Genomic DNA, 144179 nt, shown 5'->3' with positions numbered 1-144179 from the left:
CACTTGGGAGCCCCTGGTGTGGTCGAACCGCACTCTGGGTGTGTTGTGGTTGTGCCTCTCCCCCTATGCCCATGGTATCTCCAGGGCGTAATTATGTACGCGGAGAGTTTGTCTTACAATTGTGTGAGGGCTGGGGTTGAGGCCGCATTGCTACGCGTGCTCGGAACGTGCCAGGTGGTCTTGGTTGATGTTGCTCCGGGCGCGTTTGGCCGTGTCCGGTCGTTTAACGGCCGGACTCGAAAATTGCCTTAAAAGGCTGCTCTGTACTTCTGTCGCGAGAGCCGCTGTATGTTCCTCCGTTCGGAGGGAGCGTTCCGTGTTTCCATTGACCGTGATGACTCCACGAGGGCCTGGCATCTTGAGCTTAAGGTATGCATAATGCGGCACCGCATTGAATTTTGCGAACGCAGTTCGTCCGAGCAGAGCGTGATAGCCACTGCGGAACGGGACTATGTCGAAGATTAACTCCTCGCTTCGGAAATTATCCGGGGATCCGAAGACCACTTCCAGTGTGACTGAGCCTGTACAACTGGCCTCGACACCTGGTATGACGCCTTTGAAGGTTGTCTTTGTAGGTTTAATCCTTGAAGGGTCTATGCCCATCTTGCGCACTGTATCCTGATAAAGCAGGTTCAGGCTACTGCCGCCGTCCATCAGGACTCTCGTGAGGTGACATCCATCGACGATTGGGTCTAAAACCAATGCGGCGAATCTGCCATGGCGGGTACTGGTCGGATGGTCCCTTCGATCGAAAGTGATCGGGCAAGAGGACGATGGGTTGAATTTTGGGGCGACTGGCTCCATCGCATATACATCCCTTAGTGCACGCTTCCGCTCCCTCTTGGGTATATGTGTTGCATATATCATGTTTACCGTCCGAACTTGAGGGGGGAAACCCTTTTGTCCTCTGTTGTTCGGCGGCCGGGTCTCTTCCTCGTCATCGCTGTGTAGCCCCTTGTCATTGATTAATTTGCCTGCTTGCTTGAATACCCAACAATCTCTGTTGGTGTGGTTAGCTGGCTTTTCGGGGGTTCCATGTATTTGACAGGAGCGGTCGAGTATTCGGTCCAAATTGGACGGGCCCGGAGTGGTTCTTTTGAATGGCTTCTTCCGTTGACCGGGCTTGGAGCCTCGGAATCCGGCGTTGACTGCCGTATCCTCATTGCTGTCGCCCTTAATGCGGCGTTTGTTTTTGTTTCGACGCAACCTGCCATTGCGGTCCTTGGTATCCGGACTGCCAGCGTTTTTGCTGAGGTTGTTGCTGCGAGCTAGCCAGCTATCCTCTCCCGCACAGAAGCGGGTCATGAGTGATGTGAGGGCTGCCATGGATTTCGGCTTTTCCTGTCCTAGGTGCCGGGCCAGCCACTCGTCGCGGATGTTATGTTTGAAGGCCGCGAGGGCCTCTGCATCCGGACAGTCGACGATTTGATTTTTTCTTTGTTAAGAACCGTGTCCAGAATTGCCTGGCCGATTCGTCTGGCTGCTGGATTATGTGGCTTAGGTCATCTGCGTCCGGTGGTCGGACATACGTGCCCTGGAAGTTGTCGAGGAATGCGGCTTCCAGGTCTTCCCAGCATCCAATTGACTCGGCGGGCAGGCTGTTAAGCCAATGCCGAGCTGGTCCTTTAAGCTTGAGCGGGAGATATTTGATGGCGTGAAGATCGTCGCCGCGGGCCATATGTATATGGAGGAGATAATCCTCAATCCAAACCGCGGGGTCTGTTGTGCCATCGTAGGAGTCGATATTAACGGGTTTAAACCCTTCAGGGATTTGATGATCCATTACTTCATCAGTGAAGCATAGTGGGTGTGCGACGCCTCTGTATTGAGCAATATCGCGACGTAGCTCGAGAGAGCGTTGTCTGCTGTGTTCGGCCCGGCCGGAGTAGTTGTATCTGGCGCGACGGTATTCGTCGTGGGTCTTGGGGACCCACGTGATCCATAGATAGATCTGGATTGTCTTGCCTTGTCCTCCAATATATCCCGCAAGTCCGGCGCGTTCCCCCATGGCTTCATGCTTTTTGAGCGATGCCGGGGTACGGTTTTGGTGGAGGGCTTGCACGCCTCTCTGTCGCAGCCACGAGGTGGTCGGTCTACCGTATTGTGCGCTGGTGATGCAGGTTTGTATGCTTCCTCCTCTAGTCGGGGGAGCAACTTGCGTTTTGGGTAACTTTTGGAGGGGCGTTCGAGTTCATACTCTTCGGCCGCGAGGACCTCGGTCCATCTGTCGGCCAGTAGGTCTTGATCAGCTTGAAGCTGTTGCTGCTTTTTCTTTAGGCTGTTTGCCATGGCCATTAGCCTGCGTCTGAAACGCTCTTGTTCGACGGGATCCTCAGGCACGACGAATTCGTCGTCGTCGAGGCTTGCCTCGTCTCCGGAGGGAGGTAAGTAATTATCATCCTCGACCTCTTCGTCTGCCGCCCTCTCGTGAGGGCTTGCTTCTGCCTCCTCCTGCGATGGATCGTGCTGGAGGGGGTTGTCTTCGGCACTTTCTGGGGTGTTATTATCTCCTGTGCCGGAATCTCCATTCTTGCTGTGGCGGGATTTAGAGCGGCACCACTGACGTCGGCGCTTGGGCTGTTTCTTTAAGGAATCGGCCTCCGTTGCTTCTTCGCCGTCCCCATCTTTTGGGGTGTCCACCATGTATATGTCGTATGACGAGGTGGTCTTCCAGTGTCCTGTAGGCACTGGTTCTTGATAGTCTCCAGCATCGTCGTCCATACCGTCGATGTCTTCGGAGTCGTAGTCGAGTACGTCGGTTAGATTGTCGATGGTGGCTACGAAGTGGGTGGTGGGTGGGCTCTGAATTTCTTCGTCGTCCGCGTCCCAACCATCCTGGCCGTAGTTCGGCCAGGGCTCTCCGGATAGCGAGAGATGCTTCAGCGAATTTAAGATATCGCCGAAGGGTGAGTGCTGAAAGATGTCCGCAGCGGTGAATTCCATGATCGGCGCCCAATCGGATTCGACTGGCAGGGGCGCAGGAGGCTCGGAGTCCGGCAGAGAGTCCGGCACCTCGGAGTCATGAGCTTTATGCGGGACAAGGTAAGTGTTCGGCTCCATCGCCGTAGAAGTTGCAGCTCCCGAGGCGGTGTCCAGCCATCCGTCCTCGATCTGAGCAATCGGCTTCGGACTATGGGTCGGAGCGGATTCGTGTGCGGCCTCCAAGGTGCTGTCCGGCGGCAGAGTTAGGTCGTGCCCATCGTGACAGCGCGGCACGCTCGGCTGTGGCTCAGATCCATCGAAGATCAAGTCCCCGCGGATATCGGCCGTGAAGTTTAGGCTTCCAAACTTGACCTGACGGCCAGGGGCGTAGCTTTCGATCTGCTCCAGATGGCCAAGTGAGTTGGCCCGCAGTGCGAAGCCGCCGAATACGAAGATCTGTCCGGGGAGAAAAGTCTCACCCAAGACTGCGTCGTTGTCGATTGAAGAGGCCATCAAGCCTATCGGTGACGACACAGAGGAACTCTCAATGAAAGCACCAATGTCGGTGTCAAAACCGGTAGATCTCGGGTAGGGGGTCCCGAACTGTGCGTCTAGGCGGATGGTAACAGGAGACAAGGGACACGATGTTTTACCCAGGTTCGGGCCCTCTTGATGGAGGTAAAACCCTACGTCCTACTTGATTGATATTGATATTGTGGATGTTTACAAGAGTGGATCTACCACGAGATCAAGGAGGCTAAACCCTAGAAGCTAGCCTATGGTATGATTGTAATGGTTGTTGTTGTTGTCCTACGGACTAGAGCCATCCGGTTTATATAGACACCGGAGAGGGCTAGGGTTACATAGAGTCGGTTACAATGGTAGGAGATCTACGTATCCGTATCGCCAAGCTTGCCTTCCACGCCAAGGAAAGTCCCATCCGGACACGGGGCGAAGTCTTCAATCTTGTATCTTCATAGTCTTGGAGTCCGGTCGATGATGATAGTCCGGACGATGATAGTTCGGCTGATGATGGTAGTCCGGCTATCCGGACACCCCCTAATCCAGGACTCCCTCAGGGCCTTTTAGGCTCCGGCTGCAGCATGCCGATTGCCAGACTCCTGCGACCGATGCAGATGTCGAGGTCGTCGCTCCAGGTAAGGTCTTTATGACCCGGGGCTGGGGAGAGATTGCCCAGGTTTGCAGGACGAGGGGCACCCTCGTGATCCACCTGGAGTTCGATGGCGCTTCCATGATGCTCTTCAAGGTCTTCGACGAAGATGGGCGTCGGCTGGAGTGCTATCCCAGAGGCAGCGGCAGAAGCCCCGGAGCGGCAGGGACCAGGCCTGCCGTCGCACATTCTTCCAGCAGCTCCTCAAGCGGCGGGGGCACCGGAGGATCCAGCGACTCTGCCGAGCTCTTCGCGACTCCGGAGATGAGCGACGACAGCTACGCGCCCCCGAGCCTGTGCCGCTCTCGGAGCAGGACGGGCTCATTAGGCCGCCGCCGTCTCTGATCTGGTTGAGGTTGGCGCCGGTGCCTGACGGCCCACTATTGATGATGGTGTCTGCCGCGACGGTTCTTGTAGTTAGGACTCCTTAGGATACACGTCTTTTGTCCCTGCGAGGAGCCAAGAACCCACCCCGTGGGGGCTTGTAAGGTGTTTGTAGCTCCGTTTGTCAATATGATCATTATCGTGAAGTAGTGTGAGATGCTTATTCCGTCTTAGCTTAGTTTCTTCCTTTCGAACCTCACGAGGGCTTGGTGCTCTGCACCGATAGGTCCCGGTCCCAAGGCGGCTTCAGCCGTCGCTGGTATACCAGGTCGCGATGCCGTGGTCATGGCCAGGAGGTGAGTGGCCCGGGGTCCAGTAAGAGACCCTGAGTCGCGATGCTCAGAAGGTCCCCTTTAGCTCTCAAGCAGCTATCGTTCGGTAAGAAAGGAATGCGACGTTGCTAACACGGGATTTCATTGGATGTAGTGACGGTGTTGCGATAGCTGGTGTTTCCGGAGGGTGACTTATCTCGAGAGTCAGGAACGCTTCCTGGTGCGGCGCTGCGCATTGGCCGGCGAGGGGTTGCCTGGCGAGGTCCCTACGTGCCTCTTTACTCTCGCCTCTGCTCCCCTTTCTGCTCTACGTCCTCGGGTCCCGGCCCTCGAGCGGGTCTCAACCGTCGCTGGTTTGCCAGGTCGCGATGCCGTGGACAAAGCCAGAGGGTGAGGGCTGGAGAGCCAGTAGGAGCCCTGAGTCGCGATGTTTAGGTACCCCCCCTTTAACGTGCAAGCAGTTTGCGCAGACGAGAGTGAAGAGGACACCGCGAGGGCCTCGCCTGGCACTGCTCCTTGAAGGGATCCTGCAGGCCCACCACAAAAAGAGCAAAAGTCCGCTATGACAGACAGCGGTCAGCTGTTAGTTGCTTTGGAGAGGCGACGAGGCACTAAAGGCCTGACGAGGTGTATCGGGGCACCCGTGAGTCAGCGTGGGACTCACGGGGCCCTACCCCAAGGCGGGTTACGCCTGGCACTGGGCCTTAACTTGTGATGTGTTCCTGCAAATTTGGCTAGATGCCGATGCTCTACGTCCTCGGGTCTCGGCCCTCGAGTGAGTCTCAGCCGTCGCTGGTTTGCCAGGGCGCGATGCCATGGACAAAGCCAGAGGGTGAGGGCTGGAGAGCCAGTAGGAGCCCTGAGTCGCGATGCTCAGGTACCCCCCCCTTTAACGCGCAAGCTTGGTTAATGTCGACGCTCTACGTCCTCGGGTCCCGGCCCTCGAGCGAGTCTCAGCCGTTGCTGGTTTGTCAGGGCGCGATGCCGTGGACAAAGCCAGAGGGTGAGGCCTGGAGAGCCAGTAGGAGCCCTGAGTCGCGATGCTCAGGTACCCCCCCCCCCTTTAACGCGCAAGCGACCGACATGAAGGAAGAAGACGTGCCACGGACAGACACCAAATAACAAGCATGATGGGTCGAATGCATGGCCCGAGAATAAACACAAGAGGGGTACACGCTGCTGGGTCTGACCCGAGCGACTTGGGGATGATGCAGCCCGAGGGGCGCCCCCAACAAGGTAAGCTAAAAACATGAGCAAAAGAGATACACGCCGCAGGGACAGACCCACGCGGCCTGGGAATGATGCAGCCCTGAGGGCGCTCCCAGCTGGAAACGAAACTTGAAAGATGTCACTTGATAGTGTTGACGACGAAGGGGTGTTGAAGTAGCAGACGTAGTGGGCTGTGGGAGCCGATCTTCACGAGCCCCCAGGCCCAGGAGCCTCGGGAGGCTTCGGAGGCGCTGGTGGCTCCTCGCGAACCATCTCCACCTCCGCCAGGACTGTGGAACGCCGGGCCTCCAGAGCCTCCAGGATGCTCCTCATGAGGCGCTGGCGCACCACAGCCGCGTTCGGCAAGCGGTAGGGCATGCGAACGTAGCTGTGGGGTGCGCCTTCGCAGCGCCCCACGCATGAGGGCCAGAAGCGCTCCTGAGAGGCGACTCGGTTGAGCCCTGGGATGTCGATGCAGACGCGTAGCCCACCATCCTCGCCTGGATGGGGAGCTGCGGTGGGTAAGCGGCGGCTGCCACTCATGACTCTTGACTCCTGCAACTCCTGCATGATCTGACTGACGAACTCCTGAGGGTTTGGCCCTCCTTGCTTTGCTCCTTTCTGAGGGAAACGTGTTCTGAAACACGCCTTCAAGTGGTGCCCAAGTGCCTCCCTCGTGACCTTAGCAAGGTTAGTGACCCTCCAGGAGGGAGCCCCCGAGCCCTGCTTGAGGAGGGCGCCGGGCGCGCCTTCCTATGCGACAGAAGGAGGTGCCCCCTGAGCAGGCACAGACCCTGAAGGGCCTGCCTCCTGAGGGGTCGGGCCTGGCGATGTCTTCTTCTTCTTGGGAGCGGCCTCGGGGAGCCTCCCGCTCCCGCGATCTGGGTCTTCAAGTGATGCGGCCTGAAAAGCTCGTTCCAGGGAGCACACTGCGTCCCTTTCTTCACAGGGCACCGTGATGACTCTGCCACTTCCTGGCATCTTGAGGACGTTGTAGCCGTGATGAGTTACGACCATGAACTTGGCGAGAGATGGGTACCCGAGGATGGCGTTGTACGGCAGGCGGATGTGGGCGACGTCGAAGTCGATGAGCTCGGTGCGGTAGTTGTTGCATGCCCCAAAGGTGACAGGAAGGCGGACCTGCCCAATTGGAACTGTGGAGCCGTCGGTGACTCTAGAGAAACACTTTGTTGGCTGAAGCTGATCGTAAGGCACTTGGAGATTGTTGAATGTCTCTACAGACAGGATGTTGAGCCCTGCCCCGCCATCGATGAGGGTCCCGGTGACTTGCACGTTGCTGATGACTGGGGAGCAAAGCATTGGGAGGACTCCGGCTGTGGCCGCGCACTTGAGCTGATCCACTAAACTGAACGTGATGGCGCATGCTGACCACCTGAGGGGGCGTGTGGCTTCAAGCTTGGGGAGGACTGCATTCACTTCTCGGTCAAACTGCTGGAAGATGCATTGAGAGGCTGGGGCTTGAGCTCCGCCCAGGATGCAGGCGATCGCCCGTGGCTCCTGGAAGCCCCCAGCCCCCTCGTCCTGATGATGGTCCTCGTTTCTCCATGGCCGCGGAGGCAGTGGAGGGAGGCCTGCATTTCCTTGCGGACGATCCTCGCGAGGCTGATCCCTCCAGTCTCCCTCGCGAGGCTGATCCTGCCAGCGATCCTCGCGAGGTCGGTCACACCATCCTTGACGAGGGTCGCGGTCTTCCCAGCGTCCGGCGTTCCTTCCTCCTCCTCAGCCATAGCCACGATCGTTGCGGTCGGGGCGTCGGCCGACCCTTCCTTCTCACACGGCCCGGAGCTCTTGGCATTCGTTGGTGTTGTGGGTGTGGAGGTCGTGGTACACATAGTACCGGCTGCCCTTGAAAGACTCGGGCTGATCTCTGCCCCGCTTGGTGTCTGGTTCTACCACGAGCACGGTTGCCCCCTTGCGCTTCACGTCCTTCGCCTTGGATTTCTTCTCTTCTGGGTCTGGGGCTGGCAGCTCGAGGAGGGAAAGTCGCCCTTCCTCAGCCCTGGCGCACTTGGTTGCCAAGTTGAACAACTCCAAGGGAGTGCACAGATCTTCATGCATCGCCAGCTCCTCCTTCATCTTGACGTCACGCACGCCGTCGGACAAGGCTGAGATGATGGCCTCCAAGGTCACCTTGGGAATCTAGAGACGTGCGTTGTTGAAGCGCTGGATGTACTTTTGTAGGGTCTCCCCTGGTTGCTGCTTGATGCGGCACATGTCGCTCACGGCTGGTGGCCGGTCGCGAGTACCTTGGAAGTTGGCGATGAAACGGATGCGCATCTCGTCCCAGGAGGACATCGTGCCTGGAGCTAGGTTCAGGAGCCAGGTGCGGGCCTCGTCCTTGAGTGCCATGGGAAACCAGTTCGCCATGACCTTCTCATCCCCGTTGGCGGCTTCGATGCCCAGCTCGTAGAGCTGGAGGAACTCCGCAGGGTCGGCCGTGCTGTCGTAGCGAGGAGGCAGGTCTGGCTTGAACTTGCAGGCCACGCGACGCTGCACAGCTCGGTGGTGAAGGCGCGGTAGCCTGCTGTGGCCACGGGAGGCCTCTTGTGACGAGGAGGTTGGTCTTGCGGGCCCCCATGCGCTGCAGCTGGGAGCAGCGCGGTGTCTTGGCGTGCTGGAACAAGAGCATGGTCGCGATGGACCAGAGCAGGGAGCACTCGGGCAGCTTCTTGGGGGCGAGGGACCTCTTGACAGCTCCGCTCTTGCTGCGCTGGCGCCGGACGGGGTGGGTTCCGTCCAGGGGCCACGCGCCTTGGGGCTAGGGTGCCTTCTTGAGGGGGAGGCGGCTGAGGCGCCCCCGGAGCTTCATTGCCCGCGCAGGGCGGGGCGCGGTGCAGCGAGAAGGACGGCGCGGGGGAGCCCCCTGCAGCGCGGACGAGTTCGGCGACGCGGTCGAGCCACTCTTCGTAGACGTTGTCGACTGGGTGGTAGCGCAGGAGCTCGTTTGCCGCGATGAACGCAGCTCGAGCCTCCATGGCCGCGCGGGGCGCGCGGGACGAAGAACCAGCCGGGGCGAGCGAGGGAGTGGCAGTGCGGCCGTCTCGCCTCATGGATGGATGCTGGGATGATGCTTGCTGCTTGTTCCCCGCCGGGCCGGTGGCGGCGTTGACGGCAGGCGACGGGGAACGGCAGGGGTGGCCACCGACGGGGGCCGTCTGGGCGACGCGGGAAGCGAGAGCGGCTCGGCGCTCGGCGCGGGCCCGATGAGCGTCTGACATGAACGCGATGGTTGGTGAAGAACAGGGCGGTGGAAGACGAATTCCGGCGTACCCCTACTTGGCGCGCAAAATGTCGGATTTCGGGTTCCGGCAGACCCTCTAGATTCGAACACTGGGGTGCGCGCGGAGATTTCGCCCTCTACCTACCTGCACCTCACCGCCTTGCTATGATATAAGCAATCAAAGGAACAACACAAGAGGCACAGAGTTTATACTGGTTCAGGCCACCATTGTGGTGTAATACCCTACTCCAGTGTGTGGTGTGGTGGATTGCCTCTTGGGCTGATGATGAACAATACAAGGAAGAACAGCCTCGCGAGGGTCTATTCTTGGCTGGTGCGATGAACTACTAGGGGGAGTTCAATCGCTCTCTCTACCGGTTTCCTGGTGAGGATCTGATCTCTCTACTTTGTGGTGGCTAGTCCTATTTATAGGCAAAGGCCCTGGGCCTTTTCCCATATATTGAGCGGGAAGGGCGCCAACAATTGGCCCTTTTGATGGGGAACATCTAGTACACTTATCCTGACTAAATTTGGTCCTCGCCTACCAAAGGCTCTTGTGATGACGCCGGCTTGGGCTCCACGATGACGTCCATCCTGCCGTTCTACTGGTCTTGGCTTTGTTGCACCGAAATGGATGCCTTTGCTTGATGCCCTTGCCTGCGCTCGCTCCCTTTGCACCAAAGAGGAAAGAAGGACACTACGCGGGCTGGTGCCCGCCTGGCGCCCTTGGTCGTCATGGCTTGCGTCATGGGCACCTCGTGAGGTACCCCACCTTGATCTCTCCGCCTCCTCGCGAGCCATCCTGACGAGGCCGTGCCTGAGGAAGCTTCCTGTCGTCTGCCCCACGAGGCTTGGCCCCTCGTGAGGGTCTTGAGCTTGTGCTGATGAAGATGGGCCATGCTGGGCCGCCCCTTGAGCCACGCTGCAGGCCGTAGGCAGGCAAGTCTGGGGACCCCCGTTCCCAGAACGCCGACAACGGTAGAACTCCGCGACATCCGATATGCTACGTGGCAGATCTGCGAATGCCCCTGGAGAGCTCCGAATTCGGGTAAGTAAAAGAAACATCTCCTCCACATGCTTGCTTTGCATAACGAATGTCTTACCCTCCGCTATCTTCTTGGCTGCCTGGATTTCCTGCTGGGCCTTTTCGGCTTCGGCCTTGGCATCTTTCATGCTCAAAAGGGCCTTCGCAAGTTCAGACTCCTTCGTCTTGAAGTCACGCTCCAAGGACTCAAACTTCTTGCCGAGCTCCTGGAGCTCTTGCTGTACCTCACCCACCCTAGCATTTTGCTTTTCACGCTCAATGCGCTCCATGACCGCCTTGTTTTCGGCCTCGGATAGCGCTTTCTTCAGGGACGCCACTTCGGTCGTGGCTCCTATTACAAAATCATGACGCTTTTTTGTTAGCGTCACCAATTTTTTCTATTCTTTGTGATATGTGAACGGGGTATCACTCACCTTTGTTCTCTTCGAGCTGCCTCTTCGTGAGGCTGAGCTCTCCTTGGGCCTGCTCCAGGTCCCATTTGAGTCCGGTGACCTCTGCTGTGCGGGAAGTAGCAGCAAGCAGCACCGCCTGCTTATTCACATAGACACGTACTGTTAGACTCCTGCGGTTTAGAGTTGACCCTCTGTTTGGCTTTTCTTTCCGAACACCAAACAGAGTATCAGGGGCTACTGTCTATTGGGTGATAATTTCCCACACTTTTAATTACTTACCTCAAAGCCTGTCAGGAGGCTGGTACATGCTTCGGTTAATCCGCTTTTGGCGGACCGAACCTTCTGAATCACCGCACTCATAAGAGTATGGTGCTCTTCATCCATGGAAGGGCCGCGAAGCGCTTCCAGCAGACTATCCGACGCCTCTGGCGTAACGGAAGTCATCGGCACGGACGGCTCACCCTCCTTAGCGAGGGGCTGCCTGCCCGAATGCAGAACCTTTGGAGGTTCCGGTACAGTGTCCGACTGGGAGCCTGACTTGCTGCGGCTCTCGTCGGCACAATCTGCGGGGATCTTATGCCCCGTGTTCCCGACGTCTGGAATTTCTCCGTGGGGCGTCTCCAGAGTCGCCTCCCCCTACTCTGGGAGCCTTTGGGACAACACCTTCGTGTCAACCGCAGGCCGAGGGGAAGTGGCCGTTGGGAGCGAATTCATCGCCGAATCGCTCAAAGACCCATCCGAAGAGGATACCTCGGGATGGGCCCTGGCCGGACTGCATATACGTGTTCGGCGTTATAACAGACTATGAAGCAAAGTCGCACTCAAATACAACAGAGTGCGGATACTTATGATCTTACTAGGGGCTTCCCCCTGGGCAGCCACTCCTCCTCGCTATAAGCGGCCGCGGTGGAGTAATTCGGAAGGGACGCCTTTCCCTTCTTGGGCGTCCTAGCCCCCCCCTCCGGGGCGGCTTTCCTTTTCTTCTCCTCCCCAGTGCTGGGAGGCGGAACTTCCTCGTGTTTCCCCCCGCCCCCGCAGGAGGAATCTGCCTCATCGTTCTCGGACGACGAGCCTATAACGGCCTTGCGCCGAGGGCCCTTCCTGGTCCCCTAGGCTGCCCTCTTAGGCCGTTCGGCCTCCCCGGATAGGGCGGCCCTTTTCTTTTCCTCCTCCCCTTTGTGGGAGGAGTGTGCCTCATCGTCTTCGGACGAGGCGTCCGGTACGACCTTACGTCGGAGACCCTTCCTGGTCCCCGGGGCCTTCTTCTCGGCCTTCTTCTCCGGCACCTTGTAAGGCGCCAGGACTAGCATCGTCGTCAGGAGAGCGGTTGCTGGACCTTCTAGCAGTGAAGCCGGATAGTCTATCCGCTCTGCCGTGACCACGTACTCCTGATTAAATACACACGATGACTTAAAAACCTCCCATGAGTATGTAGAGAAAGCCACATCTAATGATGGTCAGAAAACTCACCGGATGGGGGAGCCGCGTAGCGTGAAGCCCGCGGTCCTCGGATGTGGGAGGAGGTATTTTGGAGGCCCTCAACAGCACCTTCCATGCGTCCTTGTGTGTCGTGCCGTAAAGCTCTTGAAGTGTTTGGTGTTCGGCCGAAACGAACTCCCACAGATTAAATGCCCGTCTTTGGCACGGGAGAATTCAGCGGACGAGCATGACCTGGATCATGTTGACAAGCTTGATCTTCTTGTCCATCATACTTTTGATGCAGTTTTGAAGTCCTGTCAGCTCTGTAGGTTCACCCCAGGCTAGGCCCTTCTTTTCCCAGGAGGTGAGCCGCATGGGAATTCCGGATCGGAATTTGGGGGCCGCCGCCCAGTTGACGTCGCGTGGCTCGGTGATGTAGAACCACCCCGATTGCCACCCTTTCACGGTCTCCGCGAAGGAGCCGTCAAGCCAGGTAACATTGGGCATCCTGCCCACCATGGCGCCTCCACACTCCGCTTGCTGGCCGCTCGCAATCTTCGGCTTCACGCAGAAGATTCGCAGCCAGAAGCCGAAGTGGGGCTTTGTGCGGAGGAAGGCCTCGCACACGATGATGAACGCCGAGATGTTGAGGATGAAATTTGGGGCTAGATCATGGAAGTCCAGCCCATAGTAAAACATGAGCCCGCGGACAAAGGGATGAAGTGGAAATCCCAATCCACGGACGAAGTGGGCAATGAACACGACCCTCTCGTGGGGTCCCGGAGTCGGAATAATCTGCCCTGCGTCCGGCAGCCGGTGCGCGATATCTGCGGCCAAGTATCCGGCCGCCCGGAGCTTCGTAATATGCTCCTCCTTGACGGTAGAGGCCACCCACTTGCCTCCTGCTCTGGACATGTTTGGCTGTGCGGAGAAGGCATGAACTAGGGCGTTGGAGCTCAAGGGTGCGAGAATGGATAGCCGAAGAAGGAAGAATGCGTGGGTAAAAATGGGGAATCCTTATCCCTTTATAGAGGCGATGCAAACGGTGCGCCTCCCCACTTTCCCATTGAGAACCGCTTATTTCCCAAGCGCCAATATTGATGGCGCGGTTGGGTTACCCATACCCGTATTGATGAGAATCCCGTGATAAGGGGACATGATCTCTACTTTGACAAGACGTGCCGAGGAAACCGCCTCGCAATATGCGTTGTGGCTGGTTGTGGGAAAATGGTTCGAATAATGACTTGACCATAGTGTCATGTCACGTTGTCTGAAGTTGTGAGCAGATTACTTTTGTGGAATATCGATCTCTCTACGGTGGTATGTGAAAATCTTCTTGCAAAGCCGGACACGGTTTAAGTGTTCAAGGTTTACTTTGGAGTATTCGGAGATGGAACCCGCCTTGCAATGCCGAAGACAAACTGCGTGCCGGACTCATCGTCATTTAAGCCTGGTTCAGGGGCTACTGAGGGAGTCCTGGATTAGGGGGTATCCAGACAGCCGAACTACATATTTTGGCCGGACTGATGGACCGTGAAGATACAAGACTCAAGACTTCGTTCCGTGTCCATATGTGACTCTCCTTTGCGTGGAAGACAAGCTTGGCAATCCGGATATTAGATTTCCTTCTTTGTAACCGACTCTGTGTAAACCCTAGCCCCCTCCGGTATGTATATAAACCGGAGGGTTTGGTCCGTATAGGGACAATCATAATCATCATAGGCTAGCTTCTAGGGTTTAGCCTCTACGATCTCGTGGTAGGTCAACTCTTGTAATACTCATATCATCAAGATTAATCGAGTAGGAATTAGGGTTTTACCTCCATCGAGAGGGCCCTAACCTGGGTAAAACATTGTGTCCCTTGCCTCCTGTTACCATTAGCCTTAGACGCACCGATCGGGACCCCCTACCCGAGATCCGCCGGTTTTGACATTGACACCCCCACCCTCCTGGACAGGGTGTGGGCCCCCTCCGGTGTTTTCTTCGCTCAATAATTCTTATTAATTCCAAAACTGACTTCCGTGGAGTTTCAGGATTTTTGAAGCTGTGCAGAATAGGTTTCCAATATTTGCTCCTTTTCCAGCCAGAATTCCAGCTGCCGGCATCCCCCCTCTTCATGGTAAACCTTGTAAAATAAGAGAGAATAGCCATAAGTATTGAGATATAATGTGTAATAACAACCCATAATGCAATAAATATTGATATAAAAGCATGATGCAAAATGGATGCATCAACCACCTCGGAGACCAGTACGACACCGAGTTCGGATCCGCATCCCCCTTCGAAGGAGGGCGGGGAAGCAAGAGCTCCGTTGGCGGCCTCTGCCAATCCGGAGGCCGCTGGCAATATGCGGGAGGCACTGGAACGTGCCTCCGTTGAAGAAGAACACCGCACCCTTATGGGTGCGGCTATGGGAAAGGGTCAGTCCGCAAAGAGCGGGCTGACTGAAGCCTTCCATAGCCTGCTAGTAGGCTTCGAGGTAGGCAGGGTAATATTTTTCATAAGTATTCTATGTATGTGCGTGTGATGCGAAGCCCATATGTAGACAGTAGCCCCTGAGACTCTATCCGGATTAAGACAATTCAGACAGAGGATCATTAATAAGTATGTCACGCACTGCTTTTTTATGTCGGACAGGCTTTGAAGCTGGCAGCTACTGCCCGGGCCACTGAAATTGCCGAGCTCAATCGGAAGCTCTGGCTATCTGATGAGGAACTCGACTGTACCAACAAATGGTTCGAAGAAACCCAAGGTGTGCGGTGTGTCAGTATATCCATAAATTATGTTTGTGTGTAGTCGGTTTAAAATAGACTAAGGATGTTATGAATATAGTCGCAGTTGGCACCGCCGAGGTCGAGTCCCTTGATGTCTACTACACAACCTTCTTCTTGTAGACGTTGTTGGGCCTGCAAGTGCAGATGTTTGTAGGACAGTAGCAAATTTCCCTCAAGTGGATGACCTAAGGTTTATCAATCCATGGGAGGCATAGGATGAAGATGGTCTCTCTCAAGCAACCCTGCAACCAAATAACAAAGAGTCTCTTGTGTCCCCAACACACCCAATACAATGGAAAATTGTATAGGTGCACTAGTTCGACGAAGAGATAGTGATACAAGTGCAATATGGATGGTAGATAAAGGTATTTGTAATCTGAAATAATAAAAACAGCAAGGTAACTAATGATAAAAGTGAGCTTAAACGGTATTGCAATGCTAAGAAACAAGGCCTAGGGTTCATACTTTCACTAGTGCAAGTTCTCTCAACAATAATAACATATATAGATCATATAACAATTCCTCAACATGCAACAAAGAGTCACTCCAAAGCCACTAATAGCAGAGAACAAACCAAGAGATTATGGTAGGGTACAAAACCACCTCAAAATTATTCTTTCGGATCAATCTATTCAAGAGTTCGTACTAGAATAACACCTTAAGACACAAATCAACCAAAACCCTAATGTCACCTAGATACTCCATTGTCGCCTCAAGTATCCGTGGGCATGATTATATGATATGCATCACACAATCTCAGATTCATCTATTCAACCAACATAAAGTACTTCAAAGAGTGCCCCAAAGTTTCTACCGGAGAGTCAAGACGAAAACGTGTGCCAACCCCTATGCATAGGTTCATGGGCGGAACCCGTAAGTTGATCACCAAAACATACATCAAGTGGCACATGATATCCCATTGTCACCGAAGATAAACACGGCAAGACATACATCAAGTGTTCTCAAATCCTTAAAGACTCAATCCGATAAGATAACTTCAAGTGGAAAACTCAATTCATCACAAGAGAGTAGAGGGGGAGAAACATCATAAGATCCAACTATAATAGCAAAGCTCGCGATACATCAAGATCGTGTCATAGAGAGAACACGAGAGAGAAAGATCAAACACATAGATACTGGTACATACCCTCAGCCCCGAGGGTGAACTACTCCCTCCTTGTCATGGAGAGCGCCGGGGTGATGAAGATGGCCACCGGTGATGGGTTCCCCCCTCCGGTAGGGTGCCGGAACGGGCTCCCGAGAGGTTTTTGGTGGCTACAGATGTCAGTGTAAAAACCGGCGGATCTCGGGTAGGGGGTCCCGATCTGTGCGTCTTAGGCTGATGGTAACAGGAAGCAAGGGACACGATGTTTACCCACGTTCGGGCCCTCTCGATGGAGGTAAAACCCTACTTCCTGCTTGATTGATATTGATGATATGAGTAGTACAAGAGTATATCTACCACGAGATTATAGAGGCTAAACCCTTGTCACACCCTGATTTTCATGCCACAACACTTAAGTCAATAAATCATGCTAAAATGTGGTCTGACAAAAACTTTTGAGTGTCTTGTCTTTGCTTGATTGAACGTTTGACTACTGTTTGCAAGTGCTCTAAAAATCAAATAAATTCTCCAACCCTTATACTCCTTACCCTTGATCCAAAAACCTTGACCAATGATCATGCCATGTGTATAGGACATAAAAATAATTTCTTACAAAAATAATTTGGCCAAATAGTATTTTCAAAAAGTAGTTTTCCAAAAACCCCTGAATTAAGATTTGCACTGCAAGTACTTGATTTGGGGTGTGCAAAATATTTCAGAAGGTATATTTGAAACCTATTAGATGTAGGACTCCCATAAACCACAAAAATATAATTTTAAAAGTTATTTTCCTATTTTTATTTAAAAGCTTTTTCTTAAGGCCAGAAATGGTCTTTAATAGGGAAAAATTATTTTATTGTTTTAAAAATATTTGATAAAAATCAAGGAAACTCAGTGGGCATATATTTCCCATATATAAGAGTTTCAACACATGGTCATGTTCAAAATATTGGTCAAATCCCTCAAAAACCCTTTCTGGATATTTCAAGCTTTTGAAATATTTACAAAGGAAATATTCTCCAAAAATTCCAAGAAAATTCTAGCATGTCACATATGACATGTTTGATGATCTGGACAAGTATCATGTCATGGAGAATAGCATAACATCATCAAATCCCCTCAAAACCATTTCCATCCATTTTGAAGTTTGAGCAACTCTACATTGCCAAACATTTCCAAATGTTCTCAAACATTGTGAACATGCTCAAATGTTCTAATTATTCATCTAGACCAAGTGGCACAAGTTGGAGAACAAGTTATATTGATCAAAGTGCCCCCAAAACCCTCTCTGACCAGAATCAAATTTGAACAACTTTGTACTACCAACTTTCTCTCCTTGACCACAACTTTTGTGAGCATGTTCACATGACCAAATTAGGCCATTACACCAAGTGGTGCATCAAGGAGAAGTGATTTGCTCAACTAGATCTACACAAGTTCATTTCTGCTAATTTCTAGGGTTTACAAAAGTTGCATTGGCAACTTCGCCCAAATAAGCTCCAAATTGGTGGAAGGCCCTAGCTATATGTGCCATTTCACCCTGTGGAGTCTCATGGCAAATGGAGATAATCTACTTGCCCAGACTAGCATCAAACACCTTCTGCATTTTAACTAAAAACCCTGTTTGGGCCTCTTCCACTAATCCAAATGAGTTCTCCTCTTTACCACACCTCCTCCTAACCTCCCTCTACCTCTGGCATTCAGCTCAAGTCAATTCTTATTGATCAAGGGGATGGAACCACCAATTTTCTATTCTGGACAGCCCCATTTCCACTCTTCTCCTTCCTCTCTCTTCACCCACTGGCCACCCAAAGCATCCAAGGCCAAGATCCCTTCCTTAGCACCCCCCGAAATGCTACTGGACATACAAGGGCGCGCCCACAAGCATAGAAAATGGCCTGGATAGCCATATGGGCGCTCTGGAGCGCGCTACAGTGCGCTCCCGCACTGTAGCCGCCCCCTGCCAACCGCCTCCAACCACCTCGGGCCTCCCCAATGTGTCTCACGAGGCCGCCTTGGCGTCTGGGACACGGCAAGCTGCCGGCCCCCTCCTAAAACTCTCTCCTCTCCCCTCCACGATCTCACCCGAGTGCGCCGTAGGCCGTGTCCACGGTGCACCATGACCCCCCCTATATAGAGCCTCCCCCCGGGCACTCCCTCGACTCTTCTGGATCCCTCTCTCTCCCATGCACCTCCCAGACAACATCCCTCTACCCCTAGTGCTCTCCTGCCCTCTCCATGGCCGGAGTGCCGCCGCCGACCGCCGCTCGGATTCGGGCACCACGGCCCCTCTCTCTTCTCCCTACCCACTCCAGTACTCCCTCACCACCACGAAGCCCCCCATCGCCTCCATTCTTCCCCGAGACGCCCCTGCGCTCGAAGCCGGCAATGGCCGATGCCATCCTCAGCCGCGGGCGAAGGCCCGCTCCTCTCTGAGGAAGCTGGCGCCCGTAGTGTGGCCTCCCGGATGCGGCATGTTTCCCCGAGCACTCCGGTGGCTGGATCACCGGAAACGGTTGCCGGTAGCGCCGGTAGTCGCCGCTGGCGTCTCCCCTGCCTCGCCTCCTCTGCTTCGGGCGGGAGGTTGAGGACGACACCATGACGCCCAGTGGGTCCCGCCTGTTAACGGCTTGGCGCAGGGCCTGAGCCACTGACGGGTGGGCCTGCCACGTTTAAGTGGACACGGGTCCAGATCGGAGCCGCCTGCCGTGCGAGAAGGCATAGTATCGGAGGACGCCCTCGACATTGCCTCCTACTCTCGCGTGGCCGAGATAATGGGCCGGCCCAGTGCGCAGTGGCACTATATTGCGCTCAGCGCGCGCTTTAGGTATAACCTACTTCCTTTTCTTTCTCCTTTTCTGGTAGGATTGTAAAATCCATAAAAAATTCAAATCAAATGCAAATTTGATGATTCAAATTTCTAGTAGCTCATAAAATTATGATCTATCTCATGGTGCAAATTGCACATTTTTCCAGGAACTTTTTCTTCACAAACATTTATCAAATCTTGTTTTTCCATTTTTGTGATGAACTTTAGAAAATCACAGAGAGCCCATTTTTGATCCAAATTCCATGATTCAAATTCCTAGATGCTTATAATTTCAAAACTTAGTATTTGAACATTTTTACTAATACTTTCTGTATCACCTCAAATAATGGTCTATTTCTTCATGTATAGCCAACTTTGCAAAATCATAGGATATTCATTTGAACTCCAAATCCAGAGAAACCAACTCCTAGGTGCTTCTAAAATCATGCTTTGTCAAATGGGTGCCTCTGATCATTTTTGAAAATAATGTTTCTGTACACTTCTTGCAAATCCATAAACCCCTTGATTCCATCATATCAAAATGTTCGGAGATATCCACTGATCCAATTCCAATGAAACCACTCTGGTTATTTTTCATATAACCAGAGATATCCTAGAAAAGTCCAACTCACATTTTTAGAGCACTTTTATTTTTGCCTTGTTGTGTTGCTTATTATGACTGTTTCCGACGTTAGTTGATGAAGTAGACGGAGTACTTGGAGAAGGACCAGAAGACTTGAAGACTCTGAGGAATAGGCAAGCAGCCCTTTGACCATGTCTATGAAACCCTTTTTATGCATGTCATATAGCACTTATATTGCTTGCATCGGAGACATGATACTGTGATAACCGCATGGGGTGGTTTGCCACTGTTATTTCCTTGTTGATACTTGCATTATGCATGACCCTACCTTCGTATGAGGGTTATGCCGATGGGAGTAGATAGGATGATAAAGTAGTGCTACGCAAAAAGGTTCGGCAATATGCATGGTGAAGGAGGCAAATTATTTTCAAAAGACTTTTCGAAAACCCCATCGGGTGCCACTTATGCCCGGGGGAGATGATGAGTTGGGTAGCCACTTGATGACGAAGTGGTGTACCGAGGCAAGTGTGTGTTGTTTTCAAAACGGATTGGTTTAAGTTGCGACCGTTATTCCAACCTTACATGCGCAACCACTCTACCCTTATATGGGAAAGGGCATTATTGTCGGTGTACTAGAGTAGGTGTACCCTAGTATCCTGAACTTGTGCACAGGCAGTTGCAGCACCCAGCGGCAAGGCTTGCCGGGTGACCGCCAAGGTCCTCCGTGGTTCCTTTGGAGCCATTCAAGAACAAAGTATTCAAGCCAAGGAGACAAGGCCCCGGCAAGAGGAGCTTGCCGGGAAGGCCAACCAAGGCATCTCAAGGAACTTGCCGCGACGCGCCACGCTTCCCGGCGAGGCCCGGTGAGCGACAAGCTTCCGGACGCGACAAGACAACGACCGCGGCAAGGCGCTTGCCGCGGCAAACTACCACTCTGTACCCGCGCTCCAGCACATCCACCAACGTGTCGCCCTGGGACCTTTCCAGGCGCGCGTAGCAAGAGGCTGTGCGGCCAGCGGTGCGTGGTGGCAAGCGATGCTGACAAGATTGCCATCGTGGCAAGCGGTGGCGTCCCTGACGGTCCCTTTTTGCACTATTTGGGCGACGTAGATGGGCATTTTATGCCTTTGTCCCCTGCCGTCAGGGTTAGGTATGATACACTATACAGGTAGTTGTACCAACCGCAATTCCTTTTCCATTTTTACCCTTGTCTACGTTGCCACCTGTCGGAGACCCCTTTAGCATATAAAAGGAGGCCCATGCGCAACGTAGAGGGGGGGAGGCAGAAAAACACTCACGCTCGGTCTCGTTAGCAGCTAGTGTGTACTGTAGCACTCAGCGCTCCCGAGCAAGAACTCAATACATCCAGACATGCAGCAGTAGGAGTGTTATCTCTCCGGAGAGCTCCGAAGCTGGGTAAACTGCTCGTGTGCTTCGCCTCGATCCGCTCTTCGTGCGATCTTCGCCCCCCGCCGAACCGAAAGGGGCTCGGTCCGCCGGTCCCATAGGTGTTCGTGGATCAGTTTCCCCGACATCTTTGGCGCGCCAGGTAGGGGGTGTCGAGGTTGTGTGAACCTGATCCGGTGTTCGCACGAGCTAGATCTTCATCTTCTTCATCGACATGCCACCGAAGAAGAAGGCTTCGGTGGCAGTTGTTCCGTCCACGTCGATCCCACCACCACCGGAGCAAACGGGTGGTGGGGTAGATGCCGGCGGAAGAACGGACATCGACGAGGGAGCTCACGGTGCTGCCAGGTCCAAGGACAAGGCTGCACAGACCTTGGCGTCCGTACATGCACCGCGCCCATCTCAGGAGGCGCAGGACCGACAGTGTCATGGTATTCGCAGTGCCATACCTTTGTTGGACCAAGATCGAGCTGGTGGATGTCGGGGTGCTCAAGACCAGCATGCACGCCAACATGCTGGCGCGAGCGAGACACGGTCGCCTGGACGGGATACTGCTCCTTCTAACATAGTTAGACGTCCGAGCATATCCCGCTCCTCGCACCGTTCGCCACTGCCGCCCACCACTCCAGCAGAAGCTTTGGCGCGAGCTCAACTGCTCCTGGATTACCCTCCAACAGCAGACAAGATCGATCAATGGAGGGCCACCATTCAGAGTCTCATAGGCTTCGCCAACGGCGACACTCCGCGGCAGCCGAGTACATCGCTGCCGCGGCAGGACTGCCAGGCACAAGCCGATGGCGACGAAACCGGTGGGGGTGCAACCACCATGCACTCTCCACCCCGAAGGCCAAGATCGCCGACTCGCCGGATCCACCTCGACAGCGACTCCACCGCATCATCAGATCCACGAGCTCGTCGCGATCAGCGCCAAGTTCTCCACGAACGACAGCAAGAAGATGCTCGAACTCGCATCGAGCGCCGAAGAGAAGCGCGGCGTCAATCGGACCAGTGCGCTGGGCCCTTTGTCGACATGCATGCACCAGGGGAACCAGGCGACTTGCCGTATGCGGTAGGTTGCCCTGCGTTCACTCGTGAGCTGCAGCAAGTCCAGTGGCCCAGCACGAAGAATTTCAAGCCAGACGTACCAGAGAAGTACGACGACAAGTCGCATCCGTCGAAGTTCCTCAGCATCTACACCATCGCGGTGCAAGCTGCCGGGGGGCGGGACGACAAGATCCTGGCCAACTACTTCCCGCTGGTGCTCAAGCCCAATGTCAGATCCTGGCTCATGCACTTGCCGGACAACTCCGTATCCTCCTGGGCAGACCTATGCGATCAGTTTGTCGGCGCCTTTACAGGCGGCCACAAGCCTCATGGCCAAGAGAGCGACCTTCATCTGCTCGCCCAGAAGGAAGGAGAGCCCCTGCGCAAGTACATTCTGAGATTCAGCTGCGTACAGCACAACATCCCGGATGTCCACCCTGCCGCGGTAATCAGCGCATTCCATCAGAACATGCAAAACCGCAGGATGCGAGAGGAGATGGCGATGTGCAAGATCAGAGACGTTAGTGAGCTATATGTCCTGGCCGACAAGTGTGCACGTGCTGAGGAAGGGAGGAAACTCCCCGGAGAGAATACAGAAGCAGGAGGATCTGATAGTGAGGAGGCTGCCCCGGCAAAGAAAAACCGGCGGCAGAACAACAGGAAGAAGAAAGGCAAAGATGCACTAGTCATTGAGCAGTCCGGCAACGGAGGTGGCGCAAAGAAAGCCAAAGCTGGTAGCTCTGGCCAGGAGATTGCCGCAGGCACTGACTACCAGGCTGTGGCGGTCGCTGACAAGCAGGACGACACCAATAAGCAGTACTGCAAGATCCACCGCACCAAGGGCCATGACCTTTAGAGCTACAAGAAGGTCGAGAAGCTTATCGAGCAGCAAAAGGCTGAATACGAGCGACGCGACAAGGAGAAGGCCCAGGAAGGTGCTGGAGGAGCCGGCAAGAAATGCCCCGACCGAGGAGGACGCCGCGGCAAGGCCAAGCAGCGGCAAGGAGACAGACCTCCCCGCGGCCGCGACAAGGAGATGAAGATGACGACGACGATGAAGATATGGATGATGACGAGACCGATGAGCAGGAGTTCCAGAAAGCCACAGAGGTCTTGTGCGTTGACAGCAGTGCTTCTCTGCATACTTCACACCGCCAGCTCAAGCAGTGGGTGCGGGAAGTCAATGCGGCAGAACCACCCGTCAAGTCACGCAAGCCTCTGAAATGGTCCAGCACGCCTATCATCTTTGATATTGAGGACCACCCTGATCGCATAACTGTGGTCGGGTGCTTGCCGATGTTGGTTTCACCAACTATCCGCAACCTCAAGGTCACTAAGATGCTAGTTGACGGCGGGGCCGGCTTGAACCTGATCTCCTCCGCGGTACTCCAGAAACTCCAGATCCCTGATGGCGAGGTCGAAGAGACCGGCACATTCCAAGGAATCAATACGGGGAGGAGCAAGCCGAAGGGAAAGATCACGTTGCCAGTGACATTTGGCAGCGAGTTGAACTTCAGAACTGCGAAGAAGAAGACCAAGTACGGCAAGAGTTCTGATGCCCACTCCGGCAAGCGCACCTCTTCGCAGTGCTGCGCTACCGTCGAGGACGCACCATCGAGCTCCACCGGCAAGTGTAAGAAGACAATGGCAGCTCCACCAGAGACCAAGAAGGTGTCCGCCAAGGAGGATGGCACTGGTGGTACTTTCACCATCAGTGCCACTCTCGACCCTAAATACGAAAGCGCTTGTTGCTTTCCTGCGGGAGAACGTCGACGTATTTGCGTGGCAACCGTCTGACATCCCCGGTGTTCCTAGGAAAGTAATCGAGCACCATCTTGCCGTCTGTCCTCATGCGCGGCCCGTCAAGCAGGAAGTCAGGAAGCAGGCAGTGGAGCGCCAAGAATTCATCGCAGAAGAAATCAAGAAATTGGAAGCAGCAGGCCTTGTCAGAGGAGTGCTCCATCCTACGTGGTTGGCCAACCCTGTAGTCGTGCACAAGGCAAACGGGAAATGGAGGCTTTGTATCGACTTTACCGATGTTAATAAAGCTTGTCCCAAAGACCCATTTCCCTTGCCGCGCATCAACCAGATTGTTGACTCCACGGCCGGATGTGACTTGCTTTCATTTCTTGATGCATACTCAGGATACCATCAGATCTTCATGGCAGAAGAGGATGAGGAGAAGACCGCATTCATCACTCCATGTGGCACATACTATTTCGTACGGATGCCTTTCGGTTTAAAGAATGCTGGTTCAACATTTGCAACGGTAGTCCATGACGCTTTTGAGCCGCAAATACACAGAAATGTGGAAGCCTACATGGATGACATAGTGGTCAAGAGCAAGGACAAGGCGACTCTGAATCAAGATTTAGACGAAACCTTTACAAATCTGCGCAAGATCAACCTCAAGCTTAACCCCGAGAAGTGTGTGTTTGGAGTCCCCTCCGGCAAGCTTCTCGGGTTCTTCGTGTCTCAGCGGGGAATTGAAGCCAATCCCGACAAGATCAAGGCCATTGAGCAGATTGAAGCACCAAAGCGCGTCAAGGATGTACGAAGACTTGCTGGTTGCGTAGCTGCTCTCAGCAGGTTTATCTCTAGGTCTGCTGAGCGCGCCCTGCCATTTTTCAAAATATTGAAAAAGGCAGGTCCAATGAAATGGACTCCGGAAGCGGAGGCTGCACTGCAGGACTTAAAGAGATACCTGTCCTCCACTCCAACACTTGTTGCACCTAAGCCACAAGAGAAGTTGCTGCTATATATTGCGGCAACCAATCAAGTGGTTAGTGCTGCGTTAGTAGCGGAGAGGGAGGCGGATGATGAGCCAGCAACCACGGCAGATGCATCCAGCGACAAGCAGGGGACTTCACCGGCAAGCTCTGGTCCCGACAAAGATGGATCTGTGCAGGCGCGTGAGAAGATGCAGAAAAGAATGGTGCAGCGCCTAGTTTACTTTGTCAGTTCCGTTCTGCAGGGGGCTAGGTCAAGGTACTCTGGTGTGCAGAAATTGCTTTTTGGCCTTCTCATGGCCTCGAGAAAGCTACGCCATTACTTCCAAGCACATGAGATCACAGTCGTCACTCGTTTTCCGCTGAAAAGGATACTGCAAAATCCAGAAGCAACAGGCAGGATTGTCGAGTGGGCACTGGAACTGTCAAGCTTTGGCCTCAAGTTTGAGAGCACTTCAACTATCCAAAGCAGAGCATTGGCGGAGTTCATAGCAGAATGGACGCCAACACAAGATGAAGAAATTCTAGAAACGAGCATCCCCGTCAAGGAAGCAAGCAAAGAGTGGCTGATGTACTTTGATGGTGCCTTCTCGCTGCAAGGCGCCGGTGCGGGCGTGCTACTTGTTGCACCCACCAGAGAGCACCTCAAGTACGTAGTCCAGATGCACTTTCCCAAGGAGCAAGCAACGAACAATACCGTAGAGTATGAAGGTTTGCTTGCCGGTCTCAGGATCGCAGCAGACCTTGGGATCAAGAAGCTCATTGTCAGGGGTGACTCACAGCTTGTCGTCCGCCAAGTGAACAAGAATTATCAGAGTCCGTTGATGGAAGCTTACGTTGATGAAGTGAGAAAGCTAGAAGAGCACTTTTACGGCCTACAGATGGAACATGTTCCAAGAGCTCAGAACGACATTGCCGATGGCCTGTCGAAGTGCGCCGCACTTAAGTTACCTGTGGAACCAGGGATCTTTGTGCTCAAACTGACTCAACCGTCTGTAACGCCATCAACTGGATAGAGCAAGAAGAGGAAGTTGATTTCTGGTGACTATTTTCCGGCAGAGCTCCCCGAAGCCGCCGCCAAGAAGGTCCTTAAGATCAACACCAAGGGGGCTAAGGAGCAGTCTGCTCCGGCAAGCCCTAGGGTTTGTTCCGTTGAAGCAGACGCTCCCGACAAGTTTTGCTCCGGCAAGCTTGCCAAGGAACGTCAAGCTCCGGCTGAGCCGCAGGTTCTCGCCGTAGAAGCGGATGTTCCCGCAGCAGCAGATGTGCCTTTGGTCCTTGTTGTCGAGCCGCAAGCTCCAGCATGGGCACAGTAGATTGACCGTTTCCTTCAGACAGGAGAACTTCCCGAAGAGCAAGAAGAAGCAGAAAGAGTAGCCCGGCAGTCAAGTATGTACCAGTTCGTCGACAACACACTGTACAGAAGAAGACTCAACGGCGTGAAATTGAAGTGTATTCACCGGGAAGACGGACAAAAGCTATTGGCAGAGATACATGGAGGCATATGTGGTCACCACATTGGCGCAAGAGCACTTGCCAGCAAAGCGTTCCGGCAAGGTTTCTTTTGGCCGACAGCCCTCCAGGATGCAACTGCACAAGTAACCAAGTGTGAAGCGTGCCAGTTCCATTCCAAGCAGATACACCAGCCAGCTCAAGCTCTCCAGACGATCCCTTTATCCTGGCCATTTTCGGTCTGGGGGCTCGACATCCTCGGCCCCTTTCCCAGAGCTGTCGGGGGCTTTGAGTACTTGTACGTTGCAATCGACAAGTTCACAAAGTGGCCGGAAGTGGAAGCAATGAGGAAGGTGACAGCACAGTCAGCAGTCAAGTTCTTCAGGTCGATTGTTTGCCGCTTCGGGATCCCTAACAGGATCATCACCAACAACGGCACGCAATTCACGAGCCGCACCTTCATGCAGTACGTCCAAGATCTTGGCGCCAAGGTCTGCTTCGCTTCTATTGCTCATCCGAGAAGTAACGGTCAAGCGGAGAGGGCGAATGCTGAAGTGCCGCGCGGGCTCAAGACCAGGACTTTCGACAGGCTGCGCAAGTGCGGAAAGAACTGGATTGAGGAGCTACCGGTGGTTCTTTGGTCGATCAGGACGACGCCAAATCGAGCCACTGGCCAGACACCTTTCGCTCTAGTCTATGGAGCAGAGGCAGTTCTCCCCACGGAACTCGTATACGGTTCACCTCGAGTGCTCGCTTATGATGAGCTTGAGCAAGAGCAGTTGCGACAAGATGACGCGCTGCTCCTTGAGGAGGACCGTCTTCAGGCCGCTGTACGAGCTGCTCGATACCAGCAAGCTTTGCACCGCTACCATAGCCGCAAAGTTAATGCCAGAAGTCTCGAGGATGGCGACCTTGTTCTTCGGCGCGTTCAGTCCGCCAAGAATTCCAACAAGTTGACGCCGAAGTGGGAAGGCCCTTACCGGGTGAAACGAGTCACTAGGCCTAGCGCTGTCCACCTTGAGACCGGAGATGGCATTCCGGTGAGCAACTCCTGGAACATTGAGCATCTTCGTAAGTTTTACCCGTAAGGCGCGGTTGCCGGAACCTGTTCCGGCAACCACCTTTTGTACAAGTCTTGCTGATGTTGCATGTAATCCTTTGTACGAAGCCGGGCGCAGACCCCGTGCATAAGTAAAGCTCATGTGCTCCGCACATCTTGTCAATTTCATGCTTTCTACTTTTATTTGCATGCGTTATCTGACACTTTGTGCAGCGCCTACCCCCGGTAAGCAATAACGAGCCGTAAGGCTCCATATCTTTATTTTCTCTTCTTTCTCTTTCTCAAAGAATGGAAGGTTCCCTCGCCCACAAGTTTGCCGGGGGGAAAGGAGAAGATAATGGTGTGGACCAAGCGTCGTTCGAGGAAGTTTCGCCTTACTGGGAAGCAAACGACAGAAAAGCTAAGTTGCTAAAGTTTGGGCAATCAGTTTTAAATTTTTTTAAGTTATCTTCCTCGAACAACCGTGCTTTGTATGGAAAACCTGTGCGCGGAGGAACCAACTCGTAGCTAGTTGCGCCCTTACTTTGTTTCGAGTCCGCTCAACAACTTAAGTGAGCTGCGACTAGTTGCGACAAGGTTTCTTGTCGGTAGCGGCACCGCCAGCAGGCTGCTGACATCCCGCACTCAGCGCTCGCGGCTAAGGTGCCTGCGCCGACAAGTTCCCTAAAAGCATAGGGCAAAAACATACAAAGGAAGGAATCAAGTAAAGGAAATAACATAGCAATCGCTACCCAAAATAAAGTCATATTACAAGATAGCTTGTCGCAGCTCTAACAGATTGTTCTCATAACATGACCAGCAGCGACAAGAAAAAGAGAAAACGAGCGGCCTAATCTACGCGATCGCCCTCAACCCTCTTGATCCCGCTCACCTTGTCCACAATGGGTGTGACAAGGGTCTTGAGCGCTTCCAGATCAGCATCCGGCGGCAAGGTCCTGAGGACGTTGGTGAGGTTGAGGCCTGGGTTGCGGAAGGCCACCTTCACCAGCACCTTTTGAAGAGCTCCCGCGCAGATCTTGCGCGACTCGTCGGCCAGCTGCTTTGGGATCTTCTCCCGGAGTCGCTGGAGGGCCGTCGCCACGCCTTTGAAGAACAAGCTGAGCTTGGCGCTGGGTTGGAGGTGCTCATCGGAGGAATACCCGAGATCCTCCATCCCCAGCTGCGCCAGCTCCCTGTCGATGGCTGCGGCAACATCCACAAGACCCTCGGTCCAGTGCTCCACATTCTCCCTAAAAGTGTCCTGGGCGGCAGCAGCACTCGCCAGCAGCGCCTCGTCGGCCTTGATCTTCTCCTTCAAGGCCACCTCCTGCTCCCTGGCGCCGTCCAGCGTCTTGGTCAAAGTAGTCAGCTTCACCGCAAGATCTGCGTTGGAGTCCTTGGCGGCGCTAAGCTCCTTGCTCCTCTCGGCGAGACGACCCTGCAGCTCGCCATGGGTGTAGGCGTCCTTCTCGCGCTCACGCTTGAGCGCAGCAAGCTCCTCGCCGCTCACCTTGAGATCGGCCTCCAGCTGTGCCACCTTCGTCTCCAGCTCCTTCTTGGCGGCCTCGACAGTTGCGGCAGCATCCTCTGCTTCCTTGAGAGCCTCGCCGAATGTTTGCTCGCGTGCAGCAAGATCCTCCTCGTGGCTGTCAAGGTTAACCTTCCGCTGCGCCAACTCGCCTTCCTGCGCAGACAGCTTCTCGGCAGCAAGCCGCTGTTGCTCTTCAACTTCAGCCTTCTCGAGGAGGAAGGCTTTCCGCTCCTCGGCGAGTTGCTCCCGCTCCTTTGCCAGGGACCGGAGAGCTTCCTGGTTGAGGCCCCGGAGCTCCTCCGCGCGCTTCTTGATGTCCACTCCCGCCTTCGCGACAAGCGCTTATCGGGATACCAGCTTGGCCTGTCGGGCGCGGTAGAGCGACAACAGCTTCCGCAACAGCTGCTCCTCCTTAGGCTCGCCGCTGCTACTGCTCGGCGCGTCGACCAGCGTCAGCCCAGCGGAGGCGAGCAACTCTTCATCAAAGATTTCTCCTTCGATCGGCGCCATGGAGCTCGACGTCCAGGGGATCTTGATGAAGACGCCATCGCCGGCCTTCAAATAGGCGCCGGGCTGGGGCTCTTCGGAGCCTGATGCTGCAGCAGCGGCGGAGGGATCGGCGGTTGGCATAGCGCCTGACGCTCCTATGGCCTCGGGGCCGTCAGTGCGATCGCCGGACCCCTCGCCAGCTTCTGCGGCGGCATCTTTGGCGGCCTCTTCGCCGGTGGGATCATCAGCGCCGGCCTCTTCTTCGGTGGCAGCGGCGTCGTCGGTATTGCCGCGCGCGTTCTCATCGCCGGCGACCTCGGTTTCCATCGGCTCCGTGGCAGATGGATCTGACGACCGGAAAAGGGAGAAAAGTCAAGCAAATATTCAAAAACAAAATCAGAAGAAGAAGAACCCAAGGGAAGTTTTCAAGCAAGAGGATTACCTGTACTAGGATCTATAGTCGTGGTCTCCGCCACCGGGGGGTCGCTGGTGCTGTCCCTTGCTGGAGAACTGTCCCTTGCCGGAGAGTTCTCCCTTACCGGAAAATTCTCCCTTGCCGGAGAACGCTCCCTTGCCGAGGAATCCTCCCTTGGCGGTGTAGTCGAAGCAGATGGCATGTCGGGAGCGGCTTACGGGCACTCCTGGTGAGACTGCTCTGCTCCTATGCAAACCAATAATCAGATGTTAGCAAAGAAAGAGCACCCATGCGCGCCTAACGGCAGGAAGTAAACCATATACTTACGCTGGGGGCTGCGTTGGGGGCTGCTTTGGGGAATAGTTGCCGGGTTCAGCAAGGTGGTCTCGGACACACCCCCTGCTGTCGCGGTGGGTTCGTCCTCGATGACAATCACCGGGACCTTGGCTCTCTTCGCCGCTCTCTGGGCCAGAGTCCTGAAAAGGAATGGGTTCGGAGTAAAGCAAATCAGATACAAGACAAAACAACAAGAATTGAAGAACTACAAGTACAACAAAGAATCTTACTCTTCCTCTTCCTCGTCGGAGCTGAGCGCGGAGAGGTCGAAGTCCGGCCCACCTTCAGCGCGACGAGGCGGAAGAGTAGGTTCCCTTAGCCGCTTGGCGGGAGCAGAAGCGGTGGTCCGGGAGGGCCCCGCTCCAGTTGCCGCAGCGGCATGAGGTGCTCCCGCGGCAACAGTGCTTGCCACGGTGGAGCGCATCGCGCGGCGCAGCGGCTGTTGACCCGTCTGCCGCCCCGCTACGTCCACGGCCTTGCGGGGACGCCTTCTTGGTGGAGCTGGGGGCTCCGCTTGCAGCAAGCTGTCTGAAGGTGAGAAAGAGGAGGAGTCGATCTTCAACGAGTCGCTCGCGCCCTCAGCGGGCTCGCTCGACTCAGCTTCAGGACCGACAAGCTCTCCCTCGCCGGCAAGCTCCTCTCGCTCGGCAAGGCTTGCCGCCTCTGCTGCCTCTGCCTCCTCCACGGTGAATCCAAACTCGCCCGCGGCAGCTGCTGCCGCCGCCTCTTCCAGCCTAGTGGCGATGCGCTGCATCTCCGCATCGGTGGTGTCGCGAGTAAGGCTCTTCTGTTCATCGGAGCGGACCGGCACTTCTACCAAGCCGTCAAAGAACTGCACGACGTCATCTGCAGGCTCTTGCCAAGTTGGGACAATTCCATGCGAATCGCACAGCGGCATCATTGCACGCATGCGGTCGAGCGAGGAGTTGTTGCACAGCGGAACGACACCCCTCGCCAACATGAACGTTTTGGGATGTTGAGGATCGCGCTTGAACAGTTCCAGGAGCATCGCGTCCAGTTCCAGGACAGTGAAGTTGAAGTTGAGGCCCGGGCGCAGCGTCATGATATCCGCCGCATTCTGGAACTCCCAGGCGGGTCTCCTCCTCTCCTGCAGGGGGGCGATGCGGCGGCAAAGAAAATCTGTGCCAACGGCGCCTACGGTGAGCCCGGCAAGCCTGAGGCGTAGGATCCGGGTGACGGCAATCTTCAGCATATCGTCTTCCGGGGCCACGTTGCTCCAATCGTTGCCGCGCGCTACTGGGGCTTGGCGCTGGGCAGTAAATGGCTGCGGGTTCTCCTCGACAATCCAGCACCAGTCTGCTCTCCATTCTTCCCACTTGCTGTGGAGCTCTCCCTCCAGATAAGCTTCCTTCTTGCCAGTTCTCGAGATCCAGGCGATTCCGCCGGATAAAGGCTCCCCTCTCTCAACTCGGGGCATAAAGAAGTGGCGAAAAAGAGCTACATTTGGATAGACTCATCTCTATGAAAACTGCCATGGTCAGAACGGCGTTGGGGGTGAAGTCAAGGAGGCGGAACCCGTAGGTGTTCATAATGTCACAGAAAAACTCAGAGAAAGGCGGGCAGAGCCCGCAGTAGAAGAACAACGCGAAGAAGGGATATCCATTCGGAGCCAGTTCCGAAGCGGCAGCTGAGAGTACCTTCGTGCGCGGATGCGCTCGCGTCTCCGTTGACCAAAAGAGGTAGTAATACTCCCTCAGCTCCTTCCCGGCGAGCTGAGGGGGGAAGATTGCCCGCTCCTTTCGCAGCGCCACGAGCCGCTGCGCCTCGGCCGACTTCACAACCTTCCCGGCTTTTGGAGCCATGGCGGAGGTGGTGAGAGAGATCGACGGCGTTGGTGGTGCCAGTGGCGATGGGGGGCGGAGCGCTGCTCTCTTTCAGCTTTGGGAAGAAGGGGGGAGCGGCGGAGATTTTTGAGATTGGAATAGCAACCGGCGAGATGGGCGAACTGCCCCTGTTTCCCCTGCTTATAAAGAGGGAGGGGGCAGACGTTCCGTCTTTCTGAATAAAGAAACCACCCATGATCTCTCCCACGACGCCGCATTCGACGCGTGCCGTTCGGGGAGGGCGCGGTGGATACAGAGTGAGATACGGCGTAACCCAGGCCGCGCGTGCCCGTGCCCTGTTTTGGGCCTGGCCCACACAATGTTGATATCTGTAACATGTCCTCATGGTTACTTGAATTCTCCTGATGCATGTCTTACAAGTTGTTGAACATGTCATTGCACTCAAAACTAGCTTTCTGCAAAAGTTTACCTATATCATGTATTATTACATCTTGGACCAAAACGTGGGTTGCTTGCGAGTACATTCAAAGTAGTCATTGGCTTGCCACTGGTTATTTTATTGGCCAGGCATGAAAGAACAAGATGTAATGAAGAGTACCTTGGTGACGAACATGCGAGCTAGGATGCTTCCCAGTCAGAATGCCTGTAGGGTTAAGGCAGATGGCATGGGTCGAAGTTGTTATTGAAGATTTCCGCTGCGATGAAACACTCAAGACTTGACCATAATGGTCCTACTTGTGTAAAATGGTATGTATGGATGTAAGACTCTTGTTATTCAGCTTCTGTGTGTTCAGTGAGCATTGATCTCTGGGATCACTGTACACGTGCATTCGGTGATCTCGACTTATGAGTCAGGGTCCCCACAGAGCTGGTATCAGAGCCATCCTGACTGTAGGAAGCCTTAGTTAGCATGGTCATTAGTTAGGATAAAACTATTTCCAAAACAACTACTAGTTTTCAAAACTATCTATACTTCTCTTCCCTTCTTAGTTTTTCGAAAACTAAGGTATACTTCCCTTATTAATCTCTTCCCCTTCAAAAACCTTTGGTCGCTAGAACCCTTATGCCCTGACCACTGGATTCCTTGAAATCCTCGTGGATAATCTAGAAGGAAGATGCCTTGCCAGACGTTCACCCACATCTCCTGAACACAAGATTGGCGACATCACAACAGGACGATACCAACAGAAGATACATCCTCAAGGAATGAGGACCTGAAGACCCAGGAGATGGTGACACCCTTGACACAACCCCAAGATAATGCAACCTTAGCCTACGATGATCAGGGCATAGGATATGCAAGATCATGATATACATCGCTAATAGAGTAACCCTGTCACTACTGTTGTTGTATCGGCAACCACTGGTGAATGAGAACCTAGCCATTTGGTCCGCCTCACTATAGTGAGCAGGAAAATGGTTCCCTTCGTCCCCCGCTCTTGGTATCGATGTTGTCATCAACGTAGCTGATAGGTTGGACCTCTATTATGCCTTGTTAATGTCATTGCATAAATGATTGCTTACCCGAAACCCTTGACGCCTTAAAAGGCAAAAGGGATCGTCATGATTAAGAAGACAACAGAAGACCGAGTCAATGCCAGCTACGAGGAGCCACCTTCACCCCATCACTTCAACAGGCGAGAAGTTGTTGGAGAATCTTCAGGCTCAACCCGGATTGCTTCATCGAACAACTACGAGAGACGTAGCAACACCTGAGGAAAACTCAGAAGACTGCATGAGGCACAAGGCACGACTATTGAGTCCGAGAACCCCTAGGGTAGAATGAGTCGTGTACCCCCTATGCACAGTCGATTCCGTATGATAGTTCGAATAGTACCATGATTGTGTGTTGCTTGTTTTTATTTGTTTGTGTTTTGATATAGGTCACACTTTTTCCCTAGGCGACAAGTATGCGACTATATCACCTTCCTCACCTTGTTTCTTTTGTTTGGCCCTCTTTGCACTTGTTTGTTTGCACCTGCACTATAGAACCCCCTTTAGGCGTCCCCCTCCTCTATGCTACTTTTCCCTCTCATCTCTCTCTCCTTAAGTGAAGATCGGCGAGACAAGGTACACCAAGGATTCTACTTCGACAACAAACAAGCACTGAAGACTTTTTCTACAACCTCCTCGACCAAGTACAACCCCGTATGTTTACACCTCAAGACTAGAACCCTATCCCTAGACCCTACAGGACTTCACGAGATACCCAGCTCGAATCCTTAACCACGAGCTTAACCTACGGAATCACAAGAGAACAAGTTAAGCTACAGTAAGCCTTGCTTATCACTGGGTTCATTATGGGACTAATGGGCATAGTGAACGAGCACACTATCTTCCTAAGATAGCACCAGAACTGACGATGCCATAGGGAAGACCAATTTAAGGGTATAGGAACAGAGGACAAATGACTTGGTGAGTTTATATCAATGACTTTGAGGGATTATCTGAGACTCTTTGGTGGATTATAAGGCTACCATGTTGGTAGATGAACTTGGTGGGATCATGATTATTGAGTAGCATAGCTTTCATTACCCCTGAGTAAATTGGATTTATAGGACAATTATGATCGCAAGTTGAAACTCCTGTAAGTGCAAGGATTTGACTTGATCAGATGATATTGATAGGAGACAGTTAATATTACGTAAATGACTTGGGGGAACATGTAGGAATTCTCATTGGACAAGAGATTTGGATTTAAGTAGGTGATTCTAGTTGAATATAGATGCTGAGTATGTCTACATGGTTCGGAGTAAATTGGATTTAGACCGATGATCTCGATCATGATACCAAGTTACTCGGTGGATGATAAACTAGGAGATTGGACTAATTGTCAGAGTTTATTTAGGCATCTTTGTGAGCTTGACCTTGGAGTATTACTAGATCATAATAACGGGAATTGGTGGACTGACTATAGTAAGGCAGCCCTTTCAAGTATTGGGGATTATAAGGACTTTAGGAGATCATGTGGAACACCAGCATAGGCATTGGATTTGTAGAATTAATGGATTGAGTAGTGATTGATGGAAGTTAATGGGCTGCTAGAGTTGACTCATAGGAAGGAAACAAGATCTTGGAGTGGCATATGACGTGTTTCCTTAGGGTAGAGATGCACTATCTTGGACCTTGGAAGGATAGGCTGAGCACTTGGATTGTCACGTTCAAGCTTAGCAGCTTGTATGCTCTACCCATGGATTTTTAGGGGTAGCCACACACATGAGTTTGGGGATTGTAGACATATATGATTTTGTTAGACCTCCTCTTGGGAGTCATGAGGATATGAATAGCATGAGTGATGATTGGAGTTGACCTATACGAATGATGCTTTCAATAGTATAAGGTGATCTGTTTGAAGGACTAAGTAGAACAATTGGCATCTCAGAAACTGTGCTTAAGGATAAGATGATAAACGTTCACCCGCACACTAGAATCCTTAAAACTCTTAAGCCCCACCAAGCCACAACATGGTCGGATCCCGACCTTGGGATTTGGCTCCAGATTGATAGGACCTTGGCCAATGCTCAACCATGACAACCACCAATACCCCCATCCTACTTTATGTACCTCATGAACAAAGTCTTCATGGAGTACTTGGACAAGTTGGTTGTCATCTTTATTTTGGTAACATACTTGTCTACCCGAAGACGAAAGAAGAATCGTTGAGCTGGTCAAGGAACATCTGAAGACCATCATGTCTAGGAGGAAGAACTACACCAACCACCCTCGTCAAGAAGTAAACCTCCGCATCGAAGACCAGGTGTGTCTGCAAGCCACTTCTCTCTCAAGAGAACCAAGCATTTTCATGGCAAGTGAAGCTCACACCAAGATTTACCGGCCCTTCCAAGATCACTTCAAGACAAAGAGTAGACATCTATCAGCTGGAGTCACCACCCGAGTTACCCACTGTGCACAACGTTTTCCACATGACACAACCACGAAAGTGTTTCCAACTTCCTAGCTAGCTCGAGCACTAATAAGGACATTGACCACCGAGCCATCGACCCCTAGCCCAATCTAACCTACCGCGAGCTACCCATTAGTAACCTGGATCAAGAAGAGTGTCATACACGAAGCCACACCATCAAGTACTTCAAGCTCAATGGAGCACTACACGGAAGTAGAAGCAACATGAGGACTTGAAGACTACCCCGGATCCAGATTTCATATTCCTTTCCACGCCTAGTTTGGGAATCTCGGGGACGAGATTCTTGTAAGGGGGGTAGGTCTGTCACACCCTGATTTTCATGCCACAACACTTAAGTCAATAAATCATGCTAAAATGTGGTCTGACAAAAACTTTTGAGTGTCTTGTCTTTGCTTTGATTGAACGTTTGACTACTGTTTGCAAGTGCTCTAAAAATCAAATAAATTCTCCAACCGTTATACTCCTTACCCTTGATCCAAAAACCTTGACCAATGATCATGCCATGTGTATAGGACATAAAAATAATTTCTTACAAAAATAATTTGGCCAAATAGTATTTTCAAAAAGTAGTTTTCCAAAAATCCCTGAATTGAGATTTGCACTGCAATTACTTGATTTGGGGTGTGCAAAATATTTCAAAAGGTATATTTGAAACCTATTAGATGCAGGACTCCCATAAACCACAAAAATATAATTTTAAAAGTTATTTTCCTATTTTTATTTAAAAGCTTTTTCTTAAGGCCAGAAATGGTCTTTAATAGGGAAAAATTATTTTATTGTTTTAAAAATATTTGATAAAAATCAGGGAAACTCAGTGGGCATATATTTCCCATATATAAGAGTTTCAACACATGTTCATGTTCAAAATATTGGTCAAATCCCTCAAAAACCCTTTCTGGATATTTCAAGCTTTTGAAATATTTACAAAGGAAATATTCTCCAAAAATTCCAAGAAAATTCTAGCATGTCACATATGACATGTTGGATGATCTGGACAAGTATCATGTCATAGAGAATAGCATAACATCATCAAATCCCCTCAAAACCATTTCCGTCCATTTTGAAGTTTGAGCAACTCTACATTGCCAAACATTTCCAAATGTTCTCAAACCTTGTGAACATGCTCAAATGTTCTAATTATTCATCTAGACCAAGTGGCACAAGTTGGAGAACAAGTTATATTGATCAAAGTGCCCCAAAACCCTCTCTGACCAGAAACAAATTTGAACAACTTTGTACTACCAACTTTCTCTCCTTGACCACAACTTTTGTGAGCATGTTCACATGACCAAATTAGGCCATTACACCAAGTGGTGCATCAAGGAGAAGTGATTTGCTCAACTAGATCTACACAAGTTCATTTCTGCTAATTTCTAGGGTTTACAAAAGTTGCATTGGCAACTTCGCCCAAATAAGCTCCAAATTGGTGGAAGGCCCTAGTTATATGTGCCATTTCACCCTGTGGAGTCTCATGGCAAATGGAGATCATCTACTTGCCCAAACTAGCATCAGACACCTTCTGCATTTTAACTAAAAACCCTGTTTGGGCCTCTTCCACTAATCCAAATGAGTTCTCCTCTTTACCACACCTCCTCCTAACCTCCCTCTACCTCTGGCATTCAGCTCAAGTCGATGCTTATTGATCAAGGGGATGGAACCACCAATTTTCTATTCTGGACAGCCCCATTTCCACTCTTCTCCTTCCTCTCTCTTCACCCACTGGCCACCCAAAGCATCCAAGGCCAAGATCCCTTCCTTAGCAACCCCCCCAAATGCTACTGGACATGCAAGGGCGCGCCCACAAGCATAGAAAATGGCCTGGACAGCCATATGGGCGCTCTGGAGCACGCTACAGTGCGCTCCCGCACTGTAGCCGCCCCCTGCCAACCGCCTCCAGCCATCTCGGGCCTCCCCAGCGTGTCTCACGAGGCCGCCTCGATGTCTGGGACATGGCAAGCTGCCGGCCCCCTCCTAAAACTCTCTCCTCTCCCCTCCACGACCTCACCCGAGTGTGCCGTAGGCCGCATCCATGATGCACCACGGCCCCCCCTATATAGAGCCTCCCCCCGGGCACTCCCTCGACTCTTCTGGATCCTTCTCTCTCCCATGCACCTCCCAGACAACATCCCTCTACCCCTAGTGCTCTCCTGCCCTCTCCATGGCCGGAGTGCCGCCGCCGACCGCCGCTCGGATTCGGGCACCACGGCCCCTCTCTCTTCTCCCTACCCACTCCAGTACTCCCTCACCACTACGAAGCCCCCCATCACCTCCATTCTTCCCCGGGACGCCCCTGCGCTCGAAGACGGCAATGGCCGATGCCATCTCCGCCGCGGGCAAAGGCCCGCTCCTCTCTGAGGAAGTTGGCGCCCGTAGTGTGGCCTCCCGGATGTGGCACGTTTCCCCGAGCACTCCGGTGGCTGGATCACCGGAAACGGTGGCCGGTAGCGCCGGCAGTCGCCGCTGGCGTCTCCCCTGCCTCTTTTCCTCTGCTTCGGGCGGGAGGTTGAGGACGACGCCATGACGCCCATCAGGTCCCGCCTGTCAACGGCTTGGCGCAGGGCCTGAGCCACTGACGGGTGGGCCTGCCATGTTTAAGTGGACACGGGTCCAGATCGGAGCCGCCTCCCGTGCGAGAAGGCTTAGTATCGGAGTACGCCTTCAACATCGCCTCCTACTCTCGCGTGGCCGAGCCAATGGGCCGGCCCAGTGCGTAGTGGCACTATATTGCGCTCAGCGCGCGCTTTAGGTATAACCTAATTCCTTTTCTTTCTCTTTTTCTGGTAGGTTTGTAAAATCCATAAACAATTCAAATCAAATCCAAATTTGATGATTCAAATTTCTAGTAGCTCATAAAATTATGATCTATCTCATGGTGCAACTTGCACATTTTTCCAGGAACTTTTTCTTCACAAACATTTATCAAACCTTGTTTTTCCATTTCTGTGATTAACTTTAGAAAATCACAGAGAGCCCATTTTTGATCCAAATTCCATGATTCAAATTCCTAGATGCTTATAATTTCAAAACTTAGTATTTGAACATTTTTACTAATACTTTCTGTATCACCTCAAATAATGGTCTATTTCTTCATGTATAGCCAACTTTGCAAAATCATAGGATATTCATTTGAACTCCAAATCCAGAGAAACCAACTCCTAGGTGCTTCTAAAATCATTCTTTGTCAAATGGGTGCCTCTGATCATTTTTGAAAATAATGTTTCTGTACACTTCTTGCAAATCCATAAACCCCTTGATTCCATCATATCAAAATGTTCAGAGATATCCACTGATCCAATTCCAATGAACCACTCTGGTTATTTTTCATATAACCAGAGATAGCCTAGAAAAGTCCAACTCACATTTTTAGAGCACTTTTATTTTTGCCTTGTTGTGTTGCTTATTATGATTGTTTCCGACATTAGTTGATGAAGTAGATGGAGTACTTGGAGAAGGACCAGAAGACTTGAAGACTCTGAGGAACAGGTAAGGAGCCCTTTGACCATGTCTATCAAACCCTTTTTATGCATGTCATATAGCAGTTACATTGCTTGCATTGGAGACATGATACTGTGATAACCGCATGGGGTGGTTTGCCACTGTTATTTCCTCGTAGATACTTGCATTGTGCATGACCCTACCTTCATATGAGGGTTATGCCAGTGGGAGTAGATAGGATGCTAAAGTAGTGCTACGCAAAAAGGGACGGCAATATGCATGGTGAAGGAGGCAAATTATTTTCAAAAGACTTTTCAAAAACCCCATCGGGTGCCACTTATTCCCGGGGGAGATGATGAGTTGGGTAGCCACTTGATGACGAAGTGGTGTACCGAGGCAAGTGCATGTTGTTTTCAAAACGGATTGGTTTAAGTTGCGACCGTTATTCCAACCTTACATGCGCAACCACTCTACCCTTATATGGGAAAGGGCATTATTGATTACCTAGGTCGATACTAACTTGGAGCCCGCATTATTAGTGACGGGGGAGAGTTGGTGCTCTCTCTCGAGACGGGGTCGTGCCAGGTAGGGCGGCCATGACTGTCTTTACAGGGCACCCGATACACCGTTGTGTCCCCTCTCGGATGTTACGATCTCGAGTGAGTCTCGTATGATGTACATCGTGAGGATACGGAACAACGAGTGGACTCCTTGTTAGTGTCGTCTAGGGAAAGGTAGTGATCGGGTGCTTACCCCGGGTACTTGAGGTATCGCGGGTCGTGGATGACACGGAAGTTCCCCGGATCTTGTGGGTAAAGTGTGCAACCTCTGAAGAGTGTAAAACTATTCGAATAGCCGTGTCCACGGTCAAGGACAGTTGGGTAACCGCTCTTGGGCTATGTCCACATGTTTACAAATCATGTGTGTGTTGATAAAACTACTTGGGTTAAGTCAAGGGACTTGACATGATTGAGTTGGGTTGGTGCCCACTCTATTTATGTTGATATCTGTAACCTGTCCTCATGGTTACTTGAATTCTCCTGATGCATGTCTTACAAGTTGTTGAACATGTCATTGCACTCAAAACTAGCTTTCTGCAAAAGTTTACCTATATCATGTATTATTACATCTTGGACCAAAACGTGGGTTGCTTGCGAGTACATTCAAAGTACTCATTGGCTTGCCACTGGTTATTTTATTGGCCAGGCATGAAAGAACAAGATGTAATGAAGAGTACCTTGGTGACGAACATGCGAGCTAGGACGCTTCCCAGTCAGAATGCCTGTAGGGTTAAGGCAGATGGCATGGGTCCAAGTTGTTATTGAAGATTTCCGCTGCGATGAAACACTCAAGACTTGACCATAATGGTCCTACTTGTGTAAAACGATATGTATGGATGTAAGACTCTTGTTATTCAGCTTCTGTGTGTTCAGTGTACACGTGCATTCGGTGATCTCGACTTATGAGTCGGGGTCCCCACAACCCTAGAAGCTAGCCTATGATGATTATGATTGTAATTGTGATTGTCCTTCTAAGGACCAACCTCTCCGGTTTATATAGACACCAGAGAGGGCTAGGGTTCACACGGAGTCGGTTACAAGGAAGGAAATACAATATCCGGATTGCCAAGCTTGTCTTCCACGCAAAGGAGAGTCCCATCCGGACACGGGACGGAGTCTTGAGTCTTGTATCTTCACGCTCCAATAGTGCGGACGTAGTATAGAGTCCGGCCGTTCGAATACCCCCTAATCCAGGACTCCCTCGCTAGCCCCTGAACCAGGCTTCAATGACGTGTAGTCCGGCGCGCAGTCTTGTCTTCGACATTGCAAGGCGGGTTCCATCTCTGAATACTCCAAAGTACCTGTTACGACGAATAGTGTCCGTCTTCCCATCAATGTTATGTTCGTCGGCTTCAGCGCCTCCATAATGACCATCTCCACGTGTCGAGCAAATGCGAGGAGCCGAGGCATTTTTGCATTTGCCACCCCCGATCCTTCGGGCTAACCGTCTATTTGAAGAGATGGGGATTCTCAGATCCAAACCTCACTCTCCCCCTCGAGCAAGCATCCAACAGAGCACTCCAGAAAAACCATTCGAACATGGCCGGTCGTCGCAGCTCTTCTGCTCGCTCTCCTCGCTCCAAGCCGGGGGACTGGGAAGAGTGTTCCGTTCCTCATAGCCGTTTGATAGAGTTACAAACCCAAGGGTTTCTCCCACCGGCGTTCATGGTCCCCGTCCAAGCCGGAATAGCCACCTATAATGGCGGGGAACAAGCGGAGGGACCTCCTAATGCATCTCCAGAGGAGCGAGTATGCCTCACCCCGAATCTGCTAAGGGGCGTTGGGTTTCCGATCCACCCGTTCCTTCGCAGGCTCCTGGAGTTCTACGGCCTCCAGTTGCACAACTTTACCCCTACCTCCGTACTACATATAGCAGGGTACGTTGCCCTTAGTGAGCTATTTCTAGGCTGCGAGGCTCACTTCGGGTTATGGAAGAAGCTATTCTGCCTTGTCCCCCGCAACCAGGGAGAATCCCTATGTCAAGTGGGCGGGGCCGAAGTATGGCGCATTGTCGAGACCGGATACCTATCCGGCACTCCCAAGAAGGCACCAGAGAACTGGCCTTCGGAGTGGTTTAACATTGATGACGTTCCCCTTCCGGATCTAGTTCGGACAGGTCTCCCCAAGTTCAGTGACGCCCCGCTAAGGGCACGTCTAAGCTGGCGCCCCCGGAGCCCCCAGGAGGCGGATACCAGGGAAATACACTTCCTGATGAGAAGGATAAAGTTACTGGCCAAATCCGGACTGATGATAGTCGAGGTTATGGCAATATGCATAATGCGGGGAGTGCAACCGCTTCAATATCGGGGGAAGCCCATGTGGCACTTCAATGGGGAAGATGATGCCACCCGCTGTGGCCGTAAGGGTCCGGACTCCGACACTGCTCTGGCAAGGATATTGTCCGATTTATACAAAGGAGAAGAGGAATAATTCCTTCACATTAAACCGTGGGATGAATTCTCCATGTACAACCCCCCAAACTGGGTAAGTCGTCATTCCTTTCCCTGCTTCACTTATTGTGGCGTTCTTCGCTAAGATCACCTGCCTTGATATTTCCGAGCAGGAACTAAGGAGGGCCGTAGAAGGAATCTCCAGCCCTTCCCCGCAGCCAGAGGACCCCGGAAGGGCCCTAGATCCGGGACTCGAAGAAGATCCGGATATTACCGTGGAGCTTGTCAATGGGATATTTTATCAGGCGAGCTGCGATGGCGCCTCAGTAGCTATTATTGCCGACTATCCCGGACTGCTACCTACGTCGTGTGTAAGCCAAGCCGAAAACCCTATCCTCTGAAGAGGACTCCTTTCTGACGCCATGCCTTACCCCTGAAGTGTCGTGTTTTTGCAGAGACGATGGTCGGAGTGCGGGGCCGAGCCCCTAGGGACCCGTCAGCCATGGGCGTCCGGATCGGACAGGCTCAAGAGGAAGGCGGTTAGGGTCGAAACGCCGCTACAGAGGTAAGCGAAAACCTGTCCTGCGATAATTGTATTTGTAGTATAACAACGCCCTTTGCGCCCCGGTAGGAAGAGGAGTAGCCGGACTATATCCGAGGATCCTGCCAATCGCGCCTCCACCAGCCGGATTCCAGAACCGGCTTCGAGAGCAGAGGTGGACGTGGGGCCGATGCCGCATAGTTCTCCGATAGAGGACGCGGATATGCTCTCTGCCACAAACTCCAAAGTAGAGAGCGCCATGAATCACCAGCACCGACGGGCCGTACTTCGCAACAACATCTTTTCCGAAGAGGCGTTTAATGCTTTCAATTCGGGAGACGCATACATCCGAGCTGCTCAAGGCGGGCTTGCCCGAGCGACGGACTAGTATACCAAAGATATACGGGTAAGAAAATTTTATAAGCATGTATAGCAGTAGCCCCTGAGACTTGAAACGGTTGGAACAACTGTTTTAAGGATCAATTTATGCACATGTCCTTGTAGATAAGAATGAGCAATTGTCTCGGGAGCTGGAGGAGTGCAAGGCCCAGCTGAGGGCCACGATTGCCAAGTTAGAGGAATCCTAGAAGGCCTCATCTGGTAACATTTGTCTCAATTGTACGAAGATGCACCAGTTAGTAAATGGCTGGTATGACAAGTCTAACAGAAAATTCTGCAGACAATCCCGGGGTGAATCCGAGGGCGTAAGAGATGACGAGTCGCATCTCAAAAGGCAGCTAAAGGCTGGCGAGCGTGTTCTTACGCAAGTTAGGCAGGAGAAGAACAATCTTCAAGATGCCAATGTCCGGCTGGACGTGGAATTAAAAGACATCCGCGCTCAGCTGGCGGACTCCGTGAAGGAGAACAAAAGGCTTCGACGCGACATTTATGGGAAGTGCCTAGATGAACTGTAGTATAGTTCGGCGAGGAAGTATATTGAAAGAACTTTGCTTGTAGGAATGTTAACAGGTTGCCCTGAGGAGGAGATGCCCTCATCTGCAGGCGATTTACTGCAAGACCTCTCACAACTGCACGAGCAAGCTCGGTAAGTGATGCAGGGTGTTGCTCAGGCCTTGTGGCCATCAAGCTTCCTGCCGAATGGCATGGGGGAGCTTGTGGATATGCTTCAAGGAGCACGACGGCGCTTCCGATTATGGAAGATATCAGCCTGCCGGCAAGGTGCAAGAGAAGCCTGGGCTATGGTGAAGACGCGCTACACCAAGCTGGACCCGAACCATATGGCCGAAGTCGGACCGGCGGGGCCAGATGGGCAAGAAATTCCCGTGAGTCTGGTATATGACCAGGTAGCGTTAACCACAAAGTATTATCAACAGGATTGTAAGCTAGATAGCCTGTTGGATGGTATAGAGGAGTAATATAGTCAGTCCAAGTGACTGTGTAATTCAATGGACATAAGTAGTCCCTAGCCGGATTAAAATCATTTGTCATGGCGGACCTTTTCGCTTCAGCCCCCGGATCCTACAGTCCGGGGTGTGTCCGAATACCCGCTCAGTTATACAGAACCGGGGTATGCATGGAAACCAGGTGTAGGGGTCATAAGTGCTTGAACAGACAAGTACCCAACTAGTTATGTTATATTACATGGATAGTAAGAAACATCTTCCAGGGAGAATAGTACCCAACATGTTAGGGAGAATAGTACCCAACAAGTACCCAACATGTTAGGGGTTCCTTTCCCTGGGTACGCATGCAGCGATGCACATGTGCGGACTGCGAACAAGGGCGCAGGATACAAAACTTCTGGGGATTTACGTTGTAATAAATGAATACCTCTTTTGTTCACCGATCGAATATTCTCTTAAGGATGCTAGCTTTCGGCTTCACCCAGTCTGAGGTACACATCCGGCTGGACCGGCAGTAACAATCGCAGAGGTGCTCCCCTTATGCCCTAGCCGAATTAACGGGAACGTAGGGCATAAACACAAGAGCCAGGCAACCTAGCTTGGCCACATCTTAAGTCATATCGATGCATATAATGGTGAAGAAAAGGCACATATGGAAAAAGAAACACATATGTGATGGGCAAAAAGCCACTAGAGTAATTATTTTTAGCTTCCGTATAGGGAGGCCCCAGGTATTGCTTACACACATAGTGTGGCCGGAGTGATTCGGGAGTCTGTACTGTATTAAATACTTTGTGTGCAGAGGAAAAAAGGTCGTGAAAGGAAAAGGGAGGGAGCATAATTAAAAAGGAGGGGGTAAGGAGACGAACACTGAGTTTGGCGCTAGGCGTAGAATCTCCGGAGTCTGGCCGCGTTCCATGGGTTCGGCTCGAGTCTGTTGTCGGATGCAGTACGTAAGCGGTACGCTCCTCCGGTGAGAAATTTGTCAATGACGAAGGGAACTTCCCACTTGGGTTTGAGCTTGTCCTTCTTCTTCTCCGGTAGGCGTAGAACGAGCTCGCCAATATTATAAGTTTTGGCCCGCACTTCTCTGCTTTGGTATCGTCGAGCCTGCTGCTGATAGAATGCGAAGCAAGCTTTTGCCACGTCGCGCTCTTCCTCCAGGGCATCCAAGTTATCCTGCCGATCTAACTCGGCTTCCTTCTCTTCGTACATGCGTACGCGTCGCGAATCATGTATTTGTCGCAGAGTAGTACTGCTTCCGCGCCGTACACCATAGAAAATGGTGTATATCCGGTGGTATGATTCAGCGTGGTCCGCAGCCCCCAGAGTACGGAGTCGAGCTCTTCGACCCAGTGCGTGTCCGACTCTGTCAAGGATCGCACTAGTCTGGGTTTGATGCCAATCATGATGAGACCGTTTTCCCATTCGACCTGGCCGTTTGTTTGGGGATGGTAGACGGAAGCGTAGTAAAGCTTAATGCCCATTTTGCTGCACCAAGTTTTCACTTCATCGGCTATGAAATTTGAGCCATTATCAGTGATGATGCTATGGGGGATGCCGTATCGGTGTACAACCCCGGATATAAAGTCTATTACTGGTCCGGATTCGGCCGTTTTGACTGGTTTGGCTTCTATCCATCTGGTCAAGTTGTCCACCATGACCAATAAGTATTTTTTCTTGTGGCTTCCCCCTTTAAGAGGTCCGACCATATCCAGCCCCCAGACCACGAAGGGACAAATTATGGGGATTGTTTGGAGAGCGGTAGGGGGCATATGACTCTGATTGGCAAAGAGCTAGCAACCGACGCAGTGTTCGACAAGGTCCTGTGCGTCTGCTCGGGCCGTCGGCCAATAGAAGCCTGTACGGAAGGTCTTGCTGACTAGTGCTCGAGCCGCGGCGTGGTACCCGCCCAGTCCGGCATGGATTTCAGCCAAGAGCTGCCGCCCTTCCTCTTCGGAGATGCACCTTTGGAGCACTCCGGTCGCACTTTTCTTATAGAGTTCCCCTTCATGGACTTTGTAAGCTTTAGCACGCCGGACGATGCAGCGTGCTTCATTTTGGTCTTCGGGGAGCTCTTGCCTATTTAGGTAGGCCAAGAAAGGCTCGGTCCACGGGGCGATTACCGCCATAATTTCATGGGCTGAAGATGTTATTTCGGTGGTAGAGCCTCCGATTATGTCTGATAGTTCGGAATCTGGGGGTGTATTCGGATCCGTGCTAGTATTGCCGGAATCCCCTTCCCATACCACAGATGGCTTGAACATCCTTTCCAGGAATATGTTATGTGGGACATGGTCGCGTTTAGTGCCGATGCGGGCGAGGATATCCACCGCTTGATTGTTTTCTCGAGCCACACGGTGGAATTCGAGCCCCTCGAACCGAGCTGACATTTTGAGGACGGCATTATGGTAGGCCGCCATTTTCGGATCCTTGGCATCGAAGTCTCCATTTATTTGTCATATTGCGAGGTTTGAATCCCCACACACTTCTAGGCGTTGAATGCCCATAGAGACTGCCATCCAAAGACCATGCAACAGAGCCTCGTATTCGGCTGCATTGTTGGAGTCTATGTATAATATTTGGAGGACGTACTGGACCGTGTCTCCGGTGGGAGACGTCAGGACTACACCTGCTCCCAATCCGGCCAACATTTTAGAGCTGTCGAAGTGCATGATCCAGTTAGAGTACGTGCCGTACTCTTTAGGGAGTTCGGCTTCTGTCCATTCGGTGACAAAGTCAACTAGTACTAGAGACTTGATGGCGCACCGTGGCTTGTAAGTTATGTCGAACGGAAGGAGCTCGATGGCCCATTTAGCGATCCGGCCTATAGCGTCGCGGTTATTTATTATGTTGTTGAGTGGTACTTCGGAGGCCACCGTAATCGAACACTCTTGAAAGTAGTGTTGTAGCTTCCGGGATGCCATGAAGACCGCGTATGCTACTTTTTGATAGTGTGGGTGTCGGTGTCAAAACCGGCGGATCTCGGGTAGGGGGTCCCGAACTATGCGTCTAGGCGGATGGTAACAGGAGACAAGGGACACGATGTTTTTACCCAGGTTCGGGCCCTCTCGATGGAGGTAAAACCCTACTCCTGCTTGATTTATATTGATGATATGGGTAGTACAAGACTAGATCTACCACGAGATCAGAGAGGCTAAACCCTAGAAGCTAGCCTATGGTATGATTGTTGTTCGTCCTACGGACTAAAACCCTCGAGTTTATATAGACACCGGAGAGGGCTAGGGTTACACAGAGTCGGTTACAATGGGAGGAGATCTACATATCCGTATCGCCAAGCTTGCCATCCATGCCAAGGAAAGTCCCATCTGGACACGGGACGAAGTCTTCAATCTTGTATCTTCATAGTCCAGGAGTCCGGCCAAAGGTCATAGTCCGGTCATCCGGACACCCCCCTAATCCGGGACTCCCTCAGTAGCCCCTGAACCAGGCTTCAATGACGACGAGTCTGGCGCGCAAATTGTCTTTGGCATTGCAAGGCGGGTTCCTCCTCTGAATACTTCATAGAAGATGTTGAACACAAGGATAGTGTCCGGCTCTACAAAATAAGTTCCACATACCACCGTAGAGAGAATAATATTTGTACAAATCTAATCTGCTGATGTATTCCGCAGCGTGACATCATGCCACGGCCAAGCCTTTATTCGAATTGTTTTACTGTCCCATCTCAGTGCGTTTAGCGAGGCGGTTTCCTTGGCACGTCTTGTCAAAGCAGAGATCATGTCCCCTTATTCCGGGATTCTCATCAATACGGGCGTGGGTAACCCAACCGCGCCATTGATCATGGCGCTTGGGAGATAAGTGAGTTTTACTAGGCTGGTGGGGGTACATAGTTTCATCCACCCATATAAGGGGATAAGGATCCACCCTTTCCATCTACACCTTCTTCCTCCTTTGCTTATCCATCTCCGCGCACTCGAGGTCCAGCGCCCAAGTCCGCACTTCCCACCTCGACCTTCTCCAGCCATGTCCGGAGCGGGAGGCAGGTGGATGGCCTCCTCCGTCACGGAGGGGCACATCAAAAAGTTGAGGAAAGCCGGATACTTATCTAACGACATCGCGCACCGGCTCCCAGATGAGAGGCAGCTCATCCCCACCCCTAGGCCCCATGAGAGGGTAGTGTTCCTCCCCCATTTCCTCCATGGACTGGGCTTCCCACTCCACCCATTTGTCCGGGGGCTCATGTTCTACTACGACCTGGATTTCCACGTTCTGGCCCCGAACTTCATCCTCAACATCTCGGCGTTTATCGTCATGTGCAAGGTCTTCCTCCGCATCAAGCCCCACTTCGGCTTATGGCTAAAGACCTTCAATGTCAAGCCGAAGGTAGTGGGCGCCGAGAAGCGGAGTGCGGAGGCTCCATGGTGGGAAAGATGCCCAACGTCACATGGCTCGAGGGCTCCTTTGTGGAAACCATCAAAGGGTAGCAATCGGGGTGGTTCTACATCACCGAGCCGCGTGACCCTGAATGGGCAGCGGCCCCCGAATTACGATCTGGCATCCCCACACGGCTCTCCTCTTGGAAAGAGATGGGCCTGTCATGGGGTAATTCGGAAGAGGTGACCGGACTCCAAACCTGCGTCCAGAACCTGATGGACAAGAAGGTTAAACTTGTCAACGTAGTCCAGGTCATGCTCCGTGTCAACGGCGGGCTTTTAACTTGTGGGAGTTCGACTCGGCCCAGCACCAAACTCTGTCCAGGCTCTTTGACACAATGCACGAGGCCGCCTAGAAGGTGCTTTTTAAGGGCTCCGAGGCTCACCCTCCCATTACCGAGGACCGCGGATTCTGCGCGAAGCGCCAAGCCAGCGCGGTAAGCTTGTTTTACCCTTTACGGGATGCTTGTTTTCATAGTTTGACTCTATGCGGGATCTAAGCCCCCGTTCCTTTGACAGGACTGGAAGAAGACGTCCGGACAGATCGACTGTCCGGATCCTTTGCCCGAAGGCCCAGCTGATGCCCGCTTGGCGAAGTTGCTGGTCCCGGCACCACACGTGGTGCCGGAGAAGAAGGCCAAGAAGAAGGCCACGGGAACTCGAAAGAGCTCCCGGCGCCTGGTGGTTTCGGATTCATCACCCGACGACCCCAAAGCGCACTCCTCCCCCGAAGACGAGGAGGAGGAAGAAGAAGCCTCTCCCCCTCCATCGAGGGGAGGAAAGAAAAGGAAGGCCACCCCAACTAGGGGGGCCGGAGGGTCCAAGAAGGGAAAACCCTTCTCCCGGACTACTCCACCAACGCCGATGACGACGAAGAGGAGTGGCCATCCAGGGCCAAGCCCCTGGCAAAATCGTAAGTATCCGGATACTAGAATAACTCATGGTGTTCCTTTACTGCACAGTATCTTCTAACGCCGAACATAATCATGTAGTCCGCCCAAGGCCCAGCTCGACGCTTTGTCGAGCGGATCCCTGGATTCGTCGGATGTGAATAGTCTTTCACTCCCGACTGCTACCTCCCCTCGCCCCACGGACGATGCCGCGGTGGAGTCCCAAAAGGAGACGAGCCAGGAGGAGGTAGCCCCGGAGGCGCCGCAAGGCAACCTTCCGGATTCCAGGCGCAAAGGGGATAAAACCCCAAAGGGCTCTAAGTCTGGCCCTGGGCCGGACGCTGCACCGGAACCTTTAGAGGTTCTAGAGTCCGGCAGGCGGCCCCTTCGTAAGAAGGGAAAGCCTGCGATGCCGGTGACCTCCGTCCAACCGGAGGCACCGGATAATTTGCTGGAGGTGCTCAACGGCGCCTCCATCGACGAGGAGCACCGCACTATTATGAGTGCGGTGATCCAGAAGGTTCAGTCCGCCAAGAGCGGGCTGATGGAAGCCTGTGCCAGCCTTCTAACAGGCTTATAGGTATGTATTTAAGATATGTAAAGATATTACCGCATAGACAGTAGCCCCTAATGCTCAGTTTGGTGTTTGGAAAGAAAAGCCGGACTGAGGATCTAAAAAGATATACGCAAGAGTCTAACATAAATATGTCAATATGGGAATGCAGGCTGCGCTGCTGACCTCTACCGCACTGACTGCGGAGGTCGATGCATTGTAGCAGAGCCTCAAGCGGTCCAAGAACGAGCTCGGCCTTGCCAAGAAGCAGCTCGAGGACAAGGAAGGTAAGTAGTACCTGATGTTAGTATATAAAAAATACCTAGTTGCATAAAATGACAAGACCAATGTGGGTGTTACAGGGGCCACAATCGAGGTGGCGACCCTGAAGGAAACGTCGTCCAAGGCCGAAGACAATGCGGCCATGGAGCGCACGAGCGAGAAAAGTAGGAGGCACGGGTGGCGGAGGTGCGGCAAGAGCTCCATGCTCTTGTGAAGAAACACGAGAGATTGGAGCTTGACTCGAAGACTCAAGAGTCCGAGCTTGCGTCGGCCCTTGAGAGCGCCAAATCCGCCAAAGCCCTCCAGGAAATTGAGGCGATGAAGAAGATAGCGGCGGGTAAGGCATTCTTTATGCAAAGCAAGCACGTGAAAGTGAATTACTTGTTACTTATCCGAGTCCGGAGCTCTCCAGGAGCATTCGCAGATCTGCCCCGCACTGTGTCTGATGCTGCCGCATTCTACCGAGCCGAGGAAGGGAGCTCGATGGAGAAGGTGTTCTGGTCCCAGTATGTTGAGGCCGGACACCCGGTTCCCTTGAGCGACCAACTGAAGCAATTGGTCGAGCTCCATAAGGTAGCCAAACAGGCCATGAAGGGCCTAATAGTCCGGCTATGGCCAGGGGAGGTCATTCCCGGGAGTTACTTTGGGCTAGTGAGGCGGCTGGTGGATGCCTGTCCACGGCTTGAAGTCATCAAGCGCTCCATATGCATCGAAGGCGCCCGTAGGGCCCTTGCCCGTGCTAAAGTACACTGGGGCAAGCTGGATGCTGAGAAGCTGGTGACAGATGGGCCGCCGGAGGGGAAGGAGCATCGCAGGCCCGAGATGTATTATGAGGGCGTCCTGAAGGGTGCCTGCCTCGTGGTGAATGAATGTGCCAAGGATGTAATTTTTGAGTAAACTCGCTCGTGTTTATCCTGTGCGCTGAAAACTTGTTCATATGCGCTAAGCAACGCTTTTTGAATTTAAAATATTACCTTCTGTGCGGCCGTTTATTAAATCTGAGAGATGCAAGTCGTCGGCTTCTACCCCCATGCCACGAGTGCTGGGGTGTTCGGGATAAACCTGAGCGCTCTTGTTCCCATTCTTGGGTCCTTCGAGGGAGGCGCTCAGCACAATGAACAAGGCAATCGGACTATAATGCTTTATCACTCTCACTTAGCCATAGAATTCTATAATTTTAAATTTCGGCGAAGCCCCTAGTATTCGGAAGACCGAGTTCGGGGCGCTATCCACGCCTAGGCCGGACAAAGGCAGCTCCTCGCTCTAAGCGGCATAAGTCTTTAGGGACTCGAAAAACCTCTCGAACAGCGACCTGCTCTCGCCATATCATGACGGTCAGTTTTAGCTTTCTCTACTGAGGTGCTTAACCCAGCTCAATTGGGGCACAATCACAGTAGTTCTCCCAGCGCTACCTTAGCCGATATAGCGGAACGTAAGGTACCAAAACATGGGAGCCGGGCAAACCCAACTATTGACCTAAGACATGATTCGGAGCCGATGCATATAATGCTATAAGTTCGGGGTGCCACACTCGTGAGAGTGTTCGGTCTTCTCACACCATATTCTGGGGTACTTAAGCCCCTGGTGTATTGGCCGTACCAAAGTGTACGGTTGCATAATGTCATAATTGAACATATTTACATAAAAAATGAATGCAATAATAGACAAGAGCTATGTATTGTTTATTAAAAGGCTGTTGTGAAAGCAGAACGATACAAATAGTGCGATAAGCAAGAGATGGGATTATTTGACATGTCCCCCTCTAGGGGCAAGCTGCGGGACTTTATATAAGACAGGTATTTAGCTCATTAAAGAGACCACCTAGACATTCGACATAGCTTGCTACCTCCCTGGCTGTTGCATCGTGTGTTCGGCGATTGTACTACCAGATAGGCCTTCCGGAGAATGGAGTCCTGAAAGTAAGAAAAAAGAAATGACAAAATTTGGAGCCCCTGGTGCGGTTGAGCTGCATGTTGGGCGTGCCGTGGTTGTGCCCCTCCCCTTATGCCCATGATATTTCCAGGGCATAATTATGTACGCGTAGTATTGGTTTCACAATTTCGCGAGGGTTGGGGTTGGGTCCGCACTGCTGCGCTTGCTCGGGACGTGCCAGGAGGTCTTTTTGTAGGTTACTCCGGGCGCGCTTGACAGTGTCCGGACGTTTAATAGCCGGACTGGAGAATTGCCTTGAGAGGCTACTTTGTACTTCCGCCGCTAGGGCCGCCATATGCTCCTCCGTTCGGAGAGAGCGTTCGGTGTTTTCGTTGACCGTAATGACTCCTCGAGGGCCTGGCATCTTGAGCTTGAGGTATGCATAGTGCGGCACCGCATTGAACTTTGCAAATGCGGTTTGTCCGAGCAGGGCGGGATAGCCACTGCGGAACGGGACTATGTCGAAGATTAACTCCTCGCTTCGGAAATTATCCGGGGATCCGAAGACCACTTCTAGTGTAACTGAGCCTGTACAGTTGGCCTCTACACCTGGTATGACGCCTTTAAAGTTCGTCTTTGTGGGTTTAATCCTTGAGAGATCTATGCCCATTTTTTGCACTTTATCCTGATAAAGCAGGTTCAGGCTACTGCCGCCGTCCATAAGTACTCTAGTGAGGTGAAATCCGTCAATGATTGGGTCTAGAACCAATGCTGCGAATCCGCCGTGGCGGATGCTAGTTGGGTGGTCCCTTCGATCGAAAGTGATCGGCAGGAGGACCATGGGTTGAACTTGGGGGCGACTGGCTCCAACGCATATACGTCCCTGAGTGCATGCTTCCGTTCCCTTTTAGGGATGTGGGTTGCGTATATCATGTTCACTGTCCGCACTTGTGGGGGAAAGCCCTTCTGTCCCCTACTGTTCGGCGTCTGGGCTCCTCCTCGTCATCGCTATGCAGCCCCTTGTCTCTGTTTTCGGCGCCTAACTTGCCTGCCTGCTTGAACACCCAACAATCCCTGTTGGTGTGATTGGCTGGATTTTGGGGGTGCCGTGTATCTGGCACAAGCGATCGAGTATTCGGTCCAAATTGGATAGGCCCGGAGTACTTCTTTTGAATGGCTTTTTCCGCTAACCGGGTTTAGAGCCTCGGAATCCGGCGTTAACTGCTGTATCCTCCGTATTGTCGCCATTAATGCGGCGCTTGTGTTTTTTGCGATGCAACCTGCCCTTGTTGTCCTTGGTATCCGAATTACCAGGGCTCTTGGTCATGTTATTACTACGAGCTAGCCAGCTGTCTTCTCCCGCGCAAAAGGGGGTCATGAGTGTTGTGAGGGCTGCCATGGATTTCGGCTTTTCCTGTCCTAGGTGTCGGGCAAGCCATTCGTCATGGATGTTATGTTTGAAGGCTGCGAGGGCCTCTGCGTCCGGATAGTCGACTATTTGATTTTTCTTGGTTAGGAACCGTGTCCAGAATTGTCTGGCCGATTCATCTGGCTGCTGAATGATGTGGCTGAGGTCATCAGCGTCTGGTGGTCGCACATAGGTGCCCTGGAAATTGTCGAGGAATGCGGCTTCCAGGTCCTCCCAGCAACCAATTGATTCTGCTGGCAAGCTATTAAGCCAATGCCGAGTTGGTCCTTTAAGCTTGAGTGGGAGGTATTTGATAGCGTGTAGATCATCACCGCGGGCCATGTGGATATGAAGAAGATAATCCTCGATCCATACCACAGGATCTGTTGTGCCATCGTATGATTCGATGTTTACGTGTTTAAAACCCTCGGGGATTTGATGATCCATTACTTCATCTGTGAAGCATAGTGGGTGTGCGGCGCCTCTGTACTGGGCTATATCACGACATAGCTCAAATGAGCTTTGTCTGCTGTGTTCGGCCTGGCCGTATTTGCCATATCCGGCATGACGGTTACCGTCACGTGCCATGGGGCGCCCACGCGATCCATAGATCGATCTTGTTTGCCTTGCCTTGTCCTCTAATATGTCTCGCAGGTTCGACGCATTTCCCCGTGCCTTGGTATAGCGGCGCCGGGGTGCGGCTTGAATTGATGACCGAGAGGCCTCTCTGTTGCGGCCACGAGGTGGCAGGTCGGCCATGTCATGCGCTGGTGATGTAGGTTTAGGTGCTTCCTCCTCTAATCGAGGTAGCAACCCGCGCTTTGGGTAGCTCTTGGAGGGGCGTTCGAGTTCATACTCTTCGGCCACAAGGACTTCAGTCCATCGGTCGGATAGCAAGTCTTGGTCAGCTCTAAGCTGTTGCTGTTTTTTCTTGAGGCTGCTTGCCGTGGCCATAAGCCTGCGTTTGAAACACTTTTGTTCGACGGGATCCTCAGGCACGACAAATTTGTCATCGTCAAGGCTTGCCTCGTCTTCGGAGGGAGACATGTAATTATCATTCTCGACCTCTCTGTCTGCCGCTCTCTCATGAGGGCTTGCTTCTCCATACTCCTGTGCTGAATCCTGCTGGAGGGGGTTGTCTTCAGCACTGTCCGGGGTGTTATTATCTCCCGTGCCGGAATCACCATTTTTGATTTGGCGGGATTTAGAGCGGCGCCGCTGACGCCGGCGCTTAGACTGCTTCTTGGAGGGGTCATCCTCCATTGTTCCATCGCCATTCCCTTCTTTTTGGGTGTCCACCATGTATATTTCATATGACGAGGTGGCCTTCCAGTGCCCTAGAGGCGCTGGGTCTTGGTCGTCTCCTGCATCGGCATCCATACCGTCGATGTCTTCGGAGTCGAAGTCGAGCATGTCGGTTAAATCATCGATAGTGGCTACGAAGTGGGTGGTGGGTGGGCTTTGAATTTCTTCGTCATCCGCATCCCAACCTTGCTGACCATAGTCCGGCCAGGGCTCTCCTGATAAAGAGAGAGACTTTAGTGAATTCAGAATGTCGCCAAAGGGCGAATGCTGAAAGATGTCCGCGGCGGCGGACTCCATGATCGGCGCCCAATCGGGTTTGATCGGCAGGGGTGCGGAAGGTTCGGAGTCCGGATAGGAGTCCAACACCTTGGAGTCATGAGCTTTGCAAAGGACAAGGCTGGTGTTCGGCTCGATCGCCATAGAGATTGCAGCCCCCAAGGCGGTGTCCAACCACCCGTCCTCGATTTGTGCAGTCGGCTCCGAACTAAGGGTCGGAGCGGACACTGGGGCGGCCTCCTGGGCACTGTTCGGCGGTAGAGCTAGATCATGCCCATCATGACAGTGCGGCGCGCTCGGCTGTGGCTTGAACCCGTCAAAGATCAAGTCTCCGCGGATGTCAGCGGTGTAGTTCAAACTTCCAAATCTGACCTGATGGCCAGTGGCGTAGCTTTCGATCTGCTCCGGATGGCCAAGCGAATTGGTCCGCAGTGCAAAGCCGCCGAATACGAAGATCTGTCTGGGGAGGAAAGTCTCACCCTGGACCGCGTCATTGTTGATAATCGGAGGAGCCATCGGGCCTAAAGATGATGACACAGAGGAACTCTCAATGAAAGCACCAATGTCGGTGTCAAAACCGGCGGATCTCGGGTAGGGGGTCCCGAACTGTGCATCTAAGCGGATGGTAACAGGAGACAAGGGACACGATGTTTTTACCCAGGTTCGGGCCCTCTCGATGGAGGTAAAACCCTCCTCCTGCTTGATTAATATTGATGATATGGGTAGTACAAGAGTAGATCTACCACGAGATCAGAGAGGCTAAACCCTAGAAGCTAGCCTATGGTATGATTGTTGTTCGTCCTATGGACTAGAATACTCTGGTTTATATAGACACCGGAGAGGGCTAGGATTACACAGAGTCGGTTACAATGGGAGGAGATCTACATATCTGTATCGCCAAGCTTGCCTTCCATGCCAAGGAAAGTCCCATCCGGATACGGACGAAGTCTTCAATCTTGTATCTTCATAGTCCAGGAGTCCGGCCAAAGGTCATAGTCCGGTCATCCGGACACCCCTAATCCGGGACTCCCTCAGTGGGTATCGAGATTTGCATGGGGTGAGGACCGTGGATACGTAATAAACCGGCTTCTGGAGCGGGAATTTGTATCCGTCAACCTCTCGTTCGACGGCGAGCACTGCGCTTACAACTTGATGTGTTGCAGCTATGTACATCAGCATAGGTTCGCCAATATTTGGCGCTGTTAGGACTGGATTACTGACCAATAAGGTCTTTATTTCATCGAGTCCGCCCGCGGCTGCATCCGTCCACACGAAGTGTTCGATGCACCGAAGAAGGTGGTAAAGAGGTAATGCCTTTTCTCCTAACCTGGAGATAAAGATGCTCAAAGCAGCCACGCATCCAGCTAGTTTCTGGATGTGCTTGAGGTCTGTTGGTATAGCCAACTGCGCCAGAGCTCGGATTTTTGCTAGATTCGCTTCAATTCCTCTATTGGAAACAATGAAGCCCAACAATTTCCCAGAGGGGATGCCAAAAATGCATTTTTCCGGGTTCAGCTTGATGTCGTATGTTCGGAGGTTATCGAACGTAAGACTCAAGTCATATATTGGGATTTCGACGTGTCTTGTTTTTATGACCACGTCGTCCACATATGCCTCCACTGTTTTGCCGATTTGCTTTTCCAGGCATGTTTGAATCATGCGTTGATAGGTTGCGCCGACATTCTTAAGCCCGAAAGGCATAGTGTTGAAGCAGAAAGGGCCATATGGCGTTATGAAAGCTGCTGCAGCTTGGTCAGAATCTGCCATCTTTATTTGATGGTATCCATAGTATGCATCGAGGAAACACAGCGAGTCGTGTCCTTCTGTGGCGTCGATGATTTTATCGATGCGAGGGAGGGGAAAGGGATCCTTTGGGCCAGCCTTGTTGAGGTCTTTGAAGTCGATGCATAGGTGCCAGGATTTGTCCTTCTTTGGTACCATTACCAGATTTGCCAGCCAATCCGGATGCTTGATATCTCTGATGAATCCGGCCTCGAGTAGCTTGGCTAGATCTTCCCCCATGGCTTGCCGTTTAGGCTCTGAAAACCGCCTTAGAGTCTGCTTGACAGGTTTGTATCCTTTTAGTATATAGAGGCTGTGTTCGGCCAATCTGCGTGGGATGCCCGGCATGTCCGATGGGTGCCAAGCGAAAATGTCCCAATTCTCGCGTAAGAAGTCTCGCAGTGCGTCGTCCGTTGCGGGGCTCAACTGTGTCCCGATGGAAGCTGTCTTCGTGGGGTCTGTTGGATGGACTTGAAATTTGACTATCTCGTCTGCGGGTTTAAATGAGGTGGACTTGGGTTGCTTGTTGAGTATCATGTCGTCCCTGTCCACGGTGGCACGCAGTGTTGTTAATTCTTCAGCTGCTAGGGCTTCGTATAATGCTTCCAGGGCTAGTGATGCGGTTTTGTTTTCGGCGCGAAGTGCGACGTCCGGATCACTGGCTAGAGTGATGATTCCATTGGGTCCGGGCATTTTAAGCTTCATGTACCCGTAATGGGGTATAGCTTGAAAGCTTGTAAACGCGTCCCGCCATAGAAGGGCATGGTATCCGCTGCTGAAAGGAGCCACTTGGAATGTGATTTTTTCGGACCTATAGTTCTCCGGGGTGCCGAATACCACATCGAGTGTGATTTTTCCCGCACACCACGCTTCCCGACTAGGGATAATTCCCCTGAAGGTTGTGCCACTTTGTTCAATGCGGCTTTTATCAATTTCCATCTTGTTGAGTGTTTCTTTGTAGATCAAGTTTAATGTGCTTTCGCCGTCCATGAGTACTTTAGTGAGCCGAAAGCCGTCCACGATTGGGCTAAGGACCAGAACGGCTGGTGCCCGGACGGTCTGGAATCGAGGTTTGTCATTGGCATTGAAGGTAATAGCAGTGTCGTTCCACGGATTTATTTTTGCCACATGGCAGATTTCAGCGGAGCTTCGATGAGCTCGCTTGCGCCTCTTGTTTGAGGTGAAAGTCTTGAAGACTGTTAGTACCGTATTGTGTTCTTTAGCGGGATGTTGTTCTGCTTTTTGGCTTACAAGAAGATCCTCGCCACTTTTTGCTACCTGCCGGAGTATCCAACATGCCCTAAGGCTATGGGTTGGTGTCGTATCTGGCGTACTGTGGAGCTTACATGGCCCATTGAGCCATTCTTCCAATACAGTTCCACCCCCTGGGGTGGGCTTTGGCTTCTTGGGGATTGGATCGGTCGACTTTTGAGAGTTCGCCCGTTTAGCTCGAACAAAGGTTTTGGTGAGAGCCGGACTATCCCAAAATTCTGTTTGGGTTTTCCAGGCGCTTTCCATCGCACAGTATTTCTGTACTATGGTTGCCAAGTCAGCAAAGTGTACTATGTCACGACGACTTATGGCATTAAGAATTCCTTTATTTGTACAGTTTTGTTAGAAAAGTGTGACTGCATCCTCCTCACGACAGTCCTTGACCTTATTTAGCACAAGGAGGAACCTGGCCCAGTAGCGATGTACTGTCTCATGGGGCTCTTGTCTAATATGGGAGAGACGGTTTAAGTACGGGTGGGTGTTCATGGCTGAATCCGGATTCTGATCCGATCTAGCGCCTAGGGGCGGGGGAGCTTCCGAGTTCGATAGCTCGGGATCCAGGGTGCTGCCCAATTTTTCTGGCCGAATACCCGATCCTAAGTCCGAGATCTGGGTCATGTCTTCCCTTGAGCAGGAGTCCGGCTCAGGGAGCTCGGTGATCCGGACATAATTCATCCTCAAAATAGAGGGATAATCCATATGTGGTTCCTCCACTACCGCTATCTCATGGGTGGCCGGCGGGGATTTAATGTCCCTTCGGTCGGGTTTAAGCCCGATCCGGTCGTAGTCCGTAGCGACTCCCAAAGCGGCGATGCGATCCAAGAGCTCATTAAGGGAGGAGAGCTCTAGCGGATCCATCTGTTCGGTGAGTTCCGAATTGATGTGAAGGTTATGCGTGACGACCCGAGAGGCTATCGTCGGCGCGACAGCCGATGGGGCGGCCATGATGAAGCCGCCAAGTCGGAGAGTTTGGCCTACAGCCAGCACCCCCCTAGAGGTAATGTTTTCCTTGACAACGAGACGAGCCATCAAGCCTTGCAGCGACGACATAGAGGAACTCTCAATGAAAGCACCAATGTCGGTGTCAAAACCAGCGGATCTCGGGTAGGGGGTCCTGATCTGTGCGTCTTAGGCTGATGGTAACAAGAAGCAAGGGACACAATGTTTACCCAGGTTTGGGCCCTCTCGATGGAGGTAAAACCCTACTTCCTACTTGACTGATATTGATGATATGAGTAGTACAAGAGTAGATCTACCACGAGATCGTAGAGGCTAAACCCTAGAAGCTAGCCTATGATGATTATGATTGTATTTGTGATCGACCTTCTAAGGACCAACCTCTCCGGTTTATATAGACACCGGAGAGGGCTAGGGTTTACACGGAGTTGGTTACAAGGAAGGAAATACAATATCCGGATCGCCAAGCTTGTCTTCCACGCAAAGGAGAGTCCCATCCAGACACGGGACGGAGTCTTGAGTCTTGTATCTTCACGCTCCAATAGTCCGGACGTAGTATAGAGTCCGGCCGTCCAGATACCCCCTAATCCAGGACTCCCTCAACAGAGGCTTGCAGCGGCGGAACTCCCGATCTATTTTCTGTAGCGATGTTTTTAGGGTACGTAGGCTTATATAGGCGAAAGAAGTCGGTCGGGGGAGCCTCGAGGGTAGAGCGCGCCAAGGGGGGGGGGGTGGGCACGCCCCCTATCTTGTGGCTTCCTCGATGCTCCCTTTACTTCAACTCCAAGTCTCCTGGGTCATAATCTTCCCAAAAATCACGCTACCAAAGGTTTCATTCCGTTTGGACTCCGTTTTATATTCCTTTTCTTCGAAAAACTGAAATGGGCAATAAAACAACAATATGGGCTGGGCCTCCGGTTAATATGTTAGTCCCAAAAAATGATATATATGTGTAAAAATAAAGCCCATAAACATCCAATAGGGGTAATATAATAGCATGGAACAATAAAAAATTATAGATACGTTGGAGACGTATCAAGCATCCCCAAGCTTAATTCCTGCTCGTCCTCGAGTAGGTAAATGATAAAAACAAATTTTTTGATGTGGAATGCTACCTAGCATAATTCTCAATGTAATTTTCTTTATTGTGGCATGAACGTTCAGATCCAAATGATTCAAAATAAAAGTTAATATTGACATAAGAAATAGTGATACTTCAAGCATACTAATCAAAGTAATCATGTCTTCTCAAAATAACATGGCCAAAGAAAGTTATCCCTACAAAATCATATAGTCTCGCTGTTGCTCTATCTTCATCACACAAAGTATTTAATCATGCAAAACCCCTATGACAAGCCAAGCAATTGTTTCATACTTTAATAATCTCAAACTTTTTCAACTTTCACGCAATACATGAGCGTGAGCCATGGACATAGCACTATATGTGGAGTAGAATGGTGGTTGTGGAGAAGACAAAAAGGAGAAGATAGTCTCACATCAACTAGGCGTATCAACGGGCTATGGAGATGCCCATTAATAGATATCAATGTGAGTGAGTAGGGATTGCCATGCAACGGATGCACTAGAGCTATAAATATATGAAAGCTCAACAAAAGAAACTAAGTGGGTGTGCATCCAACTTGCTTGCTCACGAAGACCTAGGGCATTTTGAGGAAGCCCATCATTGGAATATATAAGCCAAGTTCTATAATGAAAAATCCCCACTAGTATATGAAAGTGACAACATATGAGACTCTCTACCATGAAGATCATGGTGCTACTTTGAATCACAAGTGTGGAAAAAGATATAGTAGCATTGTCCCTTCTCTCTTTTTCTCTCATTTTTATTTTTTTCTTTTCCCCTTTTTTTCTTTGGCCTTTCTTTTTTTTCTTTTCGGCCTTTCTTTTCTCTTTTCCTCTTTTTTTTTCTTTTTGTAAAGTCTGAAGTCTCATCCCGACTTGTGGGGGAATCATAGTCTCCATCATCCTTTCCTCACTGAGACAATGCTCTAATTAATGAAGATCATCACACTTTTATGGATTTACAACTCAAGAATTAAAACTCAAAGCTAGAAGACTCTATATGAATTCCTCCGGCGGTGTACCGGGATATGCAATGAATCAAGAGCGACATGTATGAAAATTATGAAGGTGGCCTTGCCACAAATACAATGTCAACTACATTATCATGCAAAGAGCAATATGACAAAAGTAATGTGTGTCATATGAACGGAATGGTGGAAAGTTGCATGGCAATATATCTCGGAATGGCTATGGAAATGCCATAATAGGTAGGTATGGTGGCTGTTTTGAGGAAGGTATATGGTGGGTGTATGGTACCGGCGAAAGTTGCGCGGCACAAGAGAGGCTAGCAATGGTGGAAGGGTGAGGGTGCGTATAATCCATGGACTCAACATTAGTGAAAAGAACTCATATACTTATTGCAAAAATCTAGAAGTCATCAAAAACAAAGTACTATGCGCATGCTCCTAGGGGGATAGATTGGTAGGAAAAGACCATCGCTCGTCCTCGACCGCCACTCATACGGAAGTCAATCAGTAAATAAAATTGTGCTCCAACTTCATCACAAAGCGGCTCACCATACGTGCATGCCACGGGAATCACAAACCTCAACACAAGCATTTTTCATAATCACCCAACTAGCATGACTTTAGTATCACTACCTCCATATCTCAAAACAATTATCAAGTATCAAATTGATCATGGCATCCAATTAACTTTCTATGATATTTTTTATTATACCCAAGTTGGATGCTCATCATTCTAGGACCAACTTTGTAACCATAGCAAATACCATGCTGTTCTAAAAGACTCTCAAAATAATATAAGTGAAGCATGAGAGACTAGCATTTTCTACAAAATATAACCACCACCGTGCTCTAAAAGATATAAGTGATGCACTAGAGCAAATGACAAACTACTCCAAAAGATATAAGTGAAGATCAATGAGTAGTCGAATAATTGTGCAACTATGTGAAGACTCTCTAACATTAAGGAATTTCAGATCTTGGTATTGTATTCAAACAGCAAGCAAAACAAAATAAAATGACATTGCAAGGATAGCACAACTCATGTGAAGAAGCAAAAACTTAGGCTCAACTGATACTAACCGATAGTTGAAGAAGAAAGGTGAGATGCCTACCGGGGCATCCCCAAGCTTAGATGCTTGAGACTTCTTGAAATATTATCTTGTGGTGCCTTTTGCATCCCCAAGCTTGAACTTTTGTGTCTCCTTAATTCCTCTCATGTCATGGTTTCTCTTTTTATCAAAAGCTTCATCCACACCAAACTCAACAAGAACTCGTGAGATAGGTTAGTATAAACCAATGCAAAACCTTATCATTTTCTACTGTAACAAATCACTAAAATTATTATTCAACATTGCATACTAAATTCCTCTGCATATTTAACACTCCTACCCTCAAATAGAATCATTAAACAAGCAAACATATGCAAACAATGCAACCATAACAGCAATCTGCCAAAAAAGTATAGTCTGTAAAGAATGCAAGATTCATCATACTTCCCTAACTCCAAAAATCATGAGAAAAATATTAGGCTGTAGAAGATTTATCAGAGCTCATTATGAAAAAATTTTCAACACTATATCATGCTCTGACTTTTCTAGGGATTTTTTGCAACAGCGGTAAACTTTCTGTTTTCAAACAGCAACATGTATACCAGTAAAATAAGCATGGTAAAGGCTATCCTTGACCTTTTTTTATTAAAACTAAAGATGCAAAAAATTATTATAAATAACATCAAGAAAATACTAACAAAATAAAATTACGCTCCAAGCAAAACACATATCATGTGGTGAATAAAAATATAGCTCCAAGTAAAGTTACCGATGAACGAAGACGAAAGAGAGGATGCCTTCCGGGGCATCCCCAAGCTTAGGCTCTTGGTTGTCCTTGAATATTACATTGGGGTGCATTGGGAATCCCCAAGCTTAGGCTCTTTCCACTCCTTATTCCATAGTCCATCGAATCTTTACCCAAAGCTTGAAAACTTCACAACACAAAACTCAACAGAAAACTCGTAAGTTCTGTTAGTATAAGAAAATAAAACCACCACTTAGCTACTGTAATAAACTCATTCTAAATTCATATTTGTGTAATATATACTGTACTCCAACTTATCTATGGTTCATACCCTCCGATACTACTCATAGATTCATCAAAATAAGCAAACAACACATAGAAAACAGAATCCGTGAAAAACAGAACAGTCTGTAGTAATCTGTATCACACGTATACTTCTGGAACTCCTAAAATTCTACCAAATTAGGAAGTCCTAAGAAATTGGTGTAACAATCCATATCAAAAAGAATCATATCAGAATCATGTTTCTGTGAATTAAGAAAACTAATTTACTGGGTGCAAAAGTTTCTGATTTTCAGCAGGATCAACACAACTATCACCGTAAGCCATCCTAAAGGTCTTACTTGGCACTTTATTGAAACAAAAGATATAAAACATGATTATTACAGTAGCATAATCATGTGGACACACAAAAACAGTAAAGATAGATATTGGGTGGTCTCCCAACAAGCGCTTTTCTTTAATGCCTTTCTAGCTAGGCATGATGATGACAATGATGCTCACATAAAAGATAAGAATTGAAACATAACGGGAGCATCATGAAGCATATGAATAGCACATTTAAGTCTATCCCACTTCCTATGCATAGGGATTTTGTGAGAAAACAACTTATGGGAACAAGAATCAACTAGCATAGGAAGGCAAAACAAGCATAACTTCAAGATTTTAAGCACATAGAGAGGAAACTTGACATTATTGCAATTCCTACAAGCATATGTTCCTCCCTCATAATAATTTTCAGTAGCATCATGAATGAATTCAACAATATAACCAGCACCTAAAGCATTCTTTTCATGATCTATAAGCATAGAAAATTTACTACTCTCCACATAAGCAAAATTCTTCTCATTCAGAATAGTGGGAGTATCATAAGAGACTTGAACACTAAAAATTGTTTCCACATTAAAAGAGTAATGTTCAGAAAAAGGGTAATCATAATCATGACAAGATTTATAAAGATAATCATAACTACTTTTTATAGCATAAGTTTCATCACAATAATCATCATAAGTAGCAACTTCGTTCTCATCATAATTGATTGAAACCTCTTCCAAGATAGTGGAATCACTAAATAAAGTTGACACTCTTCCAAATCGACTTTCATATTCATCACAGGTAAGAGGCATTATATCATCATAACAACTTTGCATATCAAAACTTGGGATGCTAAAAATATCATCTTCATTAAACATAGCATCCCCAAGCTTGTGGCTTTGCATATCATTAGCATCATGGATATTCAAGGAATTCATACTAACAACATTGCAATCATGCTCATCATACAAAGATTTAGTATCAAACATTCTATAGATTTCTTCATCTAGCACTTGAGCACAATATTCCTTTCCATCATACTCACGAATGATATTAAAAAGACGAAGCGTATGAGACAGACTTAACTCCATTTTTAGTTTTCTTTTATAAACTAAACTAGTGATAAAACAAGAAACAAAAGGATTCGATTGCGAGATCTAAATATATACCTTCAAGCACTCACCTCCCCGGCAACGGCGCCATAAAAGAGCTTGATGTCTACTACACAACCTTCTTCTTGTAGACGTTGTTGGGCCTGCAAGTGCACAGGTTTGTAGGACAGTAGCAAATTTCCCTCAAGTGGATGACCTAAGGTTTATCAATCCGTGGGAGGCGTAGGATGAAGATGGTCTCTCTCAAGCAACCCTGCAACCAAATAACAAAGAGTCTCTTGTGTCCCCAACACACCCAATACAATGGAAAATTGTATAGGTGCACTAGTTCGGCGAAGAGATAGTGATACAAGTGCAATATGGATGGTAGATAAAGGTATTTGTAATCTGAAATAATAAAAACAGCAAGGTAACTAATGATAAAAGTGAGCGTAAACGGTATTGCAATGCTAGGAAACAAGTCCTAGGGTTCATACTTTTACTAGTGCAAGTTCTCTCAACAATAATAACATAGATAGATCATATAACAATCCCTCAACATGCAACGAAGAGTCACTCCAAAGCCACTAATAGCAGAGAACAAACGAAGAGATTATGGTAGGGTACGAAACCACCTCAAAATTATTCTTTCGGATCAATCTATTCAAGAGTTCGTACTAGAATAACACATTAAGACACAAATCAACCAAAACCCTAATGTCACCTAGATACTCCATTGTCACCTCAAGTATCCGTGGGCATGATTATACGATATGCATCACACAATCTTAGATTCATCTATTCAACCAACACAAAGTACTTCAAAGAGTGCCCCAACATTTCTACCGGAGAGTCAAGACGAAAACGTGTGCCAACCCCTATGCATAGGTTCATGGGCGGAACCCGCAAGTTGATCACCAAAACATACATCAAGTGGCACATGATATCCCATTGTCACCAAAGATAAACACGGCAAGACATACATCAAGTGTTCTCAAATCCTTAAAGACTCAATCCAATAAGATAACTTCAAGTGGAAAACTCAATTCATCACAAGAGAGTAGAGGGGGAGAAACATCATAATATCCAACTATATTAGCAAAGCTCACGATACATCAAGATCGTGCCATAGAGAGAACACGAGAGAGAGAGAGATCAAACACATAGCTACTGGTACATACCCTCAGCCCCGAGGATGAACTACTCCCTCCTCGTCATGGAGAGCGCCGGGATGATGAAGATGGGCACCGGTGATGGGTTCCCCCCTCCGGCAGGGTGCCGGAACGGGCTCCCAAGAGGTTTTTGGTGGCTATAGAGGCTTGCGGCGGCGGAACTCCCGATCTATCTTCTGTATCGATGTTTTTAGGGTACGTAGGCTTATATAGGTGAAAGAAGTCGGTCGGGGGAGCCTCGAGGGTCCCACGAGAGGTAGGGCGCGCCCAGGGGGGTGGGCGCACCCCCCTATCTCGTGGCTTCCTCGATGCTCCCTTTACTTCAACTCCAAGTCTCCTGGGTCATAATCTTCCCAAAAATCACGCTGCGGAAGGTTTCATTCTGTTTGGACTCCGTTTGATATTCCTTTTCTTCGAAATACTGAAACACGCAATAAAACAACAATATGGGCTGGGCCTCCGGTTAATAGGTTAGTCCCAAAAAATGATATAAATGTGTAAAAATAAAGCCCATAAACATCCAAAAGGGGTAATATAATAGCATGGAACAATAAAAAATTATAGATACGTTGGAGACGTATCATCCCTCAAGGACGCCCTTGACAAAGCCAAGAAGGAGGCAAAGGCAAACAAGGTTGCCGCGGACAAGGCGGCCAAGGCTATGGAGGAGAAAACCACCCGCCGAAAACACAAGGCGCGGGTGGGAGAAATAGAGCAGGAGCTCAAGGATGCCATCACAAGATGTTAGTCCTTGGAGGAGAAGAGGTCGGAGTAGGCCTCCGAACTCACCAAAGCTCACGAGAGTCTGTAGGAGGCCCGGGTTGATGCCCAGGGTGCTCGCCAGGAGATACAAGAGGTGAAGCAGATTGCGGCTCGTAAGGACTTTATCATGCAGAGTAGATATAGTAGTAAGAGGTATATTTTACTGACCAGAGTTTGGAGTTCTCTAGGTGCCTTTGCTGATCTGCCGAGGAGCATTTCGGATGCCGCCCCATTCTTTCGAGCTGAAGAGGGGAGCTCGACGGAGAAGTTATTCTGGTCGTAGTACCTTGCACCAGATCTTCCCGTGGCCCTGAACGACCAGCTGAAGCAGCTGTCCGAGATGCACAGGGTGGCCGGACTGGCCATGAAGGATGTTATAATCCGCTTGTGGCCAGCCGATCCCATCCCGAATAGTCACTTCGGACTCGTGCAGCGACTAGTGGAGGCGCTTCCTCGGAACGATGCCCTCAAGCGATCCTCCTGTATTGAGGGTGCTCGGATGGCCTTTGCCCGTGTCAAGGTGCAGTGGGCAAGCCGCCGACATTGCAACTCCAGGGCCACCTGAAGGGAAAGAGCACCGGCGGCTGGAGAATTATTTTGACGAGGTCCTCGAGGGAGCCCGCCGTGTGGAGGGGCAGTTGAGGGAGTCCTGGATTAGGGGGTATCTGGACAGCCAGACTATATACTTTGGCCGGACTGTTGGACCGTGAAGATACAAGACTCAAGATTTCGTCCCGTATCCGGATGGGACTCTCCTTTGCGTGGAAGACATGCTTGGCGATCCGGATATTAGATTTCCTTCTTTGTAACCGACTCTGTGTAAACCCTAGCCCCCTCTGGTGTCTATGTAAACCGGAGGGTTTGGTCCGTAAAGGGACGATCACAACAATCATAATCATCATAGGCTAGCTCTTAGGGTTTAGCCTCTATGATCTCGTGGTAGATCAACTCTTGTAATACACATATCATCAAGATCAATCAAGCATGAAGTAGGGTTTTACCTCCATCGAGTGGGCCCGAACCTGGGTAAAACATTGTGTCCCTTGCCTCCTGTTACCAATAGCCTTAGACGCACAGATCGGGGCCCCCTACCCGAGATCAGCCGGTTTTGACACCGAAATTGGTGCTTTCATTGAGAGTTCCTCTGTGTCGTCGCTGCAAGGCCCGATGGCTCATTCAATCATCAACAACACGGTCTAGGGTGAGACTTTTCTCCCCAGACAGATCTTCGTGCTCAGCAGCTTCGCACTGCGGGCCATTTCGCTCGGCCATCTAGAGCAGATCGACAGCTACGCCCCTGGCCATCAGGTCAGGTTCGGAAACTTGAATTACACGGCCGATGCCCACAAAGACGTGATCTTCGATGGATTCAGGCCTACTCCAGGAACGCCGAATAGTCACGACGAGCATGGCTTAGACCTACTATTGGACAATACTCGAGATATCGCGCTTGCAGGAGCCCCGGACCTAAATCCGAGGAAGATTGCGTCATCCGAGGATGGGTGGATGGACCCCGCCCCAGAGGCTGCATACTCATCCGAGGTAGAGCCGAACACGGACTTCATCCCCAAGGAAGCCTGTGTCTTCGGACCCCTGGACTTGTGTCCGGCTGTAGGTCCCATACCGCGCGCCCCTGAGCCCGCCGATTCTGGTTGGGCTCTAGTAATGGAATTTGCCGCTGCGAATATCTTCCAGCACTCACCCTTTGGCTACATGCTGAACTCATTAAAGTCTCTCTCCTTGTCAGGAGTATCTTGGCCGAACTATGTCCGACCCAAGGGGGAACAAGGCGACGAAGAAGTTCGTTGCCCACCCACCACCCACTTCATAGCCACTGTCGATGATGTAACAGACATGCTTGACTTCGACTCTGATGACACCGATGGTATGGACGTCGGCGCATGAGACGATTCAGAACCACCACCCAAGGGGCGCTGGACTACCACCTCATCATATGACATATACATGGTGGATATGCCTAAGGAGGACGATGGCGGCAGAACGGAGGATAAAACCCCCGGACAAAGGCCAAAACGACGGCGCAGACGCCGCTCTAAGTCCAGTCACAGTAAAAATAGTGATAATAGTGCTAGAAAGATCGACACCCCAGTCAATTCCGAAGGCAACACCGACCATATGGACCCAGCGATGGAGCAGGAGGAGCCAGGTCACGCTGAACACAGCCCGGAGCAGACGCCCGATCACAGTGATCCCAAGGAACGAACTCATCAAACTACCCCGGGACAGGAGCACAACCCGGACGACGACACATTCATCATCCCGGAAACACGCTTGGGGCGAGATAACCTCCACAGAAGGCTTATGGCCACTGCAAGAAGTCTAAAGAAGCAGAAGCAAAAGCTTAAAGCCGCATAGGAAACGCTCAATCGCAGATGGAATAAAGTACTAGACACTAAAGAAAAGTACGGCGATGATCGCCAAACAAAGAGCTATCCAAAGCGCAAGCTGCTACCAGAATTCGACGACGAGGCCGTTCCACCGAAGAACAATACGGCCAGTAGGCCGAACAAAGCACTTCGAAACCGCAATGGAGCAGGTACTGACGACGCACACGATTTACGTGAGCTCCTGGATAAAAAGGCTGGCGCGACTAGGTCCATCTATGGATCTAGAGGACATGTCCCAGCACAGGACTATGGTTGCCAAAATGATCAGACTGATCGAATACCATTTCGGAATCAGTACCGGACACATCAACAACCGACGGCATGCCACAACACGTCCAGATACAAAGGGGCTGCTCACCCTCTGTGCTTCACCGAAGAGGTACTGGACCACGAATTTCCACAGGGTTTTAAACCTATGAACATAAAGGCATATGACGGAACGACAGACCCCGGGGTCTGGATTGAGGAATTTATCCTGCATATCCACATGGCTCGTGGGGATGACCTCCACGCCATCAAATACCTTCCTCTCAAGTTGAAGGGACCAGCTCGTCACTGGTTGAAAAGCCTCCCCGAAAACTCAATCAGAAGTTGGGAGGAACTCGAGGATGCATTCCGAGCAAATTTTCAAGGGACCTATGTCTGACCTCCAGACGCGGACTTCTTAAGTCAGATAATTCAACAGCCCGGAGAGTCTGCCCGCAAGCTTTGGAACAGATTCTTCACTAAGAAGAATCAAATTGTTGACTGTCCGGATGCCGAAGCCCTAGTGGCCTTCAAACACAGTATCCGGGACGAGTGGCTCGCCAGACACCTCGGCCAAGAAAAGCCGAGGACAATGGCCAAGAAATGCCTCATGACCCGCTTTCGCGCGGGTGAAGACAACTGGTTGGCCCGTAGAGGCACCAGCGACCCAAGTACATCCGAAATTAGGGATGGCAACGGGAAGCCACGGCACAATAAAAACAAACGTCGAAACAAGGAAGAAAGTCCAGACAACACAAGGGTCAACGCCGAATCCAAGGGCTCTCGACCCGGTCAACAAAAGAAGCCACTTAAAGGAAGCAAAGAAGGACCGTCCGGCCTGAACAAAGTCCTAGACAGACTGTGCCAAATCCATGGCACCCTGAAAAAACCTGCGAACCACACTCATAGAGAATGCTGGGTCTTTAAGCAGGCCGGAAAATTAAATGCCGAACATAGGGGAAGGGAAACACCAAGTGAAGACGAGGATGAGCCTCACCAGCCGAACACTGGTGGACATAAAAAATTCCCACCAAAGGTAAAAACAGTAAACATGATCCACGCAACTCGCATACCCACAAGAAGGCGCGAACGCGCGCTCAGAGACGCGTATGCTATGGAGCCCGTGGCCCCCAAACCTAACCACTGGTCGGCCTGCCCCATCACCTTCGATCATAGGGACTACCCGTCTAGTATGCGGCACGGAGGATCAGCTGACTTGGTGTTCGACCCAATAATCAACGGATAGCATCTCACTAGGGTCCTCATGGATGGCGGCACTAGTCTTAATCTAATATACCAAGACACTGTCCGCAGGATGGGGATAGATCCATCCAGAATCAGCCAATGTAACACCACCTTTGAAGGGGTGATACCAGGCGTTGAAGCCCACTACAGAGGCTCCCTCGTACTAGAGGTAACATTCGGTTCCCCAGGCAACTCCAGGCGTGAAGAACTACTCTTCACCATCGCCCCCCTCCAAAACGGTTATCATGCATTGCTTGGGAGAACGGCATTTCCCCGCTTCAACGTAGTACCGCACTACGCCTACCTTAAACTCAAGATGACCGGTCCACGTGGCGTCATCACCGTTAACAGAAACACAGAGCATTCCTTATGCGCGGACAAGTACGCGACGGCTCCAGCAGCCGGGCTCTAAGCGGCCTCTAATACCAGAAAGCATGATTGGTCGTTAAGACCACGGACACGGTTAGACGAGTCCGGCAACCCAGATAATCCTGATCTGGGCGCCACACATGTAATCCCATAGAGGACACCAGGGGCTATAGATATTTAATAAAGCCCAACTCTTGGCTTGACCTTATTAACATGCCAATTTCCTACACCTTTACTATCCATTGGTGATAGCCAACTCTTAGCACGCTCACGTCATACTCTTCTACATGAGTTTTCCTTTCTTGTAGGCACCATTCGTGTGACACCCTCCCAGGACACGGCACAACGGAGACAAAGGCGCAAACGTGCAGCAGGGCCCCGCTCAAAGGTTTCTCTTCAGATTAAGCTCCTGTGTAAACCTTTTTTATTGTCTCTTGTTGCTTACACATCCCATGGGCACTACACCCACAGAGGATACTGCCGTTATTGGCATTTCACCACGACAGACTAATGCACGTACCTGGAAATACATGGTTCATAATAAAGGGCGTTACTCAGCCCAGTATATGTTATAAAGTCCAAATACCTTCGCAAGTGTTCGGCGTCGCGAGTTTGGCCTTATATGCATCAGCTTCGAATCATGTCTTTGGTCAAATGTTGGGTTTACCCGGCTCCTGGGTTTGCCGCCTTATGTTCCATTCTTATCGGCTAAGGCGGCCAAAGGAGAACTACTGCGACTGTGCCCTGGTTATTCCAGACGAGCACCTCAGTAGAGAAAGCCAAAAACTGACTGTCATGATATAGCGAGAGACTGTTCAACCACTCGAAGACTTCTCGGAATCTTTAGGATTCCCCGCATTAACGAAGGACCATTTCTCGGTCATGTACACACGCGCCCGTATTCAGATGCACGCAAAAGTACCAGGGGCTACATAGTAGCCCCAACGTCAAACTCCTATGGCTAAATGAAAGTGTTAAAGCTATATAGTCTGGTTGCCTAGTTCGACGTGTGATCACCTCCTTAATGGACCAAGACGTTGGATCAATTGTGACTACGCATATTGTCGCGAACACCCCCGCATTATAAGCGTGGGGGTTGAAGCCAACGACTGCTAACTTTCCAAATTGCATATATACATAAAACGGCCGCACAGGAGGCACAATAACACTTTCGGGCAAAAAGTATAAACATAGCCTCCATAATTAAAATAACATTGTTTTTACAATGAAACGATTTGTCACTCGAACATGACATTCTTCGAGCACTGAGCCTCTATTAAGCGAGCACCTTCTACTACCTGATCCAAGTAGTGCTCGGCCGGATCTTGGCCTCCTGCCGGATTCTGGGTCGCAATGATGGTGGCCTCCATATCTGCCCAATATGCTTTAACGCGGCCAAGAGCCATCCGTGCACCCTATATGCGTGCCGACCTCTTCATGGCATCAATCCGTGATACGACACCAAGGAATTATTGCACTAAACCAAAATAACTGTCTGGCTTAGGCCCCTTCGGCCATAGATGGTCTATTACGGACCGCATTGCAAGACCGGACATCCTATGGAGCTCGGCCACAGCAGACATCCTCTCACTCAACGGCAATGTGCGCGTTGGAGCACTGAATTGCGACCAGAACAGCTTTTCCACTTCATTATCCTTTTGATCCTCGAAAAACTTGGCCGCATCAGCCGTACTCTTCGCCAAATCTGCATACGCGTCTGCCAGACTCCAGCGACGATCCAGAGGAGCGTACTTCGGATCTAAAAACTTCATCCGCAACAAATAAGGGTTTCCAGCCGCAATCTCTCCGGCCTGTCGAAGCTCCTCCCGCGCATCCCTAATTTCGGACCGCGTCTCCTTAGCCGCATCAAGTGCCTTCTTCAAGTCAGTCGACTTAGCCTTATTATCTTTTTCAAGGAGCTCATACCGGTCGGCGACATCTTTCAGCTCCACAACCATCTCGGGTACTTTGTATTGGCTTCGGCGACGAGCAGCCTGTTCGGCTCTCAACTCTTCGGCCGCCTTTAGAGCAGCCACATGGCTAGCCTGGGCTTGTTCCTTGGCCAGGGCTAGTTCCGCCCTCAGGGCCTCCACGACAGCAACCCCGTCTACAGTCCAAGCATATAACATTAACATTATGCTCCTCTTGGTTCTTCCTATAACAACTAAGGAAAGCAGAGAACATACCTTGTGACTCGTTAAGCCACTCGTTCACAAGCGTGATATCGGCATCAATAACTCCAATCCGTCGCCACAGTTCAGCGACTTCAACGGACCGGTCGGCTGCCAGACCCTTAGCCACCTGTGCATAAACACAGTATGATCATTACTCAACATTGTGATCCTCCGATTGCCGCCTCGGGCTGGCAACCAGAGTCTCAGGGGCTACGATCTCTGCATTGGCAAGGTGTGCCAATAAAACCGCCTCACAACACGTATCGAGGCAGGCCTAGAAAAACCGGTTCATGTTGGGCCGAGCCGTGGTGCAGAAGCTCATCGTGTAAAAATTGTCAGCAGATCAGATTTGTGGAATATCGTTCTTTCTACGGTGGTATGTGAAGATCATCTTGCAGATTTGGACACGATTTAAGTGTTCAATAATTGCTTTGGAGTATTCGGAGAGGGAACCCGCCTAGCAATGCCGAAGACAAACTGCATGCCGGACTCATCGTCATTGAAGCCTGGTTCAGGGGCTACTAAGGGAGTCCTGGATTAGGGGGTATCCGAACAGCCGGACTATGTACTTTGGCTGGACTATTGGACCGTGAAGATACAAGACTCAAGACTTCGTCCCGTGTATGGATGAGACTCTCCTTTGCGTGGATGACAAGCTTGGCGATCCGGATTTAGATTTCCTTCTTTGTAACCGACTCTGTGTAAACCCTAGCCCCTCCGGTGTCTATATAAACCGGAGGGTTTGGTCCGTAAAGGGACGATCACAACAATCATAATCATCATAGGCTAGCTCTTAGGGTTTAGCCTCTACGATCTCGTGGTAGATCAACTCCTGTAATACACATATCATCAAGATCAATCAAGCAGGAAGTAGGGTTTTACCTCCATCGAGAGGGCCCAAACCTGGGTAAAACATTGTGTCCCTTGCCTCCTGTTACCATTAGCCTTAGACGCAGAGATCGGGACCCCCTACCCGAGATCCGCCGGTTTTGACACTGATAACAGTGTTCGAAGGATGTCATCTTTGAGTAGTTGAGTCCGGTTTGTAAGAGTCATGTAATGAACTCATTGTCTATGATATCTATGATTTAGTTTATCCTCCTTTTTTGCTGTTTATATGTCTGAAAGTTTACCAGTCGTCGGCTTCAGCCCCCATGTAAATATTACAGGGGTGTTTGTTGTCGCATGACCGCTCTTAATCCAACGTCTTGGTCCAATGTCATAGGCGTCTTGCGAGGTGAACTAGGCAATCAGACTATGCGGCTTTAGTACTTTCAGTTAGCCATAAGAGTCCATTGGTGGCGCTAAGTACTAGCCCCTTGTTGCATGATCAGTGAGCCGGAGTACGGCGCCTTTGCAACGCGGCTGGTCGAAGACCCAGCCCCTCGTATAACATGGCATAAATCGCGAGCAATTCGTAGTGTAACACTAAGTCGCTGGATCGCTGACCCGCTCTCGCTTACCATGACAGTCAGTTTTTGGCTTTCTCTACTGACGTATTTGACCGGTCGAACCGGAAATACAATCGCAGTAGTTCTTCCTTTACCACCTTAGCCGAACTTGTGGAACGTAGGGTGGCAAACACAATTTAGCGGGGCCGAGTACAGCCCCTAGCACGTGTCGAACCACGTGTGTCAGTCGAATATGAGGAATAGCACAGATGACAAGGAAAAAATTCAACACCCAACCGAAGAGGTGGTAATTGTCTATGCCCTTTGTATCTTTATTGATATTTTGATGACAAATAATTCCATTCAACGCTAAGGTCATATTACATGCCTAAAGAAGAGACAATTTTACATAAGGGGAAGTCTAACACAGGGCCTAAAACCATAGTTCAGAAAAGAAACTTTAATGATGCCCTGCCGCACGTCTGCGCCTTTCCTCCTTAGTAGTGACTCCTTTAAGAGGAGTGTTTGATGGCTGGGGCATGCTAGCCTTAAAAGGATCTCATGTGACAACCATCCGGTAAGTAGAGCTCTTGATGAACCCGCATAAAAAAGAAAAGGAAAGGGGGTATGCGATCCGTTTATGGTCAAGCCATGCAATGGACCTATTCTGCAGCATGCCTCCGGCGTCGCGCAGGGTATTTTTAGTGCGTAATAATGTATGTACGGTACCTGAACCGCCACCTGGTGGGGCGATCGACAGAGGCCGAACTGCTAATCAATGCCTGGATCCACTAATCTATGCACGGACCAGACTCGTTTGTATGCGTCATTGGCTTTATTAGCTTGTGAACTGCTCGGCTTGATAAGGCCGCTATACACTTCGGCTGCAAGGGCCGCAGTGTGTTCTTCAGTATGGAGTAAGCGCTCCATATTACCATTGACTGTAATGACGCTGCAAGGCTCGGGCATTTTGAGCTTCAAGTAAGCATAATGCGGGACTGCATTAAAGCGGGCGAAGGCAGTTCGTCTGAGCAGTGCATGGTAACCACTGCGGAATGGGACGATGTCAGAGATTAACTCTTCACTGCAGAAGTTATCTGGAGAGCCGAATACTACCTCCAATGTGATTGAGCCCGTACAACGGGCCTCTACTCCTGGTATAAAACCTTTAAAGGTAGTGTTAGTAGGCTTAATTCGTGATGGGTCAATCCCCATCTTTCGGACAGTATCTTGATAGATCAAGTTGAGACTGCTTCCTCTGTCCATGAGGACTCTAGTGAAGTGGTATCCGTCGATGATTGGGTCAAGGACCAAGGCGCATACTAGTTGGATGGTCCCTGCGATCGAAGGTGATCGAGCAAGCTGACCATGGGTTAAACTTGGGGGCGACAGGCTCGACGACATAGACGTCCTGTAGCGCACGCGTTTGCGCTCCCTTTTGGGGATGTGAGTGACATATATCATGTTAACTGTTTTCACCTCGGGGGGAAATTGTTTCTTACCCCCGGTGTTCGGCTGACGGGGCTGATCACCGTCTTCGTTTGGGGGCCCTTTGCCCTTGTGTTCGGTATTTAACTTACCGGCCAATTTGAAAACCCAACAGTTCCTGTTGGTATGATTTGCAGGCTTATCGGGTGTGCCATGAATCTGACAGGGCCTCTCAAGGATTTTATCTAAGTTGTATGGCCCGTCTTTGCCTTTGAAAGGTTTCTTCCGCTGACAGACTTCGGACCGCTGAATCCGGCGTTGACTGCCGTATCGTCTGCACTGTCGTTGCTGCTATTCTGATGTTTGTTTTTATTGCGGCGAGGTTTATCTTGCCATCACGTAGCATAGAGGTGCTGGGGTCGCCTGAGCTGTTGCTTCTACGAGCCAACCAGCTGTCTTCTCCTGCACAAAAGTGGGTCATGAGTGCCGTTAATGTGGCCATGGTCTTCGGCTTTTCCTGCCCAAGGTGTCAGGCGAGCCATTCGTCACATAAGCTGTGCATAAAGGCTGCTAAGGCTTCGGCGTCTGGACAGTCTACAATCTGGTTCTTTTTAGTTAAGAACTGATTCCAAAGCTTGCGGGCTGATTCACTTGGCTGTTGAATTATGTGACTCAAGTCGTCAGCATCCGCTGGCCGGACATAAGTGCCATGGAAGTTAGCCCTAAAGGCATCTTCCAAGTCTTCCCAGGTTCCAATGTAGTTTTCTGGGAGGCTGTTTAGCCAGTGTCGTGCTAGTCCTTTCAGCTTTAGGGGGAGATATTTAATGGCATGGAGATCCTCTCCTGGAGCCATATGAATGTGGAGAAGGAAGTCTCCAATCCAGACGGCTGGATCCATCATTCCGTCATATGGTTCGATGTTTACAGGTTTAAACCCTTCGGGAAACTAATGTTCCATAACCTCATCAGTAAAGCATAAGGGGTGTGCGGCTCCTCTGTATCGAGCGATGTTGTGGTAGAGATCGGCTGGCATCTGGGTCTGGTACTGATCCCGGACATAGTAGTGGTCATCACGCGGGGCTTCATAGCCATTGTCTCGTGCCGGGGCATGTCCCCTTGATCCACAGATTGATCTGGCATGACCAGCTGTATAGGCTAGGTCACGTTGCAAGTAGTAAGTATATCTCGCGGTTGTAGTCTCCCTGCCTCTTCGGCGAGGGGGTGCGGGTTGGTGTTTGGCTTGATATGCCGCTTTGTCCCGTCCACATGGTGGTCAGTTTGGTTGGTCTTCCTGATTGTATTTTGACGGTATTGGTTCAAGGACTTCGTCGTCGAATTGAGGCAGCAGCTTGCGCCTAGGGTAACTTTTGACAGGTCGCTCTTGGCCGTATTGCTCGGCAGCCAGGACCTTAGTCCACCTTTCGTTCAGCGTGGCTTGCTCTTCTTTGAGCTGCTGCTACTTCCTCTTCAGGCTCTGAGCTGTAGCAATAAGCTTTTGCTTGAAGCGTTCTTGGTCGAGGGGTTCCTCTGGGACAATGAAGTCCTCGTCACCGAGGCTGACCTCCTCTTCGGATTCTGGCATGTAGTTGCTGTCCTCCGCGTCTTTGTTGTCAGCGCGTCCAGGGCTGTATTCACCTTCTTCCTGCTCATCCTGTTCGGATGTGGGCTCGATAAGGTGTTCATTATCTTCTGCACCATCCAGAGTCTCGTTGTCTCTGGTGCCGATATTACTATCCTTCTCCCGACGCGACCGGGAGCGACGCCGCTGACGTCGGTGCTTTGGTGGTTTATCGACGGGTCTATCCTTATCTGGGCTTGGGTTCTCTTCTCGTATATTGAGATGGTCATCCAACGCCCCGTAACGGATGGGACTTGGTTTTGTTCGGCATCGGCATCGTCGTCCATACCGTCGATGTCTTCGGACACATAATCCAGCATGTCGGTTAAGTCCTCGACAGTGGCTATCAAGTGGGTGGTGGGTGGGGCATAAAATTTCCCTCTCTCAGCCCCCAGTCCAGACTGGGTGCAGTTCGGAGGTAAGGCCTCCGTGATGGCGAGAGACTGCATCAGACCTAATGCTTCATCTAAGAGCGGGAGCGGGAACCGCGGTTCTGCCGCGATGTGTTCGGCTTGGAGCGCCTGATCGGATCCGCTAAGTGCAGACCTCGGCAGTTTGGAACGGTTGCCCAGAGCCAGGTTTAAACCCACGTCTGGGTCTTCGGAAGGAAGTTTAATAAGGGGAAGAAGTCCGGTGGGGTTTACGCTCCCGTCTTCGGACGATGAGACCTGCCCCGAATCTAAGGCCGAGGTGAGTGCTGGTCTTGACCCCTGGACAAGATACGACAGGGGATTCGAAGAGTCTTCTTGGATGGGATGAGAGTGGCAGCCAAGGCCGCGAACCCATCAAAGACCAAGTCTCCTCGGATACCAGCAATATAATTCAGGTTTCCAAACCTGATCTGGTGGCCGAGGGTGTAACTATCGACCTGCTCAAGGCGGCCAATCGAGTTGGCTTGAAGCACAAAGCCACCAAACACAAAAACCTGTCCAGGAAGAAAAATCTCCCTGGACGCAGCGTCATCATTGATGAAGAGTTGAACCATTGATCCTTCTATCAACGGTACATCGGAGCTCTTAATGAAAGCACCAATGTAGGTGTCAAAACCGGCAGATCTCGGGTAGGGGGGCCCAAGCTGTGTTGTAACATCCCAAATTTCCAATTTGGAATGTTATACACTAGATCATCATTGCATATCATATTTTATTTCTTTTGGGTTGATCCTATAAATTCTACGCAACTCAAGGACCCTCGGAGAGAGTTGGGGATTTCGTTATTTTCATATTTGGGTTTTCTTGAAAATAGGATCATTTGATTTTATTTATTTTATCTTCAATTATTTCAACTATAAAAATATGAGAGAGGGAATAAAATGACTTTCCCAAAATAAGGAAATATTGAGGATTTAATAAAAAAATCAAATAAGATTTATTTTGGAGTTTTTCCTATTTTATTTGAATTTAGAAAAAAATTGCATGTTTTCAAAACTGCATTTTAGGGCCAAGAAAATGTTTATCTTGTTCTAAATATTTTATTCAGACAGTGAAAATTTGTTTTGGCATTTTTAGATTTTTATTTATTTTTCTAGGATTCTATTTAGTTCGGCGGAATTATTTAAAAAAAACTCCGCGCCCGACTGGGCCGAAGGCCTAGCCGAGCCAGGCCGGCCCGCGCCAGCGCCAACGCCTCCTGCTGCCGTGTCGCCGCCGGACTCGGGGAGTCTGACCCCAAGCCGCCGCCGCCACCTTGCCCCTCCCCCAAGATGGCCGAGCCCCTCCCCCCTCTTAAATACCCCGCCTCTGCCACCCCACCCCGCCACCCGTCGCCTCGCAGCAGCAGCAGCCGCAGCCGCCGCCGCCGTCACCGAGCCGCCGCCGCCGCTAGTGCCGTCGCCAGGAGCCGCCGCCGCCGTCTTCCGCCGCCGCCGCTGCAGCCCCGACACCCCGCGCCGTCCCGCCGGTGTCGTGATCCTAAGTCTGACAGTAGAATGGGGGGTAGTTATGGAGAGGCAAGATCCTAGCTATGGAGTAGTTGTACACACGAGTGTTTTACGAGTTCAGGCCCTTCTCGGAGGAAGTAATAGCCCTACGTCTCGGAGCCCGGAGGCGTTCAACTGGATTACATGTGTGAAAAGGTACAGGGGTGCGAACCCTTCTACCAGTGGAGGGGGGTGGCTTATATAGAGGATGCCAGGACCCCAGCCAGCCCACGTAGCGGAGGGTTAAAGTACATTAAGGCCAGACGTTACTGGTAACGCCTTACATAAAGTGTGATCATGGCCATAAAGACTACTTAATTACACACCGTTTGGATACAGAGTAGATATTGAGCTCCTGATGGTCGAGTGAGTCTTCATGGTCGAGTGTCTTCATGTTCGTCGAGTGTCTTCAAGCCGGTCGAGTGGAATCCCTCTTGGTCGACTGAAGACGGCTTCTTCTAAGAGATGTCCTTGGGGAGGGTACCTTGGACAGGTCCGTAACCCTACCCTAGGTACATGACTTCATCAGTAGCCCCCGAATGGATCAAGGTTTGAGTGAGGACGGAGTTGGCAATCTTTCCGACCTGCTTTCTGGTACTGTAAAGGTGTTTTTGCTCTGGATCAACGACTTTCAAGTGAGGGTGTCAACTTTCGTTCAGTCGCCTTGATCCATTCTTTATATATGTCGATTGAATTTTATGAACTTGGAGATTTCCGAGCGACGGATCGCAGGAGATCTTTCGTCTGACAAGTTGCCCTGTGGTTAGCGGATTTAGTGGGATCCGAATTTTGGGAAGCACGCGAAGCAGAGAAGACTGCGGTACTCGGATGGGATAAGGCAGGGACGCCTCGATTCCTGCGCCGCCTTTTTCTCCATGTATCGCGTGTGCGACTGTTTCGGGATTTGACAGGATCGCCTGGGCCTACCCGTCAGCCACTCGGAAGTGACCCCATATAAGGAACTAGGCGGAGGTTTTCTGAATAGTGCCTCCTCATTTTCTCCTCCCTCGTCTCCAGATTCATCTGCTGCGCTCGCCAACTGCCCAGCGCCTCCGCTCCTTTCTAGCTTTGTCGGCGACAATGGTGAAGGAGAAGACGGCGGCTTTGGAGCGGGCGAAGAAGGCAACTGCGCAAGCGAAGGGGAGAGTGCCCAGTCGGGGTGGATCCTCTTTGCGGTCTCGCCTGCCGCAGGGTTGGATCCAAGGGGATTGGATCCGCTCGACCATCACCCAGAAGGACCTCGACGACGTAGCCAATGAGGGGCTGATCGAGCACGGAGCAGCGAGGCTTCCGGGAGCGGAGTGGCAACCGCAACCTCAGGAGGGTGAGTTCGTCCTCTTGGCGACCCATGTAGATTGAGGGTTTTCTTTGCCGCCGCATCTTTTCTTCTGAGAATTTCTGAATTTCTTCGGAGCTCAGCTCCACCATTTTACTCCAAATTCCATCGCCTACCTCTCCGCCTTTGTATCTTTGTGTGAGAATTTCTTGGGTTGTCGGCCGCATTGGGGCCTCTTCAAACATATATTCACTTGCCATTCCCAGACGGTGAAAAAGGCCAGTCCAAATGACGAGAGAACCCAGGTGATCCAGATGTGTGGGGGTCTCGGGGTCCAGATGAGGAGTAAGAGCGCTTTCCCTACTATGACCCTTCCCGAGTCAGTCAGAGGGTGGCAATCGACCTGGTTCTACTGCCAAGATCGGCCGACGCCAGGGCAGTCGACCGGGCTCCCTCCCTTCTCTATGAGTCGAGTGAACAAGCCCTCCTCTCTGAAAGTAGTTCCGGAGGAGAAGGCTCAGGTGAAAATGTTGATGGAGCGAGTAGTTCAGTTGATTCGTGACGGCGTGACCGGCATGGACCTTCTGGAGGTTTTCCTTCGGTGGCGCATCCAACCACTCCAGTACCGAGGCCACCCGATGTGGCTGTATTCTGGTACTGAAGACACCAGTCGGGTCCACCCAGAGGAAGTCGACGATGCTACATTGGAGAGGTGGATGACTGCCATCACGGGGAACAAGGACAACCCTCGTGGAGCTAGGAGGATCGTTCCATTCGACCAATCTTATGAGGTGGATAAGGTACGACTATTTTCCTCCGACTGCTCCGTCTATTTTGTTTCATCGTAAATCAGTCGATTAACCTTTTTCTTGCTTGCTGTCTTTCAGGAAACCACTGAGTTGTACTCGATGCCCAACGGGGCGCAGGCACACCCCGAAGAGGAGGAAGGAAGCGGAGGCGAAAGTCAAGAGGAGTGGGAGTCGGACGCCGATGAGGGTGAGGAAGACGCAGGTTCTGACAAAGAGGAAGAGGAGGGGAAAGAGGAGGAGGAACTTGCGCCTCCTCGTTCCGAAAGGAGGTCCATGCTCGCCCACGACCCTGCGGCTGATCGTGGCAAGGGAGTCGTGCCTGCTGGGCAGTCGACAAAATGTCCTCGGACAACTTCACCGGCGCCGACTGAAAAGGCGTCGAAGCAACCTCGAGCGGCTCTGTCAAAACCGGCGAAAGCCCTACCGAAGATGAGGATGGAGATTTCGACTGTCTCTGGGTAACGGTCATAACTCATATTTTCCATTCTTGGTCGATTCAATCGCTGACCAACTGATATTTGCAAATCGCAGTGCTGCTACTTCTGAGACTTCAGCCAGGCATGAGGATTAGGAAATGGAAGATGCTGGGACTTCTCAGCCTGGTACAATCTGCGCGGTTTCTCTTCCGGTCGATTGAATCTTTATTTTTGATTTTGAACTTCTTCTGCAGCTCCGCCTAACATTGTCATCAATCTTCCTGACGATGTCGACGAAGCGCCGCTGAGGCAGAGGAGGAGCAGGAAGGCGACTGTTGGCAAGGATGCGCAGGTTACGTTGGCTCCTGGACCATAGATTCCCAAGGGGAGCAATGTTGCACGGGCTACCGTGTCCTTTGCGGAGCCGTTGACGGTTGCCCGCCCTTCATCGTCGAGTGCTGACCCGCCTTCTCTCTTCTCCACCTATCACGTCCCGGAGGACCAAGCAAGCGCTGCCCAGGAAGCCATACGTCAGGCCGGGATTATGACAGAGCAGGTGAAGGCGATCCGAACCGCCAGCCAAGCAGCTTATGACGCGAGCTCAGCTCTCCAGAGCAATGTCCAGGTTAGTTGAACACCGACTGGAAAACTTGATATTTGTCATGCACCCACTGGGTGTGTCAATTCTACACTGGACTGCTGGCAGTCGACTATAGTCTTTGTGTCTTGAGATTTTTCACTTTACTTGTTCTACTCGACCATGGTCGAGTGGAATAATGAAACTGGTGGGGGCACGCTGAGTGCACCCACTGGGTGTAGTCCCCGAGACCGTGGTCGATTGCTGGCAATCGGCTATGGTCTGAATTTTTTAACAGTTAACTGCTTCCGGTCGACTGATCGACTCTGAGTCTAGCTGATAGAACTAGTGGGGGCACGCTGAGTGCACCCACTGGGTGTAGTCCCCGAGACTACAGTTGAATGTTTAGATTCATCTGTAGTCTTAGAAATAGTACGATTTTTCCTTTAGTCACTCGGAAGTGATCTGCCGTTGATGTTTGTCGACTGAACTTTCGTAGAAATCTTGTGACCTTGTTTCTTGTTATACCGAATTGGAGAACAAGTATATCCAGCTTGAGCTTGACCAAAAGCTTGTCCAAGTGAACTTCACGAAGGCGAAGGAGGAGGCAAAAGGTATGTTTGGTGAGAATCTTGACGACTGTCCTCGCTTCTTGCCTGTCTCCGAATCTGATCTTATTGTGATTTTCGCAGAAAAACTGAGGGATGCTCTGAAGAAGAAGGACCTTGACCTTGCCGAGGCGCAGAAAACGGCTACAGACAAGACTAGGCTTGCAGAAGAGAAGTTGGCTTTCGTCAACAAACTTGAAGAAGAAAACACTAGTCTGAAAGCTGCTCTTGAGGTGGCCAACCAAGAAGTCACTCGACTGAGGAATGCCAATATGGTCCTGGACAACAAAGCTGGTGAACTGGCAGGAAAGAAGAATGACTTGGAGCTTTATCTGGGAGGACTCGCCGAATAGTTGTTCCTCATGCTCGAAGGTAACCTCTTATCTCTGATTGGTAGTTACTGACTTGCTGTAGGGGCGTTAGCTTATTCTTGAATCATGTCCATAGAATTCTGCCAAAACTTTGAAGAGGAGACTAGTCGAGTGGAGACTGGCTTGGATCCCATCAATTCTCTGGTGAAGGATGAAACTGCTATGAACGTGCTCCGCCTCGAGTCCCGCATTCCTGCAGTGGTCGATTACCTTGCAAGACTGAAGGCCGCTATATCGCGCATCGACACATCACTCTGGCCAGAAGAAACGCTTCAGAACGACCTTGAGTCGCTGATGACTCGACTGAATGAGATTCCGAGTCGAGTGCAAGAGTGGAAGAAGTCTTCTGCCCGGTGCGGTGCTGATGTCGCTCTGTCCTTGGTCCGCGTCCACTGCAAAGAAGCTCGAGAGGACAAGCTGGTGTCTCTCAAGGTGGCCAATACTAGGAAGCATGACTTTCATTCTTTCATGGAGACCTTCATCGCGGCCGCCACTCGGATAGCAGATGTGATCGACCTGGATGAGTTTGTTGCGCCTTCCAGCCCTCCGCAGGAGGGGTAAAAAACTTCTATGCTCGATGATTTGAATTTGCCTCGGAATGCCGAGTGATTTTTGTAACCGCCAAACTTTAACATGCTTGATGCCTGAGCACTTCTGGGTCCGTAGGACGTTATCCGAACTTGATTTGCCGTTGAAATACATTTGCTTCTTTCGGATAACCATCTTCTTTGGGTTGGAATATATGCTAGCATATGAAATGCTCTTTTGCAGGTAGGAGTGAAGCACAAATTGCAGTCGACTTGTGCTCGTTATGTTTGGGCGAGTGCTTGGTTGCAACCAAGCCTCTGAGTGACAAACTTGTTCTCCACTTGGAAGGATTTCAGAAACTTAGGCGAGCACTGAGCTGCAGCTAAGCCCTCGAGTGGGAGGTTTGCTCTCCACTCGGTAGGAATTTAGAAACTTAGGCGAGCACTGAGCTGCAGCTAAGCCCCCGAGTGGGAGGTTTGCCCTCCACTCGGCAGGAATTTAGAAACTTAGGCGAGCGCTGGGCTGCAGCTAAGCCCCCGAGTGGGAGGTTTGCTCTCCACTCGGCAGGATTTTAGAAACTTAGGCGAGCGCTGGGCTACAGCTAAGCCCCCGAGTGGGAGGTTTGCTCTCCACTCGGCAGGATTTTAGAAACTTAGGCGAGCGCTGGGCTGCAGCTAAGCCCCCGAGTGGGAGGTTTGCTCTCCACTCGGCAGGATTTTAGAAACTTAGGCGAGCGCTGGGCTGCAGCTAAGCCCCCGAGTGGGAGGTTTGCTCTCCACTCGGTAGGATTTTCATGGCACAGCTTTGGAGGAGAAGGTAGCAGTCGACCTGCGCTTAGTCCTCCTTGCGGGACGCATGTTGTGTTTGTGATGTAGCTCGGAAGGAGGAAGCGGGGGTCGACTTGCGCCTCGTCCTCCTTGCGATGCGTACAATGTCTTTTATTCTTAGGCGAACACAAGGTTGCAGCTAAGCCTCCGATTGGAAGACAGGCTTATCACTCGGTAGGATTTTCAAAAACTTAGGCGAGCACTGGGCTGCAGCTAAGCCTCCGAGTGGAAGGTTGGCTTACCACTCGGTAGGATTTTAGAAAACTTAGGCGAGCACTGGGCTGCAGCTAAGCCCCCGAGTGGAAGGCTGGCTTACCACTCGGTAGGATTTTGTTTACTTAGGCGAGCATTGGGCTACAGGTAAGCCCCCGAGTGGAAGGCTGGCTTACCACCCGGTAGGATTTTGTTTACTTAGGAGAGCACTGGGCTGCAGCTAAGCCCCCGAGTGGAAGGATGGCTTACCACTCGGTATGATTTTGTTTACTTAGGCGAGTACTTGGACTGCAGCTAAGCCTCCGAGTGGGAGGCTGGCTCGCCACTCGGTAGGATTTTGTTTTAACTTAGGCGAAACAGATTCGCAGCTAAGCCTTCGAGTGGAAGGCTGGCTTACCACTCGGTAGGATTTTTTACAAGCTTAGGCGAAACGGGTTCGCAGCTAAGCCACCCACTAGGGGATAGATTTATGAGAGCAAAAGCAATAACAATCACTAAGAAAATTATGAAACTCTTGTCTTTGATGAATACACTACAGGAGTACTTTTGTTACAACTCATCCGAGTGAAAAACTTAAGTATAAAAAGGGCGGAGTAAGTCCGCGTTCCATGCTCTGGGCTCGGCAATCTGGTGCTCGACATTGTAAAGGCAGTATGCCCCATTATGGAGAACTTTGGTGACGATGAAGGGACCTTCCCAAGTAGGAGCAAGCTTGTGTGGTTTCTGCTGATCTACTCGGAGAACTAAATCTCCCTCCTGGAAAGCTCGACTCTTCACATTTCTGGCATGGAAGCGACGCAAGTCCTGCTGGTAAATGGTCAATCGGACCAAGGCCATCTCTCTTTCTTCTTCTAGAAGGTCGACCGCGTCCTGTCAGGCTTGCTCTGCTTCAGCTTCGGTGTATAGTTCGACTCGGGGTGCATTGTGAAGCAGGTCACTCGGCAAGACTGCTTCAGCTCCGTAGACCAAGAAGAACGGAGTTCTCCCAGTCGACCGGTTTTGCGTGGTCCTTAACCCCCAAAGCACCGATGGATGACCCATGCACCGGCTGTGTGCTTGAGGTCGCGCATCAGTCGGGGTTTCAACCCTTTGAGAATTAAGCCATTTGCAAGTTCTACTTGTCCATTCGACTGGGGATGAGCGACCGAAGCATAGTCGACTTGTGTACCCTAAGATGTGCAGAAAGCTCTGAATTCTTCGGAGTCGAAATTTGACCCATTGTCTGTGATGATGCTGTGTGGAACTCCATATCTGAATACCAACTCCCTGATGAAGCTGACGGCGGTGCCGGCATCCAGATTCTTGATGGGTTTAGCCTCAATCCATTTAGTGAACTTGTCGACTGCTACCAACACATGGGTGTAGCCGTTTCTGCCTGTCCTCAGAGGTCCAACCATATCCAGTCCCCACACAGCAAAGGGCCAGACGAGTGGAATGGTTTTCAAGGCTGAGGCGGGTTTGTGTGACATATTGGAGTAAAATTGACATCCTTCACACTTGTCGACTATCTCTTTCGCCATCTCATTTGCTCTGGGCCAATAGAAACCAGCTCGGTATGCTTTAGCCACGATGGTCCGAGAAGACGCATGATGGCCGCAGGTCCCCGAGTGGATGTCGTTGAGAATCATTCGACCTTCTTCTGGTGTTATGCATTTCTGGCTGACTCCAGTCGCACTTTCCCTGTATAACTGTCCCCTCATGACGGTGAAGGCTTTGGATCGGCGGACGATCTCCCGAGCCTCTTCTTCATTCTCGGGGAGCTCTTTTCTCAGAATATAGGCGATATAGGGCACTGTCCAATCGGGAGTGATGACCAGAACTTCCATGACCAAGTCGACCACAGCTGGGACCTCGACTTCAGTCGGATCTGTGGCGCTTTTTGGCTGCGGGACTTCCTCAGTGAAAGGATCTTCTTGAACCGACGGCGTGTGAACATGCTCCAAAAACACACCACTCGGAATGGCTTCCCTCTTGGAACCTATCTTCGCCAAGTCATCGGCTGCTTGATTTTTCAGTCAAGGAACCTGATGGAGCTCTAATCCCTCAAATTTCTTCTCCAGCTTTCTGACTGCATTGCAGTATCCAGTCATGGCCGGGCTTCTGACGTCCCACTCCTTCATCACTTGGTTGACCACTAAGTCCGAGTCGCCGTAGACCATGAGGCGACGGACGCCGAGTGAAATGGCCATACGCAACCCGTACAAGAGTGCTTCGTATTCTGCTTCATTGTTGGAGGAATCAAAGTGAATCTGGAGTACATATCTGAGCTTATCTCCTCGGGGGGAAACCAAGACCACTCCGGCACCGGAACCATTCAGCATTTTGGAGCCATCGAAGAACATAGTCCAGTGCTCCGAGTGAACTTGGGTCGGTAACTGCTGTTCAGTCCACTCGGCGAGGAAATCTGCTATTGCTTGGGACTTGATAGCTTTCTTTGCCTCAAATCTGATATCAAGGGGAAGAAGTTCAATCGCCCATTTTGCCACTCGACCAGTTGCGTCTCTGTTGTGCAGAATCTCTGATAAGGGGGCGTCGGTGACGACTGTGATAACATGGTCAGAGAAGTAGTGGGCAACTTTCTTCGTGGTCATGTAAATCCCATATACAAGCTTCTGATAATGAGGGTATCGTTGCTTGGACGGGGTCAGGACTTCGGAAATGTAATATACTGGGCGCTGAACTTTGAAGGCTTTTCCTTCCTCTTCCCGCTCGACCGTAAGTACAGTACTGACGACTTGTCCTGTGGCTGCAATGTAAAGCAGCAAAGGCTCTTTGCTGATTGGGGCAGCAAGCACCGGCTGGGTGGAAAGCAGGGTTTTTAACTCTGCAAACGCTGCATCAGCTTCTGGAGTCCACTCGAACTTGTCTGACTTCTTCATCAGTCGGTAAAGAGGCAATGCCTTTTCACCGAGGCGAGAGATGAATCGACTTAATGCGGCCAAGCATCCAGTAAGTTTCTGGACATCGTGCACACGCACGGGGCGTTTCATTCGGAGTATAGTGCCAACTTTTTCTGGGTTAGCATCGATTCCCCGTTCGGAAACGAGAAAACCGAGTAACTTTCCGCCAGGAACTCCGAATGTGCATTTTGATGGATTAAGCTTGATATCATACCTCCTGAGGTTGGCAAATGTTTCAGCTAGGTCAGTCAGCAGGTCGGAACCTTTCCGTGACTTGACCACAATGTCATCCATGTATGCTTCCACATTCCGACTGATTTGAGTGAGCAAACACTTCTGAATCATCCTCATGAACGTGGCTCCGGCATTCTTGAGGCCGAATGGCATGGTGACATAACAGAAGCACCCGAATGGGGTGATGAAAGCCGTTTTGATCTCATCGGGTCCAAACAGACGGATCTGATGGTACCCGGAATAAGCGTCCAAGAAAGAAAGTCGCTCACATCCCGCAGTCGAGTCGACTATTTGGTCGATGCGGGGAAGAGGAAAATGATCTTTCGGGCAGGCCCGATTGATATGCTTGAAATCGATGCACATGCGAAGAGAATTGTCCTTTTTGGGGACCATGACGACATTGGCGAGCCACTCGGAGTGGTAAATCTCTCGGATAAACTCTGCTGCTAGGAGCCGAGCCACTTCTTCGCCAATGGCCTTTCTTTTCTGGACGGCGGACCGTCGCAGATGTTCCTTCACAGGTTTTGCCTTCGAGTCGACTCGTAGACGATGCTCAGCCAGTCCCCTGGGTACACCCGGCATGTCAGAAGGTTTCCATGCGAAGATGTCCCAGTTCTCACGGAGGAACTGGATGAGCGCTTCTTCCTATTTGGGGTCGAGTGTTGTGGAGATATGAGTCGGAGCAGCGTTTGGGTCGGTCGGGTGGATGTGAACGGGTTTTGTCTCACCGGACGACTGAAACGCTGATTCCGTGGCAGGCTTCTTGGCTCGCAACAAATCACTCGGGTCTGCGTTCCTTTGGTGTTCCTGCCACTCTTCTGCCACCATCTGAGCATCGGCAATCTTCGAGCCCTTCTGGAAGCACTCTTCTGCCTTCTTGCGGTTACCAGTGACAGTGATCACGCCTTTAGGGCCTGGCATCTTTAGTTTGAGGTACACGTAACAAGGTCGAGCCATAAAACGTGCATATGCTGGTCTGCCCAAAATTGCATGATAGGCACTCTGGAAGTCCACAACCTCAAATGTCAGCTTCTCTTTGCGGAAATTCTTTGAATCGCCAAAAACTACATCAAGAGCAATCTGGCCGAGTGATGCGGCCTTCTTGCCAGGAATGACTCCATAAAAACTCATATTGCTTGTGCTCAGTCTGGACATCGGAATGCCCATCCCTTTCAGTGTCTCAGCATACAGTATATTCAAACTGCTGCCGCCATCCATCAACACTTTGGTCAGTCGAGTGCCCTCAACGACCGGGTCGACCACCAACGCTTGCCTCCCAGGGGTGGCTATGTGCGTGGGGTGATCAGATTGGTCGAACGTAATGGCAGTCTGAGACCACTTCAGGTAATTGGGTGTTGACGGAGCAGCCATGTTCACCTCTCGGTTTATAACTTTCAGTCGGTTTTTGCTTTCAACATCGGCAAAAATCATCAAGGTGGAATTGACCTGCGGATATTCTCCGTCACTATCCTCCTTGTCCTCAACTTTGTCCGACTCTTTTTCTTTGTCCTTGGACTGCTTCCCTTGGAACTGCTGTATCAGGAGTCGACATTGTCGAGTGGTATGCTTCGGGTAGATGAAATTACCCTCTTCGTCCTTCTTGGTGTGGATGTGACATGGCAAATCCAACACGTCATTTCCTTCCTTATCTTTTACCTTCTTGGGGTTCCAAGGCCCCTTGGGTTTCCCTTTGAATTTTCCTTGGTTCAGGGCCAAGGCTTCTCCAGGCGCGGCTGGCTTAGCTTTACGCTTTTGCTTCCGACTAGAATTTCCACCTCCGGTGTCTTGGGCGACTGACTTGTGTTTGCCGCTCCGGAGCCGATCCTCTTCCTCACCATTGGCATATTTGGTGGCTATTTCCATCATTCGACTCAGAGACATGTCTCCGGTTCGACCGAATTTCAGGCTTAGCTCTCTGTACTTTACGCCCTCCTTGAAGGCGCAGACCGCCTGGTGGTTGGATACATTTTGTACTGTATGATGCAGTGTGATCCACCTCTGAATGTAATCTCTCAGAGTTTCATTCGACTTCTGCACACAAGACTGCAGCTCTGTCAGCCCTGCTGGCCGCTTGCACGTTCCTTCGAATGTCCTGACAAACACTCGGGAGAGGTCCTCCCACGTGTAGATGCTGCTGGGCGTCAACTGATTCAGCCATGCCCTGGCTGACCCTTCCAACATGAGAGGCAAATGTTTCATGGCCACCTCGTCATTTCCACCGCCGATCTGAACAGCCACTCGGTAGTCCTCAAGCCAAGTGTCGGGCTTGGACTCACCGTTGAACTTGCTGACTCCAGTCGCCAACCTGAAGTTGGGAGGAATCACCGCGGCTCTGATGGCTCTGCTGAAACACTCTGGTCCGGAGACGTGCACTCGGCTGCTGGTGGGTATGTCTCTGTCATTACCCTCTCTGTGGGCTCTGTTCCGGTCGACCAGACCTTGAACGATGATGGATCTCGCGTCAAAGCCTGGTTCTCTAGGGTCGACTGGAATTCTTCGTCCGCCACTGTACTGGCGTCTGTCATCTTGCTGTCGAGGCATATATGATCCACCTCTCCGGGGAGGGGTGGGCACTCGACGTCGATCGTTGCGATCGACTCGGTGATCATCCTGCTCATAGTTCCTGTACTGATCGTGTCGGTCGCCATGCCCTTCACGCCTCGGGGGCGATCTGGGGCTATGAGCTGACTGGACAGTATTCGCCGCCACGGACCTGCTATGAATCCTGTTCCGCGACTGCGACACAGCCGAATTCTGATCCCCAGCTGCCCGGAGCAAATCCCTGATCTGCATCAAGCCTCTGCCAGCCTCTGACTGGGAAGGCTGAATCGACTCTGCTATACGTGTTGCAGCTGCCAAATTCTGGATTGGAGTGCGGTATACCTGAATCGGAGGTTTAAAGAGTTGGCGTCGACTGGAGTCTGGAATCTGTTGCCGTGTGCGCTCGTCGAGTGCCCGCTGAAGGTTCTCCAGTCGAGTGCGCTCTGCCAGGTTGGCCAAGCACGCGTCCTCTAAGGCGCGAGCCTCAGGGGTTTCTCCAACGATCGGAGTATGAAGCGCATCCATGTTCCGGCGGCGAAGCTCTTCCCTCTGCTGTGAGTCGAGGGGCTCGGGGCGGTACTCCTCATGGTCGTGCGACGGGTTGCCTCCGTCGTTGCCTCCCTCGGTGTCAGGAAAGCCGGGGGGAACGTGCGGTCCATTGACCATCAGGACCTCCGCCGCCGGATCACTGCTGTCGCATTCGGATGCAGTCTCTGCGGAGCCAGTCGACAGGTCGAACAGGCCGTAGAGAGATTCGTCGGGCTCGATTGCCGCGACTTGGGCAGTGGTCGACTGGCGAGCCACTGCGTGCCTCACCCACCGCTGAAGCCTCGACCGACCGGAGCGCTTACGCCGACGGGAAGCTGGGAGGGAGGATGACACGAAAACCGGCCGATACTGAGTCGACGGTTGCCGCAGAAGGACGCCGCGGACGCATGCTCGAAAATGCGTAGCTCCGCGGACCGGGAGCGCATCCACGTCGAGCGGGGCCTCCTGCAGCCAGGCAGAGTCGTCGGCGATGAATGTGAGCGCACTGAGACGGATCTCGCGGCCCTCAACAAAAACTCCACCTGAAACCATGATGATGGGAATTGAAAAGATTGCAACTTCTCCAACAATTCGCTAAGACACCTGCCCCACGGTGGGCGCCAACTGTCGTGATCCTAAGTCTGACAGTAGAATGGGGGGTAGGTATGGAGAGGCAAGATCCTAGCTATGGAGCAGTTGTACACACGAGTGTTTTACGAGTTCAGGCCCTTCTCGGAGGAAGTAATAGCCCTACGTCTCGGAGCCCAGAGGCGGTCGACTGGATTACGTGTGTGAAAAGGTACAGGGGTGCGAACCCTTCTACCAGTGGAGGGGGGTGGCTTATATAGAGGACGCCAGGACCCCAGCCAGCCCACGTAGCGGAGGGTTAAAGTACATTAAGGCCAGAGGTTACTGGCAACGCCTTACATAAAGTGTCATCATGGCCATAAAGACTACTTAATTACAGACCGTTTGGATACAAAGTAGATCTTGAGCTCCTGATGGTCGAGTGAGTCTTCATGGTCGAGTGTCTTCAGGTTCGTCGAGTGGAATCCCTCTTGGTCGACTGAAGACGGCTTCTTCTAAGAGATGTCCTTGGGGAGGGTACCTTGGACAGGTCCGTAACCCTACCCTAGGTACATGACTTCATCAGCCGGAGCCGTGCCGGTGGTAACCGCCACCGCCGCCATGGTCCTGTTTTTTGTAAAACCCGATCCGGTTTTTCTTTAGAAACCCTAGATTTGTTTTTTTCTTATAGATCAGTTTTTTTCTTTCTTTTTCCCGGTTTATTTATTTTGTGAGCATTCGCCCGTTAGTTCTTTTTAATGGACGAGTTCACTGTTTAGTCTCAGTTAACGAACGTTCGTTCGTTAATCTGTTTGTCAGTTTGTCTTTTTCTTGGATTTTTCCGCAGTTATTTCTCATCGCGATTTCTGATCCGATTTTCGTTCGAGTATATCTTTTCGCTCGTTTATCGGAATCATGCGATTCAAGCGCCTAGAGTTTCGTCTCGAAACCCTCTTTTCGTTTAACTAACTCAAACAAGTTTTTTCTTCTGTAAAATTTGATTTAGGTCTAGATTAGTAAATGAAGCTTGTTTCTTTCGCTGTTTGACTTTCGTTGCTTCGTTTGATTTGATTCTTTTTGCAAACCGGAGTTCTTAAGTTGAACTTTCTGGTTAGTTATCTTATTCGAGTTTTACCTGTGCATTAGATGAGTACTTATTGTATGCTTGTTTGTTTGCGATAGAGTACCCGGAGTGCGCCGCTTGCTACTTTGAATCGCTAGGTTTCACGGATCATCAGCAAGGCAAGTAACACTTTGATCATACCTCTTTACCACCCAGTTTTATTGCATTAGATCAATCCTCAAACAATTGCATGATTAGGATCTATTTAATATGTGAGTTTTGGGAAGTAGATGATGTAGTACCTATTACCTGTTTTATTATCAAACCCTTGGGAGTTACTCTACGTTTGCTTATTATTGCTATGCTATGCTAGTAGACGTGGATTGGGTGAGTGTATCCATGACAGATGTGAGATTGTTAATTTAATGGTTTATTTAAGGTGGCAACTTTAATACACATCTGGGTGGATTGAGGCACCTGGGTATTCCAGCGATTGCCTGTTTTTCTTTTGGACCGCCACCCAGGCTCAAAGGGATCATGAGATTATTCATGCTAGCAACTTCCATTTGCATCCACAAGCTACTATGGGCTCTAGCATAGTTGACTAAGTCGTGCGAACTCTTACAGTGGTAGACTAGCAGATGTAGGGGATGTAGGTTGGTACTGTCTACCCGATCATAAGGTACTAGCACTTCTGAAAGACTATGTATCGGTCATCCGTTTCTCAAACATCATGTAGTGAGAGAATCCCAATGGAGGAGATCGAGTCTTGTGGGGAAAAGTGCACAAACCTCTGCAGAGTGTATAAACTAATCATGGTTAGCCGTGTCCCCGGTTATGGACATCTTGAGTATCTAGTACTTGGATTATCATGTGAATCTCATCATGTTACTTTAATTAACATTGTTCGGTTTTAGTGATGATGCTTATTTGGGATTGAGAGGGTGTCTACACTCTCAATGTTTAACAACCACCATGATAGTTAAATAAAATTTATTCCTTTGTAGTAGGGAAAAATTGGCTTTACGCAAAACTGTAACTATAGAGCTTTTCCACCAAGCCATACATGCATGTAGTATAGCTTTTGTTTCATTACTCTCTATGTGTTACATTGCCAGCATATTCCATGTGCTGACCCATTTCGGGCTACAACGTTCATGTTGCAGACTATTCAGACGACAAGTAAGGTGCCTTTAGGTCGTGGTTCTATACGCAGTGATGCCGTTGGAGTTGCTGGACTCGCTTATCTTCCAAGCCTTCCACCGTTATCATTATTAGATGGCCTTAAGCCATATTTATTGTAATAAGTTCTCTTTTGAGACATTCGATGTAATAAGTGTGTGATTGCTACTCTGTTATAAATCCTTCAAGTACTGTGCATGTCAGCATTACTGATCCAGGGATGACACTAAAGCACAGAGATCAGACTGTTTGAGGTCTGGTCGCTACAAGATGGTATCAGAGCACACGCTGACTGTAGGACACGACCACTAAGCTAAAGCCCTAGATCACTACTCACTCTTCTCATTTCTGACTCCTCATCTTTTCTACTGTTTTAGGATGGCGGATGCAAGGAACAAGTTCACACAACCGGATGAAGATACACCCTTTGGACGTCACTTGAAAGAAGTCACTAGATGTCAGGACCCTGATTCTATGCCACACCGATCTAGCATGTAACACTTCATATCACTTTGCGGCCTCACGCACGGTATTCCCACGGGTGTCGCCTTACCATGCCCGGGACCGTTTGCGCCTTTTGGCACACGTATATGATAATGTTGCTAGCATCCATATGGCAAAGAACCCGGGCTGACATGGCTAGTCGTGAACCCAAAGTGGCACTAACTTACAGGGACAGGCATACATGACCCATCATCGAACGTGTCGGTCATCAGCGAGTGAATCCGGGCTGTAGCAACTGGGCTAGCAGGACTCCGGTAAACCGGGCTGTAGCAGGCTAACAGGACTCCGGTAGACACCGCGTGACATTTCCCTGAAGGGACAGACACAAGAACGAAGAAGGACACATGCCGGCCAGCCTAAGTGTTCCGGAGCAGTAGCAAGCTACCAGGCTCAGTGGAAAGCACTAGGAGACATTTCCCGGTAAGAGAGGCTACTAAGGATAAACAACTAGATAGTCAGATCCCACACATAGCAATACACATTACACGTACGCATAACATGCAAGTACGTGCTGTACAACATGGCATCACAACATAACTCAACAACTCATATAAATAAGGCTCAAAGAGCCAACATAGCATTTATTGCAAACAAGGGTCACATGACCCATCATACAGAGCATACAAGCAACAAGCGGAAGCATTACATGTCTGAGTACAGACATCTACAAATGAAAAAGGCTGAAGAGCCTGACTATCTACAACATCCGATCAAGATCGTAGCTGAGGTACAAGCTACTTGTCGAAGTCCAAAGAAAACTAGTAAGACCGAAGTCTCCGCTGCAAAAACATAAATAAAGCAACATGAGTACAAAGGTACTCAGCAAGACTTACATCAGATCCTATCATACATGCATTTGTATCAAGAAGATAATGTGGGGTTTAGTTGCAGCAAGCCAGCTTTGACTCAGTGGCTATCCTATTCTACGACTACAAGAACTTCTTGAGGTGAGACAACGTACACGAGTCCACTAATCACCACACAATACACTACAATGGATTCATCCCCGTCTCCCTACGGGAAATCCATCCATAGCACTCACACTTGTCTTGAGCATTTTAGAGTATCCACTTCAAGTAGTCTATGTACCATGTAAGCATCCAAGAAGTCCATAACCGCGGACCCGGCTATTCGAATAGATCATGTTAACCCTGCAGGGGTGTACTTATTCACACACGCTCTCGCCACTTACCGCCATGTACACATCATGTATCTCGGCAACCTTCAAGCGGAAGCCTGGCGAGGGTGTCGGCCACGACCTGACTAACCACACAAGACTCTAGTCCAGGTTTATCGCCTATTCGGGTTCCATCCGCAAGGAGATCCGGCCGGGGTGTCGCTCACGGCCCCAACGATGTGAGCAGGGTTCCCAAGCCCACCATTCGGGTGCCACTTGGTACACCGTTCCACTGTGCCTAGTCTGTCCCAAGCCCACATGGCTGGGTGCCACTTGGTAGACTACTAACACTACCTACAAACACCAAAAACTAGTTGCGACTCCTGGACAGAGATCAAGTCGGTTAATAAGTCGAGAGAGTCAATTAAGGATCCCAATGTGTGGTAGTATCGAGTCATTGGACAACATACATAGAACTCAGTGCTTAAGGACGGTTCCAGTGAGACAACCCACCATGTACTCCTACATGGCCTCTCACCGCTACCTTTACCAAATCATGTTCACACACTTCACTCTCAACATCAGAACAAGAGCACTGCACTCCAATTCATTCCCAATGAATCAGACCTGACACAACTCTAAGCAATAGCAGGCATAGCATGGTAGGAACACAACATGGCTCAATCAACTCCTACACATGCTAGTGGGTTTCAACTATTTACTGTGGCAATGACAGGTCATGTAGAGGAATGGGTTCAACTACCGCAGCACAAAGTAGCAGATGAATCATTGTTGTCCTAATGCAATAACAAAGAGCAGGAGTGAGAGAGTAGGATTTTATCGGAATGAACAAGGGGGTTTGCTTGCCTGGTAGATCAACAAGAGGAGGCACTGCTTCACAGACAGGTACTCTGGAACGGACTCCGGAGCAGGACCTATCGAGAAGGAACAGTGTCGGCAATCAAAACACAAGCATATGCAACAAAATGATGCATGAACATGGCATGAAGATGTGATGTTGTTTGAGCTAATGCAACTAGCATTCAAAATGAATGAAGTCCATTTGAATCAAGGGTTCAAATGCAACTCCAAAGTAAGCTCTTATGAAAGCCATTTACATGTTTTCACTTATACAGTAGGTATAAGTTGGTTTTTCATGCATGAAACTGGTACAGATGGAAAGATTGCATTTTTCTGATAATTTTTCATATATAAATTATTTCAATCTGAGTTACGGTTGAATTTCTATGAATTTTTGAAGTTTAAATCATTTTCTGGAATTTCCTGATTTAATTTAAATCCAGAAATCATTATTGCATCACCATTGAGTAAGCATGACGACAGCAGGTCAACTGCGGCTGACTAGGGTCAAACCTGACGTGTGGGGGCCACACGTCAGTGACACGGGTTAGACAGGGGGTTAGTTTAGTTTAATTAAAGATTAGGGGGCACTGGGGCCCACATGTCAGCGTCAGGGGTTAGGTTAGTTGGTGATTAGCTTAAGCTAATCACCTGACGGTGGAGTCCACCTGTCAGGCCGGCGAGGTCGTCGCCGGCGACCACGGGACACGGCGGTGTCCGTGTTACAGGCCACGGGGACAACGTCTGAGAGCATCGGGGCGTAGCCCGGGCTCTCGCGCGTCTGGTGGAGTAGGTGGGAGGAGCTGGGGGGGCCGGAGCTCGCCGGAGCGAAGCTCACGACGGCGGCCGGAGCTCGGGCTCGAGCGGGCATGCGGCTGCGGTGTGCGGGGGAGAGAACGGAGAGGGGGAGGAGGAGCGGCAGCTCACAGCGGTTGCAGCAGGCGTCGAAGCGGGCTCGGGGACGGCCGAATGGCGACATGCGGGCGGTGGAGATCCACGGCGGCCGGCGGTGAAGAAGACGACGGTGGAGGCGATGGAGCGCGCCCCTGGTCGCTTGGCTCGTCGAGGACGATGAAGGCGACGAGGCGGAGCTTCTGGACTCGGCCGGAGGGCGAAGAGGTGGCTCTGGCCATGGCAGCAGCGAGCGGCGGCGACCGGCGCGTTCGGCCGCGAGAGAGAGAGAGCAAGGGAGAGGAGAGGACCGGGGGAGAGTGAGAGGGTCCGGGGGGCGCGTGGCGACGTGCGGGTCATCCAGAGCGACGGGGGGGGGGGGGGGGACAGGCAGGCAGGGAGGAGGTGGTGGCGCGGCCGCGGCATGCCGGCCACGCAGCTGCTCCTACTGGCAGGAGCTTAAAGAAGTTCCTATCAGTTGGGCTGGGCCGCTGCTGGGCTGGCCACTTGGGCCGCCAGGTGGCTGCACAGGGAAGTAAGCCCAGGTAAGCTCCCTTTTTCCCATTTTCTTTTATTTCTATTTTTCTGACATTTGTTTTGATTTAATAATAATATTAAATCATTTTGTTTACTTATGCCAATTTTTGTAGGAACTAGTGGTATTATTCCAGACCTCCTCAACAAATGGCATAATTTTTGGACATATATTATATATATGACAAATATATATCCAATGCAAATAATTATGCATTAATTCCAAATGCCCAAAATAAATACTTATGAGCTCCTAAAAATATTGGTTTGATTTTTATCTCTGTCCAATATTGTCAGAGAGCAACATGAGCATTTTCTTGGACCTTTTTGGAGCAATTTTTATTTGGGTCATTTCCAAAAATGATTCTGAGGGTTTCACAAATCCCCATTTCAAATTTAAATGGAATTTAAACATGATGCACAAGTGACTAGCTAGTCTAGGTCATACCAGAGCTAGGGATGTGACACTATATACCTGAACATCGGAGTACCAAGTTTCACTGGGACCTACAACACCACTTTACCTGAAGAGGAGTGCTGGATGATTCAAGTTCAAGTACCAGGAAGGACGTTCATGCCCGTCACTGAGCACATAGAGTTTTCCTTTGATGCACCAACCTGGAGTCTAGGAAAGAGCATGGAAGCCCACATCACAATGGGACGTATTGGAGAAGTTTACCACAAGGATCTCAAGGATACTATCTACCAGATTTGTGGGTGCCGAGATGAGCAATGGGAGATGATCCAGCACCTGGAAGGATAGATCAATTGCAGCTTTCATCCAGGAGTTAAAGCAGCACATTCGACGCCAGGAGAACCAGATGTGCGCAGGCATGATAGACCTGAAGAAGGCCATGACCAAAATCATGGAACTGGAGGAAGAACTCAAGTCTACACGCGATGGATATGAGGAGGAAATAGCAACACTACTAGAGAAGAATGGTGATCTGAAGAAGAAGATAAAAGTATTTATGGGATTTCCCGCGACTAGAGGAGAAGACGAAGATTGCAGCTGTCCAGAGAACTACATCATCATCGACGACACCGACTCAGACCCAGACGATAGCGATGATGACTAGTTGATGAAGCTGGAGCAGATATCATGGAGTCTTCATCGGAGCAGTTTTTCTAGTCGACCACCATAATAGTAGTAGTATTCCCCCATGTATCTAGTTTAGTCCGAGCACTTTTGTAATGATAGTTAGACCGTTGTATGCCCTTGTTTGATTGAATGAAGTGATTTTGTTTGCTTTTGTCTCATGTGCATATGGGTAGTGCTTTCCCCCTAGACCTCTTTCTACTCTATTTTCTCATCTTTTCTAAACCCTCAGATGCCTCCAAGACGTGACGATGGATTTGCCTTCCCACCGGAGCTCACTCAGTTGATCCAGCAGCAAAATGCGTTGATGCAATTGCTAGTCCAGAATCAGAATCAGGGGAACAACAACAACAACAACCCACCACCGCCACCACCTGTCGATCACTTAACCCGTTTTCTTAGGCTGAATCCGCCGGTGTTCTCCAATAGCACCGAGCCAATTGTTGCAGATGATTGGCTCCGCAAGACAACAATGGAGTTGACCACTATAGGATGCATAGATGCGGGGAGGGTGCGTTTTGCCGCACATCAGCTTGAAGGACCCGCATCATCATGGTGGGAGAATTTCACCACCACTTACCCTATCAACACTGTCACATGGGATCAGTTTCAGCAGGCTTTCCATACTGCCCATGTTTCAGCAGGAGCTATGGCCATGAAGAAGTGTGAGTTTCGCAACTTGCGCCAAGGAGGACGGATAGTTTGGCCAGTATGTGGATGACTTTAGTAAGTTAGCATGTTATGCCCCAGATGACGTTGCTACGGATGCAGCTAAGTAGGAGAAGTTTCTGGAAGGACTAAATGATGAGCTGAGCATGCAGTTGATGGTAGCAACTTTCAACAACTACCAGGAGTTGGTAGACTGTGCTCTTATGATTGAAGGGAAGCAGCAGCAGATTGAAAACCGCAAGAGGAAGTATGGACAAGGGAAGTACAATTCTGGAGCTCAGCAGAAGCCACGTTTTACCCCGAAAGCGGGAGGACAGTTCCAGCATACCCATGGAGGAGGGTAGCTCGCACAATCATAATGGTCCCAAGAATGGTAACGGGAATGGAGGAAGCAATGCCCAGAGCCGTACCAATCCCTTAACACAAGCCAAGAGAGACCTGAGCCAAGTCACTTGCTATAAGTGTCAGAAGACTGGACATTATGCCAATGAATGTCCTGAATCCCAGAATGGCAATGGCAATGGAAGCTCAGGGAAGAAGCCAAACCCTTTCAATAGGGGACAGGTGAACCACGTTAACGTGGAAGAGGTTGAAGCTCAGCCAGATGCAGTAATGGGTAGGTTTTTGGTTAAGTCATTTACTGCACTCGTTCTTTTTGATACCAGTGCATCACATTCATACATATCAAGGGGATTTGTGGATAAGTATAAACTGCCAACCCAAGCCCTTAGGTCACTCATGTTAGTAACCTCGCCTGGAGCAGAATATATGGCTAGTCTATGGTGTGATCGGTTACCATTAAGGATTGGTAACTACGTGTTTCCCTCGGACCTAATAGTATTGAAATACCAAAGATTGGATGTGATATTAGGCATGGATTGGTTATCGAAGTATGGAGGGAACATTGAATGCGCCAGTAAGACGATTTTGCTCACAACGCCAGAAGGAAGAAGGATCAAGTATGTATCACGGCATGAGCCAAAGATGACTCAAGTAAATTCCTTATCAGGAGTTGTGCAGGAGGAAGTACCAGTGGTGAAGGATTTCCCTGATGTATTTCCCGAAGAGTTGCCAGGCATGCCACCGGATAGAGACATTGAGTTTTTTATTGAGCTTTTGCCAGGCACAGGGCCAATATCTAAGAGACCATACAGGATGCCTGCAAAAGATTTGGAGGAGATTAAGAAGCAGATTAAAAAGTTACTGGATAAAGGCTATATTCACCCAAGTTCTTCGCCTTGGGGATCACCAGTACTTCTAGTGGAGAAGAAGGACGGATCATTAAGGATGGTTGTTGATTATCGAGGATTGAATGCAATAACAATCAAGAACAAGTACCCACTACCGATGATCAATGATCTGTTTGACCGATTGCAATGAGCTAAGGTATTTTCCAAGATCGATTTGCGATCAAGATACCATCGGTTGAAGATTCGAGAGTAGGATATACCTAAAACGGCTTTTACCACCAGGTATGGGTTGTACGAGTATACCGTTATGTCATTTGGTCTGACTAACGCAGCTGCCTATTTCATGAACATGATGAACAAGGTTTTTATGGAGTTTTTGGATAAGTTCGTCGTGGTGTTCATTGATGATATTTTGGTCTACTCGAAGAATGAAGAGGAGCATAAGGAGCATTTGCGTTTGTTTCTGGAGAAGCTCAGAGAACATCAGTTATACGCCAAGTTCAGCAAATGTGAGTTTTGGTTGAAGGAAGTTGGATTCCTTGGACATGTTATATCCAGAGAAGGAATAGCAGTAGATCCCACCAAGGTTTTCAATGTGACAAATTGGGTAGCACCAACAACAGTTGGAGATCCGGAGTTTTCTTGGACTGGCAGGATACTACCGGAGATTCATTGAGAATTTCTTGAAGATTGCGAAGCCCATGCCGGAGTTGTTGAAGAAGGATACCAAGCTCAAATGGACTAAGGAATGTGAGGCCAGTTTCCAGGAGTTGAAGAAACATTTGGTTACCTCGCGAGTGTTGATTCTGCCAGATCAAAGCAAGGATTACGAGGTGTATTGTGACGCTTCACGTCGAGGACTTGGAGCAGTGCTTATGCAGGAGGGACGAGTTGTTTCGTATGCTTCACGACAGCTGAAACCTCATCAGTTGAATTATGCCACCCATGATTTGGATTTAGCAGCCGTAGTGCATGCGTTGAAGACTTGGATACATTTTCTCATCGGAAACCATTGTGAAGTGTACACGGATCACAAGAGTTTGAAGTATATTTTCACGCAGAAGGAGCTGAATCTCAGGCATAGGAGATGGTTGGAGCTCATCAAGGATTATGATATGAGATTGCATTATCATCCCGGAAAGGCTAACGTAGTAGCCCATGCGTTGAGCCGCAAGAGCCGTGTCCACACACTAATGACCGGGGATTTACCAAAGGAGTTAGCCGAGGACCTTCATGAGCTATGTTTGGAGATAGTTCCGAGAGCCTATGTAGCAGCACTGGAGATTCAATCTACTTTGATGGATAAGATCAGAGAAACTCAAAAGACTGACAAGGAGATTGCCTCTATAAAGGAGAAGATGAGCAAAGGAAAAGCTAAAGGATTTCGTGAGGATGAGCATGATACCCTATGGTTTGAAGACCGTGTTTATGTGCCTAATGACCTGGAGATCAGGAAGTTGATTCTGCAAGAGGCCCATGATTCACCATATTCGATTCACCCAGGAAATACCAAGATGTATTTGGATTTGAAGGACACTTTCTAGTGGACCGGAACGAAGAAGGATATTGCAGAGTATGTAGCAGTTTGTGATGTATGTCAGAGAGTAAAGGCAGAGCATCAGAAGCCAGCAGGATTGTTACAGCCATTGCCAATACCCGAATGGAAGTGGGATAAGTTAGGCATGAATTTTATCATGGGATTGCCCAGGACTCGTTCAGGCTACGACTCGATTTGGGTTGTAGTTGATCGTTTGACAAAGGTAGCTCATTTCATCCCAATGAAGACCACTTACACCAGTGCTAAGTTGGCAAAGATATACATGACCAGGATCGTATGTCTGCATGGAGTTCCGAGGAGCATTGTATCAGATAGAGGAACTCAGTTTACCTCAAAGTTCTGGAAACAGTTGCACGAAACTTTGGGTACCAGGCTAGAGTTTAGTACAGCCTTTCATCCGCAGACAGATGGACAGACCGAGAGAGGCAATCAGATTTTGGAGGATATGCTGAGAGCTTGTGCGCTAGATTATGGATCTAGTTGGGATGAAAATTTGACATATGCAGAGTTCTCTTACAACAACAATTATCAATCTAGTTTGAAGATGGCCCCTTTTGAAGCCTTGTACGGAAGAAGGTGCAGGACCCCGTTATCGTGGGATGAAGTTGGATACCGCCAGTTGTTTGGACCGGATTTGATTAAGGAGTCTGAACAGAAAGTGAAATTGATTCGCGATAGGCTCAAGGTAGCCCAGTCCAGGTAGAAGAGCTATGCAGATTCTAAACACAAGGAGACAGTTTACGAAGTCGGAGACAGAGTTTATCTTCGGGTATCTCTACTTCGAGGAGTTAAGCGCTTTGGAGTTAAGGGAAAGTTAGCACCACGTTTTGTGGGACCATACAAAGTTTTGGAACGTATGGGAGAAGTTGCCTACAAGTTGGAGTTGCCCGAAGGATTGTCAGGAGTTCATGAAGAAGTGCCACGCAGAGATGGCTGATATACCGCTGAGAGATACAGTGCCGCTGGAAGCGATTCAGTTGGACAGTGATTTGACCTATGAGGAGAAACCAGTTAAGATTCTTGAGTATGCCAGCCGAGTCACCCGCAACAAAGTTGTCAAGTTTTGCAAAGTTCAGTGGAGCCACCACACCGAGGATGAAGCCACCTGGGAGCGAGAGGAAGATCTGCTGAAGGACCACCCTCACCTATTTTCTAGCCAACCCGAATCTCGAGCGCGAGATTCATCTTAAGGGGGGTAGGTTTGTAACATCCCAAATTTCCAATTTGGAATGTTATATACTAGATCATCATAGCATATCATATTTTATTGCTTTTGGGTTGATCCTAGAAATTCTACGCAACTCAAGGACCCTCGGAGAGAGTTGGGGATTTCGTTATTTTCATATTTGAGTTTTCTCAAATTTTGAAAATAGGATCATTTGATTTTATTTATTTTATATTCAATTATTTCAACTATAAAAATATGAGAGGGAATAAAATGACTTTCCAAAAATAAGGAAATATTGAGGATTTAATTAAAAAAATCAAATAAGATTTATTTTGGAGTTTTTGCTATTTTATTTGAATTTAGGAAAAAATAGCACGTTTTCAAAACTGCATTTTAGGGCCAAGAAAATGTTCATCTTGTTCTAAATATTTTATTTAGATGGTGAAAATTTATTTTGGCATTTTTAGATTTTTATTTATTTTTCTAGGATTCTTTTTAGTTCAGCGGAATTATTTAAAAAAAAATCTCCGCGCCCGACTAGGCCGAAGGCCCAGTCGAGCCAGGCCGCCCGCGCCAGCGCCACCGCCTCCCGCCACCGTGTCACCGCCGGACTCGGGGAGTCCGACCCCGAGCCGCCGCCGCCACCTTGCCCCTCCCCCAAGCCGGCAGAGCCCCCCCTCTTAAATACCCCGCCACCGCCACCCCACCCCGCCACCGGTCGCCCCGTAGCAGGAGCAGCCGCAGCCGCCGTCGCCGTCGCCGAGCCGCCGCCGCTGCCCCGCCACCCAGCGCCGTCTCACTGGAGCCTCGCCGGAGCCGAGCCAGAGGTAACCGCCGCCGCTGCCGTGGTCCAGTTTTTTAAAAAACCCTATCCGATTTTTCTTTAGAAACCCTAGATTTTTTTTTCTTATACATCAGTTTTATTTTTTCCCTTTTTCCCGGTTTATTTATTTAGCGAGCATTCGCCCGTTAGTTCGTTTTAATGGACGAGTTCACTGTTTAGTCTCAGTTAACGAACGTTCGTTTGTTAATCTGTTCGTCAATTTTTCTTTTTCTCGGATTTTTCCGCGGTTATTTCTGATCGCGATTTCTGATCCAATTTTCGTTCTAGTATATCTTTTCGCTCGTTTATCGGAATCAGGCGATTCAAGCGCCTAGAGTTTCGTCTCGAAACCCTCTTTCTGTTTAACTAACTCAAACAAGTTTTTGCTTCTGTAAAATTTGATTTAGGTCTAGATTAGTAAATGAAGCTTGTTTCTTTCGCCGTTTGACTTTCGTTGCTTCGTTTGATTTGATTCTTTTTGCAAACCGGAGTTCTTAAGTTGAACTTTCTGGTTAGTTCTCTTATTCGAGTTTTACCTGTGCATTAGATGAGTACTTATTGTATGCTTGTTTGTTTGCGATAGAGTACCCGGAGTGCACCGCTTGCTACTTTGAATCGCTAGGTTTCGCGGATCATCAGCAAGGCAAGTAACACTTTGATCATACCTCTTTACCACCCAGTTTTATTGCATTAGATTAATGCTCAAACAATTGCATGATTAGGATCTGTTTAATATGTGGGTTTTGGGAAGTAGATGAGGTAGTACCTATTACCTGTTTTATTATCAAACCCTTGGGAGTTACTCTATGTTTGCTTATTATTGCTATGCTATGCTAGTAGACGTGGATTGGGTGAGTGTATCCATGACAAATGTGAGATTGTTAATTTAATGGTTTATTTAAGGTGGCAACTTTAATACACATTTGGGTGGATTGAGGCACCTGGATATTCCAGCGATTGCCTGTTTTTCTTTTGGACCGCCACCCAGGCTCAAAGGGATCATGAGATTATTTTTGTTAGAAACTTCCGTGTGCAGCCAAAAGCTACTATGGGCTCTAGCATAGTTGACTAAGTCGTGCGAACTCTTACAGTGGTAGACTAGCAGATGTAGGGGGTGTAGGTTGGTACTGTCTACCCGATCGTAAGGTGCTAGCGCTTCTGAAAGACTATGTCTCGGTCATCCGTTTCTCAAACATCATGTAGTGAGAGAATCCCAACGGAGGAGATCGAGTCTTGTGGGGAAAAGTGCACAAACCTCTGCAGAGTGTATAAACTAATCATGGTTAGTCGTGTCCCCGATTATGGACATCTTGAGTATCTAGTACTTGGATTATCATGTGAATCTCATCATGTTACTTTAATTAATATTGTTGGGTTTTAATGATGATGCTTAATTGGGATTGAGAGGGTGTCTACACTCTCAATGTTTAACAACCACCATGATAGTTAAATAAAATTTATTCCTTTGTAGTAGGGAAAACTGGCTTTACGCAAAATTGTAACCATAGAGCTTTTCCACCAAGCCATACATGCATGTAGTATAGCTTTTCTTTCATTACTCTCTATGTGTTACATTGCCAGCATATTCCATGTGCTGACCCATTTCGGGCTGCAACATTCATGTTGCAGACTTTTCAGACGACGAGTAAGGTGCCTTTAGGTCGTGGTTCTGTACTCAGCGATGCCGTTGGAGTTGATGGAGTCGCTTATCTTCCAAGCCTTCCGCTGTTATCGTTATTAGATGGCCTTAAGCCATATTTATTGTAACAAGTTCTCTTTTGAGATATTCGATGTAATAAGTGTGTGATTGGTACTCTATTATAGATCCTTCAAGTACTGTGTGTGTCAGCATTACTGATAGGGATGACACTAAAGCACAGAGATCAGACTGTTTGAGGTCTGGTCGCTACATGTGTGTCTGAGGATCAATAGTAACAATGGAGAAGGGACACACGATTTAACTAGGTTCGGGCCCTCTTAATGGAGGTAAAACTGTGACACTCCAAAAATTTTATTTGGTTTTCAGCAAAAACTTTGTGGTTTTTGAAAAGAGGCCATTTAAATTTTTTTCCAGAAAACCTTCCTCTTAAAAACTTCCTTTTCTTTGGCAAGGTTTTTATTTTTATTCAAGCTATGGTGTTTGATCTTTTGAAACTTCTTCTCTGTTGGTTCCCTCTCAAATTTATTTTGGGAGTTTAATCTTTTTCTTTTAAAAAGAAACTCAATGAAAACTTGGGATTTTCATATCTTGAAAACCACCCATGACTTTGTATTTTGCCGATGTGGTAAAACCCCTCCAAAACCTCCCCTCCTCCTGGTAATCAACCTAAGTTCTCTGTCCCAACTAATCCAAGCAAGTTTTGGATTTTATCCTAAATTTCTTTTCACTCAAATCATTTCTGAAAATTATTTGGAGCCTGAGAGTTTTTCAAAGCAAGTACCCTTTTGCATTTGAGTTTTGACCTCAAACCAACTCTCCTGGAAAGTCCTTTGTACCCACAACCCAGAACCATCTTGATCCACTCCTTCTCTTTTCAAATTTTTCAAAATTCAGTCTCTGCAAGTTTGGACCAGATTTGCCAAATTTGGTGAAATTCATATCTACACTTCTCCAAAAATTTCACCAAAAATCAGGCAGCCTACTGGAGCAATGAGAAGCCACTCCACCAAAAATCAGCTCAAGGAAAAATCCCCAGAGGCCAAAAACATTCTGTCGAACACCTGAGCTGCACTGTTCCTTTGCAAATTCAGAAAATTCAGACTTCAGTGTCGTTTTTCGTCCGTCAGCTTCACTCACGCGTTGACAGTGCGCTTGGCGCGTTGCACGCGGCTTCTTCTCCCTGGCCAGCACCCCCGCACGCGCGCTTGGCGTCTTCCCGGCGTCGGTGGCGCCCCTGGCCGCCCGCGCCGGCGTGTCTTGCGGCGGCCGAACCCCTGTGGCAGCCGACAGGGGACGGAACGGCGGCTCAACGCCGTTCGGCGCCGCCCAACGCCCCTCTGCCCTCCGCGTGGCCTCATGCATGCCATCACACGCCCGTGGCACCGTCGCCGTGGCCCGACACGCACGGAACGTGCTCACTGCCGCCGACGGGCCCACGCCGCCCCGTTCTGTCGAATTCGCCCATAGCACCAAATCCCAGCTCGATTAGCACCTAAACGGAACCGTGGACCTCCACGATGACGCCCAACGTCCTAATTACCCCCGACCAAGCCCTGCGCCGCCGTAACCTTCACCGGAGACCCCCGTTCACGGCCACCACCTCGGGCCGCCTATAAAAAGGGCCCCCGAGCTCACCCTCGAGCACGCACCACCTCTACACCTCACCAAAGCTCTGCCAAGCCACCCGGAGGACCTCGAGGAGGTCTCCTCCCCCAACTCCGACCGCCCCGATCCGCCTCGGCCTCCACCACGATTCGCTCCGCTGAGGCCGTCTCCGGCGCCCAAACCCCGTCAGTTACTCCCTCTAGCACCCAGTAAGCTAACGCCAGCATCAATTTGTCCTTCACAGCTCTCTCCGACGAGTCCCTCGACCACCCGAGCCGCCGTCTGCCGGAGCAAAGCTCGCCGTCGACGTGGTACTTGCCGGCGACCACCACCACCACCAACCGACGCGGGAAGGTGCCCTGAACACGGAGGTACCCTCCGATCCCCCTGCCTCGCCGTGGATCGCCGACGACGACCACCGCGTCTCTCGGGCACCGGCGAAATCTGCCGCCCCGTTCGTATATTCAAACCTGACAGGCGGGACCCGCTGTCAGCCTCTCTGTCCTTTCTAAACGAAGCGTTTTCTGAAAGCGCCTTCTGCCAAATGCGCTTTCCCTTTGGGCTGGCGTAGTTTCTGCCGAAGCGTTTTCTGTTTTTATAAGCTAGCCCCTGGGAACTTTCTGTTTCATTACAGATGAGTCCCCGGGCAAAAACCTTTATAACTTTTAAACAGAAAGGTATTTTTGATTGATTCTTTTTCTGTTCTCTTTAAAATTTTGTCTAGTTTTTTATCAGATTTATTTGAAAAATATTTGGAATACTTTTTGTGCACCTCTTGGTATTTACGATAGCGCATATATTTTCTTTATACCGTAGATACCGAAGGAGGTGACGGAGCCGCGAACTTCACCGAGCTAGGCTCCGACTACTCCGAACCAGGCAAGCATGTTTGAACTTTTGATATGATGATTGTTTTGGCATGTTTGCATTAAGTAGTTTATGGCATGTTGATGAACATACCGATGAATGCCCTGCTACCTGAGACGATGAGGCAAGTGAGTTCCATGAGTGGATGGATGTGAGTATGCATGGCCATGTGTTGGCATGAGGATGGGTAAGATGGCAGTGTTGTAGCATGCCAGGCTTATGCCAGACTATGTGACTTCAATGTCAACTCGTATCATTCCAGTTCCTTCCATTTTTCCTTCCTTGTACTACCACAGGTTTTCTGTAAGGAATATGGCTTAGTAAGTTGTAAACCGCTTTCCTGGTACACACCAAAAAGGAGAGGCCGTGATGATGGTTCCATGGCCCTGGATTAAAGCCAGTCATCCGGTCAGGGGGCATGGGTGTTTCCGGTTGGGACCGAGAGGGGGGCACCCCTTAGAGCGCGCGTATATAAATTTGATCCCATGCTATTCGAGATTGTGATCTCCCCGTCTCAAAAGTTTTTCTTGGACGATGTCTATGGTGATTCCTAGCATCGAGAGGTAGGATGGGTGTGTACTGGTTAGCTGTGTTTTCTCCCGAAAAACCGTAAATGGAACTAGTCCTTCGGGACTACGGAATTCCGTTGGCTGTGGGAAAAAATTTGTACAAACTCTGCAGAGTCATATATTCCTCAAAATCATCTATTCCATGTCCAAGATCGATATTATCTTATCCTGATCAAATGTCAGTTTTGATGACAGAGACTCCGGTGAATCGCATGAGTGCTAAGTCCGGTTAAATGATTATTCCTGTGAATGGACTAACCCATTTATTCTCATAAATTGAATGTTTATTATGAGTATTATTTACTTGTGAATGAAAGCCCTTTCTGCGATGTCGCTCAGACATCCGACTGTGGCATTGTTGTATTTTACTTTCTTTTCAAGCCCTTTATGTGGTGTCGCTAAGACGCCCGACTGTGGCATTTCTTTTAAAGCCCTTTCTGTGATGTCGCCCCGACGTCCGACTGTGGCATTTCTTTTAAAGCCCTTTATGTGGTGTCGCTAAGACGCCCGACTGTGGTATTTCTTTTAAAGCCCTTTCTGTGATGTCGCCCCGACGTCCGACTGTGGCATTTCTTTTAAAGCCCTTTATGTGGTGTCGCTAAGACGCCCGACTGTGGTATTTCTTTTAAAGCCCTTTCTGTGATGTCGCCCCGACGTCCAACTGTGGCATTTCTTTTAAAGCCCTTTATGTGGTGTCGCTAAGACGCCCGACTGTGGCATCATTTTAGCATATTTATTTGTTCACCTTTCCAGGCGTCGCTTCAGACACCCGATCGGTCTTCATTTATGTTTTGTGGGATTTCAGGCGGACTACCGCCGTTTCCCTTTTACTTACCTCGTTATGCTAATTTTTGAATATACATTGGTGAATTAATCATGACGCATTCATGCATGCATTTGTTATATCTTACGTCCGAACTGTCTTGCGAGTACTTTCAAAGTACTCACTGGCTTGTTGATTTGGCCAGATGCTGACGAAGGCGATCTCATGGATGAAGAATTTGATAGCGAGTCCGACGCCTAGAGGAGTCCCAGTCAGTCTCGTGCGACCCTGGATTTGGTCACTTATTATATCCGCTTCCGCTACCAAATAAATTCATCGAGCCTCACCTCGACGCTCGATGAGACGACAGCTTTAGAGACTTGTATTTCTCTCCCCGCTGTGTTTTTCCACCACCGCCCTATCCTCGAGTCAGTAGCATGCCTCCACACCACTGTGTCATGTCCGCCAATATGTATATTTATTGGCGTGCTTGTAATAATTTGGTTAAGCAACCGTAGTTCGACCCTGTAATATATTTTATGCTACTGGCTTATTGTATCAAGAATTTGTCTACCAGTAAGGAGGATTTCTCTCATACTGGACTCAAAAGATTGGTTTCTCAATAAATATTTTTATTGGAAAACCGGTCGTGACAAAAACCCTACTCCTGCTTGATTATATTCGAGGGTATAGGGGTTATAAGAGTTGATCTACCACGGGATCGATTTGGCTAACCCTAGATAGCTAGCCTAGCAATGTTGTGATCCTGCCTTCGATCTACCCTCCGGTTTATATAGACACCGGAGGGGCTTAGGGTTGTACAAAGTCGGTTTTATAGAAAGGAATAATATATCCAGACACCTATACTTGCAATCCACGCATTTGAGAGTCGCCACCGGACACGGGGGATAATCTTCCATCTTGTATCTTGATGGCCCATCAGTCCGGCCCACATCAATAGTCCGGACGCCCAAGGACCCCCTAATCCAGGACTCCCACATCAGTACCTCCACCTTTCCTCGCGCTTGCACAATCATCGTGATTCACAGCGCACTTGCATCTCACACGGTTAAGACATTATACCCGTGTCCATTGAGTGTCATCAGAGTCTTTGCAGCAAAAAAACGTTAGAGAGGGTCAGAAGACAGCCACATCAACATGTGGCCCAAAATATATATGAGTGAAAAGGGTGGTCTGTGATGTTCAAAATTCCAATGCACAACTTTGACCGCGTGGGCCCACGATTGGGCGCGTCCTCGAAGATCGATGAGAGGGGCCAGAAATCAAGAACCACCTGGAAGTGGCTATATGTAGGAATATTGGGTGTTATGTTTAAAACTTTAAATACACAATGCACAACTTTGGTGGCACCTGCCTCACAAACTCGAAAGCACCCTGGTATATATATGTAATGACATAATGTCACGGCTTGCTAGGATGCTTGGCCCACCACCTCCCACTTCGTGTCAGCGGGGCGGATGCACGTAATGATACTTTGGTCGTACATGCATGTCTCCATGACCTACCATAAGATGGACCAATGAATCTATCGTTTGGTCAGACGACAACTGTTGTTGTCGATAAAGCGCTTGGTACAATAGATTGAACCATCATAAAAATTGCATGAGAGGGACTACAAAACTAGCACCTCTTGCATGCGGCCCAAAATGATGTACGTTGAGAAGGGGTGATGTGTGTTTTCAATATAGAATAATGTACAATTTAGATGTGGTGCCTACCTCTTGATACTGACAACAACCATGAAGGCAAGGTACTTAAGGACGAGACACGCAGGGTGCGATGTAGATCGAACCCAGCAATCCGAGCATGTGTGAGGGAATCCTGACAATGCATGAGCTCGGGCTTTGGTTGAGCGACATGTGATAGTGACCGGCCCTAACACGAACTAGGAGGAATCATATGGCCAACACATACCCCTCGTTATCGGTCAAAGGGATGATATATATATACACACTCGGGGAGCCCACAAATATGCGTGCCATCACAAAAAACCGCAGAAGGGAGACATGGTCGATCAGAAGACCCCGTATACACTGCATGCAGCCCAAAAATATGTATGGTTACGGTGGTATGTGATGTGTTTAAATCCCGAATGCACAAGTTCGATGGGCCACCAACTACATTACAAACCGAACACCATACCCAACTCCAAGCCTGGTTCAATACGTACGATGTTGGTTTCCCAACTTCGAGGCAACGGGGGGGGGGGGTGTCCCACGCATGCGCTCAAACTTTATTTGGTCTACCATGGCACACAACTATATCTATATCCCTATATAGTGTGCGAATAACTTTGAAAGTTGGTCGTTGGATGAAGCCAATCCGATAGTACAGAGATGGCAAATCTCATGTAGGCATCATCATACATATTCAAGCCCAGCCAGTCCGAAAGGCTGATCCCAATGGTGGAGAAGGGGTCTACCAGAACGGCCGCACTGTTGTGGATGTTGTGCAAAATGATGGTGGTATCCGGCCGGAGGTATGCAAGCCAATCTTCGTTGGCGCCGACCTAGACCTATATATAAGACGGTGGGCAACGGAGAAATTACGGAATGGAAATGGAATAACTAAGTACTACATGATCAAACTCCATTACTGACCTGCTCATCGGACAAAATCCGACTACCTCTCAATGTCGGCAACTCTAGCGGAGTCAATGTGCAACCATGGCCAGGGAGCGGTGGACTGTTCGAAGGATTGTCCCATATAAGAACCTTCTCCTCGAGGACGCGTGGAAGACCAACAAGGATGGCCTTTTCCCAAGCCTGTTTAATCACCGTCTTGAAAAAGTTGGTGCAGGAAGCACTGAGTCTTGCGGCGGTGAGGATGTCGGAGCGGCCTGCGATTTCTCCCAGAGGATTGTCGTCCAAGGTCTCCCAGCCCCGACAAGGAGGAGAACCGCCTGGCGAATCCATGGGAGCAGCGACGAATTGCCTTCTCTTCGGAGAGAGGGGAACTGGCGAGGAGGAGATAAGAGCATAGTAAACGTAGGGCCTCGTCCCTTCCAACCTTAGATCGTTCGTTAGCGAAGGGGTGAGGCTATTATTTACTACTAGTACTAGCATTACGGGACGTTATGGGATTGCATTATACTGTAAATAATAACACTAGTAAGAAACTTTTGGCACTAGGTAGTAGTTTTTGCTGTGGATTAAGAAATTTTGGGTATGTTTTTGCTATTTTTTGTTCAAGCCAACTAGTCTCAAAAAACGTCTTACATGATGTGACGGAGGAGTACGTACTCGTACTGTAGCAATACTAGTAGTACTTTTTCTCAACTAGTAGTGCGATGTACTGTACTTCCAGTCTACTCTATACTACTACATAGTGTATCAGTTTTAAAATTTTGAATCCTAAGCTCGAGAAGCAATTTGAGCCGTTGATGAGGGTCAATCCTACGGTCCAGGGCGAAGGGATTCGCGTCTATAGTATCAGCGTGTCATCTCATTTTATTCCAGAAAATTCCAGACCTTCCTGAGGTATTCGTTGTAGGTCACATGGACTGGAGCACTTGCAAGCTCTTCCATAGGACAACATTGTCTGGTCACGGACGTGCGATAGCCGATGCGCCATACCTCCTCATCTATCTCAATCTCCATCTATTTTAGTAGTAGATCAGACTAGCAAAAGGAAAGAGCGTGATGATGCTGACGACAAAGCTGACTAAGGGGAGCATGTCCACGGTCAAGTGGTTTTGGGACTGGGACTGGGACTGGCATAAGCAGCTCTACAAGTTGAAATAAGTGTGTGAACAGGTCGTTCCTGTCCCATAGGCATCACATTTTCAAGGAACTGTATAGAATAGAGCAGACTTGGCAGCACATTAGTTAAGTCGCCGTGTGATTAGAGTGAAACATTAGCATTAAATGTATGTTTTCTCCTATGTAGTGTTTGCAAAAGAAAAGGTTTCCACCTATGTAGTTTTGTGGGTCACAATGATGCAAAGGCGTGGGGGTCAAACCTTTGTATATTAAAAACAATTATATAAGCGCTCTCTTCTATGAACAAAGGTAGCTACATGTATTTTTCTACGGCACAAAGCGCATCAAAACCCATTGTAGCATTGATTAACAAAATTATGATAATTATCAGAGGAGCTTTACATACACGCAAAACAAGCCATTTGATTAATAAAGACACCATTGTTGGGTTTTTTATTCAAAAGTTATGAATTGAACTTTTCACTTGTTGTGCACGTACCAACGTACTAGTCTAGTATAGTGCACCAGTTTTGAACTCTTGAATCTCAGGGCCTAAGAGCTACAGTTGGAAGTGGAGGGTACTACTGTTCTCTAGAACCATCGCCGTACTATCAATGCAAGGAAAGTACACCTACGTAGTGTCCTAGTGGGTACTCTCGATGCTCTATTCAGCCGCTCCTCTCACGTAGCTGGCCTACTCAGCCGCTCCTCTCATGCGCACACTAGCAACCTGTTTATTAGTGACGGTTACTGCGGGGGCAGAACATTTGAATTATTTGATACAACGAGACTAGGCTTTTCGCTTCCATTTGTGGAGGTGTAATGGACCTCGTCGAACTTTGTTAGTAGTTCCTTCTTTATGAATGACATGAAGCAAAGCTTTTTTCCTCCGTTTCAAAAAAAACACGTCAAGAGGAATTTCTTTTATAGTAGAGATGATAATGGAGTGAAGTCCATGCGTGCAACGCCACAAGCTACAGAGTATTAGTAGAGCACTTTACGTACAGAGCCATATTGCACAGTTCCCAATGCCCTTCCAGGCTTTTCCGGCTCCTCGGGCTTAAATGGGAGGCGCTAGTTTAAATATGCTACTAGCTGATGAGGAAGCTGCAAGCGAGGTGCGACTAGGGCGAGCACGCGAGCCACGGGATGCTGGGAAGGAAAATCCATTCACATGGCTAGGCTATCGAGTGCACCCAGACTGTGGTGCTGCACGTCCGTTTGACTTCAAAACTCAAACTACCCGTGTAAAATATTGGCTCGCGGCAAAGTTACTATTTAAAAAAAAGGCCGTCGTGCGTTCGGCCAGGATCGAACCCACAAAACAAGGTATACACTCCCGCGACCACTAGTAGTACTCATTGCAGTACAACGCAACCTAGAATCGCCTTTTGCCGCTAGTAGTACATTGTTCCTTACAAGAAACCCCTAATAATACAAGAAACCACTAATAATGCCAAGAAACTACTAGCACTTGCATACGTGGCAGACTTAAGATAAGACTACCTTATCAACCATTGTACATGCTCTTACCAACCAGGCCTACCAAGAAACGACTACTCTACAAAGTGTCGTTATCGGCACGTTTCAACCCATGGCCCTGTTTGGATACATTTGTTGTCAATCTAACCCTGTCATCCAAACACCACTTTGGTTAGAGTTAGTTCAGGTTAGAATCTAACTCTAATCTCTGACAGGGCCCATGTCGCCCATTAAGTCAACGCCTTCTATTCGACCGGGCATTATGACTTGTGGGACCTACATGTCAGTCTACACAAAATCCCCGAGTGACCTCCTACCTCAGGCCCGTCCACCTAGTCATACTCGGCCATGGGATGCAGCTACCGCCGCCGGCAGAAGGTGAGGTCAAAACCGCCGGCGGTGCGGAGCCCATCTTGCGGCAGCTCGGATGCAGCTCCATCCGGCGCTCGCAACCGCTAGCTAGCCAAGATAGCTTCGTCCAGCTGCTTGTTTGCAAGGTTTGCTAGCTAGATTGGCATGACGGTGCGGCGGCTTGCTCGCGCGCACCGCGCTAAGGCCAGCCATCTGGCTCAAGCGAAGGCCAGTGCGGCAGCTTCCTCACTCGTGAGTTACGCTCGGGCCAGCCTGCCAACCTGTGCGAAGGCCAGCGCGGCGTCCGGCCCGTTCGGAGGAGCGGCGGCCAACTAGCTCATCACCGGCGCCACCGACGAACACGCATCAATATTGTTTGAAGTAATGTTCAGGAAAAATAATGATTTGAGGGGGAATAACATGATAGAAGGTCAGATGTGGGTCCCTCGTGTCAACGGTCAAACAAAATGTGTTGGTTTAAGCTGCCTTGTCAGCACGGACGTGTGGGCCAACCCTATCATAAATGGGTTTAAACGAACCTAATCAGTAAGAGTACTAGGTAGTAGTTTTTGGCGTGGATTAAGAAATTTTGGGTATGTTTTTGCTATTTTTTTACAACTGATTCTTCCTAGGGCTGGTTGAAAGTGGTAGTTTTTTGTTAAGTACTCTACATATTATAAGTAGGAGTGAAAGTTAAGCTTTGGAAGCCAATAAGCAAGGCTAGTTACATAGTGCATATGTGTACATGATTGAAAGTAAATATCAACCATGAGTGACTAATATCTTGATGGAAAACTCAAAGCTATGGAATACTAGGAAAAATGCATGGTTGGAAATACTAGCAATGTTCATGTGCGTTGCAACGAATCATAATTAGAATAACACTTATTCACAAACTTGATACAAAACACTCTAATTTTGATATACATATATCACTAGAGATATATTATGTTTCAATTAGAATATATTCCTTGGGCTGTTTTGGTGACGTCAGGGAGGGATGTGGTTGGTTTTAAGATACTAATTATGGGTTTTTTTGCAAATTGGTAGACAAGTGGGATGTTGGTGAGAAAGGGCAATGGCTTACCTCACAGTCGTTAGATATAGATCTAATGGTCAGAAACGACGGATGGCAGACACACCATCGTCACCAACTTAGTCTTCTGTAGGAGTACTAGTAAGATCCGTGCATTGCACGGAACATCAAGATGCATTTTTTTATAAAACACTTGTTGTGATTGACCCATGTGGGAGTAATCCCATGTGTAAAAACTAATGATATCTCGAGAAATATGAGATAAGTTGAAGAGGAGTGGGGCGTGATGGTGATTGGTGGTCGGACTGAGCGGAGGCATAGGGATTGACGACGCCGGCAGCGACCACTAGGCCGTTTTTTTACAAAGGCTTCCTTTCTTAATTGCTCAACAATGAGGTTGTTGGAGATAAGGATGAACGAGGGAAAGCCTTGTCTGAAAATGTGGTGAGGGGTGTGGGTACCTTTTAGTTTAATTTCCATCCGTCAGATATAGATCGTACGGTCTATATTGCAAGATGGCACGCGTACCATCATCACCAACTCAGTTTTTTATAAGAGAAGAAATATAATTATGGAGATACAAATGTATTATCGATACTTGTTTCCGTAAACTAGCATCTACATTCTATTCAACACCTCGGCATGTGGGGCCTTAGCACAATGAATTCTCGACTATGTAAAACAAAGGTTTTCCCATCGCCGATAAGGAGGGGGTGACGGTGGCGCACTTTTTGGCTTGCTCTAGTCCTAGTATTCATACTAGGTGGTCTAAGCACGTGTAGATTTATTCTTTTTCACGTCTCGTGTTCGCTGTACTGCCACGACTGTTGATGAATAGACCGTAAGTTATTCACTGGGAAACCCTTGTTGAGCGTGTTTGCGAGAGAGAGAGAGAGTGCGTGTGTGATATGTCTAGAGACTGAGGCAATGATAACAGATTCTTTGTGTCTATGTGTGTGGAGGATAGAGAGAGACATGTACATGGGGCTTTGTGTTGTATAACGTGGAGACACATATACATAATTAGAGAGTGAGTGTTTGAGATACACATGCGGATATGGGGAGAGATGAGGATCCAGATAAATGGGTGTTTGTGCGTGTCTGTGTGTGTTTGTGGACGCGTTTGTGTGTGAGAGGGAGTGTGTGTATGTGGAGTAGAGAGACCACTAATGATGTAAACCTAGTATAAGGGAAGGGGGAATGGTGTGACATGTGTAGTAGCAGGATAGCATGGGTGCGGGCGGGGGGAGAAGACTATTTGGAAGAGACATTGAGTGTGTGTGTGGGAGAGGGGTGTGAGAGCGAGAGAGAGAGAGAGAGAGAGAGAGAGAGAGAGAGAGAGAGAGAGCTAACGACGGAGAGAGAGAGAGAGAGAGAGAGAGAGGAAGAGAGGGGGCGAGAGGGGTCGTTTGTGTCCATAAATGGCGTATAGATTGGGAGACAATGTTGATGTTGTTCGAAATTGGCCTATGTACGGAGACACAAGGGAAGCGAGTCATCATGTGTGTGATAGGGACTTCATGAGATATCTAGAATAGATGGTGTAGAGAACAATGTGCGAGATCGAGAACGATGATACATTAGGGAGCTATGGAAAGAGTCACGACATATATGTATACAGAGAAGGAGCTGGGGCGGGTCTGCATGTGGGAAAGATAGAAAGAGGAGAGTGGTTGATGTCTACTACACAATCTTCTTCTTGTAGACGTTGTTGGGCCTGCAAGTGCACAACTTTGTAGGGCAGTAGGAAATTTCCCTCAAGTGGATGACCTAAGGTTTATCAATCCGTGGTAGGCGTAGGATGAAGATGGTCTCTCTCAAACAACCCTGCAACCAAATAACAAACAGTCTCTTGTGTCCCCAACACACCCAATACAATGGTAAATTGTATAGGTGCACTAGTTCGGCGAAGAGATGGTGATACAAGTGCAATATGGATAGTAGATATAGGTTTTTGTAATCTGAAAATATAAAAACAGCAAGGTAACTAATGATAAAACTGAGCGTAAACAGTATTGCAATGGTAGGAAACAAGGCCTAGGGTTCATACTTTCACTAGTGCAAGTTCTCTCAACAATAATAACATAGATAGATCATATAACAATCCCTCAACATGCAACGAAGAGTCACTCCAAAGCCACTAATAGCAGAGAACAAACGAAGAGATTATGGTAGGGTACAAAGCCACCTCAAATTTATTCTTTCGGATCAATCTATTCAAGAGTTCGTACTAGAATAAAACCTTAAGACACAAATCAACCAAAACCCTAATGTCACCTAGATACTCCATTGTCACCTCAAGTATCCGTGGGCATGATTATATGATATGCATCACACAATCTCGGATTCATCTATTCAACAAACACAAAGTACTTCAAAGAGTGCCCCAAAGTTACTACCGGAGAGACAAGACGAAAACGTGTGCCAACCCTTATGCATAGGTTCATGGGTGGAACCCACAAGTTGATCACGAAAACACACATCAAGTGGATCACGTGATATCCCATTGTCACCACAGATAAACACGGCAAGACATACATCAAGTGTTCTCAAATCCATAAAGACTCAATCCGACAAGATAACTTCAAAGGGAAAACTCAATTCATCACAAGAGAGTAGAGGGGGGAGAAACATCATAAGATCCAACGATAATAGCAAAGCTCGCGATACATCAAGATCGTGCCATAGAGAGAACAAGAGAGAGAGAGAGATCAAAAACATAGCTGCTGGTACATACCCTCAGCCCCGAGGGTGAACTACTCCCTCCTCGTCACGGAGAGCGCCGAGATGATGAAGATGGCCACCGGTGAGGGATTCCCCCTCCGGAAGGGTGCCGGAACAGGCTCCCGAGAGGTTTTTGGTGGCTACAAAGGCTTGCGGCGGCGGAACTCCCGATCTATCTTCATCCTTGATGTTTTTAGGGTACGTGGACTTATATAGGCGAAAGAAGTCGGTCGGGGGAGCCTCGAGGGGCCCAGGAGACAGGGGGCGCACCCAGGGGAGGTGGGCGCGCCCTCCTATCTCCTGGCTTCCTCGAGCCTTCCCTTGCTTGAACTCCAAGTCTCCCGGATCATATCCTTTCCAAAAATCACGCTCCCGAAGGTTTCATTCCGTTGGACTCCGTTTGATATTCCTTTTCTACGAAGTACTGAAACATGCAATAAAAAAACAATATGGGCTGGGCCTCCGGTTAATAGGTTAGTCCCAAAAGTAATATAAAAGTGTATAGTAAAGCCCGTAATCATTCAAAACAGATAATAAAATAGCATGAATGCTTCATAAATTATAGATACGTTGGAGACGTATCAGCATCCCCAAGCTTAATTCCTAATCGTCCTCAAGTAGGTAAATGATAAAAGAAAGAATTTCTGAAGTGTGAATGCTAGCAGGTGCACAAGTTTGATCAATGATAATTTCAATCACCCTTTCTAGCATAATTATATGTCATAATAGTAGTTCATCTCATAAAACTTCTCAAGCAACAAGCAATTCACATGTTAAAGCATAGACCATAAACTTTCTTGAAAACTAGCAAACTTCATTCTTAGTCATCAAACAATTGCAATTCATCTTATTTTCAGGAAGGGTCTATGTCAGAGCTTTGATTTAGCAAACTCCACATACTCAACTATCATATAGTCCTCTACAATTTCTAACACTCACGCAATACTAATGGTTATGGAGTTTTAATCAGACACTGAGAAAGATAGGGGCTTATAGTGTTGCCTCCCAATGTATTCACCTTTGGGTGATGTCAATAATAATATTTCATGCTAACTTACATCCAATTGGATATATATATCAGGATCTTTCCAACACGAGGTGCTTGCCAAAGGATAAAATGAAAAAGGGAAAGGTGAAGATCACCTTGACTCTTGCATAAAGTAAAAGACATAAAGTAAAAGATAGGCCCTTCGCAGAGGGAAGCAGAGGTTGTCATGCGCTTTTATGGTTGGATGCACAAAATCTTAATGCAAAAGAACGTCACTTTATATTGCCACTTGTATATCGACCTTTATTATGCAGTCCGTCGCTTTTATTGCTTCCATAACAAGATCGTATAAAGCTTATTTTCTTCACACTAATAGATCATACATATTTAGAGAGCAATTTTTATTGCTTGCACCGATGACAACTTACTTGAAGGATCTTACTCAATCCATAGGTAGGTATGGTGGACTCTCATGGCAAAACTGGGTTTAAGGATATTTGGAAGCACAAGTAGTATCTCTACTTGGTGCAAGGAATTTTGGATAGCATGAGGGGGAAAGGCAAGCTCAACATGTTTGAATGATCCAGGACAATATACTTTAACTGAGATGTGAGAAAACATAACCCATTACGTTGTCTTCCTTGTCCAACATCAACTCTTTAGCATGTCATACTTAATGAGTGCTCACAATTATAAAAGATGTCTAGGATAGTATATTTGTATGTGAAATCTCTCTTCCTTCAATATTCTTTCATGAATTGTTCAAATGACCAATACAATGCTTGCTAACCTTCAATAAATTTACAACCTCTACTTCTAAGATGTGAAGTCATTACTCCCCATGGGATAAGCAAATGAGACATATATAATTTCAGATTTATGGCATTCAACTCATTCAACCATTTACCCATAGGATATAAGTGAAGCACACGAGTAAATGACAAACTACTCCAAAAAGATATAAGTGAAGATCAATGAGTAGCTAAATAATTATGTAACTGTGTGAAGACCCTCTCTCATTTAAGAATTCCAGATCTTGGTATTTTATTCAACCAGCAAGCAAAGCAAAATAAAATGACATTGCAAGGATAGTACAAATCACGTGAAGAAGCAAAAACTTAGGTTCACCCGATACTAACCGATAATTGTTGAAGAAGAAAGGTGGGATGCCTACCGGGGCATCCCCAAGCTTAGATGCTTGAGACTTCTTGGAATATTATCTTGGGGTGCCTTGGGCATCCCCAAGCTTGAACTTTTGTGTCTCCTTAATTCCTCTCATATCATGGTTTCTCTTTTTATCAAAAGCTTCATCCACACCAAACTCAACAAGAACTCGTGAGATAGGTTAGTATAAACCAATGCAAAAACCTTATCATTTTCTACTGTAACAAATCACTAAAATTATTATTCAACATTGCATACTAAATGTCTCTGCATATTTAATACTCATATCCTCAAATAGAACCATTAAACAAGCAAACATATGCAAACAATGCAAACATAACAGCAATCTACCAAAACAGTATAGTCCGTAAAGAATGCAAGAGTATAAATACTTCCCTAACTCCAAAAATTATGATAAAAATACTATGCCGTAGAAGATTTATCATATCTCATTATGCAAAAAGTTTCAAAATTATATCATTCTCTGAATTTTCTAGGGAATTTTTGCAACAGCGGTAAACTTTCTGTTTTCAAACAACAACATGTATACTAGCAAAATAAGCATGGTAAAGGCTATCCTTGAGATTCTTATTGAAAATAAAGATGCAAAACATTATTCTAAATAATAGGAAGCAAATACTAACAAAAGAAAATGACGCTCCAAGCAAAACACATATCATGTGGTGAATAAAAATATAGCTCCAAGTAAAGTTACCGATGAACAAAGACGAAAGAGGGGATGCATTCCGGGGCATCCCCAAGCTTAGGCTCTTGGTTGTCCTTGAATATTACCTGGGGGTGCCTTGGTCATCCCCAAGTTTAGGCTTGTTCCACTCCTTATTCCATAGTCCATCGAATCTTTACCCAAAACTTGAAAACTTCACAACACAAAACTCAACAGAAAACTCGTAAGCTCCGTTAGTATAAGAAAATAAAACCACCACTTAGGTACTTTAATGAACTCATTCTAAATTCATATTGGTGTAATATCTACTGTATTCCAACTTCTCTATGACTCATACACTACGATACTACTCATAGATTCATCAGAATAAGCACACAACACATAGAAAACAGAATCTGTCTAAAACAGAACATTCTGTAGTAATCTGTATCAAACGTATAATTCTAGAACTCCAAAAATCCTACCAAATTAGGAAGTCCTAAGCCATTCGTGTGAAAATCCATATCAAAAATAATCAGATCAAGAACATGTTTCTGTGAATTAACAAAACTAATTTACTAGGTGCAAAAGTTTGTGATTTTCAGCAGGATCAACACAACTATCACCGTAAGCTATCCTAAAGGTCTTACTAGGCACTTTATTGAAACAAAAGCTATAAACATGATTACTACAATAGCATAATCATGTGAACACACAAAAAAAGTAAGGATAAATATTGGGTTGTCTCCCAACAAGCGCTTTTCTTTAATGTCTTTCTAGCTAGGCATGATGATGGCAATGATGCGCACATAAAAGATAAGAAACGCAACGGGAGCATCATGAAGCACATGACTAGCACATTTAAGCCTAACCCACTTCCTATGCATAGGGATTTTGTGAGAAAACGACTTATGGGAATAATAACCAACTAGCATCGGAAGGCAAAATAAGCATAGCTTCGAAACTTTAAGCACATAGAGAGGAAACTTGATATTATTGCAATTCCTACAAGCATATGTTCCTCCCTCATAATAGTTTTCAGTAGCATCATGAATGAATTCAACAATATAACCAGCACATAAAGCATTATTTTCATGATCTACAAGCATAGAAAAGTTACTACTCTCTACATAAGCAAATTTCTTCTCATTCGGAATAGTGGGAGTATCATAAGAGACTTGAATACGATAAATTGTTTCCACAATAAAAGAGTAATGTTCAGAAAAAGGGTTATCATAATCATGACAAGTTTTATAAATATAATCGTCACTACTTTTTATAGCATAAGTGTCATCAAAATAATCATCATAAATAGCAACTTCGTTCTCATCATAATCGATTGAAACCTCTTCCAAGATAGTGGAATCATCACTAAATAAAGTTGACACTCTTCCAAATCCACTTTCATATTCATCACAATAAGATTCAACATCCTCCAAAATATTGGGATCACTACTTCCTAAAGTTGACACTCTTCCAAACCCACTTTCATCAATATAATCATCATAGGTAAGAGGCATGCTATCATCATAACAACTTTGCATATCAAAACTTGGGAGACAAAACATATCATCTTCATCAAACATAGCATCCCCAAGCTTGTGGCTTTGCATATCATTAGCATCTTGGATATTCAAGGAATTCATAATAACAACATAGCAATCATGCTCATCATTCAAAGATTTAGTACCAAATATTTTATAGACTTCTTCTTCTAGAACTTGAGCACAATTTTCCTTTCCATCATTCTCACGAAAGATATTAAAAAGATGAAGCGTACGAGGCAAACTCAAATGCATTTTTTTAGGTATTTTTCTTTTATAAACTAAACTAGTGATAAAACAAGAAACAAAAAGATTCGACTGCAAGATCTAAAGATATACCTTCAAGCACTCACCTCCCCGGCAACGTTGCCAGAAAAGAGCTTGATGTCTACTACACAACCTTCTTCTTGTAGACGTTGTTGGGCCTGCAAGTGCATAGGTTTGTAGGACAGTAGCAAATTTCCCTCAAGTGGATGACCTAAGGTTTATCAATCCATGGGAGGCGTAGGATGAAGATGGTCTCTCTCAAACAATCCTGCAACCAAATAACAAAGAGTCTCTTGTGTCCCCAACACACCCAATACAATTGTAAATTGTATAGGTGCACTAGTTCGGCGAAGAGATGGTGATACAAGTGCAATATGGATAGTAGATATAGGTTTTTGTAATCTGAAAATATAGAAACATCAAGGTAACTAATGATAAAAGTGAGCGTAAACGGTATTGCAATGGTAGGAAACAAGGCCTATGGTTCATACTTTCACTAGTGCAAGTTCTCTCAACAATAATAACATAGATAGATCATAAAACAATCCCTCAACATGCAACAAAGAGTCACTCCAAAGCCACTAATAGAGGAGAACAAACGAAGAGATTACGGTAGGGTACGAAACCACCTCAAAGTTATTCTTTCGGATCAATCTATTCAAGAGTTCGTACTTGAAAGTGCTAGTTATCGACTAGAGGGGGGGTGAATAGGCGATTTTTATCGAAGTCTTCAAAACATGGTAGTTTCGAAGACAAACAATAGAAATGACCTAATTGATATGCAGCGGAAGATAAACTACAACAAGCAAGCCATAGTCAAGTATGCAATAGTGTTAACGTACGAAGACTAATAGCAGCTAGGTAGTAGGATCAGGATGGAAGATAGTATGAAGCCAATCAACATAGTAGTCAAGCAATGAAGTCAATCAGATAAAACAGATAAGCAATGACTTCATGAAGACAAACTCAAAGTAAAGGAGGGAAGAGATAGAACCAGTCACTTGTCGAAGACACATGATTTGTTGGACCAGTTCCAGTTGCTGTGACAACTGTACGTCTGGTTAGGGAGGCTGAGATTCAACTCAGAAGACCGTGTCTTCACCTTATTCCCCTTGAGCTAAGGACACCCAGTCCTCGCCCAATCACTCTAGTAAGTCTTCAAGGTAGACTTCCGAACCTTCACAGACTTCGTTCACCCGGCAATCCACAATGACTCTTGGATGCTCAGAATGCGACGCCTAACCGGCTGGAGGATACATAGTCCTCAAGTGTAATAAGTCTTCAGGTCACACAGACAGAAAGACTTCAGTGATGCCTAACACTCTTTGGCTCTGGGTGTTTGGGCTTTGTCCTCGCAAGGATTTCTCTCTCAAAGGCTTCGAGGTGGGTTGCTCTCAAAACGACAAAAGCGTAAACTAACTCTGAGCAGCCACCAATTTATGGTGTAGGGGGTGGGCTATTTATAGCCACAAGGAAACCCGGCCTGATATGTCCGAAATGACCCTGGGTCACTACGGAACTGACACGTGTTCCAACGGTCAGATTTCAAACACACACGGCAACTTTACTTGGGCTACAAGCAAAGCTGAGTCATCCAGCTCTGGATAAGATTTGCTCTCATTGTCTTCGCTCGAAGACATAGGATTTGGGTTGAGCATCACTTCAGTCACTCTGACTTAGTTCACTTGGACCCCACTTAACAGTGCAGTGGTTCCTATGACTCAACAAAGAAGAAAAGGAAACAATGAAACGATTCAGTCTTCGCGCTTCATAGTCTTCACTCAATGTCTTCTCATGTCATAGACTTCAGTGTGAATATCTTCACACACCACCATTGTCTTCAATGTCTTCATACATTTTTAGGGGTCATCTCCGGTAGGTAAACCGAATCAATGAGGGACACTACCTGCGTTATCCTGCAATTCTCACAAACGCATTAGTCCCTCAACCAACTTTGTCGTCAATACTCCAAAACCATCTAAGGGTGGCACTAGATGCACTTACAATCTCCCCCTTTTTGGTGATTGATGACAAACTGGTTGAAGTTTTCAACGGGAAAGAAGTATGTGAAATTGTAAAGGATACCGTATTGTCTTCATAAGTGGCAAGGGCTCCCCCTGAAGATGTGCATATAAATAATTTGCTTTTGGAATGCAAATGCACATGGCAGGTTGTACTTGTGGAGATCCTCTTCAACTTATGAAGATAATTCATCATGCATGAAATGATATAGCTAAGAGAATGACATGCATAATGAAAAATGGATGTATGCAGAATGATCTAAGTGCGGAAGTTATCATCGCACTTGGAGACGCAAATAAGTAGCAGACGACCATCAAGTTTAAGTGTTACAACTCAAAGAACAAAGTGTATCAAAAAAAGCAAGAGTTGTAACCACTAGGCAAAAATATAAAGCAAGCGCCCTTATGAACCCGCTTGAAGACTATCAAACTCATACGCTTCTCCCCCTTTTGTCAGTAATGACCAAAAAGGTCTGAAGACATAGAGCATCTACTCGTCCTCATGAGGAGTAGTTGAAGCAGCAGGGTTGTCGTTGTCGTTTGGCGGTGCAGACGAACTCGGTGCAGTGTCGATGCGTGTAGAAGTAGGGGGTGGTGAAGTAGCATCGTCTTCATCATCGATGACATTGGCATTGACAGTTGCCGCAGAGGAAGAGTAATCAGAGTCTTCAAGAGATGGAGTTCTTCGTAGGACATCATTCCGTGGAGGAGTGGAGTCAAACTTGAATCTTTTCGTGAAGCCATCGTCTTGAAGATCAGCTTCAACACTGAGTAGGGTCAAACTCTTCCATGATCGCCGACAAGTTTCATGAGTGACAAAAGCATTCTTGGTGGCAAGATTTCGAATGCGATTTACGACCACCAAGACGCTTTGCATCTGAAGCTTCAGCCAAAAATGATGCTTATCTTGCTTCTGATGTCGGGCCACAAGAAGTTTTTGGTCATTTAGGACCCGAGAGCGCTTCCGAGGCCTTTGAGCAATAGTGCTCGCAGTGGCTTCAGTTGATGCACGATAAGGCAGACGAATATTTCCATCCATCGGATAGACACGCGTGATAGCTTGGACTCCTTCCATAGGCTGAGTGAAGCTTTGATGTTCAACATTCTGAAGACAAAGTGGCTTCTTGGCAGGTTCAGGGTATATGGCTTCAACTGACATATCAACCTCTGGTAGGAAGATCACATGATTGCGAGAAGATGGCTGATAGTTGACAACAGAGTGTTGCTTGATGAGGCGCATGACCCATGGAGCATAGAATTTCTGTCCGAAGAGGTCAGATCCAGATGCAGCCAGTTGCCTGATGAAGAAATCATGCGCATTGAAGATGATGCCATTGAGGATGTAAAAGACCAATGTCTTCATGGCTCCTTCAAGTTTTGCAGCTGCTGAGTGTCCTTTGATAGGCCATAGAGTCCGCCTGATGATGTGATATATGGTGCGTGGCAGATACTCAAGGTCATCAACAAAGAAATCCTTTGGATATTCAGCATCACGTGGCAAAGGCTTCATCATGCTCAACATCTGGCTCATATTGGGTTCAGGCTTATGGAAGATGCTCTCTAGTGCATTTCGTTGTTTTTGACAACCAGGTTCCTAGAGATCTCCGGGAGTGGATAGGCCTGTAAGCTCAATGATGTCAAGAGCTTTGGCTTCATGATGAACATTTCCTGTCATCCACTCGAGAACCCATGTCTTCGTATCTCTGTTATAACCGCGAATGTGGAGTGTAGCATAGAATTGAAGCAATAGCTCTTCATTCCAATATTCTTTGTCTGTGACAAAGCTGAGTAGACCAGCATCACGAAAGCAGTCAAGTGCTTCTTCTAAGCACATTAGTCTAGCAATGGCTTCAGTGTCGAGGCGCATATGAGGGAAGATGCTCCCTTGATCATACAGAACACAGGAGTAATAGCTTCGCTGCTGATGACTCCAGAACCGATCTGATGATATTCTTGGCTTCGTGTAGGGGTTCTTTGAGCTGTCAAAGAATGTGTTGTGGCTCTTGAAGCCATTTGCATTGAAGGACCCAACAGATGTGGCAGTACCAAGAAACCTTGGCAGTCTTGGCTTTGGCTTCTGGACCTGAGGCCTATGCTCAATGTGATAGTCAAATTGAGGACCAGAGACAGTAGGCGGAGGGACCAGAACAGGCCATCTTACTATGATTAGCTCGCCATGGTTGTATGCTTGCTCGATTGTATAGGGCCTTGGTGGCGGAACAGGAGCAGTGGCAGCGCTGAGGCTTCAGGCTCCACAACTGGTGCTTCAGGAGAAGTTGCCTTATTGGTTTCAGGCAAACTGTTTGGTTCAAGCTCCACATTAGCTTCAGTCATGACAATGTCATGAGCTTCACTTGCGTTGGTAGTGGCAGCTTCAGGATTTTCAACCTCCACTTGCTGAGCTGGAGGGTCAGGCACAGACACGTTCACTTTATGAACAGTTTCTTCAGGAATGGGGGGAGTATGGACACATTCTTCTTGACGTTCTTCATTGGCTGATGCGGCCGGATTGTCTTCAGCAGCTGGTGCTTCAGACTCGGAGACATTCACAACAGGAGTGGCTTCTGAAAAAACTTGACGTGCGACAGGTTGATGATGCACTTCTCCTTCTGGAACGCTCGGAAGATGGACTTGAGGCCTTGGTCCTTTGCGAAGCCTTTGTAGTACAGGCGACGCCTTTGGTGATGGAGTGGGCAGGTCCTCATCCTCTTCAACTTGTACGGATGGTGTGGTTTGTTGTTGTTGGGGAGTGCTGGGGGACTCTTGTTCTTGCGGGCGATCAGCCCATGAAGCATCCTGAGCAATGGCGTCAGAGGACGACCAATGCTGATGATTTCACTGTTCGTACGAACAGGCGATGATACCACATTATATTCAATTTGAGGAAGAACTTCATCATCTTCAACATTGTCATGGTGACCAATGTCTTCAGCAGTGATGGGATCAACTGCTGGGATCTCTTCAGTTTTAGGAGCCTCTGTGGAAGTAGGCTCATGGACAGTCATGCAAACTTCTTGGGATGCAGATGCAGGACGAACCACTGAGATGGGTTCAACAACAAGGGGCTCTGTGGGAGCAGCCCGACTCTTCTTGATCTTGCGCTTCTTCTTGGAGGGAGCAGCTTCAGAGGCTTCAGTATTCTTTCTCTTTCTAGCTTCAGCCTCGACAGCCCTCGTCTTCTTCTGTTCTGAAGCGGTAGTAGTGACCTTTGGCTTCGAGCCAGTCATGTTGCTTGGGAAGATAATGCGAGGTGCTTCTTGACTTGAAGGTGCAGGTTGGGCAGTCGATTTATTCTTCTTTGCAGCCATCCTGGGGTCGATGCCAGGACGTCCAAGAGCCTTGCGCTTCTCAGCCTCATTGTAGGCAAGCACACACTTGTCAGCCAGACTCTTCATGCGCTCTCTAGAGCCTCGAGCTTCTTCACGCTTCTTGTGAAAGGCTTCTTTGAGCTCATGCAGCATGATCTTGAAATTCTTGACATCTTGCACGTTGAGCGTGGCCACATGCTTCTTGAACTGAGCCTTTTCACAGTCAATCTTGTGCTTTAGTTCGACGATGCGCTGAGCAATAGCTAGCTCAGAAGCAATGGCGCCATTGAAGGCGACGCTGAGGCCAATTGGAAGTTGCAGATCATCGAAGCTGAGGTTTGGTGTGTCAAACCATTCATCAATGAAGTTATGAATGATTGCCACGTCAAAGAGAGGCAAGTTGTTGAAGATCTCTGCTTCTTCCTTGCTCTTGATCAGTTGCTCAAGAGCATCATATGCAAGATCGTCATCGCTGGACAGATCAATGGGCTCTTCACGCAGAATAGCAGCAGGAGTCAAAGCCTGATCAGTACTCTTAACGATTTTCTTTTTCTTCTCCATCTTCTTGGAGATGCGGGAAAGATCTTCAGACTGCACACTGACTTTAGGAGGTGTAGTGGCCAGTGGCTTCACATAGAAGTCTTTGGAGGAGTAGCTGATGATGAAGCCTTAATCTTCTTTGGCTTCTGCGGCCTTGGAGGAGGAGCTGGGGCTTCATCAGAATCAGCATCATTGTCAGAATGATCCACTTTGGCACCTTGTACCAAGATGTAGGAGATGAGGCCTTCAAGGTTTGCAAAGGGGCCAATTCTATTTTCTTCAGTTTCACGTGTGCCATCATCACGGGGAGCAGAGGGACCAGGATTGAAGTCTAATCCCCATGACTTCTTGTTTTCCTTTACCGAAGCCTTAACATACTGAAAATTGCGCTTGAAGAGATTGTCGTCACGACACCAGAGCAATGATGATGGGTTGGCTTCTTCAGGCTGTGGTCCACGGACCATGCAAGGATAGAATTCTTGCGCAATGGCTTCAGCTTTGTTCTTGGGGGGAAGGCCTCGATAGAGAATATCACCCCAAGGGCTCTTGATAGCATTTTTCTCTGCGTAATCCTGGGTCACGAACTTGTACTTGAACCACTGTTCAGCCCAATAGCGTCGAATCCATTGGATTCGAGTCTTGCGCTGATTGTAATCCTCTTCAGGATCTGTTTTGTAGATTTCAGCAAGATCATCAGGCAGATCCTTTGAAGTTCCCCCATGACGCTGTCTGCCACCCTTCCTTACTGATTTCTCTGCAGCCATGAACTTCAAACTGAATGGCTTCAATATGTTCAAAGGCTTCAAAGGCTTCTCTTGCTGGTCAGACAGGAACTGGCTTCAGGAGAATCAATGTGTTGCTGTAAGAATTCTGCAAACGAATGCAGACTATGAGAACCTAGGGATTCTCCCACGGACATGTACCTGTGACAGCATTAGAGATGCGAGGGAAGGGGAAGAGGTCATATGCATTCTCAGAAGATTTTGAAGATAAATCAGTGTGAAGACATTGACCTCATGTTGCAAAGACATTCACTTATATGTTGAGAGTCGGTTCCAGATTTGTACAAATCCATGAATAAGTACAAGTGAGGAATCTAACTAGATGTGAAGCTTAAGTGAATATACTAGGCAGTATGAGATGCAGACAGAGTAGATCTAACTTTGTATAGACAGAAACCAATTTTGATAAATTAGATGAATCATTGAGGATCAAAAAGTTGGTAAAAATAGAGTTATATTTACCACACGAAGAATTGCTAGATGGGAAGAATTTGGAGACCGAGCAGTTCCGTCCACCGTGCCCTAACTTGGCGACGGAGGACACCTACGGCGGCGGCGGAGAGGACGATGCCCGCGGCCGGCGTGAGGACGGCGTCGGAGAAGTCGCGGCAGCTAAGCGCTTCGTCGCCGGCGTCGTCGGGAGCTAGTGGTGGCGCTAGGGTTTTGACGAGGTGGAGAGGTGGAAGAAGGTTTTCTTGACCGCAGGGGACACGTATTTATAAGTAGGTGTGCGGCACAGCGCAATTACGCAGGTGCCGCTGTCTGTTCACATCCGTGGGACACATGGCAAGCATGCAACACATTTAGAGTTGTCCCACGTTCCCACGCCCGCCAAGTTTGTCGAATGGTTGTTCCGGCTTCTCCGGATATCGACAATAAAGATGAATCATTTAAATAGGACTTGATGTTTGTCTCTGTGTCTTCTGCTGACAAGGATGCAGAGAAGACATTCGACAGTTTCAACAGAATGCATATGATTTGGACAGATAGAGTTTGAGATAGTAAGCATAGAGAGATTAGGGTCCGATCACATTCACTTAGTTCAAAAGATTCAACAGTGAAGACATAGCTATAAGTCAATGCTGTAAAGGACAAAATACTAGCATATATATATATATATATATATATATATATATATATATGAGAAAGCAATCAACTCAACATAGTGAAGTAAATCATGAAGATAAGTTGAAAGTTGAAGACAAATCAATATGCGAAGATATTCAACAATAACGCCATGAGTGAAACACTTCAAACCAAGAAATTTTGGTGGTGGCATTACCCACCATATAGGAAGTATTAGACCCAGACACAGCACACAATTATCGTGGCGCTCCGAAGTCAAATTCCATGTTAATGTATTCACACTCAGAATGTAAGTCTTCATTGATTGAAGATATACTTTACTTTGTGTGTTGCACATCTAAGTCATCAACATGCATAAGTGTTAGGATGTGTGCCTGATAACAGGACATTTGAGGATTCCAAGATATTTAGCTCACACGTAACTTGCAAAACCTTTTCTCATCCAAGGGAGATATCTGCCAATTGCTCTTCAGTGTTGACGTGAATGATGTCAATATCCTTCTTCATGACATGATCTCTGAGAAAATGATGACGAATTTCAATGTGCTTTGTCTTCGAATGCTGAACTGGATTGTTGGCAATCTTGATGGCGCTTTCGTTGTCGCAAAAGAGAGGGACTTACTTCATATCGATGCCATAGTCCTTGAGAGTTTGCTTCATCCATAGAAGCTGAGCACAACAAGATCCAGCAGCAATGTATTCAGATTCAGCGGTTGAGAGTGATACACAGTTCTGCTTCTTTGAAGACCAACAGACAAGTGATCGTCCCAGAAAGTGACATGTTCCTGATGTTGACTTGCGATCCACCTTGTCACCAGCATAATCAGCATCCGAGAATCCAACTAGATCAAACCTTGAGCCCTTTGGATACCATAATCCGAGTGTTGGGGTGTAAGCCAAATATCTAAGAATTTGCTTCACAGCTAAGTGATGCGATTCCTTTGGTGCCGCTTGGAATCGAGCACACATGCAAACACTAAGCATAATATCTGGCCTAGATGCACATAGTTAAATTAAAGAACCAATCATGGAGCGGTATACCTTTTGATCGAACTCTTTACCATTGTCGTCGGGACCAAGATGATGTTTGGCTGGCATTGGCGTCGTGTAACCTTTGCAATCTTGCATTCCGAACTTCTTTAGACAATATTTGAGATATTTTTCTTGAGATATGAAGATGCCATTTCTTTGCTGACGAATTTGAAGACCAAGGAAGAACTTCAGTTCACCCATCAAGGACATCTGATATTGCTCTTGCATCATGTATCCAAACTCATCACTATACTTCTGGTTGGTGCAGCCGAAGATTATGTCATCCACATATATTTGGCACACAAACAGTTCGCCATCATATGTCTTCGTGAAGAGTGTGGGATATAGGGATCCTGGTTTGAAGCCTTTGCTCTTCAGGAAGTCTTTAATTGTATCATACCAAGCGCAAGGAGCTTGTTTGAGGCCATACAGTGCTTTGTTGAGTTTGTACACCATTTCAGGATGTTTTGGATCTTCAAAGCCAGGTGGTTGAGCAACATACACTTCTTCTTCAATCTTGCCATTGAGGAAAGCACTTTTCACATCCATTTGATATAGCAGGATGTTGTGGTGATTAGCATAGGCTAGCAGTATGAGAATAGCTTCAAGCCTAGCTACATGAGCAAATGTTTCATCAAAGTCAATTCCTTTAACTTGAGTATATCCTTGTGCCACTAGACGTGCTTTGTTTCTGATGACTTGACCATGCTCATCTTGTTTGTTCCGATATATCCATTTTGTGCCAATAATGTTATGCTTGTGAGGGTCAGGGCGATTGACAAGTTCCCAAACATTATTCAGCTTGAAATGTTGAATTTCCTCTTGCATGGCTTGAATCCATTCAGGTTCCATAAAGGCTTCAGCAACTTTCTTGGGTTCAGATATTGATACAAATGAAAAATGCCCACAGAAATTTGCTAACTGTGTTGCTCTTGATCGAGTAAGCGGACCAGGTGCGTTGATGCTATCAATTATCTTCTCAATTTGTACTTCATTTGCAACACGAGGATGAACTGGGCGAAGACCTTGCTCATGCTGATCATTGTCATCATTGGAAAGATTGTCTTCGGTCTGAGCATTGTCTTCAGGTTGGTTTGGTGCAGAAATGATAAGTTCCTCTTCAGGTTGTGCTTCAGAGGGCATGATTTCACCAGTTCCCATCAGCTTGATAGATTCACTGGAAGGAGCTTCATCTAGTGTGCTTGGCAGGAGCTCTCGTTGTGAACCATTGGTTTCATCAAATCGCACATCCACTGTTTCAACAATTTTGTAGTGGAAGAGGTTGAAGACTCTGTAAGAGTGCGAATACTTTCCATAGCCGAGCATGAAGCCTTCGTGAGCTTTGGGTTCAAATTTTGACTTGTGATGGGGATCCTTGATCCAGCATCTAGCACCAAAAACTCTGAAGTAGCTGACATTTGGCTTCTTGCTAGTAAGGAGCTCATAGGATGTTTTACCTAGAAGCTTGTGGATGTAAACACGGTTGATGATGTGACATGCAGTATCAATAGCTTCAGGCCAGAACTTTCTTGGTGTCTTGTACTCGTCGAGCATTGTTCGGGCCATCTCAATGAGGGTTCTGTTCTTGCACTCAACAATGCCATTTTTCTGAGGTGTGTACGGAGTAGAAAATTCATGAGTGGTTCCCATTGTATCCAGATAAAGATCAAGGCCGGTGTTCTTGAATTCAGTGCCATTATCACTTCTGATATGCTTGATCTTGACGCCATAATTGTTCATTGCTCGATTGGCGAATCATCTGAAGACATCTTGTACTTCAGTCTTGTAGAGAATTATGTGCACCCACGTATATCTTGAGTAGTCATCAACAATGACGAAGCCATAGAGACACGTCGTTGTTGTGAGGGTGGAGTAGTGAGTAGGACCAAATAAGTCCATGTGCAACAGCTCGAAGGGTTGAGATGTTGTCATGATAGTCTTCGAGGGGTGCTTGGCCCTCGTCATCTTTCCAGCTTCGCAGGCACCACACAAATGATCTTTCTTGAACTTGACACCTTCGATGCCTATGACATGCTTCTTCTTGACGAGAGTGTGTAAGTTCCTCATGCCAGCATGCCCTAGCCTTCGATGCCAAAGCCTGCATTCTGAAGCTTTTGCAAGAAGACATACGGCAAGCTGTGGACCTGCTGAGAAATCTACCATGTATAGATCACTTTTCCTATACCCTTCAAAGACTAGAGACTTGTCAGATTCCATTAGTACAAGGCAACGATATTTTCCAAATATCACAATCATGTTTAAGTCACAAAGCATTGAGACAGACATTAAGTTGAATCCAAGGGATTCAACCAGCATCACTTTATCCATGTGTTGATCCTTTGAGATTGCAACTCTACCTAGACCCAATACCTTGCCTTTACCAGTGTCAGCAAATGTGATTTGACTCTTGTCGGATGGACGTAAGGTTGAGTCCATGAGAAGACTTCGATCACCAGTCATATGATTAGTGCATCCGCTGTCCATAATCCATTCTGAAGCACGAGGTGTCATACCCTACAGTGCAGTTAGGAGGATAGGCTTCACAAGTTATGTTGTGAAGCATAAGCAATTGATGCACACTTGGATTATCACAGCATAGATGAAAGTTAGCACACAGTATGACAGGTAAGCGATTCATATGTGGAATACATAGTAAGTCATTTTATCATGCGTCCCTTTGTGTTTTAGGTCCTCAACAATTATATCGGACGCCTTTGATTACTGGCTGGAGACCATGTTCTGCAAAAGAGAGTTAGTTCTTCTTCACCACCCACATCTTTACGGGTGAGCAATGAGTCTAAGTGCAGCATCTGAGAGTTTCGGCTTTGGAGCCCTAGCAAATAGCCTTGCAGGAGATGAATCATACTCATATGAATAAGCAGAAAAGTTCTTAGTACTATGAACATAGCGGTTTGAAAACATTAGCGTTAGGGTGACTCGGGTGAGTCCTGTTTCCGTATGAAGCCATTGGACCATGTGACGCCTTTGGTCTGGGGTTTGTCTTCTTCCCTGGTGGTGTCATGACAACATTCTCGGGAAGATTCTCAAGACAGCTTTTGGGAACTCAGATCTTCTTCATTGGCGGTCCATTCCTGCAGTTAGTACCAATGTACCTAGCAAACACTTCACCATTCTGATTTTTGAACACTTTATAGTTTGCATCAAAGGATTCATCAATGATAATAGGATTAGCACAGGTAAAGCCAGATAAAGTGGATGAATCCACTGAAGGTTCCTTTGCAGCAACCCATGTGGTTTTGGGATACTGCTCAGGCTTCCAGTAGGAACCATCGGCATTCATTTTCCTCTCGAACCCAACACCCTCTTTCCTAGGGTTTCGGTTCAGAATCTGCTTTTTGAGGACATCACAAAGTGTCTGATGCCCTTTCATACTTTTATACATCCCTGTTTCAAGCAATGTCTTCAACCTAGCATTTTCATCAACAATAGCAGTGGTATCCTCAGAAGAGGGGTTAGTTACCACATCAGTAGTTGAAGACAGAGCAACACTAGCAGCAGTGGAACATTCAGCAACAGAGGTAGCGTTATCACGCTCAATGCATTTTAAACATGGTGGTTCAAATTCATCTTGAGCGGGACTGATCTGTTGAGCGCGAAATGACTCATTCTGTTTTTGAAGATCTTCATGAGTCGCTTTCAATTTCTCAAGCTCTTGCTTCCTTTGAAGATAATCATAGGAGAGCTTTTCATAAGTGGTTGAGAGTGTCTCATGAATACTTTCAAGTTCTTGATACTTAGCATGAAGATTTTTTATGTCTTCAACTAAGGACTGTGAACGTGTCATTTCCGCGTCCAACAGGTCATCGCTTTTGTCTAACAGTTTTTGAGTATGTTCCATAGCCCTTTGTTGTTCAGTAGCAATTTTAGCAAGTGTTTTGTAGCTGGGTTTAGATTCACAATCAGAGTCATCTTCACTTGATGTTCGAAAGTAAGCATCGCGTGATTTTACCTTGGCACCTCGTGCCATGAAGCAGCAGGTGGGAGCAGGATCGTCCTTGTCATCATCAGTGTTGGTGTGGGAGTCATTGTCTTCAGTGTTGAAGATGGACTTGGCAACGTAGGCAGTGGCTAGAGCCAGACTTGCAACACCAGAGTCGGATTCAGCTTTAGATTCCACCTCTGCCTCCTCAGAAGCAGACTCCTCCTCTGAATCCATTTACTTGCCAACAAAAGCACGAGCCTTTCCAGATGAGCTCTTCTTATGAGATGAAGACTTTGATGTGGACTTGGAAGAAGACTTTGAAGATTTCTTTTTCTTCTTGTCATCAGAGTCATAATCCTTGCTCTTCTTCTTCTTCTTCTCGTTGTCCCACTGAGGACACTCAGAGATGTAGTGCCCAGGCTTCTTACACTTGTGACATGTTCTCTTCTTGTTGTCTTGAGTGGAAGCTTCATCATTTCTTGAACTGGACCGTGAAGACTTTCTGAAGCCCTTCTTCTTGGTGAATTTCTGGAACTTCTTCACAAGCATAGCAAGCTCCCTTCCAATGTCTTCAGGATCATCAGAACCGTAGTCAGATTCTTCTTCTTCAGATGAGGAAACAACTTTTGCCTTCAAAGCACGAGTTCGACCATAGTTGGGGCCATAGATATCTCCTTTCTCAGAAAGATGGAACTCATGTGTGTTGAGCCTCTCAAGTATATCAGACGGATCGAGAGTCTTGAAGTCAGGACGTTCTTGTATCATGAGGGCAAGGGTGTCAAAGGAGCTGTCAAGGGATCTCAGCAGCGTCTTGACGATTTCATGCTTGGTGATCTCAGTGGCGCCGAGAGCCTGAAGCTCATTTGTGATGTTTGTGAGGCGATCAAGCGTGAGCTGGACATTTTCATTGTCGTTTCTCTTGAAGCAGTTGAAAAGATTGCGAAGAACACTGATCCTCTGGTCTCTCTGTGCAGAGACGCCTTCATTGACATTGGATAGCCAGTCCCAGACTAGCTTTGACGTTTCCAGAGCACTCACACGGCCATACTGTCCTTTGGTCAGATGACCACAGATGATGTTCTTTGCAGTCAAGTCCAGTTGAATGAACTTCTTGACATCAGTAGGGGTGACACCTTCACCATTTTTGGGAACGCCATTCTTGACGACATACCAGAGGTCGACATCAATGGCTTAAAGATGCATGTGCATCTTTTTCTTCCAGTAGGGATATTCAGTTCCATCAAACACGGGGCAGGCAGCAGAGACTTTGATTAGCCCTGCAGTCGACATAGCTAAACTCCAGGTGGTTAAACCGAATCACACAGAACAATGGAGTACCTTGCTCTGATACCAATTGAAAGTGCTAGTTATCGACTAGAGGGGGGGTGAATAGGCGATTTTTATCAAAGTCTTCAAAACATGGTAGTTTCAAAGACAAACAATAGAAATGACCTAATTGATATGCAGCGGAAGATAAACTACAACAAGCAAGCCATAGTCAAGTATGCAATAGTGTTAACATATGAAGACTAATAGCAGCTAGGTAGTAGGATCAGGATGGAAGATAGTATGAAGCCAATCAACATAGTAGTCAAGCAATGAAGTCAATCAGATAAAACAGATAAGAAATGACTTCACGAAGACAAACTCAAAGTAAAGGAGGGAAGAGATAGAACCAATCACTTGTCGAAGACACAGGATTTGTTAGACCAGTTCTAGTTGCTGTGACAACTATACGTCTGGTTAGGGAGGCCGAGATTCAACTCAGAAGACCGTGTCTTCACCTTATCCCCCTTGAGCTAAGGACACCCAGTCCTCGCCCAATCACTCTGGTAAGTCTTCAAGGTAGACTTCCGAACCTTCACAGACTTCGTTCACCCGGCAATCCACAATGACTCTTGGATGCTCAGAACGCGACGCCTAACCAGCTGGAGGATACACAGTCCTCAAGTGTAATAAGTCTTCAGGTCACACAGACAGAAAGACTTCAGTGATGCCTATCACTCTTTGGCTCTGGGTGTTTGGGCTTTGTCCTCGCAAGGATTTCTCTCTCAAAGGCTTCGAGGTGGGCTGCTCTCAAAACGACAAAAGCCATAAACTAACTCTGAGCAGCCACCAATTTATGGTGTAGGGGGTGGGCTATTTATAGCCACAAGGCAACCCGACCTGATATGTCCGAAATGACCCTGGGTCACTAAGGAACTGACACATGTTCCAACGGTCAGATTTCAAACACACACGACAACTTTTACTTGGGCTACAAGCAAAGCTGACTCATCCAGCTCTCGATAAGATTTGCTCTCATTATCTTTGCTCGAAGACATAGGATTTGGGTTGAGCATCACTTCAGTCACTCTGACTTAGTTCACTTGGACCCCACTTAACAGTGCGGTGGTTCCTATGACTCAACAAAGAAGAAAAGGAAACAATGAAACGACTCAGTCTTCGCGCTCCATAGTCTTCACTCAATGTCTTCTCATGTCATAGACTTCAGTGTGAATATCTTCACACACCACCATTGTCTTCAATGTCTTCATACATTTTTAGGGTTCAGCTCAGGTAGGTAAACCGAATCAATGAGGGACACTACCTGCGTTATCCTGCAATTCTCAAAAACGCATTAGTCCCTCAACCAACTTTGTCGTCAATACTCCAAAACCAACTAGGGGTGGCACTAGATGCACTTACAGTACTAGAATAACACCTTAAGACACAAATCAACCAAAACCCTAATGTCACCTAGATACTCCATTGTCACCTCAAGTATCCGTGGGCATGATTATACGATATGCATCACACAATCTCGGATTCATCTATTCAACCAACACAAAGTACTTCAAAGAGTGCCCCAAATTTTCTACCGGGGAGTCAACACAAAAACGTGTGCCAACCCTTATGCATAGGTTCATGGGCGGAACCCGCAAGTTGATCACCAACACATACATCAAATGGATCACGTGATATCCCATTGTCACCACAGATAAACACGGCAAGACATACATCAAGTGTTCTGAAATCCTTAAAGACTCAATCTGACAAGATAACTTCAAAGGGAAAACTCAATTCATCACAAGAGAGTAGAGGGGGGAGAAACATCATAAGATCCAACTATAATAGCAAAGCTCGCGATACATCAAGATCATGCCATAGAGAGAACACGAGAGAGAGAGATCAAACACATAGCTATTGGTACATACCCTCAACCCCGAGGGTGTACTACTCCTTCCTCGTCATGGAGAGCGTCGGGATGATGAAGATTGCCACCGGTGAGGGATTCCCCCTCCGGCAGGGTGCCGGAACGGGCTCCCGAGAGGTTTTTTTGGCTACAGAGGCTTGCGGCGGCGGAACTCCCGATCTATCTTCGTCCTCGATGTTTTTAGGGTACATGGACTTATATAGGCGAAAGAAGTCGGTCGGGGGAGCCTCGAGGGGCCCAGGAGAAAGGGGGGCGCGCCCAGGGGAGGTGGGCGCGCCCTCCTATCTCCTGGCTTCCTTGAGCCTTCCCTTGCTCGAACTCCAAGTCTCCTGGATCATATCCTTTCCAAAAATCACGCTCCCGAAGGTTTGGTTCTGTTTGGACTCCGTTTGATATTCCTTTTCTTCGAAATACTGAAACAGGCAATAAAACAACAATATGGGATGGGCCTCCGGTTAATAGGTTAGTCCCAAAAGTAATATAAAAGTGTATAATAAAGCCCGTAATAATTCAAAACAGATAATAAAATAGCATGAATGCTTCATAAATTATATGTACGTTGGAGACGTATCAGTGGTGCACAAGGAGACAAAGTGTGCTTGTTTGTAGTGGGGGTGGTGTGTGAGGTGAGTGTGCGAGAACCACATAACTAGGGAGATAGACATTTGGGGGCGACATTTTGTGTGTATGGGAAAGATACACTCTGCATAGTGTGTGTGCTTGGGAAAGAGAGATGCCGGGAGACCTAGAGAGTGGGGGAAGAGATGTGTGCATGCCCGAGAGACGAAGTGATAGAGACCTGTATTGGGGTCCGGACTTTAGAAGAGAGAGGGGTGTTAATGTGCTAGTGTCTTGGTGTTTGGGGGAGAGAACGACTTCTCTATGTGTGTGTGTGGGGTAGACGAGGGGGGGGGGGGTTGGCTTCAGATAAAGAGTGAGGTGTCTGTATTTGAGGGACTTTAGCGTAATTGAGATATACATGGTCAATAGTGTGTGCACTCATGGTTGATCAATTTATTTCATAGTTTGGACTATGAGATAACGATACTTTTAAACATGCATGATATACCTTGATGTACCAGAATTGCAAACCTAAGATTGGAATTTTGGAATTCGATTCGATCATTAGCTTTTGTAATTCATTTAAACGGAGGTACATTTTTTAAGCCGGGATTTCGTGATTTCAAATTCATATATCAAACCTAGAGATATACACATACTGGCATGTTCAAACTTTATAATCATCCACTTTATTCATACACACACACACATTTGCTTTTGTCATCATATTTAGGGTAAACACATTTGGAATTTCATTTGAATTGGACCGTATGATGGTATTTGCTTGTAGTAGCTCAATGATCCATATTTGAATTGAATGGACAATCTAAGTTTTGAGTTGGAGATATTGATTTTCAAAACTTGCACTTTTTTTGCGTGCAAAACAAACAAATTCTTGGCCATGATATCATAGTCGGCCGTACAAGAGTAGAATATAATTTCAGGCGCCAAAAGCCAAACTTTCCACTCACATCAAAATATCTCGCGCCCGAAAGTTTAATCCTGCGATATTCTTGTTTACCCCTGCCACATGAACTGAAAAGGGTTGCTTTGGTAACTCCATTGTTTTCCCCTCTTTGCCCCAACATTCTTCCCCAGAGCCCCTCCCCTTCCCCTCCCCGACCCCCCAACCACGACAAGCCGCCGAATCTAGTCCTCCCCTGCAGCGGTGGACCTCACACCCCGCCGGATCTACCTTCCGCACCTTGGAACCCCCAACTGCCAACTCACCACTTCACCGGTGCCGCTTTAGCGACTGGCTTGTCCACCGCTCCAGATCTCCTTGACCGCCATCATGGTCCACCACACCGGATATGCTTAACCGGTGCCCTCATCCACCATAGTGTAGGCCCTTCACTGACTCCCTCATTCGCCCCTTCGCTGGCCCTTCATACAAGCCCTCGTCCGTCACAACAGATCCGCCTCACCGAAAGCACTGTACAACGCGCATGGCGAAGCCTTCATCCACTACACCGGACCCGCTCCACGGACGCCATATTCAACTCCACTGGCCCTGCTTTACCGACACCGTAGCCTCATCAGGTTATTTCGATTTTTACTCCTTCGGCTTTTCTCTTTATCATGCAACCGTTCACTTACCACATATGAGCTTTCTTGTATGTCGACAGGCACCACAACCGTAGCACCGGAGCCGCTTTAGCGACGGCGACAGCCGGCCCAAACTCAACCACAACACGAGCACCATCGACGATCCTTAGCTATCAAGTATGACAACGATACACATACGCCGCCAAGAATCAGGTACTATTATCCAATGGCCGGCGCCTACGTTCACTTTCCTAGCATAAGCACCGCACCTTTGAATTTCTTCAGGGCATCATTCAGTTTTTCATGAGACGCGTTATTCTGCTTGCACCTGTAGGGCCATACTTCTTGCAGTGAACATGTTACATGTGCTAAATTACATACCAGTGCACATATAGTTAATATGCTTTAGTTTTGTCCTAAGTATTACTGTACTTCCTAGATATCACTGCCTACTATTTTACTTCTTGAATGCTATATTTATGATAATGGTGTTGTTCTGATGCCACCTGTTGGTTCCATCAGACTGCTTAATGTTCTCTATGCTTAATTACACATCAGCAAACTAGCATGTGGTTCCACTGCTTTTTGTTCGTTTTACCCTACATTTTCTGATGCTAGCTATTACATCACTGCTCCGAGCCTCTGTTCATTACTTGTTTGTGTGTTCTTGATCTTCCCAAGTTGCATGATTAATTTGATGCTTCTATTAATTATGGAGCTGTCAACCCCATCAAGCAAAATGTTTGTTCTTTTGGGGCTGACACCTCGAACAAGCATAAAAATAGAGGGAAGCAGATATATTGTCGTGTATGCACACACCCTTCTTTCATTAGTTTAGATGAACCATTGATGATCAATTCGGACCAGTGCATGCGATTAAAATTAATTTAACATAAATAGAGGGTGCAGAATAAACTACAACAACTAGATTTGCAACCACGGGAGTGTTGACTATATCTTCAAAGAACATTGCAACAGCAGCAAGGCTTCACAACAATGTATGGTAAGCCAGTGTGTTTTAGTACATGTGAAATGTAATGCGAGTGGGATGCTTTCTTGGCTTGTGCCCTCAACCTGTAATCCTACAGAATTACAAATAGTTCAGTTGTCTGCTTTGCTGTATTGCTTGATTTTAATGCTTGTTTGTTGTTACGCTATACCTGAGTTGGCCAATATGTCAGTAGTGCCTGCTGTACTATCGTAAAGAAATGCATGCCTAGTTCATTTGAGTCCTTAACTTTTCCTCTCAACTTCATCACAAGACTGTCTTCATAGTTTATATGAGGCCACACTGTTAAGTCCTTTCTCAGATTATTTCAACTGCTTAGATGCCTTGGCAACTTAAATATAGGGGTGGTACACTCCCTTTCAACTAGGGATGTCAACTGGGTCCCGTTTAATCCCAATTAAAGTCCACTAGTGGTATGATAGTTCAAAAGAGATTTTGTTTTTTGAGGAAAATGAACTAGGGAGCTAGCAAAAACTAACTAGATGGGACTAGCGGATGTCGTTTATTTGCCACTTACATCCCTAGTTTCATCTTACCATTTTAATTTCTTTTCGGCTGATGTTGCTTCGATCCATTTAAATATAGCATGACATGCTCGGCAATAATTCATATGTCGTTTACGATGTAAGCTTACTACCTGGATCATACGATAATTATCTCTTACTTATGTCCAGCGGAAACCTTTCAGGAGGCCGTTCACACTAGGACACAATGTACAAGCCCAGAATCTATTTGTGGAAGCAGTGCGCCATCCATGTTACCAGATGGTAGCAGTTCAGAGGCAACACCGCCGGAGAGCAGTCTGAGCACATATATTATAGTGCTTGAGGCTCTACTAGAGGCAGAAAGAGATGGTGTGGCTTCCATGAATGAGGTAATCTTTATCTTGAGGCTGGAAATTATGGAATTAGCGGCACTCATTATGCAAGCAACCCAAGAGATGGAGGAAGTAAGAATGTTGTATTTGAAGATGGAGGAGGTCCTGCTGTTTCTGCTATCTGAAGCCCAGGGTAATCCCGATTCTTCTTTAGATATCAGTTGAAATTGTCATTAGATTATTGTACTTGCATGTTGTGTCATGTCTCTAAATGGATTATGTTGCAAGACCCCCTATGTTCTCCATGTGTTGTAATGATCCGAATTTTGTAGGTGAGGTAATCCTCAGTACTTGTATGATTTACATAAGGTGAGCTATTTTTCGTGTGAGCATATTGTATTGGATGAAATAAATGTTTGACTCAAAGTGTATGCAACCTACTGAATTCGAAGATCACGACATTTCTAAATCATAATCATATATAAAGGTGGAATAAATCTTTGTTGTGGTTTTGAAGAAATAAATAACAAAACGTAGGATTATCTATGGATATTCGTAATCGAATATAATTTGGATTTGAATTTAGTTTGCTAGGGCCCAGGGCAAACGTGAATGCTAATTCTCCCAAGTTTTGAATGAAGCGGCTAAACACCCACTATAATTTGTGGGCTGCCCGAAGAAAGTGTTTGCAAGATGGAAATTACTGTCTACCCCTAACACTTGACATCCTTATCAACCGAATTTACACTGTTGTCGATAGGGGTGGACTAGTAACTTCAATCAGATGTGACACAATGGCCTCTGAGCCCATTCAGACATGGTGGGCGCCAAAC

Source organism: Triticum aestivum, chromosome 5B, assembly GCF_018294505.1.
Source record: "Triticum aestivum cultivar Chinese Spring chromosome 5B, IWGSC CS RefSeq v2.1, whole genome shotgun sequence".
Taxonomy (NCBI): Eukaryota; Viridiplantae; Streptophyta; class Magnoliopsida; order Poales; family Poaceae; genus Triticum; species Triticum aestivum.
Note: the sequence above shows the minus strand (reverse complement) of the source record.